The sequence below is a fragment of the Procambarus clarkii genome, chromosome 82 (genome assembly GCF_040958095.1).
Source record: "Procambarus clarkii isolate CNS0578487 chromosome 82, FALCON_Pclarkii_2.0, whole genome shotgun sequence".
NCBI classification, from domain to species: Eukaryota; Metazoa; Arthropoda; class Malacostraca; order Decapoda; family Cambaridae; genus Procambarus; species Procambarus clarkii.
The window spans coordinates 14,535,052-14,679,230 of record NC_091231.1 but is presented as its reverse complement, the minus strand read 5'-3'; the positions used below and the strand labels follow the sequence as shown (position 1 = coordinate 14,679,230).

Below are 144,179 nucleotides of genomic sequence, written 5' to 3'. Positions count from 1 at the left end.
TATAGTATGCATGTGATCAATGTACTGTATGACATCTTAACTGTACAGTACATATTTAGTTTTAAAAGTGGCCTGAAACAGTAGGCATATTTAGGTTCCCAAAGTGTATTCTTCTATATGCTTATTTCTCATCTCTGCCGAATTCTCCAGTGTACTTTTTTTAATAATAATGTGTTATGTATATATATTTCAAGTGTTTCTGTTCTCAGCTTAAGAGGTAGTTTACATAAATTGCTTCAGATTTGGTATACCTATACCTTAATGTGCTGTGCTATTTTAGAGCTTTACAACCAGCTTTTAATATCTTTAGAATCTTTAATTTTGGTTTAGTGAATATTATTTTTAATCCATATCCTATTACGTACATGTATCCCATATTTTGCGCTGTAGTACAGTACATGCCTAAGGGGGTAATGTTTTCATTATTTTTGAAATATCAACCTTGGGGGCAGTTTCTTTTACAGATTTATTACATTTTTGTATGGGAAATTTCATATTGATATCTAGACTGAGTTGCTTAACTTTTGAAACCACATGATGTAGACACATTTAACTGCATATTTTTTCAGGGATAATGTTGCTTCATATAGTACAGTACAGATACTTTACAGATAATTTGATTGGCTGCTTCTCTAGTGCTAGGTATATATTAACCCAACAGGAAAGCGCTTAGGAATAGCGGCAGTTGACAGACCAATGACTAAAGGTTCTATGATACCAGGTAATGTTTGCGAATGCCAGTGTGATGTTTTAATGTAAAAGAAAGTGTTAACAATATTCCAAGTCTATAGACGTGAATCAAAAGCACACACTTCTTTACATAACATTTGTGATATACTGCTAAGGCATGCTCATTGTGCTTTAAAATGAGTCTTGCTATTTTATAACTACTGTATATTGTATCCTGAACTTGGCATGTATGGGCAAAATGTGTATGGTATAATTCTTGTTATTCAGTTGCACTATTTGATTACAGTAATCCACTAGTATAATTTTTGTTCTCAGCTTTCACATTTGGCTGGTCCTTAAGGCAAGATCTGCACTTATAGGACAGGATTGTGTACTACAGTCAGGCAGGATGATATACTTGTCAAGCGGAACCACACACAATTTTTCATGCAGACTCTGCAAGGGTAATTATTTGCGCCAGAAAGCCATTTATGCAGCTCAGCAGCATCGCATCACAAATGCAGTTCTGAGTATCATAATTCAACAAAATATTTAAAAATTTATCTACACCAAGTAATTTTATCATCAAATTGTGATAAAATATTTTATATGAAGTAATGAAGATATAATAACAGTGGTCAATAAATACCAGAAAGTAGTGACAATGATAACTAATGCTGGAAGAAGTTAAGGCAGTTTGTTACAAATCTGCTGCAGTGGATGAGGGTTTAGCAATAATCTATCCATTCAAGTGGGGCTACACTGTATGCCCTTGCAGAGATGTTTGATAGATTCACTTGTGCACGTATGACAGAATGTTGACCTGTCTGGCTTTTCACAATCCATTTCTATGGACTCGATGGATGTTGCCTTGGGGAGCACCCAAGTGATTTACTTGGCAAGAAACTTGTTGTATTTACTCAGAGCGATATTTTTAACACACATTATCTACAGTTACTACTAATAAAGCACATGATCATAAATACACTGACATAATATTATGAATTAATATATTATTCATTTCTTGAAATATATATGTACACCAGCAGACCCCAAACCTTTCCTCCATGTTACCGTGTCTTATGTTTGGCCTGTCACATCACTGTACAAGAAGCACGACTGTGGATGAGACTGTGGCTTGTGTGTTGTGTGTTACACCCAAAACATAATTTTTAATACTATTTTCAGTAAGTTTTATTTGTTCAGTAATTAAAAATAAAAATCAGTTAAAATCATACAGCAGTGTTTAAAAAAATTGACAGAAAATTTGTGTATGCTTTCTGAGCTTTTCCACTCCAATACTGTACTCACTAAGGCAAGATTATCGAATGTTTACTTGGGCAGAGTGATGCACTGATCCGGTGCAGCAAGGATCTTCTCGAATGTTCCTGTTAGGTTATAATGATGGTATAGAGGCACTGCAAGGAAAGCTCTACACTGTTTGACTTGCTTACAGTGTACTTGCCTACAGTACACTTACTTACACTAACAATACTTACTCTACTCTCTACTTCCTGTGTACAGGAGTCCTAGCAAATGTGTGTAAAAAATGCTAACAGTTCTAATCTATAAAAGTGGCAGCAGAACCCTCAATTATAGACTTGTATTATTGACAAGTGTAATAGTTAAAATATTGAAATAAATAATTAAAACTAAGTGGGTAGAACACCTAGAGAAAAAGGATATAATAAGACAATTATGACTTTTGATGTGGAAAGTCCTGTGTAAAGAATTTACTAAGTTTCTATAATAGAGCCACAGAGATTTTACAGGAAAGAGATGGTTGGGTTGACTGAATCTATCTGGACTTAAGAAAGGCTTTTGACAGAGTTCCACACAAGAAGTTGTTCTGAAAACTGGAACATACATTGAGAAGTGACAGGGAGGCTTCTAACATGGATGAAAATTTCTCTAACGGACAGAAAAATGAGGGCAGTAATCGGAGGCAATGTATCGGATTGGAGAAATGTCATGAGTGGAGTACCACAGGGTTCGTGTTCTTACCACAGGGTTCGTGTTCGTGGCCGGTGTTCTTACACTGGTAATGTTCATTGTCTACATAAATGACCTACCAGATGGAATACAGAATTACTGTACAGTATATGAACATGATTGCTGATGATGCCAAAATAATAGGGAAGATAAGAAACTTAGACATTTGTCACGCCCTTCAAGAAGAGCTGGACAAAATAAGTGTATGGACCACTATTTGGCAAATGATATTTAATGTGAATAAATACCATGTTACGGAATGGAGAATAGGAAAACATAGACCCCACATAACCCACAAATTATATGGAAAATCTTTTAAAAAATTCTGAAGAAAGAGATCTAAGGGTGATTGTAGATAGTTTTCTATCACCTGAGGACTACATACAGAATATTGTGCAAATAGTCTATGCTACACTTTGCAATTTCAGAATATTTCAGAAATTTTGTTAAATACATGGATAGTGAAATACCAAAGAAACTGTTCAAAACCTTTGTGAAATCAAAGCTGGAATATGCAGCGGTTGTATGGTGCCTATATCTTTAAGCAGCACATCAACAAACTGGAAAAAGTGCAGACATGCAACTAAATGGCTCCCATTTAGAACCCATTAAATGGCTTCTGGGTTCTGGGGAACCCAGAAGCTTTAAGAATACCACGTCATGCACAGATTAGTTTTCTCTTTCATGGTTTTATGGTTTTTGTGGCTGCTTTTGCATCAATCATTCAGTGAGCATCTGAGTTTAATTGCTAAAAACTCCAGCTTTGAATGAATATGAAAGGTACTTTTGAGGAAGATGCTCAGATGCTTGTGTTTCTTACTTTGACTTCCTGATTATTCTGTGCGCAGATTTTCTTTTGTGTTGAACAGAATGTGATTGAGGATGGAAACAATGTGTTGGTGAGGGTGTTCCCATCTGGCAATTTCAGAAATAGGTAAGAAACTAGCAATTTGGCATGATCACTGCCTGGTGGTTCGAGTGATGCAAACTAGGGCTTGGAAAGGCCAAAAGTGTTCATGGGGTGAACTTTCTAATCACTTTGGGCTGGAAATGGCTTTTCTTCAGTGCCTCTCTAACACCAATATGAGTTGGTATGGGCATTTGAAAATGAGTGCACCAGTGACGATTGATGGAAGTATATGGAATGGAATGAATGACCTTGAATGAATGAGCTTAAATATTCAAGGAATGACCTTGAATATCTTTAGCCTATCCAATAGGGCCTTTGGTGATCTTGCCTTGAGGAGCATGATGATGTCTTGCTTGGTAGCCTATCATAGTCACTCAGTCTGATTATACAGACTTTGAACATTTTGAGAAGAATGCTTCTTGTGTACTGGAAGGATATAAAGTCAAATATAATGCCATTTGTGTGACAGCTTTTATACCTTAATCTGAAACTCCATCACTAGACACTTGTGGTTCTCACTCTTTGTGAATGCATGTGTTTGTAAAGTTGTAAGCCAGTGCCACACTTAAACCTGAAGTCATTACTATTGCTTTCACATCTAACTATTCTGCTCTTCCTTATATTTTATTTGTGTTTTTATTACTTTAAAAAATATCCTTTGTCCCTTATTTGACTGACACCAGTGCTTGTTCCATGTGACTACATAAATGTTTCCTCCAAGTGACATCATTATAAATGCCTTTTGCTTTATAGGAAACGGAGAGGGGGGGGGGAAAGGGCCGATTTGTTTTAAATTTAAGAAATGGATGTTTAATCTCAGTTGCATTAAAGTGATGCACCACAGTGCTTACCTATTGATGACTATGGGGAAAGTAAGATCTAACTCTTTATGCCCAACATCCTTGAAATACTGAAGTACTGAAGAAACTTGAAGTGCTGTTTATAGTAAATTTCACATCAATATTATTAACCATTTTACATATTCATGTTGTCTTTGTTCTGTATTGTTAAATGCACACACACACTAATAAAAGATACAAACTCGTCTCTTGAGTATTCAGTAAGCTAGCTCATACAATTACACGAGTATAACAAATTTATAAGTTTTTTAAGATCATATTTATACTGCAGTATTTGAACCCTATTTAAATCCTCCTCCCATATCCCTTCCTAGACTGACACTGGTTTTTTCAGCTACTGTGGTCTATACATTCCTGTCACCGACTTATACCTGACTATTGTACATATTCATACCACCTTGGCACCTCTGTGATTAATTATGCACTACCTTGATGCAGGAGCTTATCAAGTTCAGAATTTTTTATATTATTCTTAATGCCATTTTCATCACCCATTAAAATTTGTCAAGATTTGTATACATAACCTAATTAAAAAGTTTTAAATTATACAATATTATATTTTTTGCTTTTTATACCAAAAATTTAATGTATGAAAGTTTTAATTAAGAGGTATTTTTCTAAGTGTTTGATTTCTTTATTAAAAGGATCTGCAGAGCGACCTTCGACAAGAGGAGGAAGTGGGTCTAGTCTGAACATGGAAAGGCCCGACACCCGCCAGACTGCCTCATATGGAGACCGTCCAATGACACGTCAAGTAATGTCATGATGTACAATACTTTACAGTATATATATATTAAATATATTTGACACTAAAAAGTTCTCCTTAACATTATAAAAATGCAATGTAAACTGTAATGGTTTGGATACAGGCATACTGTACTTAAATTTTTTTTAGCACTACAACAGGCAGTGGCATTGGAATCTGTTGCCAATCACTGGCAACATTTACCTAGTCATAGGCTTGTTTTGATGGTCAGAGAACCTGACCGATCACTATGTGATTTGGAAACTTTTCTGTGGGGAGCTCCGTCGGTGCCCTGGAGGTATCGGACTGGTATATACTATAATAAACGTTTCGACTCCGAAACGTTTGAGGGTTTCGGAGTTGGGGCAGGGTTTAGTTGGTTTCGAGACTTGGGCGGTCTCGGGAAATGCTCCTTCTGGGGTGACGGTAGAAGCATTTGAGCCGGTTCCTCCTGCTGAAGTGTCTGGGTCTGACCAGTGGGGGGCCCCCCTTCCCTCCTGCTTTTCCGGCTGCTCTGGCTTCTTCCTTTGAGGCCGGGGCTTTGGGGGATGCCTCAGCCCTGGGTCCAGCTGTAGGGGGGTTCCCATGGCTGGGGAGGGGTTGACTTGGGGCTTTGGGCCCTGTTGGACCCTGCTTGGGTTTTTGTACCCTCTGAGCGGGGCTTGCTGTTACAGGAAGTGGGGTTTTCTCCCCCTCCCCAACACCCTCCGCGTACAGATTAGATTTGGTGTCAGCCCCTCTCCGGATTCGGTTCCGTGTCCCTTCAAGTTCATCGGTCCTGTCTTTCCAGAGGTTTTCGGCTTCCCGCATCCCACCTTATGAGGTGCGGGAAGCCATTGTGGCTTACCTCCTGTACGACCTGGATTACGCCTCTTTATTGAATCATCTTCCTTCAAGTTTGATTCTTCTTTGAGTTTCCGGAGTTGTCTTGGCTTGTGGACTGCCTTGTTTTGTCGTTGGAGGCTTGGCATATGTTCTGTCGGTCCCTCAAGCTTGAGTGGCATGAGGCTCTGACGGAGGTCCAGGTTTACCTGGGGGGCGAGTTTTAACACCTCGATGCCTGATTGTTCATCCCTGCCTTTCCTCGGGATGTTGGCATAGTGCAGCTTCACATGCAGGTTCCCATCCTTTCAGCTTCACTGGTTGCTGTGGGTTTGCGCGCTCATGGCCTGTTGGTTTCGGTCTTGCATTTCTTTTCCTTCCTGGCGTTGTCCTCGGATTGGCTTGAGGAGAATGTGGAGGCGCTTGGGGCTGTTCCTGGGCCCTGGTGCCTTGGTCTCAGCAGCTCGTGTGTTGTCTTCCCTATTGAAGCTGTTCGCACCGATCATGCAGGTTGCCGTGTCTGTTCTTTGCTTCTCATCTCCCATGTTGGCAGGCGTTGCTCGCGTCCTCCTTGGAATTTGAAATTTCCTTCACCCTAAATTCTTTTGGATAAGTTCCCAATGAGAATGAAATCAAACTAATGTTCAAATAAATATGGTTGCATACCTTAAGTGTTAAGTGAAGCTTAAGTAATTTTAAAACAGAATGAGTTTTGATATATCCAAAATCCATGTGAGTTTCACATCCAAAATGAGCTACAATATTTTGGATGTGGAAAATTGCATCATTATGCAAAGCTCCAAAGACTTGAGTATGGACTGCATAAATTATTTTAATGGGTCTCATTTTATTTACTGTAGACATTGAGAAGTTGCTAGAGTTTTATTCCTAGATTTGTATTCCTTTAAATTAATATATTTTATTAGTAAGCAGGGCAACATATTTGAATTACAGTAATTAAAAATTGTATTCATTGTAATTTATCTCATTCAACTTGCTTTTAGGGAGATGGCAACAGTAGGCCCACAACATCCGGTCGCCCTATCACTGCTCGTCCTGCGAGTGCTGCACTTCGAAATGCCCCAGGAACAGCTTCTAGACTTCTCTCCACCGCAAGCATGCAGCGCCCCGGTACTAGAACTGGCGTGGCTACTGGCAAAGGTTTTAGTACACCTGTAAGTAACATATATACCCTCATGATTTGTAGGAAGAAAATGAACTCTTACAGCTGTGGGGAATAATGGAGGAATAAATGAGGATAAAAAAGCTGGAAATGATGAAAGGTTTAAAGGAAGGGTAGTTTTCTTTTGATTGTCTTTATTCATAAGTGATTTAAACAAATCATTACACTAGTACTGTACCAGGAATGAATAGGTGTACTGGGATAACAACTTTGTAGCTAACAATTAGAGCAGTGATATTTATATTAGCAAAACATGTAACATAAAAATAGATTGAGATTTCCATATGCTAAATTTGACATTAGTTTATAGTAAGTTTTAGTGTTTTATCCTTGTTTGAAGTAATGCTTACTGCCAACTTCAATATATATCTTCAAGGTATGAACCCAAGATTTGTTTATGTAAATCTAAATTTGATTTGCATATACAGTAATTACGGTAATTATTGTACAGTGTGTACAGTAATTTACTGTACACACTGTATAGTTCACGTGAATGAATCATATGGGGCGAAGCCGAATCATTCCAGTGCAGAATTCGTTCCATCCATCTGGCCCCAACCACTCTCTTAAAAAAAAAAAAAAAAAAAAAAAAAAAAAAATTAATACATATACATATGCCAGGACACATTTGCATTAGGAAAAATTGCACCTGACTCACAAAAGGAGTCCTTGCTAGGGCTGGGTGCTGGTCCTGTAGGCCTACTGTGAAACTGTACGAAAACTTTTGAATCTTAGTTTGTTTCTTGGTTGTGCGCTGCTTCATTATAATATCTTTCATGCCCTTTAGGTGTTGATAATAATCTGCCAGCTCTTCATCATCAGTCACGTCTCTGACACCATCCCCCACCACCGACACCATCCCACACCACCAGACTTCCCTAACACCATCCCTCACCATTGACACCATCCCCTACCACCAGACTTCTCTGACACCACCATTTATTATGAATTCTTCATTTTGTCTACGTAATATAATAAAGCGATGTTACAAGCAACTGAAATGATAAAATATTCTAGAGTTTAGTACGGGTTGTATTGAGGCAGCAGCGGGGAGCCACATGGGGCAGCAGTCAGCTGGTCACTCAGGCCAGACTTGGACTCGTCTCACCACGCCGCCCGACACTCCCATAGAGGCTAGCTGACTTCCTAACTCCCCCTAATACATTCCCCTCACCACTGACACACCCATTTATTATGAATTCTTCATTTTGACTATGGAATACGATAGAACAGTGTTAGAAAAAAATGAAATGGTAACATTTTCTCAGTTAATTTATTGAAAAAAGCAGACAGTGAGTGAAACATCGAGGTGGTGGCAGCCAGCGCCAGCCATGTGTTACCAATTACTGAAGCAGAGATCTCGCCACTGACACCGCTTGTCTCCCTTGACAACAGCTTCCATCACTGACACCACTTGACTTCCCCCATGCCAGCTCTCTCCTACCATAGTGGTAAACCACACCAGCTTTCCCCTACTATGGTGGTAAATCACACCAGCTCTCCCCTACCATGGTGGTAAATCACACCAGCTCTCCCCTACCATGGTGGTAAATGACACCAGCTCTCCCCTACCATGGTGGTAAATCACACCAGCTCTCCCCTACCATGGTGGTACTGTAAACCACACCAGCTCTCCTACCATGGCACCCTCACTCTCACTATGTCGTGCTTTGACTTTTACCCCTCCTGTTGTCCCTGTTCCCTTTCACCACCTCCTTCTTTCTGTATGGTTGACTCGCCTACAAAATTATCTTTCGGTTAATGTTACCAATATTTCTCATCGTGTTGTTTCGTCTTTGTTCCCATAGAGGGTCCCCCTTCCTAAAGTTTGTAAAACCCTGACCCACATGACTAAAGCTTTTACCCCTCCTACAGTTTTGAAACAACTTTTCCTTGTACACTTTTCTTCACACTCCCACTCCAGTCCCATCTTCACCAATGGGTCTAAGTTTGCAGACGGTGTAGGCTACTCTGTTGTTTTCCCTGAACACACCGATATGTGTCGCCTGCCTCTGGAAACTAGCATCTTCACAACAGAATTTTATGCTATTCTCTATACTCTTCATCAACTGCTTTCCTTTCCTCTTCGTCTCTGTCAATCCTCCTTTGTTGTTGTAGTTGACTTTCACAGTGCTCTCATGGCTCTGGAGTCCTTTAATCCAGTCCATCTGGTGGTAGTTGGATTCAGCATTAGCCATTTCTTATCTCCAGTAGATTTAAGAAAGTGGAGTTTTGCTGGGTTCCCAGCCATGTGGGAACACCAGCTCTCCCTTACCATGGTGGTAAACCACACCAGCTCTCTCCTACCATGGTGGTGAGCCACACCAGCCTCACTAATATACAGTACAGTACAAGTGATAACCAGGTACAGTACACCCCTCCACATGGGTAGTGGGTCATGCCAGCCCTTCCACTCCACCTGGGGGCTGTGCAACACTAGCCCTCCCCTACCTGGGTGGTGAGCCACACCAGCCCTCCTCCTCCACCTTGGGGCTGAGCCACACCAGCTCTTGGCTACCTAAATTTATCTAGTATTATTTCTAAATACAATAATAAATACACAATGTATACATTCATATATGCATGGATAATCAATGAGCTCTTTAATTTATTAGTGTCAAATACTGGTTCGATATTATTTTGCCAATTTTTTCAGATAAATGTTGTGGACCGCCCTATCACGCAGCAAGGTCTAACTGGCATGAAGACTGGGTCAAGAGGACCACAGAGACAGGTAATCAAATGTACCAAAGATATTATAGCCTGCCATTTTTTCTAAATCTGTTGATGCAACCTGTGCTGCCACCTTGTGGTGAACAGTGTAGTGGTTAGTGTTTTAACTTGTAGTTAACAGAGGGATAACTGGTTTTCTTCACTATTTCATTGATTGCTATCAGGCATTGTCAAGTCATTTGATTTGTTGTCTATATAGTAAGTAATCACTTAGTGAAGAGTATTGTATATCAATATATCACCATCTCCCTTCCCAAGACTTGACAAGACCACTCACAAAATTACTTTCCAGAGCGTGAGAAGTAAGTCTGCTGGAAGCTAGTGTGCGAATTGTCATAGGTGAAATGTAATCTCTGGTTCGAGAAGTAATCAAAGAGCCCTTTTTTATATAAATAAATTTATATAAGAACTAAGGTTTTTTGACACTAAGAAGTGTCAAAAACCCTTCCCTGAGTAGGGATATGTTAACAAAGTTGGAATTGTACTTACTTTGGCTGCTATGGGGTTCGTAAGTTGGTGTGTGACGTCATCATTCCCTGTTCGCCCGTGGTGTGTGCTCCCGGGGCCAGTAGGGCACCCAGGGCAGGATGCGCGAGTTGCCACGAATGTATTTTTGTTCACTTTTTGCGCACAGTTCCAAATACATTTTATTTGTTTTTACGTGCCAATCCTATGTATAATGAACACGTATAATACATTATGGCAGTAGAACATCCGTACTGTCCGAAGACACTGTGTTACGTGCATGACACGTGTGTACACATATCCGGCACATATTTCCAATGTATCATGCTAATTTATGTATATATACAATCTATTTACACACTGTACAGTATCACACACTATATATACACACCATAAACACACACACAACTCTACGAGTGTAAGCTCCCACACCCAGCCAGCCAGTCCTCCCTCACTCCTCCAACATCTTACTCGCTAACATTGCTCCTCCCACCATACTATTATTGTTTGTATTACACTATTTACACATGTTATGTATACCTATCTACATGTTTTATTCACCAGAACTATGCAAGTAAGCCGGTATTGTCCAAACTCTACAGTGGCCACCATACACTGCATGAGAAATCACACAGCAGCCAGCAGACGACGCTACGATTACGTCACCTCCCTCACTAAAATAGCTCCTCCCATCATACTTCTCTTGCTGTTATTACACTATATACACACATTGTATATACCCATCTACAAATTTGTTCACCATAGCAAACCACTAAGCTCATATGATGAGCAAAACAAGAGTGGCTGCCCCACAGTGAGGCTACCTGTATTCTCTCCCTCGCTCCCTCACCACAATTCCTCCTCCCACAATACTACGCACAGTGCTTATTATCACCACAATCCTGCTGTTATCACAATACTGGTCACTAAATCCTGTAAATACATAATTAACCACAAGTTTATTTTGTAAAGTAACCTAAGAAGTTGTTTGAAGATTCCTAGATGGACGAAATAATGCTGTGATGCTGTGGCTAGTGCTGTGAACATCGTGAACAGCATTGAATTACTAATATTTGAACATTGTACACAGTCATTATCACACTCGGGCTCTTCTGTAATACTATCATGGCTAAATAATACAAGTTATATATATATATTGCTCACTCAGTACTGAGGCTCTCACACCTGGGAACATTGCCCATTTTTTTTTAATGGTGTCTGTTTACAAGAGCCCTGAGGAAGCTGATGTGAATCCCATGTAGCCACGGGAGTTTTGAATCATACACTAAAAATATAAGATCGTGGAGGCGCATTGCTCACCCCGCATCGAGGTCCTGCAAGCGTGTTGCGCAGTTTAGTGATTAAACAGTGTGTGTACATGATCTAGCAATGTTATATATGGCTGTTTAGTCATGCAGTTAAACATCGGTGCTGATAAGTTATCAACAATCTGCACAGGACTCACAATTTTCTCATTATGGTGCCTTAAATCATTAATCCACGATTTAATATCTGAGGGCTGCCACCCATCAAAACTGTGGAGGATAAAAGTAGATATTTGTTTATTGTTTTGCCTTCAAGTTCTATTTGCAGACTAGATTTGGGAAAAAGATACAAATAATCTTTATCAAATTTCAGGTACAAGACAAAAGTTATTTTATGGGCATTCTTAGAACAAAAATTGCTGAATTGGGTACAGAAGTCAATCATCTGACTGGGGAGATTACCTTCATGAAGCAGGAGCAGTCGACCTTCTTAACTTATGACAAACGAGTAAAAGAAATGGCACAGGAGCTCACTGGTAAGGGCATAGTTCATAACACAAATATTTGAGATTGCAAATAAAGTAAACTCTCATTTAAGTACTTAAGTTTTTTAATATCAAATTACAGTATAAAACACAAAATCACTACTTGCTGAACCCTCGCTCAACCATCCACTTGGACTGGATGGTTGCCTTAACTATCCACCTGATAAACTGGAAATTATGATGGAAACACAAGTTTGCAGTTTAGATAAGCTCTCCAGATTAACAAAATTTCTTTAATAAACTGACTAGAATTAGTCACAATTAATTCTCATGCAGTAATGGTAAGTGTACTGTACATGAGCAAACTGACCAAATTCTGTCAAAGCAGTTTAATTTAACATTCACAAATAAAAAAACAAAAATGATTAATTTTCCTTTATTCCTAGGTTTTTCTATTTATTCTCCTAGTGATCACACTGAAATGTTCCAGTTTATTATTATTTTTTAAATCTTTATAAATAAAGAAGATACATTGGTTTTGCAGATGAGGAGTCACAATAATGTGGCTGAAATATGTTGACCAAACCACATACTAGAATGTGAAGGGACGACGACTTTTCGGTCCATCCTGGACCATTCTCAAGTGGATTGTGAATCAACCATCCACAATTGATTTGATCCAGGACGGACCGAAACCTCGTCGTCCCTTCACTTTCTAGTGTGTGATTTGGTCTACATTGGTTTTGTGACCATTTTGGTCATACAATGTTGTTTTATGGTGCAGTGGAGAGCTGCAGCTCAATTAATATGGATAAAATACAGTACAGTAATAAGTTAAGAATATTCTTTCAAGGCCACTAATATGCATGTAATTTTATCTATTCTGAAATCTAATACTGTATAATAATTGAGGTATAAATTGAAAATTTACAGTGATTTAGAAATTAACAAAAAGCCAATGCAATCAATCCTAAGCATTTATCCAACAGATGCACATACATCTTCATTCTTTAGTTGCTTAATAAAGTATTTTCATCTCACAATAGAATTACAAGGAAAATTAGCGGATTACAACCTGCTGGTGGACCTCATAAACATGGATACTGAACGAGCAGAGGTAGATCATGAGTGTCGCGAAATGAAAGAAGCAAATCAGGTGGAAGCAGAAAATTTAGATTTACTATTTACTCGCAAGCAAGATTTGGAGTCCATGATGAGGCAGCTAGAAGCAGAAATTGATGAGGTATACTATGTCCTTCTTAAAAATTAACACATTTTGCTTTTATTCAGACCAGACAATTTGACAACTGCAAAATTAATTGTTGAAGATAATGACCCATTTGATGTTGGTCATTTCATAGTAATGAACAACAATACCACCATTGACAGTATAGTTTATGCCTATTCCTACATTAATATTTTGAATGTAGTTCATTTGGTGCAAAGAGATGTTACTGAATCTTCACCTAATAAGGATTAAAAACTTGAGAATTTTCTTACTTTTTATATACATTATGTGTGGGACTTGTTTGTTTTATTGATGCTGAAATTTAATTATGTTGGTGAGAAAGTAATTAAATCGTAATTAAAAGTAATTAAAATTAAAGTTATTAAATCTTGATTTAATATATATTTTGCTTGGGATGAGGCTATTGCTAAACATTTTGCTAACCCCGCAGGAACGGCACATGGGAGAAAGTGTGGTAGAGTCTATGCAGCCAGAACTTCGTAGCAAGTACCTGGACCTAAGAAATTTAAACACATCACTTCTGCAGCACCTCGATGGAATGCAGCACCAACTAGATGCTCTTGACAATCGCAAAGCTACACTGGAGGATGAACTTTCTACATCCAAGGTTTAGCATGTTATTTCATTACACTTTTATTCATTTTATTTATTTATTTATTTATATATATACAGGAAGGTACATTGGGTTTGTGAGGGTACATAGCATGGTGTTTACATTCTTGTAAAGCCTTTATTATGCACAGTGTTTCAGGCAGGTCCTTAATCTAACAGATAATTTCAAGTAGGGAAATTCTAGCAAAATTTATAAAATGTTAACAAGTATATCGTAAGAAAAAATGAGAGAGATTAGTAAGTATATTAAAACACATCGTCGATAGCTCTGATTGATAGCATTGACAGCTTGATTGATAATTTAACAAAGATTAATTGGCACAATACAGCATATTGATAGCACATATAAGACGATGGCAATGGTCACAATGGTAAAGTTGTTTGGCTTGGGTACATAAATATTGGAGGATTGGGTAGCACTCAATACAGTGCAAGTTTGAAGCACAAAGTAGGAAACTATGAAGATGAAATTAGGTACTTTTTTGGTTTTGTTTTTGAATGAGGCAAAAGTTGGACAGCTTTTCAATTCATTAGGGAATGAGTTCCATAGACTAGGTCCCTTTATTTGCATAGTGTGTTTACATAGATTAAGTTTGACTCTGGGGGATATCAAAGAGATATTTATTTCTGGTGTGGTGATTATGGGTCCGATTACATCTGTCCAGGGAGTGTTTCAGAGCAGGGTTTTGTAAATGTAACTGACACAAGAGAATGTGTGGAATGAGGTCATGTTTGGCATGTTTAGGGATTTAAACAAGGGGGCTGAGTGTTGTCTGAAAGCAGAGTTTATTATTGTGATAGCAGATTTTTGCTGGGTGATGATGGACTTGAGGTGGTTTGCAGTGGTTGAACCCCATGCACAGATGCCATAATTAAGATAGGGATAGATTAGTGCATAATATAGTGAGAGGAGAGCAGAGTTAGGTACATAATATCTGATTTTGGAGAGTATACCAACTGTTTTAGAGACTTTCTTAGTTATGTGTTGTATGTGGGGTGCTGAAGTTGTCTCTTGTCTAGGAATAGGCCAAGACACTTTCCATCATTTTTATTGCTGATGTTAACATTGTCTATCTGAAGCTGAATTGCATTTGTTGATTTGCTTCCAAATAAGATGTAGTAGATCTTTTCTATGTTTAGTGTGGGTTTGTTGGGTGATATCCAAATAGGAAAGGTCCTAAGATGCTGCCCTGTGGCACTCCTACGGTTAATGGTAGAGTGGGAGAAATTATATCATTGATGGCTACACATTGGTGTTTATCACTAAGATAGGATTGAATATAGTCCAGTGCAAGGCCTCGGATTCCATAATGGTGGAGTTGAAGTAAGAGGTAGTTGTGATTAACAGTATCAAAAGGAGGTCATTGATGTATGATCATTGCAGATCATTAATAACTTTAATAATTATTGGTACAATATTCAGATCTTACTATTTTGTTGTAAATTTTTCAGATGATTGTATGTTTTTAATGGGTGAAAGTTACATTTGTAAAAGAATATCAAATCCATTTTTATGCAAAGCATTATATTGATTTATATTTTCTAATCAAGGTAAAGCAGGAAGCTGTTGGTTTGTATGTGAAGCTTCAGGAGCTGGAGGAAAAGAGATCAGAGATCATTAATGCAAACCAGAAAAGAGGAACACCAAAGGAAGAGCGAGAAAGACTTCTCCTGCAGGTAAAAAAAAAAAAGACAGTACAGTATAGTATTTACAAATATTAATTTTGGACGGAATTGTCGTCCTCCCCCAAACTATGTGTATTGATTTTAGGATGACATTAATGTTATCCCGTAGCAAAAGTGTTAAGTACTATATTGTTCTTATTTCCAGGTAAAAGAAGACAATGCAGAAATTGCAACAATGGAGCGTCAGATTAGCGAAGTTCAGGAACAAATTAAACAAGTCCAGGATGAGATTCAGCAATTAGATCAGGTAAAGCTACAGTATTAGTTAAAAAGTTAATATCCTTTACATGTGCCTGCAGTTCTATAATAAGGCAGCCATAAGGTGAGCGGGATTACATGAGCCACCACTTTTGACACTTGCTCAAGATATTAGGTTGAGATACAGGTGGAGCAGCAACATTTTTTTTCTTATCCTTGAATTTAAATACAAAATAAGGCTTTTTAAAACTAGCTCTCCCTTGGATATGGCACTAGATTTGCCAGGTCAGAGCAACTGTCATCCTTCATACAATAGGAGACTAGAAAATTCTTAGTCTAACCCAGAATGGGAGCTCATGAATTTACCATTGAAATCCATCTTCAGGAAATGCTTAGGCTCAAATACTGGCAAGTATTGCTCTGTTAATCGCTAGTTTACCACCTGGCTGCTACCCCAACCCACCACCAAGGTAGTGCACAAGTACTGATAAGAGGCACCAGGGAATGTACTGTATACCTAACTCTCATTCCAACTTGATAGAAAAGCACAGGCAAGTCAGGAGACTACAGGACTGACAGAGTGACTTGCTTAGATGGGGGCTTTTCATCTACACAAAGCTTTTTTTGGAAGCTTTGGGAATGAGAACCACATTCCCAAAGCACCAGTGGTGCAGGGCCACAGAATCCTGGTCAATGTTAAGCTTTTGGACAAAAGATGGCCCAACACCACTCGCTGACTATGAAGGCAAAAGACCCAAATTTATCAGTGGGATGCAAATGTGTGGCTTGTTCTCAAAAACTCTTGAAACTGGATGTCAGCACAGATTTATTTTTTCTTTGAGATATATACAAGAGTTGTTACATTCCTGTACAGCCACTAGTACGAGTAGCGTTTCGGGCAGGTCCCTGGAATACGATCCCCTGCCGCGAAGAATCGTTTTTTCATCCAAGTACACATTTTACTGTTGCGTTAAACAGAGGCTGCAGTTAAGGAATTGCGCCCAGTAAATCCTCCCCGGCCAGGATACGAACCCATGACATAGCGCTCGCGGAACGCCAGGCGAGTGTCTTACCACTACACCACGGAGACTGTAAAATGGCAGAGAATATCTTGAGGGAGTCGAACCATAAGTTGTAGAGATGGGTAAGTCCTCTGTAGACAGTTTCACCACTGTTGAGTATCAACTGAAATAGACTTGCCTTAGAACATGACATCATAATTCAGGGGTTAAAGAACAGGAAACCAGACTGAGAGTTTAGTACCAGCACACTGCACAAGAGAGACTGGCTAAACAACTGCCCCCTCATGATTTAGCCCCTCGCTGAGTAGTGAATCATGCTTGGGAGAGTTAGAGAAAGCAAGGTGTGGGATCACTGATGTCCTTGTGTACTGGTGAGGTACTTTTACTTGGCTGTGGGTTGGGTAGAGCTCGGATGATAAACTAACAATTACAAGAGCAATACTTGCTCGTCAATTTGAACCTAAGTACTACAAGTACTACTTGGTGGTAGTTTACAGTTTTTAACTGTAAATAAATTAACTTTCTACATCCTATTCCGAGCTGGAGGGAAACTTCTCCAGTCTTCTTTTGCTTATGGCCTGCTACATTGAGGATGAGGGTGCACTTGCCTGGCTATTTCTGTGCCATGTCCAAGGGAAAGAGAGACATTGCTTAAGGAGTAGTTTACATTTGGAAAGAGAAAGTACTTGTGCAAAACAAACAAGCAAGTTTAAATACAAAACATAAAATTGTAAATATATACAGTATATAGGCCTAGTAATATCATTATGACCTCATTTTCTATAATTACTTGTATGTTTTTTAAAGTGCCATAGTGTATATTAATGTATCTTTTAGTGTTAGCTTTTTATCAATTATAGTTTTTTTTTTAGGAATTGGAGGAGAATCAGAGTGAAAGAAGCCAGAAGTACCGTGAACTACGTAAGAGAGAAGAAACAATGGAACAGTTTCTTGCTACTTTTGATGAAAATAAGCAAGAGGAGCTGAAACGATTAGAAACTCTAGAGAATAATAATGTGTCTTTACTGGAAAAGCTGTCTCGCCATCTTGCCCACTTTAAACATTTGCCAAGGTAAAACATCAGTGTGCATCAGAAATACTGTACAAGATTGGGATATTTACAATATTTAAACTAGCTATTTTAGCAGTGTCTTGGCTTACTTTCACCTTTACTGTGGATATCTTTTAATGGTTTACCATTGTTCTTGATGCTAGATCATTGTACTGTATTGTAATACAGCAGAATAGAACCAGTGAAAAGCAGGGGTGCCATAGGCACAATCAGAGAACACTGTATAAACATCAGAGATCTACGGTTGTTCAACATCATCCCAGCGAGTATGAGAAATATTGCAGGAACAACCATGGACATCTTTAAGAGAAAACGATAATTTTCTCCAAGGTGTGCCAGACCAACCGGGCTGTGTTGGATATGTGGGCCTGCGGGCCACTCCAAGCAATAGCCTAGTGGACCAAGCTCTCACAGGGGAGTAGAAGAACTCCCAGAACCCCATCAAGCAGGTATCAAGCAAGCAGGTAGTAAGGCATGGGTGACAAGGCAATTTTTTTACCAAGAGGGTGAATGAAGTGGTTTGCCCTTCCACAAAAAATATCTGCAGGAGAAAAGTTTCCCACTCAAGGCTGTGCTTCTCCTCGACAATGCTCCTGCTCATCCTCCAGGCTTGGAGGATGCAGTGTTAGATAAATTTAGTTTTGTTACAATAAAGTTCCTTCCTCCTAACACCACTCTTCTAATTCAGCCTATGGACCAGAAAATCATATCCAATTTTAAGAAACTATGAAAGGGCATTTTTCTGGAAATGTTTCAAAGTGACTGATTCCACAAACCTCACCCTCAAAGAGGTCTGGAAAAACCATTTTAACATTTGTAGTGCTTTATAACTCATTGACAAAGCCTAGCAAGAAGTGACTCAAAGAACCATGATCTCTGGCTGGAGAAAATTGTTGCCTGAATGTGTTCCAGAACTAGACATTAATGGGTTTGAACCTGATCCTGCAGCCTATCCTCCGAATAGACAGTACGTTTTAATAATAAATGTAATAAGTACAATCCTGACTTTCGGCATTGTACATAAATGCACTTAATCACCAGCATTGCACCAAAATACAAGTATTGTGAATATTAGAGTTTACCTGAAAAGCTGTATAGAAAACCACGCCCAAATCTAACCTTGGGCGTGTAGGAGGACAAGCAATGTAAATAGCATTTATTGCTTCTTAATTACAATTAGTACTTAACCTATAGCTATATTGATATTACAATTTTATAAAACTAATAAAACAAAACTAGTCTCAATAAATTATAAAGTAACTCAGGATATTTTCAAATTTTGTATAAAATCTCTATTGTTTAATAAAATTGAAAAAGAAATTTTTTATATTTAAAACTTGTGTACATATATAGAATTGAACACGAAAACTTCAACATAAAAATTTTGAGTGTATTAACAGAAAATGAGAATATATGGGGAGGTAAATGTAACGGCACAATTAAGTGTATTTATGTACTATGCAGACAGTCAGGAATGTACTTATTACATTTAGTATTAAAACATACTGTTTATTTGGAGAAAGGGTTGCATCCTGAAGTAAATGTTGTTGAGGAAATTGTTTCTCTGGGCTGGAAATTGGGCTTGGAATTGGATGGTGCTGATGTGGAGGAGTTTGAGGAGGAACACAGCAAGGAACTGACCACCGAAAAACTCCTTGCCCTTCACAATGAACAGCAACAAGAGGCAGCCAAGGAAATTTCTTCAGGGGGAGGAGGAGGCAGTACAGAATGTCCCTTCCTCAACAATTAAGAAGTGGTGTAGACTATGGGAAGAAATGCAAACTTTTGTTGAAACAACTCGCCCAGAGCAAACTGTAGTAGGCCATTGCCTTAACCTTTTTATTGACACTGTGACGCCTCACTACAGACAAGTGTTACATCGTAGGGAAAATAAAGTCTCTATGGACAGGTTTTTAGTGAGAAAACAAGCAGTGAGCCACAACCAGGTCCAAGTGTTATGCAGGCAAAATGTATGAGAGAGAGTACCCCAGAGAAGTCATCACTGCCTGACGATATAATAGAAAGGGACTTCCCTTCCAAACACTAACACCTCTCCTCCTCCTCCCCCTCCTCACCATTTTCCATATGCCAACAAGTGTGATCAATAAAGGTAAGCTATAACTTGTGCATATTATAGTGTTATTTTATATTTTTTATATTTACAAGAGTTCTTACATTCTTGTACAGCCACTAATATGCGTAGCATTTCGCGCAAGTCCCTAATCCTACGTCTTCCGAAATATGACCCCGCCAAGTCGTTTAACAACCAGGTACCCATTTTACTGTTAGGTAAACAGAGGCTACAGTTAAGGATTGATGCCCAGTAAGTCCTCCCTGGCCAGGATACGAACCCAGGACAAAACGCTCGCAAAATGCCAGGCGAGTGTCTTAACCACTACACCACGGGGACTGTGGTACTAAATAGTACTAAAATAGTACTGAATATTTATGTGATTTAGATACAAAATATATTTTGAAGTTAATAGTTTTGCGAATGTGGAACGGATTAATTCAGTTTACATTATTTGTTACAGGAAAATTCGTCTCTGGTTGCGAATTTATGGGTTATGAACCGTCTCTGGGAACGGATTAAATTCGTAAACGGAATGACCACTGTACTATTGGTAGTCTATAATAACTCGATACTATTAAATAATTTAAACAGATATAAATGTGCTTCCAAGCTCTGAGTGTTATATACATGCCTGTTTTCCTTCTGCTTCCTTCTGATTTGAATGAATTGAGAGTTGAATTTCTCTATGATTGGCTGAATGATTATCTTGGATAATAGCCTTGATCCTTTCAAAAGAACTACTCTGAGCACGTTACTTAACTGCTCTCATTCCATCCCTTCCTACCACACTTCCTTATGTTTGAGGGGGTGCCTAGCCTTGTCACCACTTGTCACCACAGCCCACCTTGTTTGAGGTGGTTGTGGGCAAGTGAATGTTGGGTCGTTAAAGTCACAAGAGTGATACCACTGAGAACCTGAAATGCTTGAGCATTTTTAGTAGACAGACTACAGGGCCTCTGTTTTCTTTTGTGCTGGATAGACTATCTCCAGTGACTCCAAAGCATTTTATCTGACCCTGGAGGGAAGCTATAGGCCCTGTGGCACTGGTGCTGTATATACTCTTGCTTGACTGAGGTTGAGTTTCTTGTTGGTTCATAGGATGGTCTTATACACATTAAAGGAGCTTATTCACAAGCCCAAAGCATATTTTTCTGTACAGTATCACATGCTTACATTGCCAACTATTGAAATATTGTATTTAAGGTATTCAATATGATTATTATTTCCATATAGAGTAAATTTTAAGATAATGCTTTACAATTCAGAACAACTTTGAAATAATTAATCTCTTTCTTGCATGCCTATATACAATAATGTAATCTGATTGTTTGAATTACAGCACTCATGACTTTGATATGATGCGTACCGACTTAGCATTCAAGGAAGGAGAGCTGGAGAAGTCCCGCTACACAGAGCAGGGCTTGAAGCATGAAAACTTAAATCTTCAAGCCAACCTACAGAAAGTAATATTTTACTGAATAAGTTATCACACTAATTTTCTCTGCTCATGTTATGATCTTAAACCTATTGGTGACTCTTTTGGCCGATGCAGCTCCACACAGCAGATGTGTAGAGAAATACAAAGATGATAGTAGACTTTATTTGCTCAATGAAGTCACATTAACCTGATGTATCAATGAGAAAATCAGTAGGAGCCGTGAGGAGGAGGATGGCTCCTACTGATGGATGATGTCCTCCTCATGACTCCTAGTTATTTTGTTGATAGCTCGTTTGTTGATAGCTCCCGCGTATTTGTTGATAGCATTTTGTTTGTAATGTCATTATAAAATATAATGTACAGTGTTAGTTTACATTATGTTAGATTTAATAGAGTTTTTAAATGTAAAATGTCATCAGCAAATAGTCTACTGTAACTTGGTGTTTCTGTACTGCACTGTGTTTGCAACAGCCAACATTAATTAATATTTTCTACCCATGAAACCTGACCCAGGAAGTAATCCTTGTGCTTTACCAGAAATGAAAAGTACAGTAGTCGTAAGGAAAATGTTAGAAATTATGCCTACATGAAGTGACTTTAATCTAGCTTTAATTTGCTACAAACTTTATAATATAAAATTGACTGAAATTGTTCAGGAGGAATTTTTAGAAGTGTTTCCTCTGTAATGGTTTTTAAAACAGAGGAATATTATGTAGACATAATCTTGCTGGGTATAGCAGCCCATTGCCCCTCCAATGCAGCCTATTGTGCTGCATTGGAGGAGAAATCAGACATTCAAGCACACTTTGTCTAGTTTGACCAGACCACACACTAGAAGGTGAAGGGACAACGACGTTTCGGTCCGTCCTGGATCATTCTCAAGTCGATTGTGAGAATGAATGAATCTCTCAATCGACTTGAGATTGGTCCAGGACAGACCGAAACGTCGTCGTCCCTTCACCTTCTAGTGTGTGGTCTGGTCAAATTACTTTAGCCACGTTATTGTGACTCATCGCCTGCTTTGTGTCTAGTTCATCTTTAGGTTCCCCTCTCCCTGCAAGGTGCACATTTTGATCTTCTCCTATATTAGTGAAGACTTAGGAAAAGATAAAGTGAGACTAATCTTTGATTCATTTTAGAACACTATCTGATTGACGCATTGACCCCAGCACTGTGTTTCAGAATGTTTCAGCCCATTTCTACCTGTGTTAAAGTTCTCTACCATATCAGTAAAATAATCTGTATTCTACAGTGAGAATGTTATTAATGAGAACTTGTTATAAAATGAAATGGTACTCATTTTACTATCTTTTATGAACTTGTAGAGTGAGGCTCATAACCAAAATAAAGTACTTTTGTTTTGGAGCTTAACAATTTGGTTTATACCATAGCCAGAGCATGATGCTTAAATCACATTACCTCATCTTTGGAGTGAAGCTGAATTTTGTCAATTAGCTGTCCAGTGTATCGTGTGAATAATGATGCTCATGAACATAAAATTTAGAAGGTAATGAATGAAGCTCAGTGCTGTTTGTACTGTAATGTATATTTTTTTCAGATTGAAGCTCTGGAAACAAAAGTACAGAAAGAGATGATAGATCTAAAAGAAAAACTGGCTCAGATGGAGCTAGAAATTGTAGAATTCTCTGATTTGGATGGCTTGAAAACAAGAGCCGAGGAGAAGCGTAGGCTCCTTGTGCAGGAGAAGGAAGAACTAGATGCCAGGAAAAGCTGCATCTCTCAGAGCTTGCAGGATATTACCAGTGCCATTACTGCACTAAAGGTAATGATGCCCTAAAAACTTCAGTATGTTTCACCTTTAGTTGAAAGTCCCTGCTCTGTAGTTTCCTTGCCTCCTACCATGCTGCAAAAAATTCATTAAATAATTTCTTGTAATAGTAGTCCAATGATGAATTTGTATATACTGTACTAAGAATATCTTAAGTCATAGTGATTAAAATTTATCAGTCAAGCTAAAAGTAGATATTTATCTTTTTAAACTTTGCAGAACCAGCTACATGAAAATGAAACCTACACCCAATTGACTAATCTAGAAAAGAAGTGGGCTCACCTTGAGCAAACCAACTTCACTCTTCGGGAGTTTGTTGCACAAAGAAAAGCCGAATCAAATTTTGTGCCTTATAAAAATCAAGCCATGAAACTTGTCAATGAATACAATAGATCTTTGCAAGAAGTGATGCAAAGTGGTGGCTCTCTCATGTGAACTCCTTAATTATGACACCATCTTATTACACTTCAAACTTAGCATGCAAGCTGTGGCATGCAAAATCCAAGATAGGAGCTACACAAACCAAGAGATGTTAATAATTTTTCTTTATGTAATGTTTAAATATTGTCTTTATCCAGAATTGAGTGTGACCTATAAGAATAATCTATAGAATTCTCACACTGTCTGATTCTGTTAAACCAGCTTCTGGTGGTGTCACATCTCTATTGACTTGATGGTAAATCCATTTGGTTTGCAACTATTGAACCAAATGAGCTTGTGAGTCCAGAATCAAGAATGGGATTAATTCTTAAATGTTGTTGTAATCCCTGCACTGGCAGTGAGTAACTTACCCTTACTTAGGGCCTAGTCCATAATTTATTGTATGTTATATCCTTCACACACACACATATTTTATAATTAATATATAATAATTTGATACAATGTGCACTGTACTTTTACCTGATAGCAGAATCAATACTATAATCCGTAAATGTACTATACTGTACATTATATGATTTTTCTGCTTTTTTGTACAGTATTGCTAACCCTGTATGGAGTGCTGTACTCCTTAAGTCTGTACTTTGCTGTTAATTCCTCTAACAAGGCATCCATCCCTCACTCACCACTGCTGTTACAAAGTCATCACTATGCATCTAAGTCACTTAAAAAAAAAATGTAAGTGTATGAAGAAAAGCATTTAGTTGCCACCTTAGGTAAGGTCCTGCTGTTCCTATGGACAAAAGTATGCACATTGGTATAAAACCAGCGTTGAACGTAATGAAACGCCATTTTCTGGGTGAGACCCAGAGGCTTCCCGGAGCTGTCTAAGCTGATATACTAATGTCAGACTTTGGCATCATTCATGTGTATGGAGTTCTGAGAGCCTACTGGGGACCACGCGCCAGAACCTGGCCCCCCTCAGAGAGGCCACCATAGGCGCAGTCTAAGAGCTTGATACCAGATTGAGCAGCTCCCTTTTGATTCTGTAGCCAACATTCTCAAGTTGACTGGACTAGAACAATCAAATCTTCCTCAATAAGGTAAGATCTTTATAATAAAATGAGAGTAATTAGATTTATGGTGACTTCTAATTAACTCCACCTTTCTGTATTGCTAATAAATCTCAGTATCACATTTCTATTATTTACATTCCTTTAAGAAAACAGATTTAGCATAAACTGACTGAAAGCTAAGTGGGAAACCATTTTAAGATGATTTAGATACGCTTTCAAAATTAACAGAATTAGCAAATGTAATTTAGTACTGACAAATGTAAGGTGCTTGAACAAATCCACAAGGGCTGTGACCTGCCCGAAACGCTGCGCGTACTAGTGGCTTTACAAGAATGTAAATACTGTACTATCCAATGTATTCTCACAAACCCAATGTACCTTCTTGTATATATATAAATAAATAAATAATAAATAAATAAATGAGGGTTTGAACCTATGCACACGATGTTCCCAGCTGCACCTCAGTCAACTGTGCCACGACATGGTTAAAAGAATTGCAACATGGAGTGCTACTGCCCTCACTAGGATCCCGAAGCTTCTCCAAAGCCCACTAGAGTTTTTAGACAATTCCCCCATGCACCCTTGTGGATTTATTCAGTTGATATATCATGTTGTTGTGATTTGTGTGTGTATTGGAGTATGGGCATAGTGGTAGAACATTTGGTTGACAGAGCCCAGGTGCATGGAGGAATTGAGAAAACCCGATTGGGCTTCGGAGAAGCTTCAGGATCTTTGTGAGAGCAGTAGCACTCCATGTTGCAATTCTTTTAACCATGTCGTAGCACAGTTGACTTAGGTGCAGCTGGGAACATCCCGTGCGTAGGTTTGAACCCTCATCAAGGCCCTTGTGGATTTGTTAATTTGATATATCACGCTATTGTAATTTCTGTGTGTAGTGTAGGGTGCTTAGTTTGTGATGTTCTTAGAACAACTAAATTTAAGCTTGGCATTGAAATTGCTAAATCTGAATGCCAAAAAAACTATTTAGGAATCATAATTAGTAAGGATCGTAATCCAAAAATTCAATGTACAGGGGCACCTCGGTTTACGAATTTAATCCGTTCCAGGAAACCGTCTGTAACCCGAAAATTTGTAAACCGAAGTGAATTTCCCTGTAAGAAATAATGGGAAATGAATTAAACCATTCCTGACTCCCCAAAAACTTCACTTCAAAGTAAATTTTATACAGTACCTAATTCATCCAAATCTTCACTACAAAAGTATGTACAAGTTACCACTTACCTTTACTGATCACTCCTGTTGGCATATGGAAGACGGTGAGGAGGAGAGGTGTTATTGTTTGGAAGGGGAGTCCCCTTCCATTATAACATTAGGCAGTGATGACTTTTCTGGGGTAGTCACTCTGGCACGTTTTGCCTGCATACCACTAGGATCTGCTTCTGGCTCACTGCATGATTTTCATTGTTTTTCTTGAAGATTGTTTTTCCCCTTCTTTGTAACACTTGTCTGTAGTGAGACATCACTTTGTCATTAATAAGATCAATGCAAGGGCCTGCTAAAGCTTTATTTGGGTGATTCTTTTCAGCAAAACTTTGCAGTTCTTCCCATACTGCACACATTTTCTTATTTAATGAGGAAGGGACATCCTCTACTGCCTCTTCCTCCTCCCCTGAAGATTTGTTATACTGCCTAGCTAGTTCAACAATACGTGTACCATTTTCATGTTTACGAATGACCTCTTGTTTTTCCTCTATGGTCATTCTCACATGTGATTTCTTGCCTTGAAGCTTTCCACTGGCTTTCTTGGGACCCACAGCGAGATATATAACAATAACTTTTATACCCAAGTGGCCAAAAATCCCCCCAAAAACTAAATCCTTGCAAAGAATTCAGGCTGGATAGTCACTGGGCGAGAAGCACTGGTAAACTGAGGCACGATCACCGTGCCACCATACGCTAGGTCGGCCGTACGCGTATCAACAAACTCGTATCCCGCGTTTAAGTTCGTAACCCGATTCAAATTTTCCAAACAAATCGAGCTCGTAACCCAAAAAGTTCGTAAACCGAGGTACCACTGTCTAAATGTTTGAAATAAGGCAAATAGGACTCATATCTATAAACATTAATAATAACACAGCTAATGTTATTATTTAGCTTTTCCTTTGCCTTTGTTATGCCCAATTTAGATTATGCAGTTCAGTTTTGGACACCATATAGAATAGATATAAAATCATTGAAACGTGTACATATAGAAAAGGATAACAAAGCTAATCACAGGAATCTAAAATCTGTCTTATGAGAAGAGATTTATGAAACTAAATTTACATTCTCTAGATAAAATGAAGTGTAAGTGGGAAGCACGACTTAAGTATACTATACTGGATAAAAGTGTATAACAAGGAGGATATTAATCACAGGGTCACCGGCTACGTCATTGTGCTGATTAGATTGTGACATTTTAACAACATTTGTGTAAGATAAGATACCACATTAAGCTATCGTCCTCGCTTTACGACTTACAAATACACGCATAAGAGTGTAGAGAGGTGTTAACTACCTGGCAAGATATTGGCCTGTGTGTGTGTGTGTGTGTGTGGTGCCATCCTGGTGTGGAGCAACACGTGCCAATGGTCATGTTGGTGTGGGTGTCCTTGCTGTTTCTAGCACAACCCTCCTGCGCTATCATGGAAAGAGGTACGGTTACACACACATATATATACGGTTTCAAGGTAGTGTTTCTGGGCACATTTTTTTTTTTTTTGTAACTTTTAGAATACAATATTGTACCGCTCCTATATTGACTTTCAGAAAACTTTTACACTCTTCTATTAACTGTGAATAGCCGTACAAATAATTTTTAAATGTTTCAGTTAGGTACTCTCATCCATCACTGCTTCATCTGAGTATTATACTACCTCTGCCCTGTTGTTGTTGTTGTTTTAGATTGAGCTACTCAGAACATAAAGTTCCAAGTAGCACGGGCTATGGTGAGCCCGTAAGTGGAGGCTCTTTGGAGCCTTTATCTGTATCAGTGGCTGATACGAGATCTAGGGATGGATATGTGAGTCTTCAGCTGTACCAGTTATGGAGCTGGTGGGTTAGTGTAGACTTCTAGGTCTTCGGTTTTTTCTTTGCCTGAGACTTTGGCTGACCCGTGCTGCCGTTGGAGTTTGGTGAGGTGTCCTCCATGAGATCTTGTACCGAGTAGGCGTCGTATTTGTGGTGCGGCGGTGGAGCTCCTACTAAGATTTCCTCGTTTGAGGAGTCAGTAACATCCGTAGGTGGTGTTTTCGTCTTTCACCTTGCAGCCTGTGGTAGACTCGGGTGTCGTGGATTGGTGGTGCTGTTAGCATTTGTAGACAGCACGACTGCTGAGATGGTGATGATAGGAGTGTTGGGAGCTGGAGAGGGAAATACCTCCGTTTGTGCCGCCCGGGTCATGGGTGGTTCTGGAGTCTGTGTTGAAATCGACCTCGTGGTCGTCCTGGTGGTAGTGTTCGGAGTGGTAGTGGAGGAAGTGAGACTTGCGTCAGGAGCTATGATGGGATCCAGGCCATTGGCATGTATAATGCGTTCAGTTCACTGGCAAAACGGTGGTTGTCTGGTCCGGTAAACCTCTCCGCTAGTCTAATAAGCAGGGATAATACCTGCACTTGATGCAGGGGGCTGTGAAGGAGTCTGTGGGGCCTTGGGTCCCCATTGTGAAGGCTGGGTCATCTGGTGGGAGGAGCCACTTTTTTTGGTAAGACCGGAAAGTCTTCTGGTCGGTTGGTGGGAGCTGAGGTGGTGGGTTGAACGCCTGGGGCTCTGGTCGAGGAGGTAGAAGGGTTGTTTCTCTTGGCTTCAACCTGGGCCTTGATGCTTTCCTGTCTGCGGGGGCAGGGGTATGAAATTGCGGGGTGAGCCATCACAGAGCAAGCAGCGATGGACTGTTGCCTTACATATGGAGTAGTGAAGGTCCAATGCGCACAGGCTGCACTTCTGGACAGGGTGCTAACACTTGTTGGTGGGGTGAGAGAGCTCGTAGCACTTGAAGCACTGCTGGATCTCATGGTATTGTTCCTTTTTTACTTGGTGGGGTTGTATTTGTAAGCAGAAGCAGTAGAAACCTTGTGTGGAAGCCTGGGTGGCTGCAACTATGGTGGTGAAAGTAATCTTCATTGATGATTTGTCGGTGCTGCAGAACTCTAGGTTGCATACACCCAGGTTCAGATTTTCGTCCTAGATATTGTCCATAATATTATGTTGCGGTCGGTCAGCGATTCACTGGCTGGTCCTGCTGGTAAAAACAGTTCTTCCGGCCAGGAATTGACGTGGGAAGTGAGAATGTAGTTTTTTTTTTGCAGGGATATTCCTGCACGGGTCCTAAATCTCTGGCTGGACCACTAAGTGTTAATTGTTTCTGTTTTACTTGGGCGGAGTATGAGTATTTATGACTCGTTTGATCGCTTCAGTAAAATTTTGTCCCATGTGTTTAATTAACAACTTCTGCTCTGTTGAATCAAAGTTGAAATCTTAATGGGTTTGTAACTCTGCACTGTGTTAGATAATTCCAGTGGTCTGTCGGGCATTTCTTCACAGTGCTGACATTTCCTCTCATCTTCTAGAACCTGTAAGCCTATTTCCCGTGCACATGGGTATCCAAGCCTGATGCGATGTAAGTGTACTTCTGTTGTTCTACTTCTCCTTTTCATCAAACTAAGTGGTTCGTAATTGGTTGAATTCTTGTACCAACCCGCAGATCCTAATGTTGCAACTGCTGTGTTGTGGTCAACGTACATCTTTTGCATTGCTCTGTTTCTAATTACTTTCTTAATCTGTGATAGACTCTGTGGTATGTAAATGTCTACATTTCTTCTTAGTTGCAAGTTATGTAGCTTCGTCTGCAATGTCATTTCCTATTATTCCTACATGACTTGGCTACGTCATGAGACATGTGCCAGAAACATTTTGATGTGTCGCTGCTTTGTCTACTTTTGTGCGGCATCGTTCTGCATTCAGGATTTGATTTTTGTGTTCTAGTACTGGATCCAGGGGAAAGTCGATTGGGTATCCCAAAAGCACGACTCGTGTGAGTCTTTCTGAAGGGTCCAACTTTTCCAAACATACAGGTTTCCCTTGCAGGACTTTTACTTGTTCTAAGTAATTTGCAGTCTGTTGGTCTCGTGGTGTCATTATTATTTTCCCTTTCAGGTTGACTGTGATGGAAAGTTTGAGCTCTGGTTGTTTCTCTTTAATTGCCGTTACTACTCCATATGCTGTAGGAAAGTGGTCTGTCTGCATTATCTTGAATTTTGGAAGATGTGCAGAGTCTGACGATGTCTGGTGTGAGACTGATGCTGTCCCCTCTAGGTCCATTATGTCTGCTGTCTTGCTGGTAGAAGCACGTGGTGAAGCCTCGATACCAGTTTTCTTCGGTGCACTGTCCCTCCTCGTCTGAAAGCTGCCTCCATTACCTCTTTCTCTGTGACTTCCCCATGACGTCTCCACGTAGTGAGGACCGATTCACTGCCCTACCTAATGCCTGAGACACTCCTAGGCCTGGAGAAATTCATTCCCCTCCAGTGGAGGTCGTAGAATAATTCCCCCAGGTGGAATCAGGAATACCTAACACCTAATAAGCTGTTCGGCCTACCTTTTCCTGAAAAGACTTAGTACACTTTCTACGGTGCCCCCTTGTGGCGATGCCCGCAGGGTACTGCCTCGCCCTTCAGGGTAGGACTCTAAGTGACCTGATCAGTTATACGGTCCTCACACACACAAAAAATCGGTCATGGGTATCGAGAGTGCGGTGCGAGTTTGGGTCGCCTGCATACTGGGTTGAGCAGAATACGAGTCAGTTGGACAGTAGGTAATCAACAACGTTGTTTCTCCATCAATTGTAGACGAAATCAGAATTGTTTCCTTCCAAACAAGATATTGTCTGGGTCTTGGAGTATAGATGTATTTTCCTCTCAAAACTGCGATGGTTTGAGCAGATGGGTGCTCAGAATGGTAAGTTTTTCTGGAACAAATCCGTGTGCTACTAGCTAGCAATGGCGCCGGCAGCGAATCCCAGTACTGCAGTCGCGTGCGGTATCGAAACATTCGGTGTATACAATACACAAGGTATTACCACTCTATACGCTACGTATCCTGTGTGTTTCAAGGTACGGTTGTAAGTACATGCAAATATAAAAGTGAAATGCGTCTTAGATGATATTTTTTTTCTGTACGTTAATGTATCTCATTTACGAATTTTGTGTTAATATTATTCTTTTTTTTGTTTTACTATACATAGCCTTCCCGGTTTGGTGCCTTCTTTTGATAATTACTTACTTACTTTTTGTTTTACTAAATAATTGGCTTGTTTATTGGATGTGGCGACAGGTGGTAGTTCATGGTCTGAGTACAGCCTAGTGGTGGCGCCAGTGCTGCTCTTCATGGTGGTGGTGTACCTGGAGGCCACCAGACGACCCAACCATTACGACTACCCAGCTGCCATTACCGTCTATGACTACAACTAGCCGCCCGGAGACCATAAGGCTACAATCACTGCCTGTGACAGTAACTATACCGTCCTTTACTGGAGGCAAAACCTCAAGCCGCAGCCTGACCCGGCTCGACAGCACTACTGTTAACAAGAACAGGGAGGATCCTTCGTCACTCGTAAATTAACAACAAACTCATGTGAATAAAGAAATAAATCTAAAAAAAATATTGTAAAAATCGGATATCTAAAACAACAATCAAGTACTCTGAACATTTATTCAGGTAAGCGATTTGAGAAACATGTAATTTGAAGTAATATTGGCCAGCAGGTGAATTTGTTTGTTTGTTCCTACTTAAACGTTTAAAACTGTTGCGTGTAGTAGTTCTATTTAAATTACATTATCGCATAATTAACTCATACCGAAGCATTGTTTTGAGGCTTCAACTGTATGCTTCATGAAAATGTTCAGCGCGTATTTGTTACAAATAGGTCAAATTCAATGTGGAAGAATTCATTTGAGCAATTAGATCAAGATGAACGCCAGGGTTGTCGAGAGAGCTCATGTCGTATAGTTTGGTTAGACTCTGGTTATTCAGAGGTGAGAGAGGGACAAGGATGTGTCTCGCTGGTCCTCCACTTCACCAACCCCCACATGTATATCTTATCTGTTGTATTAGTAAGACAAAAATACAAATGATATCTCTGAGATAATTTCGATACGCGAGCAGAGTGTTTCCTACCAGCTTGCATCAATTTTCGTGGGAAATATATATATACTAGGCTGTACAATGATCATTTACGATCGACAGGGTTTGGTGCCTTCTTTTGATAATTACTTACTTACTTACGATCGACAGAAGGAAGTTCAAGAATGAAGTGAATACCAGTCTAAGGGAAGGTGACTGTTTAGAGTAGATGATAAATACATTTATATCTCTCACCGGTATATGAACATGAAAGGTAATTGCTGCATGAGTGTCAAGCGAACCTGCTCTCACAGGGTTTCCAGTCTTACACTCTGTGGATAGAGCACTGCAACCCGTCCTCAATCTATGTTCATTCCATCCAGCGGTCTACCCCAAAGACGCATACATCAATTTTAACATGTTGTTCAATCAAAAATACGAAGTTTCTCAAATATCAATTAATATTATTATATATTAGCATGTTGTGCATATTTAGGCATAGGTTTAGGTTCTGTTGGCAATTATTTGTATTTGTAGTACGTGGGTGAAGCATTTATAGCGTTGTGGTTCGAACAAAAGTCGTCAGCGAAGCACTTGTTTGAAAAAAAAAGAAGTATTCGAATGTCAACAGTTGTGAATCATGTGTAAACCGTTTTTTCATTCATAAACAGGGGGGTTTAGTGGGTGCTTGGAATGGACTTAGGGTTTTGTTTGAGTATGGGCTGCACAGTTGATGACATTCGAACACTTCTCGAATAACTGCTTCGCTGACGACTTTTATTCGAACCACAACGCTGTAAATGTTTTTCCCACGTACTACATATACACATAATTGCCAACAGAACCTAAACACCTAATCAAACCAATTCCTAAATATACACAGTATGCTAATATGTAACAATCTTAATTGATATTTGAGAAAATTCTTATTTTGAATGAACAACATGTTTAAATTGATGAATGCGTCTTTGGGGTCGACCGCTGGACGGAATAGACTTTTTGGTCTGAGAAAGGGTTAATAATCTTGTCAGTCCGTCCTCATAGACAAAGGCCTAAGGGGGGGTAGACCCCCTCCCCCGGACACATTGATCAATTTTAACATTGTATTGAAAATTGGTTTATCATATATGTTATCATTATTATTATTATTATTATTATTATTATTATTTAAAATTTCTATGTACAGTTAGGCATAGGTTAGATTAGGTGTTTAGGTTTTGTTGGCGAATATATGCAATTGTACGTGAGTGAAGCATTTACCCGGGGGGGGGGGATGTCGGCCGCCGCTCTAACGAGCCTGCAGGGTGTCGCTAAAGGATGCATTTTGTTAAAGCACACCTTAGCATCTTCGGAAGCAGAAGAGTAAATACAAATGGGCAGAGACAGTAGTACACATTCCATACAAGTATGAAGAGAGGCGAGATGGTTACTCTGTTGAGAGGACTGAGTTAATCTTACCATGTGTTCTCACTGGTCGGCTGGGGCAGCTTGTGTGGTGTAAACTGGTGGGTCCCTCCTGCTGGTCTTGTAGATGGTAGAACATACTTAAGTGTAAGTTGGCTCTTAATAATTATAGATGAGAGTGCGTGATAAGAAGTGTTTCTGCTATGTTTATTATTGCTATATCTTTTGATTATTTTGATGTTGCTGGTCAGGATATCTCTGGTGAAAGTCTGTATAGAAATAATGTGATCTTTAATAGTGCATTTATAAGACCGTCATTGTATGATACAAGCTACGATATTTATGAGGGTGTACAAGAAAAGAAAAGAGAAAAATACTCACTTTATTACAGAACACAGATATACTATCATATCAGTACAACTATTTGTTCAACATAACACCAAAAAAGAATATTTTACACTACCACGGAATGCAAGTCATTGAGGACTGGCCAGACTATTTCCTGCGAAGATATAATGAGAAAAATAGACTCGAGGAAGACCTCTCCTGGTCTGGCCTAATGTGTGATCAGCCACGGGCCTTGCACACACTTTACGGTTAAGGTTACATTTAACATACAATTCATAACGTGAAATTTAACTACGAAAGGCTTATCATGACTGAATATCCGAATGGTCACATCTAATGAGATGCTCCACTACTAGAGGGAGCGTCAAACTCGCGATAGTGTAATATTAGTCATAAATTTGTAAATATTACAACCCAATAATTTGTGTAAATAAGGTAGTAATGAGGGTCAAGGCCACCAAAGAGTATGTTAGCTTCATTGTGCTACTTTCCCCTAACAAAAAATCAATTATATATTTTCCAATCAGAGCTGATATAAACAATCTGTCGTTTGTCTTCAAAGAATGTTTGACAGTAATTTTGGGGTGAATTTTTATAATTAATGAATTTAAAAACATAAATACAAAATACAAAAAAAACAATTCGTTTATACTTGCATGTGATCAATATTCAATATTCTCTATATCTAAGTCACCAATATTGAAAATTAAGTCGTGCTCGATACTGGATCATTAAAAATAACTATATACGGCTTTCACATTTGGAGCAGACTTAGAACATCTATGAATGGAAGAAGCCCGAGGTAGACAGCCTTCTTAGCCGGACAAGATTGCCAACATCGCTTCAGTAAAACTCACGTTCTTAAATTATCGTCCATATACAAACAATTTACAAACCAAGTGTAGCCTCAAATTCTCTTCAGTGATCACATAAATTGTTCTGAAATACAATTTTGTTTAACACTATGGATCTTATTGCCTTGTACTGACATTTATGTAAGAGGGACTTGATCATCAGTGATCAAGCCAAACACACCTAACCAAGCCTCACCTGCGCCTGAGGTCAGTCTCCTTTACAATATAACATTTTATCCCATATATAATATATATAATATTAAATTGAACTGAAATTTGGGTATATTTTGTTAGTAATTTATGTAGTGGTTGTAGACGGGTTCTCCAACCAGGGAGACTTCACCACAACGCACTGCGGGGTTCAGAATACATAAGTATTCTGAAATTCTAAGTGCTAAGAACTTCTGAAATTCTAAGTACACAGCCAGCAGGAACTACTGGAGAATACAAATGACTTCGTAATTTTTGCTTGTGATTCCGTGGTAATGTGAGATTACCTATATCACATTACACAGGACCGCTGTACCTATCCACTGACATGAACAGGTCAGTTTAATCGACTACATTAATCACAGTTACTAAGAGTTCACTGTATCCAGCACAGTGTAACTAACCAAGATAGTCTACAGTTACCACTTTTGGTTACTGTGTCTTGTACATATCTCTGGATGGGTCTTCCCTACCACAAACTCCAACGTTACCATAGGAAGCCTTCACCGTTACACCTGTGCACGCCGCATTGTTTCATTCATTCAACTACTATATAAGTTAATTATTAAAAAAAAAAAAACTACCGTGGGTTAGTTTAGAGTGAAGCCTAGCGCGTCTCTCCCGCCATGAAGCTCCGCGGGATAATGTCACATTTGTCACCTGGTTAACTATAATATAATGATGCAACACTCTTATAAGCAGAGCCGGCTTTAGAGGCTGCCGGGCCCAGGTGCCAACCATTTTTTAGTGCCTCCGCCCCCCCTCCTTCCCCAAGGTTCACAGCCAAGATTTGTTTTAGTGAAATGATTTATGACAAATACTAATTAGATTTTGTTTAAAATAAATAAACATTCAAAGTATAAGCGGAGAGAATTGTTGGAAATAAATTATCTTTTATTTTGTATTTAAAAAACTGACTCTTATTATTAAAAAGTTATCCTTCTTTGCAACATTCATAACTGTACTGCCAGGAATCTTAGCGAAGTATCCAACATTTGCTTAATGCAGGTAATGTATGCACATAATTAATGTTGACGCCTAATTGGGTTGGGTGTGGAGCAACACTAGGTCGTTGCCTTGTAAAGTGACTGTTGTAAGTCTCTTGTTGAATCACTTGTGATATAAAAATATTATTGATATGTATATGTATTTGTGTACATGGATGTATATGTACATGCACAGGTGTATGTAATATTAACAATTATGTAACTAGCTTCACAAGATTGTGTCTTTTACTTAACTAAACTCTGAGGTTCAGTTCCTGAACCCATTATGTGCCTCTATAACCCTTTCCACCACCGCTCACCGCATGGGTATGGGGTGCATAATAAAGAAATAAATCTGAAATCATCACCGACCTAACAAAAAAGCAAAGAATCCTGTACACAATGTTTGTCACAACAAATTCAGCACACACACACATTTGTTTGCAAGTTTGTGTTGATTTATGACAAGCTTTCACAGGTTTGAATCTTTTGAAAGATAATTTTCCCTGACAAGACTGAAGTAGATTGTAGGTTACCCCAGAGCGGATCCCCTTTGAGCGCTGGGCCCAATTTGGTTCATTTGGCTTAAAGTCTTCCCTGCTTATAAGTATCTAGAACAAGTCAACTTGACATGATAATTATCACTGGCATTACATCAATAAAACGGGCCACTTTGAAAACCAATTAGATGTTGCATATATATATGATGGGGGTGATTCCTCCCGGCCGTCTGAAGTAGCCTCACAGGAATCAACATTGTCGGAAGGTTCTGAACACATTCCGTGTAGTTCACTAATACACTTTGTCTGTTGTCGCAAATTCTTAACTTATAGTCGACCCTCAGTTGGGCATTATAAAGGGGATGCTTGCATTGCTTCCACACTGGAGACAGCAAGACCTATATATGTACTCACAACACATTACTCACACACACACACACACGCACTATATATATATATATATATATATATATATATATATATATATATATATATATATATATATATATATATAAATATATATATATATATATATATATATATATATATATATATATATATATATATATATATATATATATGTCGTACCTAGTAGCCAGAACTCACTTCTCAGCCTACTATGCAAGGCCCGATTTGCCTAATAAGCCAAGTTTTCATGAATTAATTGTTTTTCGACAACCTAACCTACCTAACCTAACCTAACCTAACTTTTTCGGCTACCTAACCTAACCTAACCTATAAAGATAGGTTAGGTAGGGTTGGTTAGGTTCGGTCATATATCTATGTTAATTTTAACTCAAATAAAAAAAAATGACCTCATACATAATGAAATGGGTAGCTTTATCATTTCATAAGAAAAAAAATAGAGAAAATATATTAATTTAGGAAAACTTGGCTTATTAGGCAAATCGGGCCTTGCATAGTAGGCTGAGAAGTGAGTTCTGGCTACTAGGTACGACATATATATATATATATATATATATATATATATATATATATATATATATACTGTATGTATATTCTTGTAGGAATAATTGATTAAGAGGTATTCTATATAGTTCTATAGTAATCAATATAGAACCCCGTCAGTGCACCATCAATACAAGGCTTCAGTAAAATTAAATGCCAAAGAGTTCATGGTCCTTGGATTATTTGTTCCCTTAAAGGTTAGTCTTTATTTCTTAATTCTAACAATAATTCAACATGTATAAGGGGGCGTCATTATATATATATATATATATATATATATATATATATATATATATATATATATATATATATATATATATATATATATATGTCGTACCTAATAGCCAGAATGCACTTCTCGGCCTAATATGCAAGGCCCGATTTGCCTAATAAGCCAAGTTTTCCTGAATTAATATATTTTCTCTAATTTTTTTCTTATGAAATGATAACGATACCCATTTCATTATGTATGAGGTCAATTTTTTTTATTGGAGTTACAATTAACGTAGATATATGGCCGAACCTAACCAACCCTACCTAACCTAACGTAACCTATCTTTATAGGTTAGGTTTGGTTAGGTAGCCAAAAAAGTTAGGTTAGGTTAGGTAGGTTAGGTAGCCGAAAAACAATTAATTCATGAAAACTTGGCTTATTAGGCAAATTGGGCCTTGAATAGTAGGCTGAGAAGTGCGTTCTGGCTACTAGGTACGACATATATATATATATATATATATATATATATATATATATATATATATATATATAAAATGTGTGTGTTGTACCTAGTAGCCAGAACGCAGTACTCGGCCTGCTATGCAAGGATCGATTTGCCTAATAAGCCAAGTTTTCATGAATCTATATATTTTTCTAATTTTTTTTCTTATGAAATGAAAAGGCTATCTATTTCAGTATGTATGAGTTAATTTTTGTATTTTGAGTTAAAACTAATGTAGATATATGACCGAACCTAACCAACTCTACCTAACCTAATCTAAACTAACACAACTAAGTCAATAATTTATGTTCTTAACATAATATAATAATAATAATTCAAATAAACTAATTGGAAACACTTTATTGAAAATAAAGAAAATCACTCGACCTATTTGGCAAATCGGACCTTGCATAGTAGGCCGAGAAGTGCGTTCTGACTACTAAGTACATTATATATATATATATAATAAACAATATACGTCTTCAGTATTAATAACATACCATGAAAAAGGATTGTAACAAGAATTATGACTTACTAGACATAAGATGTAAACTTATTGCGACCAATTTCTGTCGCGTAGGTCAGTCACCACAACAGTTCTCCCGTTCATTCTCTCGACCACAGCTCTGCTAATCACAACCATCGAGCTACTCTAACAACCTATTCTTAGCTGTGATCTAACTAACATACCCAGATTACAACACAGTGCTCCGTAACTTGCAGGGACACCCATAGTAGGGTGTGGAGGGGAGGGTGGGCAAGGGTGCGGGCAGTGACACCAGCTCACCACGGCTTAATACAGAAATACCGCTAATCATGCTAACATTAATGGAGCTAGTCACGTCAGTATGTATTTTCTTTATGTTCATGCTTGCACCCCTTCCCCTTTCTCTGTGGCACTGTCACCCAGTCTTGGCCCTCCCACCTGGCACTCCCTCACCCCCTCACACTCTCACCTGACACTCCCTCTCTTCCTCACACTCCCACCTGGCACTCCCTCCCCCTCTCACTCCCACCTGACACTCCCTCCCCCTCACACTCCCACCTGGCACTCCCTCTCCCCCACCAACCCTACGCTACGGTTCACAGTAAACTTGGCACACATTGTTATAAAAGCATTAGTTACCAACAAATATTGACAAGTGTGACCTTAAACAGGTAAGTGAATGCTGACGACTCTTTGGCACCGTCACACAGTAAAAAATATAGTGTATATATTTTCAGTTATGTACAAGAGGTGTAGGTAACCTTCAGCTGGCTATGTACAGTCATTTGAGCGTCGGGGCGGTGGAACTCAAGCTCAGGAAGCTGAGTGGAAGGTGGTACTAAGGATGAGTCTCAGGCTCCCCTGCATGCCACTTGCACTCAATTACTTTTCTCTTATTGGTCCAGTTATGTATTTCTCCTATTGATCCAGTCAGGTTTGATCTTAATTTATTGATACATTTATTTCATTCAAACAAGTATAATTAGCGTTTTCGCATCTTGAAACAAGCGTAGACCATGAAAGTTGAGTAACAACTGGTGGGACGTTGCTTCTATTAAAGGCTCCAAGAGCTGCTGAATGGTGTTTGCTTGCGGAGATTCTTATGATCAATCTTCGCTCTAAATTTCCATAACATGAAACGACGTCGTCCGCTCAGAAACTGTTTCCTTCCCGGCGTTTAAGAATTAAATGTAAAAGTCAGCACTGAAGTATTTATGTAACCACGCAACAAATTGAACAATTACAAGACATGTTTCATAGTTTAAATTAAAACTTCTAGTTCTTGCCATTAAATACAAACTCTTTCAGTCTCCTAGAATGTCATTCACGGCACAAGAATTCTGGCGCCGAATAGAATGTCAACTGACATTCTGTTTGTGCTGTATCTAATGGCCGGCTTAACCCACAAAGGATCCAGAACATAATGGTAAACACCGCGTAGCCTAGTCTCACCATACACCAAAACAGAGAGATTATATTACTTAACGAAAATTAAGCCTACTAATATTTAATTTTATAATTTCATTTAAATATGATATATTCATTTAAATATATACTGAATTTCTCTTGTACCGTAAACATATATTTATACAATAACTTCATCATTTACGTTCTGATCGGGGGGGGGGGGGGGTCCTCATATATATAATTGTATAGCAATTATGAGACCAAAAATAACCTGAATGCAAAACGCTCTCTTGATGATTTTCTTACTAAGAACCTCATTAGAGCTAAGAACCTCATTAGAGAGAGAGAGAGAGAGAGAGAGAGAGAGAGAGAGAGAGAGAGAGAGAGAGAGAGAGAGAGAGAGAGAGAGAGAGAGAGAGAGAGACATGAAGAGAGGGAGGGGATAACGAGAAATGGGAGAGATGGAAAGGGAGAGAGGGAGATGAAGAGAGGGAGAGAGAGGGAGGGAGATGGAGAGAGAGAGAGAGAGGGAGGGAGATGGAGAGAGAGAGGGAGGGAGATGGAGAGAGAGAGAGAGATGAAGAGAGAGGGAGATGAAAGAGAGAGATAGATGAAAGAGAGAGAGAGAGAGAGAGAGAGAGAGAGAGAGAGAGAGAGAGAGAGAGAGAGAGAGAGAGAGAGAGAGAGAGATGAAGAGGGAGAGAGAGAGAGAGGGAGATGAAGAGGGAGAGAGAGAGAGAGGGAGATGAAAAGAGAGAGAGAGAGTGGGGAGCCAGACTGACAGAGACAGCAAGCGAGCAAGCGCGCACCCTGCCAGGCCAGGTGAGGGAGAGAAGGGTAGCGGGCGTCGGGGTATTGACCCACTGTAAAGGGTTGCCAGGTGGCACACGCGGCCTCCAGGAACTTCCTGCCGGTGGGTGTAAGCGGGGTTAATTTTAGTACCATCTTCATGCTCATACACAACGAATAGTGATTAGCAAGACCACAAGTTAACTGCTATAGCGGTGCACCTTGCAGAGCCTTGGGTGTCGTCAAGTGTCCAATGATGGGTCATTTTTTAAACATGACTTCAAGAAGAACAGCAAGACGGTCGGCCGAGGAGCGACTACAGCAAGTTCCTTTGCTTCAGAACCTCCAACACTACTACTCTTGATACACGGCTGCGAACACCACCACACCTCCGCCTTCCGGGGACAACTGGAAGCATGTGGCTCATTGTTCACGATTCTCTTGCGCTTCTCCAAGACTCTGCCATAATTTCTATATTTAGGAACACACATTAAAGTGTATATTATTGATTTATTGCCTGCTAGAGAGAGAAATGGGAAGTGGGATGACATTGACGACCGCGCGGCAAACGAGTGAGAAGTGAAGCTAAGTATATATGGCTGCCTGGAGCCACATCTCTCGGATCTCGGCTCTCATCAACACAAAACTTGCACAGGTAGTCCGGTAGTGCACGGTATAACGTCGTCTGGGCTTGATCGTCGTCGTTCCTGCCCCGATATTACTTGACGATCAAGCTGTATGACACGCCCAGAGCGCCGCCATCTTTGGGAACACCCATGAGACACCCCTCCTACCGTGCCATTACCAATGACCTGCCATCGTGAGCGCTTCGGTGATGCGCTAAACGTACAAGATTTACTGTCAGTCTGTATACACCTAGTTGAGCTCTGTTCTTTCGGCCCGCCTCTCATCTGTCAATTAATCAACGATCATCGATCTATCCTGTAATAACAAAGTTCATCCATAAAAAAGGCAAACGCAAGGCGGAGGAGCTATGAACCGCGGCAGCTGATCCTTAACAGTTATCAAATAATAATGTTCATGCGTTCTTTGCTTATCTGAACGTTACTGATTTGCTCTTATGATCAATCTGCCGAAATATTTCACTCTTAATGTCTAGTTCAGTGCCATTACGCCCGTCCCTTTCTCAGTAGCTGTCATGGCCGCTCCTTGCTTCATGTCCCAGTTAGCGATCTAGCAGCTGGGAGATTTATCTACACGCAGTGATTGATTAAAAGTAACTACCACGCTACCACCACTGCTGAGCCAAGGCACCTCAACAAAGAGCTATATTTCAGTAACACTACTCGCAGACCATCATCGATATTCCCACAAGCTGTTATGTGAGGCTTTTCATTAAATGAAAAGAAAGATTAGTATATTTTGTGAAATAAGTATGAATATCGGAACAGCAATGTCGTAGAAACATTATCACCTTGCTATTTTACTAATGGTCATGAAACATATAAATACCAGGGCCTGTTTGTAAGAATAAACTTCTGAAAGACTGCTTAGCACCCGAAGTCCAGGCAAATTTACCATTCCCTTTAAGTTGTAGTTGCACAGGTACACTAGGCTTCTAACCACTACAACTAGAGCTGCCGGGCTACAGGCAGCGAGAGCTCGAGTCCCACACAGCTCGGATAACGAGGTTCCAGCAACAGGTGGTAAGGTACAATGGGTCCACAGTTGAGTCACGAGAACTAAGGCAACAGGTGGTGGGGTACTGTGGCCGCACAAATGGGTCACTGGAACTGAGGCAACAGGTGGTGGGGTACTGTCGATGCACAACTGGGTTACTGGAACTGAGGCAACAGGTGGTGGAGGTGTTGTGGACGCACAACTGGGTTACTGGAACTGAGGCAACAGGTGGTGGGGGTGTTGTGGACGCATAACTGGGTCACTGGAACTGAGGCAACAGGTGGTGGGGTACTGTGGACGTATAACTGGCGCACGCAGGCTCCGGCAACATGTTAAGGGATAGAGTAGCCTGTGATCGCATCATAACCTCTCACCTTCACCTGCTAGTGGGTCGCCTTCAACATCTCCAGCTCTGCAAGAACCCTAATAACCTACAAGTCCCACGGTTTACGGCATAAGATTACGCAGTAATAATTTTATAGAGCCGAAACACTACATCGGGAGATGTAATATATTTGTAGCAAACGATGGCAATCCCTTAACTTCCCTCCATTATATCTCGTCCTCTACTATTCATGTGAGCTTCCGATCCCCTTTCATATTCCGTTTACTTGCCTGGTTGTTCGTGCAGGGGCAGAGCTCTAGCTTCTGGGCTTGTCTCTCAACCTTCGGTCTACTATAGTGAAGAGGCTTTATCTTATTGGCTTCTGAAACCATAGCTCAATTATTTATCGTGAGGTTTCATAGCCTCTCTACCTTATATATTATCTAATGTTACTTAGTTCCCGTCTTTCCCGTTTCAATCGATCTGTCCGTCTACACACAGAGTACTTTGTATTTTGTGATGAAGGCCCGTCTCGTTATAAGCTCTTCCAGTGTCGATTGGAAGAGCTTAGAAGATGAGATTGATCATCATCATCTTCCAGGAGATGATTTCGCTTAATTTATCCTCGAGCTCATTTAAGTCAGCTCTGAAACAAGTCTGATAGCAAACGTCTGGACTCTCGATTATCTTGTGTGCTTGGTGAGGTAAGTGTCCACGCTAGTGCAGAACACTGCACCTCTGGCAGTCTGACAAGAGCCATGATGCACTTGAGCCTATAGAGCGAGGGCCTCCTTACGTTCTAATTAATGGCTGCAGGGCGTGTGTCGGAATGTTTAAGAGAGACCGTGGTGTACACACCTGTGCTTGACCTAGTCAAGTCCTAGTACCTCGAACTGGTGCTTAAAAGGACAGCCATTAAGCACATAAGAATAAAGGAAACTACAAAAGGCCTAATTGACCCATACGAGGCAGCTCTATCCCAAGGTATGTGATCTGGGACACTTTTCTGAACAAGAAAGCCATCTCACCAATCACCGTGTTGCTGCTATACGCTACAGCCTATCACTACACTGCAGCGAGTGCACGTACTGGACTACCAATGTAAAGAGCATCATGACCTGCCTACATTTGTCTATGGTAGTTGGGTGTAGGCATACATGCCGCCTGGCCCTATTTCCTACTGTATGCGTTCTCCAGTCCTCCTAACCTATCCATCTAACTTAACCTACCTATTTACCGAACTGTTTTAGAAGACTATTGATTATGTATATATATATATATATATATATATATATATATATATATATATATATATATATATATATATATATATATATATATATATATATATATATATATATATATATATATATATATAATATAATCCACATCCTAATTAATATGATCAGTTGCCAACATATCAAATGGATTTCGACAAGTGTGATATATACTGAGCATTAATACATGTCGAGGACGACATGAGAGACCATATCGAGGACGGGTTGTGGTCGCCCTGACCCTCAACCCTTACCCTAACCCAAATATATATTTTGTATTCAGAGATGTTTAAGAGAGGTAGACAAATTTATTATTAAACATGAACGAATAAAATCCTATCGTGCACAAAAATGGTAATTTCGATTAGTCATATTTATCAAAGCAAAGACCTGATATGAGGATCTAGCCTGATCATAGCCATATCTGAGCTTTCCTCATCATAGCCATATCTGAAGAGCTAGCCTCATCATAGCCATATCTGAGGAGCTAGCCTCATCATAGCCATATCTGAGGAGTTAACCTCATCATAGCCATATCTGAGGAGTTAGTCTCATCATAGCCATATCTGAGGAGCTAACCTCATCATAGCTATATTTGACAAACTAGTCTCATAGCTATATATATGAAACTAGTCTCATCATAGCTACATCTGAGGAGCTGGCCTCATCATAGCCTATATCATGCGCTATTCTCTGCCGTTCTAAAATCTTGTAAAAATACATCATGAAACATTCAACATAGAGGGATGGGTAATATGTACAACTTCTGACACACCAACAACTTTCACGTCCAAAAACCAATACATTCAGATGCGTTCGTTATTCTTTGAAGTATCTTACTAATAGTGTTTGTGTTTTCACATAATCTCACATAGAGTTATGTTATGTGACATATTGCTTAGGAACCGTGGCCTTAATTACCATTTTAGTTAATCAAGCGTTTCATATTCCTGATCAGTTATGCTGAAATCTTTGCTCTCTTATGACTTGAAGCCTCAAAAATAGACGGGAATCTCAAGTATGAAGACACAAAATATTAATATTTAAATTTAAATTATATGTATATTTGTTAAATGGTGAGTGTTTTCCACTGGTTATTTTCAGATTCTGTGACGACACTGACAACCGCCTTAAGTGTCCTGTACTAATGCTAGGCCTGACTGCCCACACCCCAAACACGCAACAGCTAACAGAAGCCCTATAATCTTCCAATCTTGGACCCATGTAACCATTTTTTGCCAAAAATCACGAATGAGATATATATAAAAAGTACAACTTGGGAAATACTGAAATGTTGACAAAATCTTCTTAGACGCATGTTTTATTGAAGTAAACCCCAGTCCGTCCTCATAAAATAATAGCACTTATACCGTGTATTTGGTCAAACTCACCGATGTATACTGTTGGACCTCTAAAAGGTTTACGTTTTGTATTGTTGAATTAGCCCAATGGCATTTTAGAAAATCGGAAATGTAACTAAAGAACCTAACCCTAACCGGTCCAAGCAATCTTAGGTCTATAACACGTTATCTTAGGCCTAATATATGCTCTACTAGGCCTGGGAATGTTTAATTTTAGTTTTTAGCTCTTTCTAAAACTATAAAATTAATTGTATTAAACGTGAACGTGTTTGTGTCCAACACTACATATTGGTATGTTCTACCAAATAGTTGTTTTAAGTACTATCATTTTAGGAGTCTGGGTTCCATAGCGTGTCATCCCTGCGAAGCGTCAAGATATTTACTGTAGGCTGCGGCGTTTGGTTGTATCTGATGTCCACACACGTGGACATTACTGTGATTGTCTGCCGGTACTGTGGGGCGCCGTAGCGTGTGGAGCAGTGTTGAGTATGGTCCCTCATTCAATATCACAACAGCTTCAGGATTGAAGCAAAAGCTAACGCGAACCCGCCTTGTCGAGTCTGGGTTACCCTACCACAGTAGGCAGAGATGACATTTATACAGCCGTTCTTACAAGTATCGTGTATAAGTCCGCCATACAGTTTTGTCTTCCGTCAGTTACTTCAGCGTTAGAGTTCAGCATACACTGAAATTGTTAACGTCTTCCAACCGTCAGTACACAAAAGCCTGGTTTAACAATACAATGCAACATTGTTAGTGCTTTGGGAAGTTCTGAATAAAGTTAGCAACCAAAATCAACTGATCTTTTATCACACAAGGAACAAATTGTCCTTCATGTTTCGTAATTTAAGGCAGTGCAATGTGATATGTCTCATATCCTGCTAAAATATAATGATGTTCCTACTGATGTCCTCATAATGATGGTAAGTTTATAATATGTCTCCTTCCCTTTCGCTCTCTTTCTTTCTTCCTTTTCTCTTCTTTTCTCTTCTCTTCTCTTCTCTTCTCTTCTCTTCTCTTCTCTTCTCTTCTCTTCTCTTCTCTTCTCTTCTCTTCTCTTCTCTTTCTCTCTCTCTCTTTCTCTCTCTCTCTTTCTCTCTCTCTCTTTCTCTCTCTCTCTTTCTCTCTCTCTCTTTCTCTCTCTCTTTCTCTCTCTCTCTTTCTCTCTCTCTTTCTCTCTCTCTTTCTCTCTCTCTTTCTCTCTCTCTTTCTCTCTCTCTTTCTCTCTCTCTCTCTCTCTCTCTCTCTCTCTCTCTCTCTCTCTCTCTCTCTCTCTCTCTCTCTCTCTCTCTCTCTCTCTCTCTCTCTCTCTCTCTCTCTCTCTCTCTCTCTCTCTCTCTTTCTCTCTCTCTCTCTCTCTCTCTCTCTCTCTCTCTCTCTCCCCCCCCCCAGAAATACTTAGGAAACGCAGCCTTCCGTACAACCGCAACTCTAATATTACAAACCTTTAACAAAGGTGCTTCAAATTTCAATTAACAGTTTTCAGTGGCAGCCATTGTGCGGAGTGCTTGGGGTGAGAGGAGAGCAGTTTACTACCGACACTTGTTATGAAGACAACATCATTCATTAATAACGACTTCACTGGCTTATAATTCAGTGTTGTTGGTGTATATGTTGAGTTAATAACTAATATTAGCAGTAACACTATAATAATACAAAAAGAGTTATAATATTAATGAGAAAGAAGTAATGATATGAGACCAAAACTTACAGTAAAGTATCGGTTCTGAAATAAACACTATACAGTATTATTAAACATGAGCCAAAGTTCTTGACAAATATACATCAAAATATATATTTTCGATTTCAAACGCATGAATATTGTTATTAATGATCACCAGATAATGCCTGTGTCACAACATCTGTCTCTTAGTTTCTAAAAATTTACTTGTCCAAACTTTACTGTGTAATACGCGTGCTCCTTGATAACTATTTGGCATCTTTAATAACGTAGAGACCATATTTCTCAGTCTGAAATGTGAGAGCTTAAACTGGCGAGGCTACTCCTCACTGCTGAATGTCATGTCATTATGGATAGTAACGTCCAGTCACCTTGTATATCATGTTATAATATTATTACATTGCGTGTGTGGTGTAAAATACATAAATGCATTATCCCTGATTCTATATTGTTTACATTATTGTCCTGAATTTAGTACAAAGAACTAAATAGCGCACCATGGCTATTTGTGTATCTCATAATATACAGAGGACACGTGTATAGTATCAACAAAGTGGTGGGTTTGGAAGCCTTCAAGAACACACGACCGCCCAGGTAAAGGACCAAATGTTGGAGATCTTTCAATGAATAGAAAACCTCATTAATACAGTTTTTGGCCTTATTAAGGATTATAAAAGCTTTCTATAATTTGCAATACCTTATTCAGTATTCCTAGAGAATGTATTGTCTTGCGTTAAGATGTTATAACGTGGCCTTGCATGTCTTTACACATTCATTATATTTGGAATGGGCTCCATATAATGTGTTGACCCCGAGGCCTGCATTACGACGCCCGCTCTCTCTAGTACTCCCATGTAAACACTTGCCAAAATAGAGCTGCCCAAGACGTTCTCTATTTTCCAAAGAGAGGTATGTATAGTCTTGGGGACCAGTTAACTTTTACTCGCACACATTATATATACTCTCTATTATATGAGAGAGAAAGAGAGAGAGTTGTCGAGTGAGTCTCACTTTCTATTTTGCTCTGATGAAGGCGAATTGAGCCGAAATGGCGTTCAGCATTCTCTAATTCTTCACATGTGGTTTTTCCGCATACTTGGAGAGGTGTGTTTGTGATCATTGTTGCGCACATATATATATGTATTTACGCTTTAATAATGTGTGTATTTACGCTTTAATAAATTAAGTAGGGATGCCTTCACACCTCAAGGCATTGTGCTTGACCTCATCTGGGAACTATCAATGATCAAGAAGCTGGCCTAAACATCGAAGTGTTCCCGTGTAACGTTCTCTTCGTTGGACTCTCCGTTTTCTATCTTTGGTTGACGGAGGAACTGATGACGCCGTGCCGTCTCGCTTCGTGTATTCTGCAGTCTCCGTGCTTCAGCTGCTGCACTCCGACTTGATCCACTGCGCACAGATCCATGCCTGCCGGAGGACTGGGAGTAGTGGCGTTGCTGTGAACGCTTGACGGCAGCTGTAGCAGTGTCAATGGTCTCACTGCGACGAACGCGGCGTGAAGCTCGGGGCCGTCGAGGCTCGCGGAAAGAACCGCCACTGGTGGCACGACTGGATATTCCAGTTACGTCTCGAGACTCCCAGCTTTCCTGTGATATTTCTAACAAGTTGAGCGCCAGGTGATCAGACGTGGAGGTCTGTTTGTCCACCTTAATGCAGGACAGACCTGAAGGACCAGCGACTTCAAGGTCTCGCTCGAGCAGTGGGCTGGAGGCCGAGGGTTCGTCGAAGTCTGTACGCGTGTTACTGGGTGAGCGGCTCTGATCACGGACGGCCAGAGTTACTGAGCATTGCGGCAGGTGAAGGTCCATGGCCAGAGACGCTTCACTGCCAGCATGGTGCACTCCCGTGGCTGAGGCACCCAACTCTAAGTCTTCATCACCGCGCTCACCGATGAAAGCGGAGTAGACAGTGTTGTAGACGTCCCGCACGGCCGGGTTGTCAACGGACATGGCCTGGCGAGGGAGACTGTTGGGGGTGAGGCGCCCGCGTGGGCTTTGTGGTGGGTTGGTGGGCCGCGCCGCCACCTTCAACACCCGAGGCGGCTCGTTCACTCTCCGCTCCCCCTGCTGGAAGGGACGTACGAGGGACGGCGCAGACGGACACTTAACCAGTTGAGGGCGCGAGCCGCGGGAGTCGTAGTACTCGGCGGCTGAGTCCAAGCTGGTCTGTAGGTTCTTGGAGAACTGTATGAAAGCAAAGGTCATCGCACGACGAGAAAGTTCGCGGCCATTCTGCTGCCGCATCAGCTCTGACCCGTAGAGTCCCAGCGTTTCCCACTTGGTCTGACACGACGAGTGTCGCACGCTGGCGTCCTCGTCGTTGCCCTTCCGCTCCGGAAACGTCTTGCGGAACCTGGCTGGCACGATCTTTGCCGCACTGTCGCGGGCTTCAAAGGTCATCACACAGGCAGCCACAATGACGAACCCTGCAAGTACAAGACATGCTTAGACCAGGCTCTTCACAGCACACTCGTGAGGCTGTTGACTCACATTAATGAGTCCACAGCCTCCTAGTCTCTGCAACCTGCTTGTGAATGGTAAAGTTTATACTTGGTTAAACAAATTTGCTGTTTACATCAAAACCAAAGCTTCGGCTCTTTGGTCCCACCAAAGAGCCGAAGCTCAACCCCTACAACCCCAACTAGGCGAGAACGTATAGAGAAGCAGTGAGGAGAGTCACAGGCAGTGAGAAGAGCCACAAGCAGCGAGGAGAGCCACAGGCAGCGAGGAGAGCCACAGGCAGCGAGGAGAGCCACAAGCAGCGAGGAGAGCCACAAGCAGCGAGGAGAGCCACAAGCAGCAAGGAGAGCCACAAGCAGCAAGGAGAGCCACAAGCAGCGAGGAGAGCCACAGGCAGCGAGGATGAGCCACACACAGACAGGTGCAGAGAGCCAGGCTCCTACGGGCCGCCGCCAACACCCTCCTCACAAGTTTACTAATTAACGCAGAGATAATATGCTGAGTGGATAATGTATGAGAGTGTGTGTGTATCCTGTTTGTTGCTTCAGCAGGAAGTGGAGAACACGAAAGACAGAGAGAGAGAGAGAGAGAGAGAGAGAGAGAGAGAGAGAGAGAGAGAGAGAGAGAGAGAGAGAGAGAGAGAGAGAGAGAGAGAGAGAGAGAGAGAGAGAGAGAGAGAGAGAGAGAGAGAGAGAGAGAGAGACAGAGACAGAGAAACACAAACACAGAGAGACAGAGACGAATATAAGGAGGTGGAGAAGAATAAGAGAGAGAAAAACGAGTACATAGAAAACGAACAAGACAACAGGTAAAGTATGTAACATCATTTTCTATTTAAGAATGTCCTTTTAGTAGTTCTGAAGGAATATGTTATTGAATTATTTATGTATCTGTGTCTGCTGTACTCCAGCGCCTCACCCCCCCCCCCCTGACACCAAGTTGCTCCTGGATTCAATACTGAAGACGGACACAGGAGAAAGAGGAATCAATTTCCGTCTAAAATGATGAAATTATAACTATTCCCTAGTTCCAAAAATATCAACAAACAATATGAAAAAGTTGTGAGAAACATAAGTTAACCCTTGTTACTGTGTGCTCCCCAGCGGCCACTTCTTTATTGACTTTACTACACCACCATATTTGACTTTACTCTCGTACGGTTTAGCGAATCTTTTTACTATTTAAATGCTCAGAAAAGTTGGGCACAAAAGTTTTCTTATTAAAGTAGTAGTTTCATTATTCTCAGTAACTTCTCTCATTTCCTGGAGTCGTTCCGTGGTTGCTGGTGAGGTGGTGAGGTGTCTCACCGTCCCGGAGCACCTCAGGCACTCACGCTTCCTCATTCCTTACTACGTTGAGTTTACATTTTTCACTCATTAAATATTCACAAGGAAACGACACCAATCTTCACCACATCTCTTAAATATTTCAGCCAAGAGCGTCGCCATGGCTCCAGCACCGCCCAGCACAACCTGACAATACAACACAACATTTGCGATGTCACAATATTAATTGACAACTACTACACGTTTCCAGCGACAATCGTCCACAGGTTTAAAGGATACGCCACATTCGACAATTAACATCTACCAGTGACATACAAGACAACACAGCTGACAAATGTACTCTTGTTATGCTAGCTACCACAGTCCACTATATCACAACTCAGCCTTTTTCGTGTCATACCCAGCATGATGGACTGCCAGGGAACGTTTTATTTATGTTAAGATGAATAAACTTATGGAATGAGGTTGATATTAGGCTGTGTCTGCATTTTCGTGAATTATTTTGGTAAAACAAGATGGCGCCTGGTCTAACTCAATCGTCATATCTGTCGACAATGCTTTACAGGCCACGTGGCCAAGTATAACAATTGGAAAAAGACTTTGAAGATCAGCATCCCTGAGCAGCCCGTCCTCCTAAGATTTCCCAACGTCAAGAAACCGTCGTACTAAAGTGCCCTTATCCTAACGTACCAGAGGACCCAAAACAGAAAACGGGACAGTATGTCAATTTCGTGAGCTGCTGCCATTTTCTAGTACGACAATTTTTGGCCTTAGGTAGAGTATACGTCAAAATGCGACGTTCTATTTGGAGGGCGGATTGTACTGAAACTGTTCGTGATTCATTCTGAGGTCACTGAGGAGTGACCTCAGTGCAGTGAAGGTCAACGACCTCACAGTGCCATCACTGGTGGCCCTGGCGGAGTGGCCTCAGGGCCGTGCTGAGCCCAGTAGTAATGGGGCGGTAAAACTGATGGACGATGTGGTTCATGGGGCACTATACTGCCGTCCCGGGCGTCGACACCTCGCGCCCCATCAACCCAAATACAAAACCGATACACTTAATTATGCTAATTTCAGCACATGGCGAATATTTACTACTCTTTTCATTGCCTTGATTTGATAATGTAATAACGAAATAACTAAATTTAATACAAATATATAAAGATTGTTAAAGATTTATTTTTTGTTGAAACGGCGCATAATACCAACAGCAGTATGGAGGTGAGAGTTATGTTAAGACTACCGATGAAGGAAAATTTGGCTAGATGATGCCATTTGCTTACTGTCCGGAGAGTGACGTAGTGTTTCTTCACATCCCAGAAGCTCACATTAGCTATTTTCCGTAACTCTGGCACTCGTTTGTATAGTAGTTGAGAAGCATTGTCGGGAGGTAGCAGAGTGCCTCTACTTCCTGCTTCAGGATCTGTGCTGAGAGTTCACTTGGTCCGTGAGCACCTGCTTTGTGTAACGCCTCCAGGGGTCACCACACCTTCGTCTCCGTCATCTTTATTTCACTCAGGCTCTATTTGAGGCCCTCGCGGCTGAGGCCCCTTAGGCTCTGTGTGTGTGTGCTCATATAGTTGTGCTTGCGGGGGTTAAGCTCTGGTTCTTTGGTCCCGCCTCTCAACTGTCAATCAATTGGTGTACAGGTTCCTGAGCCTCTGGGCTCTATCATATCTCTATTTGAAACTGTGTATGGAGTCAGCCTCCACTACATCACTGCCTAGTGCAGTCCATCTGTTAACCACTCTGACATTAAAAAAGCTTTTTCTAACGTCCCTGTGGCTCATTTGGGTACTCAGTTTCCTCCTGTGTCCCCTTGTTCGCGTCCCATCCGTGTTAAACAGTTTATTTTTATATACCCTGTCAATTCCTCTGATAATTTTGTAGGTAGGGATCATGTCTCCCCTATCTCTTCTATCTTCCAGTGTTGCGAGGTTCATTTCCAGTAATCTTTCCTCATAGGTCATTCCTCTTAGCTCAGGGACTAGCATAGTGGCATACCTCTGAACCTTTTCTTACTTCGTTTTGTGTTTGGATGTGGACTTCTCGCTGGAGCCGCATATTCCGGTATTGGTCTGACGTATGAGGTATAAAAGGTTCCGAATGATTCCTTACACAAGTTTCTGAAGGCAGTTCTTATGTTGGCCAACCTAGCGTATGCCGCTGATGATATCCTTTTGATGTGGGTATCTGGGGACACGTTCGGTGTAATGTCAACCCCCAGATCTTTCTCTCTATTTGACTCTTGCAGAATTTCACCTCCCAGATGGTACCTGGTGTTCAGCCTCCTGCTCCCCTCGCCTAGTTTCATTACTTTACACTCTCCTGAGTTAAACTTTAGTAGCCATTTTCTAGCCTCCAGTTTGTCCAGGTCGTGCTGTAGTCTCTGTCTATCTTCATTATGTGGTGATTCTTCTCAACATTTTTGCATCATCAGTAAACATTGAGAGGAATGAGTCTATACTCTCTGAAAGATCATTTACATATATCAGAAACAGGATGGGTCCAAGTACAGAGCCCTGTGGGACTCTGCTGGTGACATAATCTGCTGGTGTGACATAATTTAGCTGGTGGTATTTGTGTGTGTACTCACCTAGTTGTGCTTGCAAGGGTTGAGCTTCGGCTCTTTGGTCCCGCCTCTCAACTGTCAGTCAACTGATGTGTGTGTATGTGTGTGTGAAACCCTCTAAGAAACTCAGATCTGTACAAGTCAACACAGTCGTCCACTGACCTCCGAAGCCCATGACGATGGGTCCCACATAGGAGAGCTTGTTGAGGCCAAAACCTCCATCAGGAGGGAAGACCTTGCCCATGGAGGGCCTGCTGGTGGTGTCGTTGTTGAAGAGGGTGTTGTTGCTGGTGATGATGGTGGTGGTGGTGTTGTTGGTGCTGGTGTCGGAGGAGGAGGAGTCCCGGTGGCCGTGTGCCGGCGTAGGTCGCTGCCTGCCGGGGACGTGCGGAGGCAGCGGCAGGGTGTACGACGACATGTTCACCACCATCGCTGAGCTGCTGCCGCTGCCGTTCCACGACTGCCGCCTCAGCTCCTCCTCCTCGGCGTAGTAACCTGTCGACACAAAAATGTTCAGTTCGCGCACTTCACTCACAATTTACGCGGGTTTAACCCCCGGACAAACTTTTTAAATTCATGTGCAAGGCAGTTGTTGACGTGTAGCGGTCCAGAGAGAATATTTAAATAGAATTGTGGTGAGAGCGACACAAAGGTGTTCCTGGGGGCCCCTGGTCCCTAAACACAGGTGTTCCTGGGGTCCCTGGTCCCTAAACACATGTGTTCCTGTGATTATCGTTTCCAGCCGGGCAGAGCCATGAATTTTGTTAGGCTTAATAAGCTCCCCATAGGCCTAACCAGCACCCCCCCCCCAAGAATATAACCCACAACAGTTGCCTTACTCCCGGGTACCTATTTAACGCAACAGAAACATCAAGGGAAGGGGGATCGAACCCGGGATGTTGTGGTTGTGAACTGACCATAAGCTTGACCTTGTATCGAACATGTCCTGTGAGGGGGGGAGGGGGGGTGAGCACATCCCCCACTCTCCCCCCCCCCCCCCGCCCCACACCCAGTACAATGTCCAGCCTCTTATATCATTAGAGGCTGAACACTGAGAGCAGCAGCAGCCACAGCCGCCACAGCCACCGCCGCAGCAGCCGGAGTGTAAACCAAAACAAGGCACCAGACGAAGAAACTGTAACGGTTGTGTTAAGTCATTAGGAAGCAGGCGGCGCTCTCCCGCCCTTTCCAAGGATTCAATGGAGCGCTGTAAATTTTGGGTGTTGGGGCGTGCACTGGCTGGCCAAACCATAGAGCCTCTATATCGGGAGCAACCCACAGAGCTGAAGTATCGGCAGAGGGCTTCACTGACCCCAAATAAGGGCCTGGCTGACGTCATCTGGACGCCATTTTGAATTTCCGAGTGTACCGCTCCAGGAGCGGGTACTTCTTGCATGTGAGGCTTTACACCCTTTTCAAGAACTCTTGGGGTTAGTTATATGACATTTTAAATAACTATTTAAACTAAAAATTCAGTCATGTCGGTAGACAACTTCTCAGAGCATGTCCATCCATCCAGCGGTCGACCCCAAAGACGCATTCATCAATTTTAACATGCTGTTCATTCAAAACGGGAATTTTCTTAAACGTAATTTAATATTATAATATATTAAAATATTGTGCATATACAGTAATATGTTATGTTAGGTTAGGTGTTTAGGTTCTGTTGGCGATTATTTGTATTTGTAGTACGTGAGTGTTCGGGCCACTAAACACAGTGTTCGGGCCACTGAACACAGTGTTCGGGCCACTAAACACAATGTTCGGGCCACTGAACACAGTGTTCGGGCCACTAAACACAATGTTCGGGCCACTAAACACAGTGTTCGGGCCACTAAACAGTGTTCGGGCCACTAAACAGTGTTCGGGCCACTAAACACAGTGTTCGTGCCACTAAACACAGTGTTCGGGCCACTAAACACAGTGTTCGGGCCACTAAACACAGTGTTCGGGCCACTAAACAGTGTTCGGGCCACTAAACAGTGTTCGGGCCGTAAACACAGTGTTCGGGTCACTAAACACAGTGTTCGGGTCACTAAACACAGTGTTCGGGCCACTAAACACAATGTTCGGGCCACTAAACACAATGTTCGGGCCACTAAACACAGTGTTCGGGCCACTAAACACAGTGTTCGGGCCACTAAACAGTGTTCGGGCCACTAAACACAGTGTTCGGGCCACTAAACACAGTGTTCGTGCCACTAAACACAGTGTTCGGGCCACTAAACACAGTGTTCGGGCCACTAAACACAGTGTTCGGGCCACTAAACAGTGTTCGGGCCGTAAACACAGTGTTCGGGTCACTAAACACAGTGTTCGGGTCACTAAACACAGTGTTCGGGTCACTAAACACAGTGTTCGGGCCACTAAACACTGTTCGGGCCACTAAACAGTGTTCGGGCCACTAAACACTGTTCGGGCCACTAAACAGTGTTCGGGCCACTAAACACAGTGTTCGGGCCACTAAACGGTTTCACTCATGCTGATCACCTTACAGTCACTTTAAATCTCCAGTTTTGTCGCCTGCCTTCCCTAAGCCTACCTTCCCCCTCCTGGCCAAATTCTGTGATGGGCCGAGGTCCCCGGGGGACGGTGTTGAGGGTGAGGGAGGAGACCACCAACACCTCAAGACGTTAGTGAAGATTTACTCGACACCATCTTGTTAGCAGCTTCCCCCCCTCCCTTCCACGGCTCTAGTCCCAGCCTGAGTGCGGCTCCTCAGGGCGGAGCGCTGCTTCAAGTAATGGATATCTTTGTATTTGTCGTCACCAGAACTCCCTGCATCAGTCATTAAGCTGGAGTATATCAATACATACCTATAAGTGTTTTACTAGGGGAGACAACATGGGTGTATCAGTGTTGCCAGGGTAGTACATATGTGTGCTATACTAGGCCGAGGAATATGTAAGTTTGGGTTTTAGCTTCATTTATTTTAGTCACGCGGCCTCCACACTGCCGGCCGAGTGCGGCCTCCACACCGCCGGCCGAGCGTAGCGACTATCAACTCCTCATTAAGGTAATCACGACCGAGCTTTATATCCTCATAAATCTCTAAGAAAATAGAATTTGCTGAGCAGGAAGAGAGAAGTTTGTTGCGTGTTAGTTTATGGTAATGGTGTTGTGGACGGGTGTGTGTGTGTGTGGTGGACGGGTGAGTGTGTGTGTGTGACTGGTGGACGGGTGTGTGTGTGTGTGGTGGACGGGTGTGTGAGTGTGTGTGAGTGGTGGACGGGTGTGTGTGTGTGTGGTGGACGGGTGTGTGAGTGTGTGTGAGTGGTGGACGGGTGTGTGTGTGTGTGGTGGACGGGTGTGTGTGTGTGTGTGTGTGGTGGACGGGTGTGTGTGTGTGACTGGTGGACGGGTGCGTGAATAAGATCCTCCATTAACACCCAACTCGTCATAACACTGCCAGACGTCGGTCGTGGCGGCGACGAAGAGGGAAGCTGTCCTTCACTCTCTAAACGGTCTGATTTGCACTTAAATTCCCGAAGCGAGGAGAAGCCGGAACTGCTGTAATGGAGGCGGCGGCAGTGGTGTGGATGCTGAGACTAGTCTTCAGCCCTAGGTACCCGCTACCCGCTCACTCTCCCGTCCTGGGGGGTACCCGTTATACCCGCCCACACACACTCCCGTCCTGCGGGTAACTGCTATACTCCAGTTACCCGCTCAAAAAAAAAAAAGCCCTACTGACCCAGGTCATGTAACCTTCCCTGACACATCTGGCCGCCCCAGGGAACACCAACGTCGACACATCTTGCCGCCCCAGAGAACACCAACGTCGACACATATGGCCGCCCCAGAGAACACCAACGTCGACACATATGGGCGCCCCAGGGAACACCAGTGTCGACACATCTGGCCGCCCCAGGGAACACCAGCGTCGACACATCTGGCTGCCCCAGGGAACACCAGCGTCGATACATCTGGCCGCCCCAGGGAACACCAACGTCGACACAACTGGCCGTCCCAGGGAACACCAACGTCGACACATCTGGCTGCCTCAGGGAACACCAGCGTCGACACATCTGGCCGCCCCAGGGAACACCAGCGTCGACACATCTGGCTGCCCCAGGGAACACCAGCGTCGACACATCTGGCCGCCCCAGGGAACACCAACATCAACACATCTGGCTGCCTCAGGGAACACCAGTGTCGACACATCTGGCCGCCCCAGAGAACACCAGCGTCGACACATTTGCTCCACCCATAAATCTTTTTCATAGTTGTGTTGGTGCGATTTGTTTCCGTCGCTTTAATTCTCCGGGAGGCCCCGGTTATCACGGCTCCAGTGTTGCCAGATTGGGCTACAAATAGCGAATTGGGCTATTTTTGAGAGCCCCGCGCTCCCAAATTTTTAATTTCGCTACTTGCTACTTTTTGGGCTAATTTAAAAGCAAAATGTGCTAATTTAGGCTATTAATGTTAAGAATGTACGATTGCGAGTTACATGAAAGTAACTAAGCTATAAATATTTGTAATTAATAATAATTGTAAATATTAATTAATACTAAATAATATTATTTAATAAATTAGTCCCAATTCAATGCAGAGTTTTCTTCCAAGCACAGAAACTTGTAAATATAAATACAAGATAATAGATAGATCGATAAATAAATAGACAACTTTCAAATATTGCAACAAGTAATGGCGAGAGGAAAAAACAAGACAGTATACATTACATTTGAAATTAATAATGGATGAATGGTAATAAATTGGTGTATGTTTGTATGTATACCAGACAAAGTCCATTTAATGGCAGAATTTAGCCATTTTGTGTATAACTTTTATATCTCCTATTATTAATTATAACAGTAATAGAAAAAGTCATAGTTTGTATATACAAGAGATGAAACAGAGAGCCATGAGCTAGAGCGATGTGCTGAGTCCATAAGGAGGCCGATCTTCCAGAAATACCTTCCTGTGATTGGCTGTTGCGAGGAATACCAACACTCTTTTATGAATAAAATTTAAACTAAGAAATAGGTCCTTGTGCACAACAACAAGGTTGTTGTGAAAAAGAACAACAATTTCTGTTTTGCACCTGACAGAAATCACCATCTAACTGAATAATTTACTCGAATAAGAGGGCAGAGCAGTGTATCATTATTTGTGTCAAGGCAACCCCCAATAATGACGTCACAAGTTAGGTAGCCAGCCCATTTTTATATATCTGCTATATCCTGCAATATTTAATTATCATTATATTAATACTTTTAAATACTTAACATTTCACATTTTAGGTAGATTAAAGTTGAAGCAGAATGTCATAAGCAAGGATGGTGTGCTGAATAAATATGATTTATTAAGTGGATGGAGCCTTTTAGCTGATCCCTTCCTGTGATTGGCTGTTGTGTGAATGTCAACAAAGAATATCTGCCAATGATATGCCATTTATTATGCACCCCATACCATTTGTGGGCGGAGCTTGGAACCTCCTACCCGAGCACAACAACCCATCTTATGGGTTGCTGTTTGGCTATTTATAGTGCGTTGGAAAAAAACGAGATGGCGTTAGTTGTATTTTGCAGGGTAATTTGTTATAAGTGTAATTTGATGTCAACAGATGGCGTAAGCTGTATCTTATGGCTACTATTAACCAGCCAGTTGATAGTGTTCTCTTCTGCCGACAGATGGCATCAGCTGTGTTATTATTATTATTTTAATAATATTATTACATTAATAATAATGTATTATTATTACTTTAAACACTGATCTATACGTCTGGTAGCTTATAATAAGGTTTTATACCATGTTGGTATTAGGTAGCTAGAATTCTGCAATTACCTTTTTTTATCTACTGTTGAGGATATGTAAGACAAATGTAGGGTTTTGAGGCTAAGTAACGAAGATAGTTACAAGATACGAGCCAGATGGTGTTGAGATTGCAAAAGGGATTATGATAAGAACTTAAGCCAAAAAATCAATGCATAAATGTTCGCAAATATGAGACTGGGATTTATTTCTCGAAAAGTTATCAATAAAATACGCTTTTTAGTTCATTTTTAAAATTAAGACCAGGACCTAGATTCAGGAAGCTCTGTGTATTTCTTCGTAAGTGGGTTTGCTACGAAGGTTCCTAAGTGCGCCCTAAGAAGATGCTTAGGTGCGATTCAATAAGGTATACTTAGGAAGAAAATTGTTGGTTCACCTGCGTGCCGATAGAGGTCACTACTGTGTTTCGTTTGGCCAATCAGAGAGCAGCAACATTCTTCATATTGAAGATTTAGCGCTGGCTTATAGGAGCTCTACTGCCTCTTATTTACGTCGAATTTTCTTATAAAATTAGTATATTTCGAAGTAAAACAATGTTTTTTCAACTTCTACAGCCAGCACCGACATTGTAGTAAACAAATATGTTACATTTGTTGTTTACCTACGTAATTCTAAGAGATACTGTGTAGCTGTCCTTGTTGCTCGGAAGATGCGCTGACAATTATTGTATATATTTACTGAATTTACCCAATGGCCACTAACTATCTAGTGACCTCGAAGAGGACAGAAAGCCGGCGGCTTGTTAAAGGGCCCGCCAATTGTCTTAATGTTATTTTTTAGCTGGAATTTGGCATTTACGACTTCAGCGGGTAGGCGGTTCCATGGGTTTATAGCCCTCTTGGTGGAAAAAAAAAACATCTGTTTTCAGTCCTACTTGAGAGAACATACTCTCCAACACTATATCTGTGATTGTCCTGTTATCAGTGACTTCATACCAAATGGTATGAGGTACTTTGAGCTCTGTAATTACTTCATACACTCAGGAATATTGGAAGATATTCTTGTGCTGCACCCAGATTTTGCCAGTGGAGGCTAATAGATCAGCATTAAGTATTTTGTTCTCTCCTAATTCCATGTATGACTGGCCATCCTGTGAGGTGAGGATGTTGGGTGAGCTTGTAGCTGCTTTTTGATCTACACTGTGTGGTCCTTTATACAGAATAGGGAAGCAGCACATTGCTGTGTATACCTAAACATGTTTAAAAATACATTGTTTGAGAGGAGTTTTGTAGAAACTGGTAAGAGTAATTAAAATATAATGTTTCCATGATTCAGTGCTTACCTCTTGTGAAAATTGCTTAGAGTTGTTTAGTCAGAGTTGATTTGTTTTTTGTATTGAGGCTGGTATTTTCTAAATTGATTCCATGTACAGTATGTCTAACCATCCTGTGAGATGGGAGTATTAGATAAACTTATAGCTAGTTTTTTATCTACACTGTGTAATATTCCATATAGAATAGGGTAGCAGCACATTGCTGTGTATACCTAATCTTCTTAATAAAAAAAATCAGTAATAAAGATTTTAAATTATAGTTTGTATTATTACAAATACAGTACTGTATTATCCTTATTAAATCATGTTGACCATGGATCATTAAGATCTCATGTTGATATGTAATACAAGTCATATTTCTTTTGAACTGCTAATCCATGCTAATCATTCATTAAATTGTGCATTATGTCTTAATTTTTCACTTCCTTGGATATACTGTACAGTACAAAAAGATAGGATAAAAATAAACCAGTAATATTTCTTAAATTATATTTTTCATTTAAATAACTGCATCAATATTTTTACAGCTGACAGGATTTGTTTTCCCATACAGGTGCATTATTTGTTAAAAAAAATTTGGTTTATTGTTACACACAATGGTGCTACATAGCCTTCCCAGCTTGGTGCCTTCTTTTAATACTTACTGATTAAAAAATAAATAATAAATACATTTTATTCAGGAAAAGTACATACAGTTGATTTACAAACATAATGTTGGATTTATAGGCAGAGCTAGTACATACAATACCTAAAGCCACTAATACTCATAGCATTTCGGGCAAGGTGTGGGGGGAAAAAACACAGACTAAAACTTAATAGCAATCGAGATTAGGTATAAATTGTGTTGAAAGAAGGAATAAAAAATACAAAAAGGGGGTTAACATAGCATAAATCAGCAATTGCACATGTTGGTGAACAGCGTTGTTTAAAAAATAGCAAGACATGGGTTGACATTTAGGAGGTAAGTTAGGTTACATGGAGTTAATTAGGCAGTACTTGGTTTAACTCTTAAACTGGTTGAGAGAGGTACAGCCTTTGACATGATTCGGGAGGTCATTCCACATTCTGGGTACCTTGATTTGTAGAGCACTTCTAGTTTGGTTAGCCAAATTGAGTAACAGGAAGAGGTCTTGGACACAAATTTGTTCCATGCTAAATGTAGAGGAATCAGCTGAGTATTCCTCAAATAAAATAAGTTGCCTCAGCTTATAAGGTAAATAAAATAAGCATTTCTCAAATAAGTAGCTGCCTCACCTCACTGCCTTACTGCTACATAGCCTTCCCGGCATGTTGCCTTCTTTTGATAATTACTTGTTCCACACCCAAATTGTATAACAGGAAGAGGTCTTGGACCCCTACTTCCCTCTCTCTTTTTTAGTAGTCTATATAGTCATAATTATAGCTTTAAGTATTCAATGAATAAAGTTTTTGACATTTTTACCCTTTTCCTTACCTAACATCATTTGTGCAGCATATTTTTATTTTATGTCTCACCCAGATTTAATTTCAAAATAAAACCAAACTAAATAAATTAGAAATGGGTATGTATAGCTAAGGTACACCCTTACTACTAGGTGAACAGGGGCATTTGGTGATAGTAAATGATCCCATCAGGCAGGGCTCATCACCTTCTCTCATATTTCATGTTCACCAGTGTTTATTTACTTAAAACTACTGGTATAATATCTTGCTATTATAAAACTAATTCTACTATCATCAAACACATATTTACTTCAAGTTTCAAGCAGAGAATGCATATATAACTAACACGAAGGACTCCTCTCCACTAGATTCACCAGCTATAATATTTTGGTCATGTTCCAATATCATAAATCGATCCCAGTGTTATGTAGTAGAGAAAAAATTACTTATATCCAGTTTACGTAAAGCTACGAGTGGTCGAAACCACACTTAAATCCCGGAATGAACTTACGAAGATTTTTCCACTTAGGGTAGTTAATTGAATACGGACCTAGCCGCCACGAAGGCGCTAAGAAGGAATTCGTTCTTAGCTAAGAGGAAAAACCTTCGTAAGTACCTTCCTGAATCCGGCCCCAGGGATTCTGTCTAACGAAGCTGCAAGCTAAAACACCGTTATCTTATAATGTTCATCTGTAGCTTGACCCTAAATACTCGTTTATTAAACGAATTTATTGTTAGAGTTCATTAGGAATCAACTTCGTTGAAGGCAGAGTTTCCAACACATACCCTCCTGTGATTGGCTGTTGCGGGGAATGCCAACGCTTATATGAATAAAATGCAAAATAAGAAATACGTCCTTTTGCTCAATAACCTTGTTGTTGTACAAAAGAACAACAATTTCTGTTGTATACAAGACAGAAATTTCCATCTAACTAAATAATGTAGACCAATAAGAGGGCGGAGGCATTGTATCGCCGATATTATTTGTGTGAGGCAACTCCCACTGATGACGTCACAAGTTAGGTAGCCAGCCCATGTTTCTGTAACACTCGTTACATCCTGCAGTATTTAATTATCACTTTATAAATACTTTTAAATACTTAACATTTCACTTTTTAGGTAGATTAAAGTTGAAGCAGAATGTCATAAGTAAGGATGGTGTCCTGAATAAATATGATTTATTAAGTGGATGGAGCCTTTAGCTGATCCCTTTCTGTGATTGGCTGTTGTGTGAATGTCAACAAAGAATGTCTACCAATGATATGCCATTTATTATGCACCCCATACCATTTGTGGGCAGAGCTTGGAACTTCCTACCCGAGCACAACAACCCACCTTATGGGTTGCTGTTTGGCTATTTAATAGTGCGTTGGAAAAAAACTAGATGGCGTTAGTTGTTTTTCCAGGGTAATTTGTTATAAGTGTAATTTGATGTCAACAGATGGCGTAAGCTGTATCTTATGGCCACTATTGACCAGCCAGTTGATAGTGTTCTCTTCTGCCGACAGATGGCATCAGCTGTATTATTATTACTTCCGAATTCCCTTTAAACACTGAGCTACAAATCCCTTGGCTTATGATAAGGTTTTATACCATTAATGATAAGTATTAGATAACTGGAGTTCTGCAATTACTTTTATTTATCAACTGTTCAGGATATTATCATATAATGTCTGGTTAGGACGTACTGCTCTCGATTGATGAAGATTAAGCCACCCAAGAGGTGGCACGGGCATGAATAGCCCGTAAATACTGCTCTCGTAATATTATTCACGGGGGGGGGGGGGGTAGGGGAACTATCAAGTGAAAGCGCCAAGCCATTACGACTATATAGCAATCGGAAGGGATCAGGATACGGATTTGGGATGGAACGGGGGAAAGGAATGGTGCCCAACCTCTTGGGCGGTCGGGGATTGAACGCGGACCTGTAGGAAAGGAGACCGTCGCTCTACCGTCAAACCCAAGTGGTTAAGCGTAATATTATTAAAACAACAATTTATGCATATAATAGCAGCATTTCACACTATAAATACTTGGGTATATTGAAATTTGGTAGTGAATTCCAATCTAGGAATCTCCTATGACTAAACTGTACTTTTTAATTATTTTTATGTACTTACTACTTATTATTAAATTATTAAGTGCTTATTATAATAATTAAATAAATTATTTTATTTAATATTTAAATTAATTGATAAAATAATAGGTAATAATAAATCATTGTGTAGAGGGACAGGCAGTCAGTGTATATATACATGTTAGGCTTATACCAAGGTCCCACAAAGGTGCCACAAAGGTGCCAAATTAAAGACTGGGTGCTGCCGGGGCGGGTCCAAGGGCTGCTGGCGGCCCTGGCCAGGCTGAACTTCCGCGCCCTTATAATCACCATTGTTTAATAATCTTCACAGGGAGAAACAACTGTAAATATAGGAATAGTTTATTACAACATACACGGTAAAGAAAACAGCTCGGAAACTAAGGAAATAAAGCTGCCGAAAAAACATTAAAGTCCATTTCAAGTTCAAGTATGTTTATTGTCGGTTCGTTCATGCTAGGCTTGCAGTTACACAACTGGTCGGGGTCCGCTTACACAACTGGTCGGGGTTCGGGGTGCACAACAAACTACCACTCACTGGTTGAATAGGAGATGCTTAATGAACTATCCACCTCTGGCGGCAAAAAATCAACATATATATATATATATATATATATATATATATATATATATATATATATATATATATATATATATATATATATATATATATATATATATATATATATATATATATATATATATGTCGTACCTAGTAGCCAGAACGCACTTCTCAGCCTACTATGCAAGGCCCGATTTGCCTAATAAGCCAAGTTTTCATGAATTGATGTTTTTTTCGACTACCTAACCTAGCTAACCTAACTTTTTCGGCTACCTTACCTAACCTAACCTTTAAAGATAGGTTAGGTTAGGTTAGGTAGGGTTGGTTAGGTTCCGTCATATATCTACGTTTATTTTAACTCCAATAAAAAAAAATTGTCCTCATACATAATGAAATGGGTAGCTTTATCATTTCATAAGGAAAAAATTAGAGAAAATATATTAATTCATGAAAACTTGGCTTATTAGGCAAATCGGGCCTTGCATAGTAGGCTGAGAAGTGCGTTCTGGCTACTAGGTACGACATATATATATATATATATATATATATATATATATATATATATATATATATATATATATATATATATATATATATATGCAGAATAACCACATATGAAAAATAGAAAATGCTTAACGCGTTTTCGGCTAATTCGCCTTCATCAGAGCAAAGTAGAATACTACTTTGAGCACAGAGCAAATTCTACTTTGCTCTGATGAAGGCGAATTAGCCGAAAACGCGTTAAGCATTTTCTATTTTTCATATGTGGTTATTCTGCATACTTGATCAGTGTTTTTGTGATCATTGTTGCATATATATATATATATATATATATATATATATATATATATATATATATATATATATATATATATATATATATAATGTGTGTGTGTGTGCAGAAATAATATTAATAAAACAATTAACATCGTGTAGTGTACTCTGTATATCAAAATATATTACTTTGATACCCATATCAATCACTAAAAAAAATTGGGCTACTCTTATTACAAATCCGTTACTTTTAGACCGTCAGCTCGCTACTTTCCGCAATTTAGATCTGGCAACCATGCACGGCTCTGGAATCCATGCATTTTATTTGCAAATGTGAAGGAATTAGCATTGTTAGCGGCGGTGTTCGGTTGGGGTTGTCTGTGCACGCGTTGCTTGAGTAAACAAACAATTGTGTATCCACTTACGAAACCTGTACATTATTCTCGACCATGGCGGATTAGTTTCTATTTATTAAACAGTCTATTAGGTGTATAGAGCTACGAGGTTGTCTATGACAATAATACCTTGGGCCGAGGACGACCCGCAGTGTTGCCAAGCTCGTAATCTTTTTAGTCAATACAAACCAAGCCGCCATGATATAGGAAAGATGTACAGGTTTCGTAAGTGGACACTTAAGTACTTGATCTATCCTGGCATTGTTTATTTACTAGTACAGTGTAGGTCACGTGGTCAATGTGAGGTGTTCTCTGTCCACTTTGTCTATTCTTCTCAAGACCTTGTATATTGTTATCATATCCCATCTGTTTCTTATTCTCTCCTTTAAGGTCGTCAGGGGGAATTCACTCAACCAGTTCTGAACCCGTCTTCAGACCAAGTCCATTACATCCAGCGGTCGACCCCCACAGACGCAGTCGTAAATTTGTTCATGATGTTCATTCAAAACAGGAATGTTCTCAAATCTAAATTAATTTACATTTACAGCGTTGTGGTTCGAACAAAATTCGTCAGTGAAGCACTTGTTCCGGAAGTGTTCGAACGTCAACAGTTGTGAGTCGTGTGTAAACCGTTTTTCATTCATAAACAGCTGGGTTTGGCGGGTGCATGGAATGAAATTTGGCCTTTGTTTATGATGACGATCTGTAAAAACCACATACTCGGTAATTCAGCCAGCCTGTCCTCCAAACAAAGACCCAAAAGTGATTCCACCCACCCGCCAAACCCCCAGCTGTTTATGGATGAAAAACGGTTTACACACGACTCACAACTGTTGACGTCCGAACACTTCCGGAACAAGTGCAAATATGAGAAATTTCCTGCTTTGAATGAACAGCATGTTAAAATTATGAATGCGTTTTTGGGGTCGACAGCTGGATGGAATAGAATTGGTCTGACGACGGGTTTGGTCTTACATAGATAGTGATAGTCAAATGATGGTCTTACGTAGAGAGTATGTATGGACTTGAAAACCTCCTTGTTTATTTTCTTAAATTGAAATTGAAACTGAAATAAGTTTGTTGAGGTAAAATACACACAAAGGGATGAGGTAGCTCAAGCTATTCTCACCCCGTTCAGCACATCGTGTTAATACATACATAGACACACATCACAAACAATAAACATTTTACCAAATTTTCTTAAATGATGTTCTTATGTTTACTAACTTCCTTACTAATGTTTACTTATGTTCACTAAATTAACTTTAGTTAATATGTAAAAATATTAACTAAACGTTAATATTTGTACATATTTTTACACCAAACAATGCTTGCTAGATGGGTAATTAGGGTAGCTCAGAGTCAACGGTGGGTGGAGGGCTTTGTTGACATTTTGGTAGACAAACCGTCAGACAGCCGTCGACCGCGTAGGGGGGTGGCGCCTTCCTTATTTATTCGTGATATAACCCATCTATAGTGCGCTACAGGGAGAGATACGCACGGTGAAGTGTCCCTATTTCTCGGTGTATATACGCTAAGTCTCTAGTGTCTCTGTATATATTGTGGAGTGTGTTTAGCCACAGACAATGTCCGGGGCTGTAGTAGGGCTGGACCGCGGCAGGTAGCCTCGTCCCGGGCGACTGTGACAGGATTAACGGGCCCGTGGAGGATTTACAGGGCCGTGGAGGATTAACAGGACTATGGGGGGATTAACCACCACCAACTTCGCCGCATTTCTCATTTACCAAGTAAGGTGTGTAAATTTGGCTGGTAAATTACTATGTATTTGAATGTGGAGGTTAAAATCTCGGGACATTTAAAATCCCCGGACAGATAAGTTCTTGTCGCAAAATTCTGGTTCACAGTTGCTGGCCAAGTTGATATGCACATCGTAACAATTTATTAAGGGAGGGAATATATATATATATATATATATATATATATATATATATATATATATATATATATATATATATATATATATATATATATATATTATATATTATATAATATATAATATATAATATAATTTATAATATAATATATAATATAATATATAATATAATATATAATTGCCGCGTATAATATATAATTAATTATATAAAAAATTATATATTATAATATATATATATTATAATATATAATGCCGCGGCTCCGGCACAGCAGGAGCTGCGGCGACACGCAGAGAAAGAGACAAGTCAGCCAAGTACAGGCAATTAGATCATCGGTACAACTTCGTTCCAATAGGGTCTGAGACCCTAGGCCCATGGGGAGAGAGTGCAAGAAGGTTTCTTAAGGATCTTGGTTCCAAGCTCATTGACACCACAAGAGACCCTAGAGCAGCAAGTTTTCTCTTTCAGCGCCTCAGTGTCGCGATCCAGAGGGGGAATGCTCGCTGTATCCTCGGTTCATGCCCGGCGTCGGAGGAGTTCGAGGAAATCTACAGCCTCTAGGAAACGAACTTTTTTTTTTGTGTCCTCTTAATGTTAATTTTTTGTATAAAATCAGATATGTAACTGTATAACCTTGCATAATAAAGTGTACACTATATATATATATATATATATATATATATATATATATATATATATATATATATATATATATATATATATATATATATATGTATGTATATATATGTATATATGTATGTATATATATGTATATATGTATGTATATATATGTATGTATATATATGTATATATGTATGTATATATATGTATATATGTATGTATATATATGTATATATGTATGTATATATATATATATATATATGTATATATATATGTATATGTATATATATATGTATATATATATATGTATATGTATATATATATGTATATATATATGTATATATATATATATATAATATATATATATATATATGTATATATATATATAATATAATGTATATGCAAACAAGCCTGAATGGTCCCCAGGACTATATACAACTGAAAACTCACACCTCAGAAGTGACTCGAACCCATACTGCCAGGAGCAACGCAACTAGTATGTACAGAGACGCCTTAATCCGCTTGACTATCACGACCGGACATAAGGAAGTGATAGCCAAAGCTATTTGAACCACTTCCCCGCCGGCACTCGGATGGTAATCTTGGGCATAGCATTTTATCAAATCAAATAATGTATATATATATATATATATATATATATATATATGTATATATGTATATATATATATATATATATGTATATATGTATATATATATATATATATATATATATGTATATATGTATATGTATATATATATATATATATATATATATATGTATATATGTATATATATATATATATATGTATATATGTATATATATATATATATATATATATATATATATATATATATATATATGTATATATATATATATGTATATATATATATGTATATATATATATATATGTATATATATATATATGTATATATATATATATATATGTATATATATATATATATATATGTATATATATATATATGTATATATATATATATATATATGTATATATATATATATGTATATATATATGTATATATATATGTATATATATATATATGTATATATATATATATATGTATATATATATATGTATATATATATATATATATATAATATTTTTAGGAACATATAATAAAATATAATATATAATATATAATATAATAATATAATGTAATGTTACTGGCGTGTATATACATAAACGCCGGTAACTCGTATGTAATATTATAACCGGGAACATATATGTAATATATAATATATATGAACATTTCTTGTCTCAATCGTTGAATTATGTTGCCTATTGCGGCTCTGACGGTCCAGGTGCTGGTGTCTTCCTCCACGAGTGTGAGGGATAGTGATTGAGAGGTGTTGTAATGAAGCACCTGGCGCGTGTGAGAATATATGGTGCTTGTGTGAGCATATATGGGGCGCGAGTTAGAATATATTGGACTTGTGGGAAATATTTCCTATCGATAAGCATAATCGAATAATAAATTCATCCAAAAGAAATAATTATGAGGACTGTTCTTAACTTGAATTAAAATGTGCAGATGGGCTGAGAGAATATTTGTGAGGTCAACCAGCTCCACGTCACTACTTCTTTTCTTCAATCTGATATGAATGCTTCAATCTCCAGGTTTCTTTATTTCCAGGATGATCTCCTGCTATAATGTTATTGTTTACTATTCTCCATTTTAAACTGGGTAGATTGAAGTCTCCAAAAAAAGATATCTGGTATTGGGTTAAGAATGTAAGAACAAAGGTAACTGCGGAAGGTCTATTGGCCCAATCTCAACACCATCTAACTCGTATCTTGTAACTCTATCATCATTACCTAGCCTCAAAATATTACATTTATCAGCATTAAACTGCATCTGCCAATCTTTTGACCATTTCGAAACCGTATTTAGATCGACTTGAAGTGATAGTGAGTCTTCCGTGTTAATTTCCCTATCGATTTTTGTATCATCGGCAAATTTGCAAATGTTGATACTCAGACCTGAATCTAAATCAGTAATAAATATTATAAACATCAGAGGGCCCAGGACAGAGCCTTGAGGCACTCCACTTGCAACATTATTCCACTCTGACTTAACCCCATTTATACTGTTTCCTTTGGTATTGCCATGCCCTAATTCAACTTAATATAGCACCCCCAATACCATGAGCCTCTATCTTTTTAATCAGTCTTTCATGTGGCATTGTATCAAAAGCTTTGCTGAAGTTAAGGTACACAACATCACAATCCTTACCACTATCAACTGCCTCAACTATGCTGGAATAAAAAGATAGCAAATTTGTTAAACATGAACGGCCATTTGTAAAACTGTTGCGAATCATTTATTAACTTAGGTTTTTCAAGATGAAGACGAATTTTATTTGCAATTATCGATTCAAGTAACTTTCCCACAGTTACTTTCCCACAATTACAGTTTCCCACGGCTTGCTAGGGTTTGCTGAGTTTTCAGTAATTGATGTAAATCTCTTAAATCCCGATAATGAACTAAGGTTCGCAGATTAAATTCGATACCTTATAAATCAAATTAATCTATTTAATTCAAACTCTGTAACAATTCGATTTTAAGGACTCGACTCTCACTTATAATGTGGACGCAGGCGGAGCACTTATGATCTGGACGCAATTATTAACAATTAATAATTGTTAATGTTACATATTAATAATATTAATATTATTAATATTAATTACAATAATATTTTTATATAAAGTGATTCAACAAGAGGCTCACAACAGTCTGTTAGCAGACTGTCTCAACGGCTCTGTTGGGATCGAGGCGTATTATCCAGCTCTCAGTTTATTGATGTGATCTGATTGTTAGTGGGAGTTAGTGATATGCTGAGGCTGGGCGTGTGAGTGGCTAAGCACCAGGAGGCTTACAACGCCATGACTCTAATTGATCTGTGGATCACAGTGAGATCACCCCGTCTACGGCTTACACACACACACACTGAGACACGTAGAGGGGGTGGACACCATTGCCCCCCCCCCCGACCCATCCCAAATCCTTATCCTAACCCATATAGTCGTATTGGCTTGGCGGTGTTCCCTGATAGTTCCCTGCCCCACTTCCCACTCCCTCTTAACCTATACCCCTGGCGGGCTTTCTCACTACTACTGTAAGGAGTCCTCTCACCGGCCAAGAAAGCTGTTTTAACATCACATTTCAGATCGTATAGCATATTAATTTCAATTTTAATTTCTTAATTATAACTGAGTTTATTCGTGTGGTCGTATGGCTTGTGGTCGCGTGTCGGAACTTTGGCTGTGAAGTGTGATTATGTCTGCAGTCACAATAGCTTCAGGATTGAATTCAGAGCAGCAGTAGTTGAGACGTAATTCAAACACGGTCACCAATACTCTGCAAGACCTGAATTTATTAACCAACATTATAATTAACTCCACCGTGGGAGCTGTGGAGAGTTATATTAGCCAAGGTTATCGAGTCCACTCAACGTTGGTGACAATAACCAATAATGTACAGGCCACTGGAATTTAAAGATAAATACTTATCCACATAACCCCACAGGGCTTGTGTGTGGGGGGGGGGGCGGAGACCGAGCAGTGTGGGGGGGGGGAAGGGGGGGAGACCGTAAGTCATGTGTCGTCTTTAAGGCAACAGGTGGTGGCAAGCGACCAAATTGTCGGAAAATCCGACACCATTTAATAATCATACAGATAATAGCTGTATTACCAACAAGTTACCCATAGAAAACGTAACTTGTAGTGGAATTACCGTCTATAGAAAACGGGATATCATCACCACATACCATTATAATTCACCAGCTATTCTGCTGGGAATTATTCTTAAATACATTAGTCTTTGGACTTTACCATCATAAAAACATCTTATATAAATTAACTTAATTATCAATATTAAAGTAGAGTAAATGTGACCCTTCTATCACGTTCTGAAATCTGGACAATGTAAGCCAGGCGTCAGAGTGGAGGAGGAGGGCAGCCATTGTTGTTATACGAGACCAGAGGCTCACACGGGAGCAAATTCGGCTCCTGTTAAATTTACTTGGACGTAGTGTTATGGAAACCAAAGGTACCATTGTCAACACGCTGTCTACAGATACAAGTTAAGTGTCTATCCGAAACCCGTTTATCATTCATTTATGGCCATTAATGTCAGGATATAGGGTTAGCCGGTTAGAACGCGAAATCGCCTCAAACTAAAGGTAATTAAGCCAGGTCTCAATGTTCCATATAGTGTTTTCTCTGAAATACTTGTCATATACTAGGTTTCTGGCTTCACAGCTAGCGCACTTTTGACAGGTCAAGACGAGGATGCAAGATTGTGCACCAGTTACTGGGTGATATGGAAGCTACCTCAAAGAGGATAATTTGGTGTCTACACCCTAGTTATACCTGGTGGACTAACCTGCTGTACTATAAGATAAGGAACCTCTTCAATGTTTAATAGTATGTAGTCTATTACTGTAGTTTGATTGGCTGCATATATATTAATTTAACCCCCCCTAATGTGTAGAGGATCGATTTGTGAGATTGAGATTATTGCAGAAATACAGTCCACTTAACATTATACAAATTGCTATCGAAGTATATAAATTAACGTAAATATAAATTCATATAAATCAAATAAATATAAATCTCACAGGTCGGTTCCCACATTATTTGGACCTTCGGAACCGGAATATTCGGTCCTATGAACCCACATTTGGTCATCTTAGTACCGGATGAACCAGTTATCCAGTGGATTCATTAAATATACTAGTGCAGTGTTATTTAAACAAAGGCCAGCCAGTCAAAGACGGAAGCGTAGCCTCGAGGGAGCTCAGGAGCCTCCCTCAGTTCAGATCTGCCTCATCAGCGGTTTCATGCACACCCACAGAGATTTGGTGGCGTGTTATTTCGTGAAATGACAGCGCTAATATAGAATCCAGCCAAATTAGTGACTGTGTCTTCGCGATATTGTTCACGGATTTCGTGGTGTTACATTTCGCGAGAGATTATCTACGAATTTTGTGGACTTTATTTCGCGAGGTCACTAATAATATTTAATACTTCTAGATAATATTAGAAGTTTCATAGAGGCTAATTAAGAGGCTATTATCAATAATTGTGTATATTATTTCTCCAAAATAGAGAATTATTTAATATATATTGCACTAGTGATCACAATATAATATTTACTAATTGCCAACCCACAACAGGGTAGGATATGACTAGTTGAACTATTATCGTTCATCCTAGTCCCATTATTACCATAGTCAGTTGTACTATATTGAACAACCTAACACCATTAATGAATGGTCCAGACCCTATTTTGGGTGTAATTTTTATCAACTCGAATTGAGTTGTGTATATAATAATTTACTTATGATCATTACACCTTTGAGTGATTAATTAGTGTCTCTACCATCCTAGGGTGATATAGAAGAGCTAACCTAAAGGTACTTCCAGTGACACTGGTTTATCACTCAAATCATTAGTGTGTATGATTGTATATATATAATGTGTATTAATTTTAAGTGCTAACCTCTAGTAGAGGTAGGATTATTGCCTAGTGAGTGCAGAATTTACCCTAGGCTACCATTAGTGTTTGTTCAGTATTATGAGCAGCCCAAATACAAGCCCCACAAGGCTTCACCAACTAGCCAGTATGGATAATGCAGGGAGAATGAAAAGAACCCTTGCAGGTCTTAAAGGCCACTTAACAAGACAGATCAAGAAATGTGAAGATTTGTCACAACAATCAACAGTTGATTATGCTGACCTGGAAAGCTATTATCAAGCAGCTGCAGGTAAATTTGAGCAAATCAAATGTCAAATAGCAACATATGTGGCTGAACTTGCCAACACTAATTTATCAGAAACAGAAATAGACGACATTATGGTTGATCTTGCGAATTATGAAGATCACACTCAGGCCACGTTACAGCCTTATGTTAAATTAATTGCACAGAACAAGGCAACAGCAACAACAACAACAGTTGCATCTAATACGAGTCAAGCAGAAGCTCGACTCCCTCCAATTAATTTACCCACTTTCTCAGGAAAAAATGAGGAAGATTGGGATGAATTTTGGAACAAATTCGTTGACCTTGTAGACTCAAAACAATCTTTACCAAAGAGTAGTAAATTCTCTTATTTGCAAGGCCAATTATCAGGTGAGGCTAAAACAGTAGTATCCCATCTGAGATTAACTAATGACGGCTATGATCTGGCAGTAAAACTCCTCAAGGATAATTATGCTGATCCAGAAGTAAGAACATCACATTTAGTTCATGAGCTGTTGCATTTACCCCCACCGGAGGCTTCAGCTGATTCACTCCAAGTCTTCAAGCTGGAGGTAGAATCATTGATCAATGCCCTCAGCCTGACAGCAGATACAAACGGGGCTGAGTGGGTCTTGAAAATAATTGTCCAGGAGAAAATACCTAGGGACATATTGAGACAAATGAGTGCTCATTACAATAAAAGTATCTTATCCATGAATGAAATATCTGAAGGTTTAAAGTCAGTAGTTCATCAATTACGAACACATGACAAATTAAAACCACCAAGTAAACCCTCAGAAACCAATAATAGTAAACCACAGAGTACCAAAGGTACTCCAAATCAATCTAGACAATATAATTCAACACCAAAGTGGAACAGTAGCAGTGTGGGCGTATATGCAGTGGGACCCTCCAAGCCTATAGTTACTGTGTCACCCAAGAACGTGACACCAAAGGGTACTGGAAGCTATGGAACATGTTTGTTCTGCAATGAGAAACATTCAATGTACCACTGCCCTAATTTTCCTGATAGTGACGCCCGTGTTGAGCGACTCAAAGATTTGCAACATTGCACGAGGTGCCTCAGGAAACATAACATCAACGACTGTGAGACCCAATTACACACCTGTAATAGGTGTAACAAAGGTCAGCACCATGCAGCATTATGCAGAGACACCAAAACAACGTCTCCAAACCCCAAGGTGGAAGATAGCATTCCCACCTCAGTACAGTACTGCAAGGTGCAACAAACAAAGAGTGTCCAATCGGCAAAGTCTAAAGGTAATACGACTTTGCCTACTGCCCAAATTACCATCCTGAATAAGAGGGCCAAGGTCCATACCCGTGGGTTGTTTGACCAAGGATCCCAGAGAACATATATCACTAAAAAGTTGGCAGATGAATTACAATTAAGGCCTGTAGCCCAGATGTCATTCAACATCTCAGGGTTTGTAACAGATGCAGGACCTCAAGTCTACCAGGTGGTACAACCATCAGTACGCTTAGGCAGGTACGTCTGTCGAGTACAAGCCATTGTGGTGGACAAAATACCAGTAGACCTACAAGTTCAAGGTCTGAGAGCAACAGCCAAATTCCTGAGAAATAGAGGAATAAAATTGGCAGATAATATTAAGTCTGATCACCTCACTGACTTCGGTCTCCTTGTTGGGACAGACTATTGCCATCGATTCATCGGTAGCCCTACTAAATATCAGGGTATAACCATGTTAAACTCTGCAGGAGGTAAATTACTCTCAGGCCCAGTATCAAGCCTGAGGAGACCTATGCCTGCAGATAAACAATACCAGTAGAAATCTAAATTTGTCAGCTGATTATATTTCTCCAGTAGCATTATACTAAGGAGATTACAGCTGACTATAGTAACAGAGGTTGATGTTAGTATCATCATTTAAAGCTGGAGATGAGTTCATGAGGCCTCAGTGGCAAATCAGTGAACAGTAGCCTAAAACAGCTACAAGTCACTGCGACCAATGTCACTGAACCCACTGCAGTCTCAGAACTATACTTTACTTTAATGATGAGCTATTCAATCTTCTGAATCAATTAACTAAATTAATCCCCAATAAATCTGATGACTGATTTGATACATTTATTATTTAATCAAGATGTATTCCATGGGCCTCAGTGTTTATATATCAGTGACCAGTTACCTGAACAAACTTCAAGTTATATCTATGTCACTGATCTCACTGCAGTCCCTGAATCATACTTGACTGTAGTACTTGATCACATTCAGTCTTCTGGGTTAAATAATATGTATAAGGCTTGAATATTAGCCTTTCAAGAGTTGACAGGGAAATGAAATCGCATTAGACTTCCAACCCCTGCAACTCTAGTACGGGACATCCGTCCTGTACGAACAGACGCACAAATGTGTGATTACTAACTACTAACATCAAATTAATGTAATAATTCGAAGGAGGAGTATCGGTGTTCGTCTGTTCTAAATAGGACTTCGACCCGTGAGCAGCCCCCTGGGGAATTATGTCGGAAAATCCGACACCATTTAATAATCATACAGATAATAGCTGTATTACCAACAAGTTACCCATAGAAAACGTAACTTGTAGTGGAATTACCGTCTATAGAAAACGGGATATCATCACCACATACCATTATAATTCACCAGCTATTCTGCTGGGAATTATTCTTAAATACATTAGTCTTTGGACTTTACCATCATAAAAACATCTTATATAAATTAACTTAATTATCAATATTAAAGTAGAGTAAATGTGACCCTTCTATCACGTTCTGAAATCTGGACAATGTAAGCCAGGCGTCAGAGTGGAGGAGGAGGGCAGCCATTGTTGTTATACGAGACCAGAGGCTCACACGGGAGCAAATTCGGCTCCTGTTAAATTTACTTGGACGTAGTGTTATGGAAACCAAAGGTACCATTGTCAACACGCTGTCTACAGATACAAGTTAAGTGTCTATCCGAAACCCGTTTATCATTCATTTATGGCCATTAATGTCAGGATATAGGGTTAGCCGGTTAGAACGCGAAATCGCCTCAAACTAAAGGTAATTAAGCCAGGTCTCAATGTTCCATATAGTGTTTTCTCTGAAATACTTGTCATATACTAGGTTTCTGGCTTCACAGCTAGCGCACTTTTGACAGGTCAAGACGAGGATGCAAGATTGTGCACCAGTTACTGGGTGATATGGAAGCTACCTCAAAGAGGATAATTTGGTGTCTACACCCTAGTTATACCTGGTGGACTAACCTGCTGTACTATAAGATAAGGAACCTCTTCAATGTTTAATAGTATGTAGTCTATTACTGTAGTTTGATTGGCTGCATATATATTAATTTAACCCCCCCTAATGTGTAGAGGATCGATTTGTGAGATTGAGATTATTGCAGAAATACAGTCCACTTAACATTATACAAATTGCTATCGAAGTATATAAATTAACGTAAATATAAATTCATATAAATCAAATAAATATAAATCTCACAGGTCGGTTCCCACACAAATGTCAGGGTTCGTGGTGCGTGTACCCCCAGCCCCACCGTGTACCCCCAGCCCCACCGTATATAACACGTATATGTATACTGGCTGCCTGTCCCAAATGTCTCCGTGTTCGAACGTCATCAGTTGTGAGTCGTGTGTAAACCGTGTTTCATTCATAAACAGCTGGGGTTTGGCGGGTGGATGGAATGGTCTTTGGCCTTTATTTATGAGGACGGGCTGGAGGACTGTCTAGTTGTGAACTGCAAGTGATCCTTGCAAGTGGTCACTTAAACACTTATCCTTCCTCCCACCTTCCATTACTCCATGCTCCAGGCCTCCCTGGCTCAGTACTGCATGCTCCAGGCCTCCGTGGCTCACTGCTGCATGCTCCAGGCCTCCGTGGCTCACTACTCCATGCTCCAGGCCTGCGTGACTCACTACTCCATGCTCCAGGCCTCCGTGGCTCACTACTCCATGCTCCAGGCCTCCGTGACTCACTACTCCATGCTCCAGGCCTCCGTGGCTCACTACTGCATGCTCCAGGCCTTTGTGGCTCACTACTCCATGCTCCAGGCCTCCGTGACTCACTACTCCATGCTCCAGGCCTCCGTGACTCACTACTCCATGCTCCAGGCCTCCGTGGCTCACTACTGCAGTACTCGCAGGTGAGCGAGAAGGACAACTTTAAGGATAATCTCTCCTGATCACGCGGACGTTACCGGAAAATGCTCCTTCACCAACATTCACTTTTACCTTCGTTTGTTTTCTTGCCGCAATGTTGAGGTAAACCTTGTCTGGTGGTGGAATGGTTAGTGGGATGGTTAGTGGTGATGGTAGGAAAGGTTAATGATGGCAGGGATGGTGAGAGTGATGGTGGTGTATAGGTATTAGTGGTGGTGGTGACTGGTGGCGAGGGAGAAGATTCATTAGTAATCCATCCCGGGTACACCCAGCAGGTCAGTGCGGGGCTCCTGATCGCTGAGGGGGCTCGTAGCTCCTGCTGGACACCCGCCTTTGGGGGGCCCTTCGACCTCAGCCCTTCGCCCCGGGCCCTTCGCCCCGGGTCCCGCTCCTCTCACAAACGGTGGCTCGACATTCCTCTTGATCCAATTTTTACGAAGCTGTACAGTTAACTTTTCCCAGTGTCACACGAGCCTCTGACACGGTGCCACACGACCCTCTGACACGGTGCCACACGACCCTCTGACACGGTGCCACTCGACCCTCTGACACGGTGCCACCGTAACCTTGTAAAGTGTCACTGGAGACCGTGCCAGTGTGTGGCTTCTTAACATGTCCTCTCCTAAAGTGCCAACACATCACTCGACACTATGCCATCTCCACACTTTAACTAGTGTTAATGGAACACTTGCAACACTGCAACCTCACTATTCTCCAGAGAGCCACAGTAAAGCTTCTTGGAGTGCCACTTGTAGCGCTTTCAAGAGTGCTACTTGGCCGGTATTCACACCCGACCTCGCTCAGCTTATGCGTCCAAAACTCGTATAACTGCCCAACATGCCGTCTGGGGCTACACAACTCTCTCGCCACGCACGTCTCGGCCTTGTGGGAGACCAGAGAGCGAGAATGAGAGCGACCTGACCCAGAGGCTTGGGATCTTTGATCTGAAACTGAATATTCTCGGTAGAGTTTCACTACAAGATGGCGCTCTTTGTGTGATGAGACGTTACGTCAGTCAATAAAACACTTGACTATCTGGCAGTCATTTCTACCACTGAGGTGCCGGCTGGACAGCCTTCTGGCTTAGTTAAGTCATTCATGTCACTGTTGTTGATATTCAACTGGACTTAAATAGGAAGTCCATCCGGCGATTTTTTTTTCTAATGATAAGGGGGAGGGAAGGGAATTATCAGGGGGCGGGGAAAGTGCCAAGCCATTACGACTATATAGCACTTACTTGGAAGGGGTCAGGATAAGCATTTGAGACGGGACGGGGGGAAGGAATGGTGCCCCAACCAATTGGACGGTCGGGGATTGAACGCCGACCTGCAGGAAGCGAGACCGTCGCTCTACCGTCCAGCCCAAGTGGTTGGTGGGGGGGACCATCCGGCGAAATCACGGAAGGAAACAACAGGAAAGGAAGAGAACAGGAGTGAAAGATGGGTGTGAGGACCAGCAGGTGTCACCTTTCACCTCTGACACCACTGTCTGCTTCACCCCAGATGTGTCTTGATGTCGAAGTAGACAGGTGGGTGCTGAGGGTCTACGAGGAGTCGTCAGTTGTCACCAACTACTGACTACTCTCACTGAAGTCACTCCCTGCTTCAATGTTTCTAACTATAATTCCACAACAAATGGCAACATGTTTTGTATCGAGTGCTTTTTGAGGGAGAGTGAGGGAGAGAGGGAAGGGGGGGAGGGTATTAGGGGAGGTGGAGGACGAGGTAGGGTTGAGCCGGGGGCTTGGAGCACATTACACACTAAAGCAGCACCACAACAGCAGTACACACCCACCACTACCTGTTGCTGCCATGACTCGTGTGTGTGCCACCACACACTAAGACCACCCTAGCCACCACCACACACACTAAGACCACCCTAGCCACCACCACACACACTAAGACCACCCTAGCCACCACCACACACACTAAGACCACCCTAGCCACCACCACACACACTAAGACCACCCTAGCCACCACCACACACACTAAGACCACCCTAGCCACCACCACACACACTAAGACCACCCTAGCCACCACCACACACACTAAGACCTCCCTAGCCACCACCACATACTAAGACTACCCTAGCCACCACCACACACACTAAGACCTCCCTAGCCACCACCACACACACTAAGACCACCCTAGCCACCACCACACACACTAAGACCTCCCTAGCCACCACCACATACTAAGACTACCCTAGCCACCACCACACACACTAAGACCACCCTAGCCACCACCACACACACTAAGACCACCCTAGCCACCACCACACACACTAAGACCACCCTAGCCACCACCACACACACTAAGACCACCCTAGCCACCACCACCACACACACTAAGACCACCCTAGCCACCACCACACACACTAAAGCCACCCTAGCCACCACCACACACACTAAGGCCACCCTAGCCACCACCACACACACTAAGACCACCCTAGCCACCACCACACACACTAAGACCACCCTAGCCACCACCACACACACTAAGACCACCCTAGCCACCACCACACACACTAAGACCTCCCTAGCCACCACCACATACTAAGACTACCCTAGCCACCACCACACACACTAAGACCTCCCTAGCCACCACCACATACTAAGACTACCCTAGCCACCACCACACACACTAAGACCTCCCTAGCCACCACCACATACTAAGACTACCCTAGCCACCACCACACACACTAAGACCTCCCTAGCCACCACCACACACACTAAGACTACCCTAGCCACCACCACACACACTAAGACCTCCCTAGCCACCACCACATACTAAGACTACCCTAGCCACCACCACACACACTAAGACCACCCTAGCCACCACCACACACACTAAGACCACCCTAGCCACCACCACACACACTAAGACCACCCTAGCCACCACCACACACACTAAGACCACCCTAGCCACCACCACCACACACACTAAGACCACCCTAGCCACCACCACACACACTAAAGCCACCCTAGCCACCACCACACACACTAAGGCCACCCTAGCCACCACCACACACACTAAGACCACCCTAGCCACCACCACACACACTAAGACCACCCTAGCCACCACCACCACACACACTAAGACCACCCTAGCCACCACCACCACACACACTAAGACCACCCTAGCCACCACCACTACCAACCTTGCCTCCCAACACCCACACAAGTTACATGGAGAAGCAAGCAGAGGAATACGTTTTTGTAGCAATGTCTAAACCATTTAATAACTCATGTGTCGTCTGGGAACAGTCAGCCAGTGTGTGTGTGTATATATCGATGTTCTCGAGTCCAATTACTGACTCCCTCTACGATGCAACCCCAGAACAAGCTGATGAACTCCTGGATACCTACTTACTGCCAGGTGAACAGGGTAACGAGGTGATAGGGAATGCGCCCAGGCATTTGTATCCCGCCCGGGATTCGAACGCGGAATTCCCGATTGTGAGTTAAGAACGAACCCGACTGTACTACCGGGACCCTTAAACTTGGCAAGACTTAATTTCCTGCCAAATCAAATGAGGGCCACTGCTGCTGCGGCGCAAGACTTGCCTGCTTTCTCAGTCTGCTAGCAGTCACCCTCCCCCCTAATGCTGTCTGTCTGCCTGCCTGTCTGTCTGCCTGCCTGTCTGTCTGCCTGCCTGTCTGTCTGCCTGTCTGTCTGCCTGTCTGTCTGCCTGTCTGTCTGCCTGTCTGTCTGCCTGCCTGACTGTCTGTGACGAGCCTCATCGCAAACTTCTGAATTTTTTCCAGTTTCCCAGACCAGGTTGTGCGTGTGTGTTGGGGGGGGGGGGATCAGTTGATTGACAGTTGAGAGGCGGGCCGAAAGAGCAGAGCTCAAACCCCGCAAACACAACTAGGTGAATACACACACACAGAGGAGGGGAACGACTGAATGTATCACATGCAGAAGGAAATAAATCTCTGCACCAAAGTGGAGGTCTCCAGGTCTGGTGTCTACCTGTCTTCATACAAAGAACGTCGGTTTTCTCTCGCACGCGTTACTAAGGCCAGAAATGGTCGCACAAGAAAACGGAAGCGGCTGGCGAAATTGATGTACTGTCCTGTTTTTTGTTTTATGTCCTCTGGTAGGTTATGAGAGGACACTTTAAATTGACCGTTTTCTTGATGTTGGGAAACGGGTTATTCATGCCCGTGCCACCTCTTGGGTCACCTTGCGATGATTTCGGGGCTTATTAACATCCCCGCGGCCCGGCCTCGACCAGGTCTCCTGGTTGCTGAACTGGTCAAGTAGACTGACTCGGCTGCTCGCAGCCTGACGTTATGTATCACAGCCTGGTTGATCAGATATCTTTTGGAGGTGTTTGTCAAGTTCTCTCTTGAACACTGTGAGGGGTCGGCCAGTTATGCCCCTTATGTGTAGTGGAAGCGTGTTGAACAGTCTCGGGCCTCTGATGTTGATAGTTCTCTCTTGAACACTGTGAGGGGTCGGCCAGTTATGCCCCTTATGTGTAGTGGAAGCGTGTTGAACAGTCTCGGGCCTCTGGTGTTGATAGTTCTCTCTTGAACACTGTGAGGGGTCGGCCAGTTATGCCCCTTATGTGTAGTGGAAGCGTGTTGAACAGTCTCGGGCCTCTGATGTTGATAGAGTTCTCCCTCAGAGTACCAGTTGCACCTCTGCTCTTCAACGGGGGTATTCTGCACATCCTGCCATGCCTTCTGGTCTCAAGTGATGTTATTTCTGTGTGCAGGTTTGGGACCAGCCCCTCTACTATTTTCCACGTGTAAATTATTATGTATCTCTCCCGCCTGCGCTCAAGAGAATATAGATTTAGGCCCTTTAGTCGGTCCCAGTAGTTTAGTAAAGTAAATTTTATTTAGGAAAGTACATAGTTGATTTACAAACATAATGTTGGATTTATAGATAGCGCTAGTACATACAATACCTAAAGTCACTAGTACGCATAGCGTTTCGGGCCGTTTAGATGTTTTAGCGTTTCGGTTTTAGATGTTTTAGTGAGTGGATTCTAGCAGTAAAGGATCTCTGTACGCTTTCCAGGTCAGCAATTTCTCCAGCTTTGAAAGGGGCTGTCATTGTGCAGCAGTACTCCACTCTAGCGAGCACTAGCGTCGTGTCTATGGCTTCTTCAAAATCCAGTGGGGATACCCCAGGCCGTGACCCTGACCCCAGGCCGTGACCCTGACCCCAGGCCGTGACCCTGACCCCAGGCCGTGACCCTGACCCCAGGCCGTGACCCTGACCCCAGGCCGTGACCCTGGGGTCAGGGTCACAGCCCTGACCCTACACCACTTAGACGGTCGGGGATTGAACGTTGACCTGCATGAAGCGAGACCGTCGCTCTACCGTCTAACCCAAGTGGTTGGACGCGGGGGGGGGGGGGGGGGTGAGTGGGGCGGGAGGAGTGAGTGGGGCGGGGGTGACAACCTCTGGGTGAGGCTAGGTGCCATTAGCGTGCAGGCGCCTTTAGCGTGCGGGCGCCATTAGCGTGCAGCAGACTACCGCGACGTGGACAGGCTAAAGAGCCGCGAGCATTAACACCAAATCAAGAGGACACAAATGAGGAGGATAATGTGGGCGGCTAGCAAGGACCAGTCCTGGCGGCCTCGCGCGGCGGCCAGCAGGGACCAGTCCTGGTGGCCTCGCGCGGCGGCCAGCGGGGACCAGTCCTGGAGGCCTCACCCAGCAGCCAGCGGGGACCAGTCCTGGAGGCCTCACCCAGCGGCCAGCGGGGACCAGTCCTGGAGGCCTCACCCAGCGGCCAGCGGGGACCAGTCCTGGAGGCCTCACCCAGCGGCCAGCGGGGACCAGTCCTGGAGGCCTCACCCAGCGGCCAGCGGGGACCAGTCCTGGAGGCCTCACCCAGCGGCCAGCGGGGACCAGTCCTGGAGGCCTCACCCAGCGGCCAGCGGGGACCAGTCCTGGCGGCCTCCTCATACCCTAGTTGTTGTTTTAAATTACGCTATTCGGGCCAAGAAGTTGCAAGTAGCTCTGGCAACCCGTGAGCCCGTAATGAACTTACCTGGCACAGGAGCGGGGCTGTGACTGCGCCGTAATGGAGTAACCTGGCACAGGAGCGGGGCTGTGACTGCGGCCTGGTACCAGGCGGAATAGTTGGTGTGGAACATGAGAGGGGGGAATGACCTGAGGGGCGGAAATCGAACACGGAGACCGAGGTGCAGCGAGGTACTAACAGTGATTCCTCCTTTAACCATTCTGTCTGTAACGTTTGCTTCACTCCCTGACTATTCGAGATGGACGGAGTTATGACTGGTGCGCCAGCCACCAGTATACGCCTTCAGAGGACTCAAGTTATATATGCCTATAATAGGGAAGTACATTGTTTGCTGGCCAAGCGTACAGGGGGATGTGGGGTTGTACTCTGTGGCTGGAGGTCATGTACTCGCTAACTCTCACGAAAGGAATTGTAAATTTGCCGGATTTTAAGAAATTGACATCGTGTGTGTGTGTGTGTGTGTGTGTGGACTCGCAAAGAAACGGTCACTAAAATGTCCTATCCCAACCTGCCAGAGGACCCAAAACAGAAAACGGGATAGTATATGTTAGCTTCGCAAGCTTCTTCCATTTTCAAGCACGACGATTTTTGGCCATAAGTAAACTATGAATCAAAATGCGACGGTGTACGAGGACGGGTTATTGAGTGTCTCTATACGAAGGTTCTTTGTAGTGTAGGATGGGACACAACTCCGGTAACCTCTGAACCCGACGGGTCCCAGTAAGAGATCAATACTCTCCTACCCTGTCATGTGTGATCACTTGGGCGTCAATATTAGAGGGTTTCTGACCCATTGTTGACTGGCTCTGCCAGATATGATAACTTTGCTACTGTCAACCTGTCAGTGATTGGGGGAAAGTATCTTTTTTGAAAGTGTGGAGTGTGTGTAGTACACCACACACACACACACACACACACACACACACACACACACACACAGGGTAAAACAAAAGAACAAAGATGGTAACTTGGGGCGAAGATCATCCTCAGGGATGTAAGCAACTCCCTAAGAGTGTAGTATATATAGCACAGTAGATATAACAAGACTCAGTATAGGTTGAGGTGGGACTAAGGAGCTGAAGCTCGACCCCGCCACCACAATCGGGTGAATACTAGCAGGTCACACCTGGAAGGCAATTATGGAGACGAGCGTGAGATGGAGGAAGACTTTGATGATCTTTCTGACAGTTTAAGGAGAGTGTCAACTATTATACTGATACACCTCTCCTATTTCCTGTGACCTCTGCTGCATACCTGTGACCTCTCCTACATACCTGTGACCATCTGGTGTATTATGGAGGGTAAAACTGAGGCTAAGACAGTTTATTCAGTCTTGTGGTTGTTATACCTGTCGATTATTTCAGTGTTGCTTGTTAAGATGTCTCTAGTGATGTTCCTTGATGGAGCCCTGTTGCTCGTGCATTGTTAATCACCTAGAGAGTTATTGTTGTCTTGTCTATATACTGAGATCGTTGGGGCTTACAATCCCCAAGTGGGCATATATATATATATATATATATATATATATATATATATATATATATATATATATATATATATCTATATATATAATATATATAATATATATATATAATATATATATAATATATATATAATATATATATATATATATATATATATATATATATATATATATATATAATAATATATATCACATACGTATTACACATGTTAAAATATAACCAAAGGTATATAAGTTAATTAGCAAACCTGATATAATGTCTTCACTTACGTGGGTCATATCACATTGGCAAGTGGAGTTAGAATCCCAAATTCAAATGGGAACTAATAAATAGGTCAGCTGGGAACGTTAAATGATGCCAACAGTTTACACACGACTGTGCTTCAGTCAATAGTCACTGTGCACTATTTCAACAGGTAAACATCGAGTGAAAATATTGTATTTATTAAAAGAGGATTGCAAATTGTAACAACAAAATTTTTATTAAATTAAGCGAATATTGATTGCAGGCGACATGCTTATAATTAGTATATTCTGGCGCTTTGGGGACGGCCTCAGCTTGGACGAGTATAGTCTGAGGACGACCTCAGCTTGGACGACCATGGTCTGAGGACGGTCTCAGCTTGGACGACCATAGTCTGAGGACGGCCTCAGCTTGGATGACCATAGTCTGAGGACGGCCTCAGCTTGGACGACCATATTCAGAGGTTCTGGAAAACACACAAGATGGCCTCAGGATGCCTCACAATAACTGATGTGTTAGCCAAAAATGACACCTTCACAGAGTTGACCACAGCCTTGGGTAAGCGCCACTATATAACAACGCAACAACTAACAGAACTGTGTATACCCGAGACAACATGGCTCTTGCCATTGTGGTCACACTATAGTGTTTTGGCGGGAGTGTGAGCCTCCCCGGGAGACCATCACCTGCTCCACATGTGACCAAATGTAAACACTGGCAGGAGACGCTGCATGCACCCGTGGCATCCAGGACGGGCTTGGGTCAGGGAGACGGCCTCCCCTCACACGAACATCCCCTCAACTCCTCCCAGTCACCCAGGCCTCCAATCAACACCTCTCCCTCATCCCAAACCTCCAATCACCTCCTCTCTCATCCCAGGCCTCCAATCAACACCTCTCCCTCATCCCTTAGCCCCTCCCCCTGACCCAAGTCTTTCCCTGAGACAGACAACAAAATCTCCGGAGATGATTTGTCCATTATTGTGTGTGTGTGACCTGACCCCAGCACTAAGCCTGACGAGCCAGGGGTCACCGTCCCTGGCACTGCCTCAGGGACAGTGCCAGGGACCTCCCAGGCGAGGGACGACGCCTGCACCCACCGTAATATTAAAGACACGTCCCTCAACCTGCCCCACTGCTGCCAAACCCCTTTCCTCCCCCCTACCCCTCCCTCCCCTAAGAAAAAGAGTGGACGAGAAAAATTATAAAGCGATCAATTGAGGGTTATTCTCCTCGGTGCATGCGGGAGGGAGCAGGAAAATGATGATGGAGGAGGACAAAGGAGGACGACAAGGACGACAGGAGGAGGAGGAAGAGGAGGTATGGTGAAGTACACCAAGGTTCACTTCCACAGGGAAGAGCACCGTTGAGACTAAGTCATGTTGACTACACGTTGCAGGAGCTGGCGGGCTTGTGGCTCTTGTGGGGAGGACTTGTGGCGTTGATGGGACTTGAATGACTTGAAGATGACAACATCTTCAATCTTCATTCAGATTCAAGAATGACTTGAATGACAAGTCATTCTTGATGGACGCAAGACAGTGCTTCACTCTTGCCAGTACACGCCCAGCTGATTGTTCTGGCAACACTGACGCCTGTACCTGGCCAGCTGTCACTACCAATCACCGTGTGCCAGCTGTCACTACCAATCACCGTGTGCCAGCTGTCACTACCAATCACCGTGATCCAGGTATCACTAACCCCAACAGACCGCAAGAGACGATACACAAACCCCACACCATAATATCACATTAGCATGAGGTTAAACAAATTAAATTTCATCAAATATCAAAAGCAAATTTGTTTTGAAGTTGGGGGAGAGGGGGATGATAGTGCTACACTGTGGCTAAAGTGGCAGTGTTGTGTGTGTGTGTGTGTGTGTGTGTGTGTGTGTGTGTGTGTGTGTGTGTGTCCTGTGTGTGTGTGTGTGTCCTGTGTGTGTGTGTGTCCTGTGTGTGTGTCCTGTGTGTGTGTGTGTGTCCTGTGTGTGTGTGTGTCCTGTGTGTGTGTGTCCTGTGTGTGTGTGTGTCCTGTGTGTGTGTGTTGTGTGTGTGTCCTGTGTGTGTGTGTGTCCTGTGTGTGTGTGTTTGTCCTGTGTGTTGTGTGTGTGTTGTGTGTGTGTGTTTGTCCTGTGTGTGTGTGTGTGTCCTGTGTGTGTGTGTGTCCTGTGTGTGTGTGTGTCCTGTGTGTGTGTGTGTGTCCTGTGTGTCCTGTGTGTGTGTGTGTGTCCTGTGTGTGTGTGTGTGTCCTGTGTGTGTGTGTGTGTCCTGTGTGTGTGTGTGTGTCCTGTGTGTGTGTGTGTGTCCTGTGTGTGTGTGTGTCCTGTGTGTGTGTGTGTCCTGTGTGTCCTGTGTGTGTGTGTGTGTGTGTGTGTGTGTGTGTGTGTGTGTGTGTGTGTGTGTGTGTGTGTGTGTGTGTGTGTGTCCTGTGTGTGTGTGTGTCCTGTGTGTGTGTGTGTGTCCTGTGTGTGTGTGTGTCCTGTGTGTGTGTGTGTCCTGTGTGTGTGTGTGTCCTGTGTGTGTGTGTCCTGTGTGTGTGTGTGTGTGTGTGTGTGTGTCCTGTGTGTGTGTGTGTGTGTGTGTGTGTGTGTGTGTGTGTGTGTGTGTGTGTGTCCTGTGTGTGTGTGTGTGTGTGTGTGTGTGTGTGTGTGTGTGTGTGTGTGTGTGTGTGTGTGTGTGTGTGTCCTGTGTGTGTGTGTGTGTGTGTCCTGTGTGTGTGTGTGTCCTGTGTGTGTGTGTCCTGTGTGTGTGTGTGTGTGTGTGTGTGTGTGTGTGTGTGTGTGTGTGTGTGTGTCCTGTGTGTGTGTGTGCAAGTGTGTGTGTGTGTGTGTCCTGTGTGTGTGTGTGTGTGTGTGTGTGTGTGTGTGTGTGTGTGTGTGTGTGTGTGTGTGTGTGTGTCCTGTGTGTGTGTGTGTCCTGTGTGTGTGTGTGTCCTGTGTGTGTGTGTGTGTCCTGTGTGTGTGTGTGTGTCCTGTGTTGTGTGTGTGTCCTGTGTTGTGTGTGTGTCCTGTGTGTGTGTGTGTGTCCTGTGTGTGTGTGTGTGTCCTGTGTCCTGTGTTGTGTGTGTGTCCTGTGTGTGTGTGTGTGTCCTGTGTGTGTGTCCTGTGCGTGTGTGTGTGTGTGTGTGTCCTGTGTGTGTGTGTGTGCAAGTGTGTGTGCAAGTGTGTGCATGCCTGTATGTGTGTGCATGCCTGTGTGCATGTGTGAGAGTTACATGGGGAAGGTGTGAGGCGGTCACTTACCGACGGTGGCCATGCCGGCACCAATGAAGATGAGGAGGACGCCGATGGTGAGGGCCTTACAGGCGTTCCACAAGCAGCTGGTGGTGACCTTGCCCTTGACCGCCTGGATGCTCCACTGCCGCTTGGCCTGCGACCGTCGAGGTCTCAGGGTTTCGCTGCGCTGACTGGCCGAAGCTGCAGCGGCTTGCGCAGCCTGCCGCAGCTTGGCCGACATCAGCGCCCCAGAGTACATCTTCGTCTCCTGCTGCACGCCCTCCTACTTCTGCCGAAGAGGAGACCAAGCATTAGTGACTACTACGATCATCACAGACACGTCAGTTACCTGTAAATGCCAAGGAAGTTAAGGAAGGTGATAGATGCACAAAGTATCTGGGAAGATTGACTGCGGTGGAAAATAGAAAACTCGGGCATTCTGTCCTCCAGGTTGATACATTCACCCGACCCCCTCGAGGTCGTCGTCGTCAGCCTCTTCGAGTTGAGAAGATCTCTTTTTGATAGCAGAACCCTTCCGCCTTCTATAATTCTTGCTGGAATCAGATTGAGTACATTCCCTCTCCTAGATTTTGGAATAAGTGCTATAATAAGCCCATTCTTGAATTTTTTCCCCTAGACTTTCACACTCGTCTCCAGCTTCCCTATAATCTCTTCTCTCTCTCCGAACTTCAGTCTGCCCTGGCCCTCTGTGGTTCTACGGCAGTGGGCTCGGATGACATTCATTATGAGATGCTTCGCCATCTCCATTCATGCGCATCTTGGTATTTACTCACTCTGTATAATCCTATGTGGGAGTCATCATCAGTCCCCGAGGACTGGCTCCAGGCGGTGGTTCTTCCTATTCGGAAATCAGGGTCTCTAGGGACATCCCCTAAGGACTTCTGCCCTATTGCCCTCACGAGTTGCGTTGCAAACTCTTTGAACATATGGTCAATGTCAGTTTGATGTAGTTCTTAGAACATCATCACCACCTCTCCCCTTCTCAGTTTGGCTTTCGTAAGTGCCGCAGCACAACTGATGTCTTGGTGAACTTGGAGGTTTATTTGTAATGCTTTTGCTGCCAAGACCTCCGTTGTTGCTGCCCTTTTTGACCTGGAAAAGGCATATGATACCACCTGGAGATATCACAGTTTGTCCCAACTCCGTTTTTTGGCCTTCGTGGTAATCTCTCTTCCTACAAAGCTTCATCTCTCGTTGTTCCTTTAGAATGAGGCTGGGTACTGCTCTCTCTTGCCTCTTTTCGGCAAAATGAAGATGTACCCCAAGGTAGTGTTCTGAGCACTATGCTTTTCCATGTTGCCCTCAGTGGTCTTCTTTCCTCCCTTCCCTCTGGCATCTTCTCGGTGCTCTATGTCGATGATCTTATTCTTTGCTGTTGGGGTCATGACTCCTTTCCTTCAATGACGGCTTCAACTTGCGATTGATGCCGTGTTATCTTGGGCCACCAATCATGGCTTCAATTTCTCTACAACTAAGACTTGAGCCATGACTTTTACTCAGAAGCGGGTCGTACTTCGTCCCTCTTTGTTGCTTTATGGTCATCGACTTGTGTATAAAGATTTAAGTAAGCTTTTGGGGTAAATTCTTGACACTCGTTTGTCTTTGTCACCCCATATCTCTTACCTCTGAGTTGAATGTTCTAAGGCCCTAACCTCCTTAAGGTTTTGTCCCTTACTTCTTAGGAAGTTGATAGGTGTATGCTCCTCTCTTGACATTCCTCTCTCATTCTGTCTAAACTCAATTATGGTTGCCCTGTTTACTCGTCTGCTTCTCCTACTTTTCACCGTCTTGATGCTCTGCACCACACTGAGTTACGTCTCAGCTCTGGTGCCTTTCGTTTGACTCCTCCCCTCAGCTTGTATGTTGAAACCGGCGTCCTGTCTCACCAAGACCGCCGTGATCGCTATCGTCTTCGTACCTTGCGCTTACAGCACCCTCAATCTTGCCTTTGTCGTGCTTTGAATTTTGCCCCTCCTGTGGTCCCTGTTCCCCTTCACTACCTCCTTCTTTCTGTATGGTTGACTTGCCTACAAAACTCTCTTTAGGTTAGTATTACCGGTATTTCTCCTCGTGTTGTTTCGTCCATGCCCCCATGGAGGGTCCCCTTTCCTAAATTTTGTAAAACCCTGAGCCACATCACTAAAGCTTTTACCCCTACTAAAGTTCTGAAATGTCTTTTCCTTGAACACTTTTCTTCACACTCCCGCTCCATTTCCCTCTTCACTCATGGGTCTTAGTCTGCAGACGGTGAAGTATACTCTGTTGTTTTTCTTGACCACACCTGTATGTGTTGCCTGCCTCTGGAGAGGCAGGCAACACATACATCCTCACGGCAGAACTTTATACAATTCTCTCTACTCTTCGTCAACTGCTTTCTCGCTGTCAATCCTTTGTTGTTGTTGTAGTTAACTCTCGCAGTGCCCTCATGGCTCTGGAGTCCTTTAATCCAGTCCATCTGGAGGTCGTCATGATTCAACATTGGCTGTTTTTTTATCTCCAGTAGATTTAAGACTGGATTTTTGCTGGGTGTTCCCAGCCATATTGGTGTGTCCTGAAATGAGTGTGCGGACGCTGCCGCCAAGGAAGCTATCCGCACTTGTCCCATCTTCCGCAAAGGTATTCCTTATTCTGACTTTTACCCAGTTATTCATTCCTCCATCCTTGCCCATTGGCAGGGTTGTTGGTCTTCTGTTACTGGTAACAAACTGCGTACTCTTAAGAGTAGTGTCCCCCCGTGGCCTTCCTCCTACCACTGTAACCGGCGGTGGGTAACGGCTCTGGCGAGGTGGCGTATTGGCCATACATGGTTAACTCAGATACTTAATTGAGCGCCACCTTGCTCCTTATTGTCCTAACTGTATTGTCCCTCTTTGGGTCGTGCATATCCTTGTTAAATGTTCTGATTTCCAGAACGAGCGCGTGTCTTGTTTCCCGACCGTCCCTCGTGGTCACTTGTCCCTCGATGGAATTCTCGGTGACTCGGATACTTTTGATATCGTTCGCCTTATGCGTTTCTGTTCTCGTATTGGCATCCTTGGTGATATTTAGCGCCCTCTGATTATCCCGCACATTTGATGGTGCTACATGGCCTTCCCGGGTTGGTGCATTCTTTGGATAATTACTTGAACACCCAACCCCCACACCCTAATGAAGGAAGTGAAGGCGTTTCTCTACGTCCAGGACCATCAGCAGGTGTACATGGAGGGGGGGGGGGGGTGAGGGGCCGGAGGAGTAAGGGTGAGGGGCTGGAGGGGGAAGAAGGGCTTATAAGTGGGGGTGAGGTAACAAGGCAAGTTCAATGACATCTTCAATTGGCATAGAGCTAAGGCGTGCTCTGCTCTAGGATATCAAGCGTAATACGGCAGTATTTTTTTTGAGATATATACAAGAGTTGTTACATTCTTGTACAGCCACTAGTACGCGTAGCGTTTCGGGCAGGTCCCTGGAATACGATCCCCTGCCGCGAAGAATCGTTTTTTCATCCAAGTACACATTTTACTGTTGCGTTAAACAGAGGCTACAGTTAAGGAATTGCGCCCAGTAAATCCTCCCCGGCCAGGATACGAACCCATGACATAGCGCTCGCGGAACGCCAGGCGAGTGTCTTACCACTACACCACGGAGACTGAGACCACGGCAGCTTGATTTGGCTTCCCAGTGACAGTGGAGAGACGCTGAAGGGCGGCCTGAGACTCCCTCACCTGCTGTGGGTGCCGCCAGCCTGGTCTGGGGTCGAGGCACATCCTCCCTGCGCTGCGCCACAAGAGAGAGTGCCTGCCAGCGGACCTCCAGGGGTTGCTGCCTGCCGTGCGGCTTCCTGACTCGCTAACCCTGAACCAATCACAATACCCCTAGCAGCTTAGCTCGAGTATGACTGGTCGGCCCGGCCCAGGTGTAGTCCTGGGGAAGTTTGGCACCAGCTCATGGAGGTTTGACATCTGTGTGGCGGTTGTTATGGTGGTGACAGGTGGCCCTGGCACCAGCTGGCACTGTACGACCTTGGCACCAGCTGGCTAACAGCTCATTATTACACACACGAACTAGTGACCAGTCTCCACTAATTAACAACAATTCTTAACGATAAATTAAGGAGAGTTTCTGATTGACGTTTAGCAAGTGGGCGGAAGTGGTTCATTGTTGAGGGAGAAATTCCTTGCACAATGGTACTTGATCTGAATATTGTCCCGTTATAAACCCCCTTACTAGAGCACTGCAGTGTACCCTTACTGGAGCACTGCAGTGTACCCTTACTGGAGCACTGCAGTGTACCCTTACTGGAGCACTGCAGTGTACCCTTACTGGAGCACTGCAGTGTACCCTTACTGGAGGTTCACTGCAGTGAACCTAGTCAGTAAGGGACATCTACAATATAATGTTCAAGGGAGAACATGATTTCTCTTTCGCAAAGTTGACACATTTGTGAAAGGGGGTTGGGGTGGAAGGGGGGGGGGGGTGGCAGTCGGAGAGACTAGTGTGAGGGGGCGGGGGCGCCGACAGCTTCACCCTTCACTAACGAGAACAAAAACTTACCAAACACGGAGGTTCAGGAGTTTACTGAAAAGTTTGGTCCCCACAGACTGGCCAGGGAGCCTCAGGCGGCCACTCACCCTTCACCCTGGCCACTACTTGGAGGCAGTGTGAGGGCCACACTGCCCACTCCACCATCTGGGAGGCAGTGTGAGGGCCACACTGCCCACTCCACCATCTGGGAGGCAGTGTGAGGGGCCACACTGGCCACTCCACCATCTGGGAGGCAGTGTGAGGGGCCACACTGGCCACTCCACCATCTGGGAGGCAGTGTGAGGGGCCACACTGCCCACTCCACCATCTGGGAGGCAGTGTGAGGGGCCACACTGCCCACTCCACCATCTGGGAGGCAGTGTGAGGGGCCACACTGGCCACTCCACCATCTGGGAGGCAGTGTGAGAGGCCACACTGCCCACTCCACCATCTGGGAGGCAGTGTGAGGGCCACACTGGCCACTCCACCATCTGGGAGGCAGTGTGAGGGCCACACTGCCCACTCCACCATCTGGGAGGCAGTGTGAGGGGCCACACTGCCCACTCCACCATCTGGGAGGCAGTGTGAGGGGCCACACTGCCCACTCCACCATCTGGGAGGCAGTGTGAGGGCCACACTGCCCACTCCACCATCTGGGAGGCAGTGTGAGGGCCACACTGCCCACTCCACCATCTGGGAGGCAGTGTGAGGGCCACACTGCCCACTCCACCATCTGGGAGGCAGTGTGAGGGCCACACTGCCCACTCCACCATCTGGGAGGCAGTGTGAGGGCCACACTGCCCACTCCACCATCTGGGAGGCAATGTGAGGGCCACACTGCCCACTCCACCATCTGGGAGGCAGTGTGAGGGCCACACTGCCCACTCCACCATCTGGGAGGCAATGTGAGGGCCACACTGCCCACTCCACCATCTGGGAGGCAGTGTTTACAATATGAACAAAGACTTTTACCCCAAAATAAGGTAATTACAACATAATAGGCGGCGGGCGACGCCACCACCAAATATATGAAGGTATTCTTAACAGTTTTGGCAATGTTATGGCGCCCCGGGGGTAGGTTCACACCCTCGTCTGCACGGTTGCTAAGTGCTCCACTCCCTCCTAGTGAGGGGGGAGAGGGAGGGAGAGGTGAGAGAGAGAGAGGGAAGGAGGGAGAGAGGTAGGGAGGAGGAGCACCAGGTGTGGTGTCAGTGTGCCAGGTGAGTCCCTCATTAGTGAGGGGCAGCTAGTGAGAGCCTTCGTCACCTGCAGCAGGAAAACTGGCAACTCCTGCTTCAGTAGTGGTTGTGGTGGTGGTGTTGGTAATGGTGGTGGTGGTGGTGGTACTGGTGGTAGTACTGGTGGTAGTGGTGGTGGTGGTGGTACTGGTGGTAGTGGTGGTGGAGCAGCCACCATAAAAGACGGATGGCGGTGGAGGTGTAGCTGGAGCAAGAGGTGTTGTGTGGGGCGAGGAACACCCTCCTCCACGGCATTATTAACACCTGTGGTCGGGCTCCAGCTCCTGGCCCCACCACCTCTCCCTCTAGGGGCACCCGTGCTGCCCCCTCACACACCCACGACGGCCCCCTGTCACCCACGACGGCCCCACTGTCACCCACGACGGCCCCACTGTCACCCACGACGGCCCCCTGTCACCCACGACGGCCCCCTGTCACCCACGACGGCCCCACTGTCACCCACGACGGCCCCACTGTCACCCACGATGGCCCCCTGTCACCCACGACGGCCCCCTGTCACCCGCGACGGCCCCCCTGTCACCCACGACGGCCCCCTGTCACCCACGACGGCCCCCTGTCACCCACGACGGCCCCCTGTCACCCACGACGGCCCCCTGTCACCCACGACGGCCCCCTGTCACCCACGACGGCCCCCTGTCACCCACGACGGCCCCCTGTCACCCACGACGGCACCCTGTCACCCACGACGGCCCCACTGTCACCCACGACGGCCCCCTGTCACCCACGACGGCCCCCTGTCACCCACGACGGCCCCCTGTCACCCACGACGGCCCCCTGTCACCCACGACGGCCCCCCTGTCGCCCACGACGGCCCCACTGTCACCCACGACGGCCCCTTGTCACCCACGACGGCCCCCTGTCACCCACGACGGCACCCTGTAACCCACGACGGCCCCCCTGTCGCCCACGACGGCCCCACTGTCACCCACGACGGCCCCACTGTCACCCACGACGGCCCCCCTGTCACCCACGACGGCCCCACTGTCACCCATGACGGCCCCTTGTCACCCACGACGGCCCCACTGTCACCCACGACGGCCCCTTGTCACCCACGACGGCCCCACTGTCACCCACGACGGCCCCACTGTCACCCACGACGGCCCCCCTGTCACCCACGACGGCCCCACTGTCACCCACGACGGCCCCACTGTCACCCACGACGGCCCCACTGTCACCCACGACGGCCCCCTGTCACCCACGACGGCCCCCTGTCACCCACGACGGCCCCCCTGTCGCCCACGACGGCCCCCTGTCACCCACGACGGCCCCCTGTCACCCACGACGGCCCCCCTGTCACCCACGACGGCCCCCTGTCACCCACGACGGCCCCCCTGTCACCCACGAGGGCCCCTGTCACCCACGACGGCCCCCCTGTCACCCACGACGGCCCAGCATCACCAAGGGAGCAGAGCGGCACGATTTAACCTAGGTGTACGTGCTCCTCTCTCAACACTCTCACTGTGAGGGCTCCCTGATGCACGACTGGCGGGGCTGACCTCACTCATGCCACCACTCACACCCCAGGAACCACCACTCCCCCTCACACTCCCCCTCACACTTCCCCTCGCACTTCCCCTCACACTTCCCCTCATACTCCCCCTCACACCCCAGGAACCACCACTTCCCTCACACTTCCCCTCACATTTACATTTTTTTTAGCTCGTAATTTCCGCAAATAAGAATAGGCTCTCTCTCTCCTCTCTCTCTCTCTCTCTCTCTCTCTCTCTCTCTCTCTCTCTCTCTCTCTCTCTCTCTCTCTCTCTCTCTCTCTCTAACACGGTAACAAGGATCATAACACAACATGATGATAAATATTATGTTCAGAAGATATGTAGTGCTGGTCCGGTGACGCACGCACGCACGCACGCATGCAAGGAGGCCATACATATCCTTACTTCGTGGCTGTGTATCCTAGTTACTAGGACGCCGCCAAAGCACGTGTGTTGCCAGGTGTGTGGTGGATGTTGGTGGCAGGTGTGTGGTGCACGTGGGTGTTGGTGGGAGGAGAGCACACCTTTAGTCTACATCTTTGTCAACATTCCTCAAGTGTGTCGATCTGTCCCCGTGTCCGCCGGCCCCCGTGTCCGCCGGCCCCCGTGTCCGCCGGCCCCCGTGTCCGCCGGCCCCCGTGTCCGCCGGCCCCCGTGTCCGCCGGCCCCCGTGTCCGCCGGCCCCCGTGTCCGCCGGCCCCCGTCCTCGGAATTGATGAATTGATCAGGAACATAATTATTACCAATACCTGTTGCTCAGATCACAGCTTGATTGAAGTTCAGACAAGCATTATGGGGAGTTGTGACCTGCACAACCAGTCCCGTGCCCCAAGGGAGGAGAATTCAGCAAATTCAACTTTAATAATAAACAGATTATCTGGGAACAAATCAACCAAGACCTCACAGAAATAAGCTGGGAAGAACAGCTAGAAAATGCAAACCTGAACCAGTACCTAGAAAAAATACACTCGGTAGCTCTAGAAATATGCTAAAACTGTCGGAAAATCCGACACCATTTAATACATACAGATAATAGCTGTATTACCAACAAGTAACCCATAGAAAACGTAACTTGTAGTGGAATTACCATCTAAAGAAAACGGGATATCATCACCACATACTATTATAATTCACCAGCTATTTTGCTGGGAATTATTCTTAAATACATTAGTCTTTGGACTTTACCATCATAAAAACATCTTATATAAATTAACTTAATTATCAATATTAAAGTAGAGTAAATGTGACCCTTCTATCACGTTCTGAAATCTGGACAATGTAAGCCAGGCGTCAGAGTGGAGGAAGGAGGGCAGCCATTGTTGTTATATGAGACCAGAGGCTCACACGGGAGCAAATTCGGCTCCTGTTAAATTTACTTGGACGTAGTGTTATGGAACCCAAAGGTGTACCATTGTCAACACGCTGTCTACAAATACAAGTTAAGTGTCTATCCGAAACCCGTTTATCATTCATTTATGGCCATTAATGTCAGGATATAGGGTTAGCCGGTTAGAACGCGAAATCGCCTCATACTAAAGGTAATTAAGCCAGGTCTTTCATGTTCCATGTACTGTTTTCTCTGATATACTTGTCATATATAGGTATCTGGCTTCACAGCTAGCGCACTTTTGACAGGTCAAGACGAGGATGCAAGATTATGTGCACCAGTTACTGGGTGATAGAAGCTACCTCAAAGAGGATAATTTGGTGTCTACACTCTAGTTATACCTGGTGGACTAACCTGCTGTACTATAAGAGAAGGAACCTCATCAATGTATGTAGCTATTACTGTAATTTGATTGGCTGCATATGTGTAATATAAACCCCCCCTAATGTGTAGAGGATCGATTTGTGAGATTATGAGATTATTGCAGAAATACAGTCCACTTAACATTATACAAATTGCTATCGAAGTATATAAATTAACGTAAATATAAATTCATATAAATTAAATAAATATAAATCTCACAGGTCGGTTCCCACATTATATGGTCATCTTCGAACCGGTTGACGGATTATTTGATCCTATGAACCCACATTTGGTCATCTTAGTACCGGATGAGCCAGTTAACCAGTGGATTCATTAAATATACTAGTGCAGTGTTATTTAAACAAGGCCAGCCAGTCAAAGACAGCGGCGAAGCCTCGTGGGAGCTCAGGAGCCTCCCTCAGCCCAGTTCAGCCTTCGTCAGCGGTTTCATGCACACCCACAGATATTTGGTGGCGTGTTATTTCGTGAAATGACAGCGCTAATATAGAATCCAGCCAATTAGTGACTGTGTCTTCGTTATATTGTTCACGGATTTCGTGGTGTTACATTTCGCGAGAGATTATCTACGAATTTTGTGGACTTTATTTCGCGAGGTCACTAATAATATTTAATACTTCTAGATAATATTAGAAGTTTCATAGAGGCTAATTAAGAGGCTATTATCAATAATTGTGTATATTATTTCTCCAAAATAGAGAATTATTTAATATATATTGCACTAGTGATCACAGTATAATATTTACTAATTGCCAACCCACAACAGGGTAGGATATTAATCATTGACTAGTTGAACTATTATCGTTCATCCTAGTCCCATTATTACCATAGTCAGTTGTACTATATTGAATAACCTAACACCATTAATGAATGGTCCAGACCCTATTTTGGGTGTAATTTTTATCAACTCGAGTTGAGTTGTATATATAATAATTTACTTATGATCATTACACCTTTGAGTGATTAATTAGTGTCTCTACCATCCTAGGGTGATATAGAAGAGCTAACCTAAAGGTACTTCCAGTGACACTGGTTTATCACTCAAATCATTAGTGTGTATGATTGTATATATATAATGTGTATTAATTTTAAGTGCTAACCTCTAGTAGAGGTAGGATTATTGCCTAGTGAGTTCAGAATTTACCCTAGGCTACCATTAGTGTTTGTTCAGTATTATGAGCAGCCCAAGTACAAGCCCCACAAGGCTTCACCAACGAGCCAGTATGGATAATGCAGGGAGAATGAAAAGAACCCTTGCAGGTCTTAAAGGCCACTTAACAAGACAGATCAAGAAATGTGAAGATTTGTCACAACAATCAACAGTTGATTATGCTGACCTGGAAAGCTATTATCAAGCAGCTGCAGGTAAATTTGAGCAAATCAAATGTCAAATAGCAACATATGTGGCTGAACTTGCCAACACCAATTTATCAGAAACAGAAATAGACGACATTATGGTTGATCTTGCGAATTATGAAGATCACACTCAGGCCACGTTACAGCCTTATGTCAAATTAATTGCCCAGAACAAGGCAACAGCAACAACAACAACAGTTGCATCTAATACGAGTCAAGCAGAAGCTCGACTCCCTCCAATTAATTTACCCACTTTCTCAGGAAAAGATGAGGAAGATTGGGACGAATTTTGGAACAAATTCGTTGACCTTGTAGACTCAAAACAATCTTTACCAAAGAGTAGTAAATTCTCTTATTTGCAAGGCCAATTATCAGGTGAGGCTAAAACAGTAGTATCCCATCTGAGATTAACTAATGACGGCTATGATCTGGCAGTAAAACTCCTCAAGGATAATTATGCTGATCCAGAAGTAAGAACATCACATTTAGTTCATGAGCTGTTGCATTTACCCCCACCGGAGGCTTCAGCTGATTCACTCCAAGTCTTCAAGCTGGAGGTAGAATCATTGATCAATGCCCTCAGCCTGACAGCAGATACAAACGGGGCTGAGTGGGTCTTGAAAATAATTGTCCAGGAGAAAATACCTAGGGACATATTGAGACAAATAAGTGCTCATTACAATAAAAGCATCTTATCCATGAGTGAAATATCTGAAGGTTTAAAGTCAGTAGTTCATCAATTACGAACACATGACAAATTAAAACCACCAAGTAAACCCTCAGAAACCAATAATAGTAAACCACAGAGTACCAAAGGTACTCCAAATCAATCTAGACAATATAATTCAACACCAAAGTGGAACAGTGGCAGTGTGGGCGTATATGCAGTGGGACCCTCCAAGCCTATAGTTACTGTGTCACCCAAGAACGTGACACCAAAGGGTACTGGAAGCTATGGAACATGTTTGTTCTGCAATGAGAAACATTCAATGTACCACTGCTCTAATTTTCCTGATAGTGACGCCCGTGTTGAGCGACTCAAGGATTTGCAACATTGCATGAGGTGCCTCAGGAAACATAACATCAAGGACTGTGATACCCAATTACACACCTGTAATAGGTGTAACAAAGGTCAGCACCATGCAGCATTGTGCAGAGACACCAAAACAACGTCTCCAAACCCCAAGGTGGAAGATAGCATTCCCACCACAGTACAGTACTGCAAGGTGCAACAAACAAAGAGTGTCCAATCGGCAAAGTCTAAAGGTAATACGACTTTGCCTACTGCCCAAATTACCATCCTGAATAAGAGGGCCAAGGTCCATACCCGAGGGTTGTTTGACCAAGGATCCCAGAGAACATACATCACTAAAAGGTTGGCAGATGAATTACAATTAAGGCCTGTAGCCCAGATGTCATTCAACATCTCAGGGTTTGTAACAGATGCAGGACCTCAAGTCTACCAGGTGGTACAACCATCAGTACGCTTAGGCAGGTACGTCTGTCGAGTACAAGCCATTGTGGTGGACAAAATACCAGTAGACCTACAAGTTCAAGGTCTGAGAGCAACAGCCAAATTCCTGAGAAATAGAGGAATAAAATTGGCAGATAATATTAAGTCTGATCACCTCACCGACTTCGGTCTCCTTGTTGGGACAGACTATTGCCATCGATTCATCGGTAGCCCTACTAAATATCAGGGTATAACCATGTTAAACTCTGCAGGAGGTAAATTACTATCAGGCCCAGTATCAAGCCTGAGGAGACCTATGCCTGCAGATAAACAATACCAATAGAATCTAAATTTGTCAGCTGATTATATTTCTCCAGTAGCATTATACTAAGGAGATTACAGCTGACTATAGTAACAGAGGTTGATGTTAGTATCATCATTTAAAGCTGGAGATGAGTTCATGAGGCCTCAGTGGCAAATCAGTGAACAGTAGCCTAAAACAGCTACAAGTCACTGCGACCAATGTCACTGAACCCACTGCAGTCTCAGAACCATACTTTACTTTAATGATGAGCTATTCAATCTTCTGAATCAATTAACTAAATTAAACCCCAATAAATCTGATGACTGATTTGATACATTTATTATTTAATCAAGATGTATTCCATAGGCCTCAGTGTTTATATATCAGTGACCAGTTACCTGAAGAAACTTCAAGTTATATCTAATGTCACTGATCTCACTGCAGTCCCTGAATCATACTTGACTGTAGTACTTGATCACATTCAGTCTTCTGGGTTAAATAATATGTAATAAGGCTTGAATATTAGCCTTTCAAGAGTTGACAGGGAAATGAAATCGCATTAGACTTCTAACCCTTACAACTCTAGTACGGGACATCCGTCCTGTACGAACAGACGCACAAATGTGTGATTACTAACTACTAACATCAAATTAATGTAATAATTCGAAGGAGGAGTATCGGTGTTCGTCTGTTCTAAATAGGACTTCGACCCGTGAGCAGCCCCCTGGGGAATTATGTCGGAAAATCCGACACCATTTAATACATACAGATAATAGCTGTATTACCAACAAGTAACCCATAGAAAACGTAACTTGTAGTGGAATTACCATCTAAAGAAAACGGGATATCATCACCACATACTATTATAATTCACCAGCTATTTTGCTGGGAATTATTCTTAAATACATTAGTCTTTGGACTTTACCATCATAAAAACATCTTATATAAATTAACTTAATTATCAATATTAAAGTAGAGTAAATGTGACCCTTCTATCACGTTCTGAAATCTGGACAATGTAAGCCAGGCGTCAGAGTGGAGGAAGGAGGGCAGCCATTGTTGTTATATGAGACCAGAGGCTCACACGGGAGCAAATTCGGCTCCTGTTAAATTTACTTGGACGTAGTGTTATGGAACCCAAAGGTGTACCATTGTCAACACGCTGTCTACAAATACAAGTTAAGTGTCTATCCGAAACCCGTTTATCATTCATTTATGGCCATTAATGTCAGGATATAGGGTTAGCCGGTTAGAACGCGAAATCGCCTCATACTAAAGGTAATTAAGCCAGGTCTTTCATGTTCCATGTACTGTTTTCTCTGATATACTTGTCATATATAGGTATCTGGCTTCACAGCTAGCGCACTTTTGACAGGTCAAGACGAGGATGCAAGATTATGTGCACCAGTTACTGGGTGATAGAAGCTACCTCAAAGAGGATAATTTGGTGTCTACACTCTAGTTATACCTGGTGGACTAACCTGCTGTACTATAAGAGAAGGAACCTCATCAATGTATGTAGCTATTACTGTAATTTGATTGGCTGCATATGTGTAATATAAACCCCCCCTAATGTGTAGAGGATCGATTTGTGAGATTATGAGATTATTGCAGAAATACAGTCCACTTAACATTATACAAATTGCTATCGAAGTATATAAATTAACGTAAATATAAATTCATATAAATTAAATAAATATAAATCTCACAGGTCGGTTCCCACAAAAACCGCATAACCTAAGAAAAAAAGAGGAAGAGATGCAGATTGGAACGGGAACGTCGTTCCCTCTATAGGCGAAGAAAACGAATCGCGGAACAACTTGAGAGTCGCACCCTATCTCAAGAACGGCGAAGAAGGCTAGGTATAGAAATAGAAACAATTGAATTAAAGCTACAAGAATCATACAAAATCCAGGAGAGACAGAGAGCAAAAGGCCATCAGTGAAATAGAGAGAAACCCGAAATATTTTTTCTCCTATGCAAAATAAAGATAAAAACCACCTCTGGTATCGGGCCTCTGCGAAAGGGAGATGGAACTTTCACCGATGACAACAAAGGAATGAACGAAATACTGAGGAATCAGAACGACTCGGTGGCTCGCTGAAAACAAAACACATTAAAGATTGATAACCCAAATGAATTTTTCATGGATATGATACCAACATCAAATCATATATCAGATGTCACTTTATTCCCACTGGATTTTGAAGAAGTCATAGACAGTATGCCTATGTCCCCTGCACCAGGCCCTGATTCTTGGAACTCCATATTCATCAAGAACTGTAAAAAAAAAAAAAAAACAGACCGGGGGGACGCTAAGCCCCGAAAACACCTCCCAGTAACCCCCTGACCAGACGACCACCATCCCCCACCAGACGACCACCATCCCCACATGGGTCCTCAGTGATACAAATAGATGGCGCGTGTGTAAGCTTCAACATAGTGTCATTAGCACTATTGTATAAATGTTTTTATCTATCGTCGAGTGTTTGAGGCTATAACAAAGGGATATTAATAGGCCGCCAAATATAACATGAAACAATGCGGGGAATTGTTTGTTTACATTTAGGAAATCCCTGAGTATGTACTGGTTTGGGAACACCGGTGTGGGGGGGGGGGATATATGGGACCTGTTACTGGGTAGTGTAATGCACCTGGGACACTTTGAGTGTTTCAAGCGTAGGTTAGACACGTGTATGGATGAGTTTGGCTGGATATAAGCAGGAGCTGCCTCGTATAGACCAATAGTGCTCCAGTGTACTTTATTCCTGTGTTAATATAGTATCGCAGGAGAAGGATAATGGTCTGGGGAAGACATCAGAGTGGCGAGATGTCACCAGTGGGGTCCCACAGGGCTCAGTACTTGGACCCCATCCTGTTTCTAATATATGTAAACGATCTTCCGGAGGGTATAGACTCGTTCCTCTCAATGTTTGCTGATGATGCAAAAATTATGAAAAGAATCAAGACGGATGAAGATAGACAGAGACTACAAGATGACCTGGACAAACTGAAGGAATGGTCTAGAAAAGGCTGCTAAAGTTCAACTCAGGAAAGTGTAAGGTAATGAAATTAGGCGAAGGGAGCAGGAGGCTGAACACAAGGTATCATCTGGGAGGTGAAATCCTGCAAGAGTCAAATAGAAAGATCTGGGGGTTGATATCACACCGAACCTGTCCCCAGAGGCCCACATCAAAAGAATATCATCAGCGGCATATGCTAGACTGGCCAACATAAGAACTGCCTTTAGAAACTTGTGTAAGGAATCGTTCAGGACCCTGTATACCACTTATGTAAGACCAAGCCTGGAGTCCATACCTAATTAAACACAAGACAAAGTTAGAGAAGATCCAGGTATGCCACTAGGCTCGTCCCGGAACTGAGAGGAATGAGCTACGAGGAAAGGCTAAAGGAGCTGAACTTCACATCCCTGGAAAACAGAAGAGTAAGGGGAGACATGATAACCACCTACAAAATTCTCAGGGGAATTGACAGGGTGGACAAAGACAAACTCTTCAGCACGGGAGGGACACGAACAAGGGGACACCGGTGGAAACTTAGTACCCAGATGAGCCACAGAGGAATTTAAGGAATTGACAGATGATGGAGGCGGAACAGCTGTTGAAGCGAGGGCCTCCTGGAGCAAGAGGGGGCTACCACCGGATGTGGTGGGGATGGTATGGGGGTTATGAACACACGTGCTGCCTCAAATGTCCCCCAACCCTCCAGTCTTCAGGGTGACGAGGCTGTAATGGGGGTGGGTTCCCCGTTTGATCTGGTGGAGGGCTGACAGAGGTGACCTTAGGCTAGTGTGTGGTTTTAAGACTCCGGGCTTAATGTGTGTGTGTCTGGCCTCTGGTCTACACGTGATTCAGAAATATTACGTTCATACTCCCAGCGTTTGACATGTGGGGGTGGTGGAAGACCCAGCTCGGGGTACTTGCACCTCCTCCTCTACTGCAAAAACCTATCAACATTAATATGGAACAGCCTACCCGTCAACCTGCACTCACCAGAAACATCCATCTCCTCCAGCTATTGTGCACAAGGTTTTGAACTCTCTCTCTCTCTCTCTCTCTCTCTCTCTCTCTCTCTCTCTCTCTCTCTCTCTCTCTCTCTCTCTCTCTCTCTCTCTCTCTCTCTCTGATCTATGGATGGGTCTGTCACCAAACTCTGCAGGTCTCGATGCATTAGGAGGGGAAAATGGTAATATTACACTCACAAATGTGTAATGGCTGACTGATAGTCTTCCTCATGCTAATGTAATGGTCTGGAGGTATGGGAAAGGGTGGCGTGTTGGTGGTGGGGTGTGGAGTGGGTGTGGGTATGATCGTCCCCATCACCTCGATCATCTCAGTACTCCCCAAACCACCCCCTAACATGGGTCTAATGACGAAGCTCATGGGGTTCATGAAAAATTACATATATTCATTGAATAGTGGAAACCCCTACCTCCTGCTACCCCCAGGTGAGTACAACTAGGAGAGTATAACTAGGTGGGCACACCACACAGGCTCAACCACGGGCCTTGCCTCCCACACCCCTCCCAGCCCCATCCCATTCATTCACGTCAGGCACACCCCACACAGAGAGCTCTTCCCAGATCTAGAGACTTCCTGTTTAGCTCTAGAGGCGACGTGCAGAACTCTAGAGGGGCCCTCGAGAGACCTCCTTTGGTTAATGTGTGTGATTTTAAAAACACGAGTCTGAGGGAAGGGTTGGGGCTGGTACCCCACCAGACGTGAGGCGTGTCTGTCACACGACCCCTAACCCCCTCCCAACCCACTCAACTATTTTCTCACGCTTTCCTAACCTAACCTTTCCACATACTTAACCCGGTCTCCTAGGCCCTGTGGTGCCGTGTGGTGCCAGCATGCTTAACCCTTTTTTTTTTTTTATTAACATATTAGGTACATCTGCATTAGTGCAGCTACCCTAGGCTATATGAAGTGGAGTACAGTGTGTCAAAAAAGCTAACTAGGTGATGCTATAAAATCCCCATCACACAGGATGGTTAGTCATACAGAGGCATGTGATTAGCGGTCTGCACTGGCAGACTCCGGATGCATTTTGAGGATATCAACAACACAAGATTGAATAAGGTAGCAGTGGTAATACAAGTCCCCATCTCGCAGGATGGTTAGTCATACAGAGTCATGTGTTTAATAGCCTGCACTGGCAAATTTTGGGTATACTGTGAGGATATCTTCAAGAATACGAGAGTGAATAAAGTATTCACCACATTAAACACCCATGAGGACTACGAGCGGGGCACCTCTCACCTGCTGAGACCAACCACCACCCTCATGCCTGCCCACCTGTGGCCACCTGTCCCAGGTGAGTAGTCCTCAACTTCACTACTCACCGGCACCACCCCCCACACTAGCACCACCCCCACACTAGCACCACCCCACACTGGCACCACCCCCACACTAGCACCACCCCCACACCGGCACCACCCCACACCAGCACCACCCCACACCAGCACCACCCCACACCAGCACCACCCCCACACTGGCACCACCCCACACCATCCCTACTAGTTCCCCACTACACAGGTCCCAACCCTCGCGACACCTGGAAAATTAAAGAGGGATGATCCGGCTATACCTGAGGGGATATCCCTCGGCTCCATGGCTCCACCACCAAAAGCCCGTCGCCTGCTGCCCTGGGAAGGGCGTGTGGGAATGCCAGGAAGGAGATAGCATGCTCAGGAATGAAGTATGGGAATAGGGAGATAAGGGTGCAGAGTAGCGCCAAAGTAAACATGTGTGGCGCTGCCCATGAGCCAATATTGTGGAGTTTAGAGCTCTGACCTGTAGAGACCTCCAGCAGGTAGACGGGTATAATGATGCTGCAAGCCACTGTCAGATGCAACCATACCCCATGTTGCATAAACGTTGGTCCCCAGTTGTATTATGTATGAATGTATCCACTGACAGTTGTATTATGTGTAATTGTATCCACTGACAGTTGTATTATGTATGAATGTATACGCTGACCTCTGGGCAGGAGACAGGCTCCACCTGAGCGTGGGGCCCACACATTCCTGGTCGTCCTCGGTGACGCAGGAGAGGTCGTCCTCGGTGACGACCACAAGGCCACCACTCTCGCTGCAGCTCGCGGTGAAAGCCTCAACAAGGATATAGTTGACAGTTAAGGCTTGTTAAGGAAGCAGTCGGGAAATAGTCCGAAAATCAATATAAAGTGTTGGTATACCTTGGTGGTGGTGGTGGGGGCCAGCAGGCTCCCTCTCACAGCTCTCCCCCTTTAACCCCTACTCTGCTCTGGCTCGGATCTTGCCCCCAACTCTGGCTCGGATCTTGCCCCCACTCTGGTGCAGATCTTGCACTACTCTGGCTCGGATCTTGCCCCCCACTCTGGCTCGGATCTTGTACGATTAGAACGTACCAGGATTTATTGTTATAATAAACTGTGGGAGGTGGGTCTGTGGGACCAGTCTTACTGTGGGAGGTGGGGTCTGTGGGACCAGTCTTACTGTGGGAAGTGGGGTCTGTGGGACCAGTCTTACTGTGGTAGGTGGGTCTGTGGGACCAGTCTTACTGTGGGAGGCAGACCACAGGTAACACACACAGCGGTGACAGCTCACCCAGGCTATGTAACACACGCCCACATGCCCTCACATATGTGTCACACACACACACGCCCTCACATATATGTAACACACACACGCCCACATGCCCTCACATATATGTAATACACACACACACACATGCCCTCACATATAGCGCCACATACGTTTAATGTGGCAAGCGCTCTCATAAATTTCTCGTGAAGAATTACCTCACCTGGAATAATTAATATGAGAAGGTTACTTTCTCTCTCTCTGGCGGGCAGGTGAGAGGCACCTCTACTGCGTGCCTGGTCCTGGTTACAGCCATTACCCTCTACCACTCGGCACGTTCCTCCAGGCGGACCAAGAATAATATATAGACATTATAAATGACGGATCATTATTACCGGCATCGCGCGAGCTGTTGACTGCTTGAAGTGAGAGACACACTTAGACCACGAGGAGGTCAGGTCCTTGCCAGGAGGCCCTACACAAGTTCTCGAAGCCCCTGGTCGCCAGGTCAGCCAGGAAGGTTCACTGTATACCAATTGAAGTTTACAGTCTCCTCTGTGTGTTGCTTCAACACACAGGGTGTGTTGAAGCAACACACCCTGTAGTACAGGTTGAAGCAACACACAGGTCTCCCCTCTGTGTTGCTTCAACCTGTACTACTACACATTGTTCATATAGTGCTGTTGGTCCATTATCACACTGTGAGTCCATTGTCATTGTCTATGAGAAGTGCTTTGCTTACCTCTCCAGTCAACACAAAATGGCTATTATTCCCCTCACAAACTTTACGTTGAGTTTTGTCTCAGCTTAGGGAGATGGTCTTAGTCTCGCCCCCCAAGGTTGCCCACTTATCACACAATGTGTCACACCTCTAGTGGAGAGAGGGAGAAGGAGCAGGTGCAGGGAGAGAGAGAGAGAGAGAGGGGCAGGCGCAGGGAGAGGAAGGAACAGAAGCCATCTCCCGCCTCTCCCTCCAGGTAGCCAGGTAGTGCCGGGAAGGGGCCGTATATCCCGAGGTCCGTGACGGCCGCTCCACAAATCAAGCAAATGTGGCACCCAGTGGTGGTGGCTCCCCCGGGGGTGGGGAGGGTGGTGGCTCCCCCGGGGGTGGGGAGGGTGGTGGCTCCCCAGAGTAGTGTAAACTGGGCCTATGGTCGGCAGTTTTCATTTTTTCCCCCAGCCGGCCATAGGCCCTGGGGTGTTAACCCCTACCTTGAGGCTACCTTGAGGTGCTTCCGGGGCTTAGTGTCCCCGCGGCCCGGTCGTCGACCAGGCCTCCTGGTTGCTGGACTGATCAACCAGGCTGTTAACCTAACCTAATGTACAATGACGTCATCATTCATCTTCCCACAATAAGCTCGGTGTCCAACATAACATATTTAAACCCATTTTCATATTTTTTCGCCATTTTCAGATATTATTTCTAGCTAAAATTGCTTACTGAACATATGGAATTGCAGAAGGTCTTTGTAGGGGAACCGGGCAGACCCTCCTATTTTACTCTCTGTCCAAGTCAAACCGAAAACATCTACTGCTACTATTAGATAAACTGCAGAAGGTCTATGTATGAGAAGCAAGTGAGGATATAGGACAATGTTCATACTGGTATTTACCCAGGTCTCACCTAATGTCTATTATATATACCCTAATTATTTGATACCCCCATTCATCCCCGTTTATACACTTGCCCCCTTATGTCATGACACCTATATAAACTGCAGAAGATTCTCTCAGTACCCTGTTAATAGTCAGTTGATACCCATTGTACCCACTTATACCCTTCATTCGTGTTACTCCATTAATATGCAGGAAGCCCTATTAATATAGTTATTATTAAGCCCATTCATCTGCTAGTACATCAAACTCTTCGTCTATTTACTCTGCTTACTTATCTGTACCCAATATTCATAGTGTCCAGCCAAAGGTCGTTTATTGATCATAGGAACGCATGGAAGCCACTCTCTCTCCCACTCATATGAAACGAAGGAGTCAACACAGAGTATCGCACGCGCGTCAGCGTTAGATCTTCAGTATCCTAGCACAGGATCATTACTCAGTCTGTATTGAAGTCTGTAGAAGTCGAGACCCTCATCGTATATATATATGAATGCGATTGGGTAGATATAAATGGGAGCTGCCTCGTATGAGCCACTAGGTCTTCTACAGTCACCTTCATTCCTACGTCATGTTCTAACCTCAGGCTCCTGGGTGTATGTTATTTGGTATCTCTCTCGTCTCCTTTCTAGTGAGTACATTTGGAGAGCTTTGAGACGATACCAATAATTTAGGTGCTTTATCGCGTCTATGTGTGCCGTGTATGTTCTCTGTATTCCCTCTATTTCAGCAATTTCTCCTGCTCTTAAGGGGGAAGTGAGTACTGAGCAGTACTCAAGACGGGACAACACAAGTGACTTGAAGAGTACAACCATTGTGATGGGATCCCTGGATTTGAAAGTTCTCGTAATCCATCCTATCATTTTTCTGGCTGACGCAATATTTGCTTGGTTATGTTCCTTAAACGTTAGGTCGTCAGACATTATTATTCCCAAATCCTTTAAATGTTGCTTTCCGACTATGGGCAGATTTAAGTGTTTTGTACTCTGTATTATGTTTAAGGTTCTCATTTTTACCGTACCTGACTACCTGGAATTTATCACTGTTTAACATCATGTAATTTTCTGCTGCCCAGTCGAAAACTTTATCAATATCTGCTTGTAGTTTTTCAATGTCTTCAGCCGAGGTAATTTTCATACTGACTTTTGTGTCATCTGCAAAGGATGATACGAAGCTGTGACTTGTATTTTTGTCTATATCTGATATGAGAATAAGAAACAGCAGTGGTGCAAGGACTGTACCTTGAGGTACAGAGCTTTTAACTGCGCTTGGACTCGATTTTATATGGTTGACTGTTACTCTTTGTGTTCTGTTCGACAGGAAATTGTGTATCCAGCGTCCTACTTTACCGGTTATTCCCACTGACCTCATTTTGTGTGCTATCACGCCATGGTCACATTTATCGAATGCCTTTGCGAAGTCCGTGTATACCACATCGGCATTCTGTTTGTCTTCTAATGCCTCAGTGATTTTGTCGTAATGGTCAAGTAGTTAGTGCAACTGGTCTATAATTCTTTGCCAATGCTTTGCTCCCGCCCTTGTGTAGAGGGGCAATGTCTGCTGCTTTAAGTGCATCTGGTAGTACCTACACACTCTGGTAGTGTGGTGGTGGTGGTACCCACACACTCTGGCAGTGTGGTGGTGGTACCCACACACTCTGGTAGTGTGGTGGTAGTTCAGATCCTTCCTCAAAGCCACACAAAATGCTTCCCTTCCCTAAAAAATACTTCAATGCGTAGTTTACCAAAAATATGAAGATCTTTCTAGAGACTGTGTTGATCTTAGCCTTGCAGAGTGCGTGTGCTGGTTGCCAGGCGGACCTGAGCAGTCTGTGCTCCCGTCACTGTGGAAAACACAAGACAAGAAACTTGAATTTTGTGTTGCATTTCATTAGCGGCCGCCAGCGGGACTGACTAGCAACTGGGATCTGGAAATTCCGCTTTGGGGAAATACCCCCCGGGGAATACCCCCCGGGGAAATACCCCCCGGGGAAATACCCCCCGGGGAAATATCCCCCGGGGAAATACCCCCCGGGGAAATACCCCCCGGGGAAATACCCCCCGGGGATATTTTCGTTTCCGTCTCCATCTTCACCGATGGGTCTAAGTCTGCGGACGGTGTTGGCTACTCTGCTGTTTTTCCTGACTGCACTTGTATGTGTTGCCTGCCTCCGGAGACTAGCATCTTCACAGCGGAACTTGGTGCTATTCTCTATGCTCTTCGTCTCCTGCTTTCTCGTTGTCAATCTACTTTTGTAGTTGTCGTCGACTCTCGTAGTGCCCTCATGGCTCTCGGGTCCTTCAATCCAGGCCATCCAGTGGTCGTCGAGATTCAACATTGGCTGTTTCTTATTTCCAGTAAATTTAAATCAGTTGAATTTTGCTGGGTTCCCAGCCATGTTGGTGTCTCTTTGAATGAGCGTGCGGATGATGCCACTAGGGAAGCTGTCCACTCTTGTCCCATCTCCCGTAAAGGTATTCCTTATTCCGACTTTTACCCAGTTTTTCATTCCTCCATCCTTACCCGTTGGTAGGATTGTTGGTCTTCTGTTACTGGTAACAAACTGCGTACTCTTAAGCGTGGTGTGTCCTCATGGCCTTTCTCCTACCACTGTAACCGGCGATGGGAAACGGCTCTGGCGAGGTTACGTATTGGTCATACACGATTAACTCATGGTCACTTGATGGAGCGCCGCCCTGCTCCTTATTGTCCAAATTGCATTGTCCCTCTTACGGTCGTGCATATCCTTGTTGAATGTCCTGACTTCCAGGACGAGCGTGTTGCTTTCCGACCGTCCCTCGCGGTCACTTGTCCTTCGATAGAATTCTTGGTGAATCGGATACTTTTGATATCGTTCGCCTTATGCGTTTCTGTTCTCGTATTGGCATCCTTGGTGATATTTAGCGCCCTCTGATTATTCCGCACATTTGATGGTGCTACATAGCCTTCCCGGGTTGGTGCATTCTTTTGATAATTACTTACCCTACTCCTGCGTACACAACATTGCATCATATTACGTATAAACAAGTTTCCCGAAAATGACAGTGTCCTTCCCTGGTTATTGAGCGTCTCCGCCGACTGACAACCACCAACCACCAACTGCCTCCCTCCGCAGATGAGCGGGACCAGCCTCCCCTCACTCGCTCGCTGGGCCAGACTCCCGCCCCACGCCTGCCGTCTCTCCTAAATAATTCCCCCCCTTACCCTTTCCCTTACTCTTCCCCTGTACAGAGAAGGCACCCCTGTACTCCGTGACGACCTACCGTATATTAACACAATTAGCCTGTCGTTATTGCATGAGTGGTTCAATGTTTTTTGTCAATATACTTAGATACATCAGCATTTTGTTCAGCTTTCCTAGACTATATGAAGGGTTACATAGTGTGTCAAGAGCTACCTGTGTGACGCTAAATAGTCCCCATCTCGCAGGATGGTTAGTCATACAGGGCCACATTTGTGTACTTTGGGTGCAGTATAAAGGTACCTTCTGTAACACAAGAGTGGATGAAGTAATTACAAAGGTGCAGGTACCTCACTCAGGCAGGTGTGACGGCTCTAATGACTGGACATTCAATAATGTAGTGTGTGAGGTCATGACTGTTCTTGCGGACACAGTTGGGACACTGACTGTTCGCTGTCGAGTGCTTCCCTGCTCGTAACTCTGCTTATGGGAACACCTTTTCCTCCAGTAGGGAAATAATCTGGAAATGTCTTCCAGCAGCACCCGCAACAAGTGTCTGTCTTAGACATCCGGCCACCGGAGCGAACCACTTGTTCCGGAACCACCACAATCCTTCCCACCACCACAATCCTTCCCACCACCACAATCGTCCCCACCACCACAACCACCACCACAACCCTCCCCACCACCATCACCACCGCCACAACCCTCCCCACCACCACCACCGCCACAACCCTCCCCACCACCACCACCGCCACAACCCTCCCCACCACCACCACAACCCACCACCACCACCATCCCCGCTACTCTTCGCGGTAATAAACATAATTACCAGCATAATTGTGTTAGGCTGGTGACATCATCCCCGAGACTCGCCAACGGAAGCTCTGGTTGCTGATCTTTATTTGTTGTATTTATTGATCTACATAAGAGTTGTTAGTGTTGTAGCGGCAGTGGCTCCCGTAGCGTCTCGGGCAGGTCCTTAATGTTCCCGGAGTACCACCACTCATAACCTTTAACACTCGGAGAACTAATAATTATCACCCCCCAAAAAAGAACTGGGAAACAAAGGGCTGGCGTACCGAAAGGGAAACTATGAGGAGATGAATAAATTCCTATGGGATATACCATGGGAAACAGAACTCAGAATTAAGTCCGTACAAGACATGGACTATGTCACCCAGAGGTGTCAGGAGGCGGTAAACAGGTTTATCCCAGCCCGACAGGAAAAACAGAGAAGCAAAAGAAGAATCCGTGGTTTAATAGGGAATGTATGAAAGCAAAGGAGCTGAACAAAAGGGCATGGAGGAACTTCCGTAATAACAGAACACCAGAAAGTAGAGAGAGATACCAGAGAACCAGGAACGAGTATGTTAGTGTGAGAAGAGAAGCTGAGAAAAGGTATAAAAATGATATTGCTAATAAAGCCAAGACCGAACCAAAGCTGCTACATAGTCACATCAGGAGGAAAACAACAGTGAAGGAACAGGTGATGAAACTTAGGACGGGCGAGGACAGGTACACTGAGAATGACAGAGGAATGACATTCTTCTCAGAGAATGACTGAGAAGAACTCAACAAGAGGTTCCAGGAGGTCTTTACAATAGAACAAGGAGAGGTCACGGCGCTAGGAGAGGAGGCAGCAAACCAGGCGACCTTGGAAGGGTTCGAAATTACGAGTGAGGAGGTCAAGAGACACCTCTTGTTAAACACAAAACGAGGTTAGAGAAGATTCAGCGGTATGCCACCACACTCGTCCCGGAACTAAGAGAAATGAGCTACGAGGAAAGACTAAAGGAGCTGAACTTCCCGTCCCTGGAAAACAGAAGAGTAAGGGGAGACATGACCACCTACAAAATTCTCAGGGGAATTGACAGGGTGGACAAAGACAAACACTTTAGCACGGGTGGAACACGAACACGGGGACACAGGTGGAAGCTGAGTAACCAAATGAGCCACAGAGACGTTAGAAAGAATTTTTTCAGTGTCAGAGTAGTTAACAAATAAAATGCATAAGGCTGTGATGTGGTGGAGGCTGACTCCATACACAGTTTCAAGTGTAGATATGATAGAGCCCAGTAGGCTCAGGAATCTGTACACCAGTTGACTGACAGTTGAGAGGCGGGACCAAAGAGCCAGAGCTCCACCCCCGCAGGCACAACTAGGAGAGTACAACAGGCTACCTGCGCTCACCACATACTGACTGACGTCAAGACTCCCTTTTTTATTGAATAGTTTCCAGAGGGTGAAAGTTGAGAATAGAAGAGACGGAACATTAAAGGTGATAGGTGACGATAGGCCAGTCTTGCCGGCGGCTTGACCACAACAATCTTCCTCGCTTGTTAATATGTTTATTTGTGATGTGTGTCTATGTATGTAGTAACACGTTGTACTGAACGGGGTGAGAATATCTTGAGCTGCCTCATCCCTTTGTGTGTATTTTACCTCAATAAACTTATTTCAATTTCAATTCCTCGCTTGTTTGACTTAAATGATGGTCCCAAAGGCCTCACACACGCCCCCCCCCTGTGTGCGGCACCGGAGACGCCTCCACCTGCCCCACACCCAGTCATAACTAGAGACTGCTAGAGATAAGAGGGCAGAGTTGTGAGGGGCTGGTGGATAGACACATCCTATCAGTTTACTGGAGCTAGTCTCCGGACAGACCCAGTACTCACCTAGTTGTGTTTGCGGGGGTTTGAGCTCTGGCTCTTTGGTCCCGCCTCTCAACTGTCAGTCAACTGGTGTACGGATTCCCGAGCCTACTGGGATCTATCATATCTATATTTGAAACTGTGTATGGAGTCAGCCTCCACCACATCACTGCCTAATATATTCATTTACTAACTACTCTGACACTGAAAAAATTCTTTCTAACGTCCCTGTGGCTCATCTGGGCACTAAGTTTCCACCTGTGTCCCCGTGGTCGTGTTCCTCCCGTGCTAAAGAGTTTGTTTTTGTTCACCCTGTCAATTCCCCTGAGAATTTTGTAGGTGGTTATCATGTCTCCCCTTACTCTTCTGTTTTCCAGGGACGTGAGGTTCAGCTCCCGTAGCCTTTCCTCGTAACTCATTCCTCTCAGTTCCGGGACGAGCCTGGTGGCATATCTCTGAATCTTCTCTAACTTTGTCTTGTGTTTAACTAGGTATGGACTCCAGGCTGGAGCTGCATACTCCAGGATTGGTCTGACATAAGTGGTATACAGGGTCCTGAACGATTCCTTGCACAAGTTTCTAAAGGCAGTTCTTATGTTGGCCAGTCTAGCATATGCCGCTGATGATATCCTTTTGATGGGGGCCTCTGAGGACAGGTTCGGTGTGATATCATCATCCAGATCTTTCTCTCTATTTGACTTGCAGGATTTCACCTCCCAGATGATACCTTGTGTTCAGCCTCCTGCTCCCTTCGCTTAATTTCATTACTTTACACTTTCCTGAGTTGAACTTTAGTAGCTATTTTCTAGACCATTCCTTCAGTTTGTCCAGGTCATCCTGTAGTCTCTGTCTATCTTCATCCGTCTTGATTCTTCTCATAATTTTTGCATCATCAGCAGTGAGTTAGTTACCAGTGAGTGACTAACTCACTCACTCACTGTGAGTGACTGACCTGGTTAGTCAGCAGTGAGTTAGTAGGTCGTCCACCCCACTCCGCCTTCTTATTTGAGGCGCTACACCAATGACAGATTAGTACAACGGAAAAGAAAATAATATATAAAGCGGCTGAGAGGCGCGCTAAGTACCCCACCACGCGATGAAATGTTCACACGGAATAGTAACAGAACGAGGGGACATGGGTGGAAGCTGGAAACTCAGATGAGTCACAGAGATGTTAGGAAGTTTTCTTTTAGCGTAAGAGTAGTGGAAAAATGAAATGCACTTAAGGAGCAGGTTGTGGAAGCAAATACTATTGATAATTTTAAAATTAAGTATGATAGGGAAATGGGACAGGAGTCATTGCTGTAAACAACCGATGGCTGGAAAGGCGGGATCCAAGAGTCAATGCTCGATCCTGCAAGCACAAATAGGTGAGTACACACACACACACACACACACACACACACACACACACACACACACACACACACACACACACACACACACACACAACAACGTACAAACATTGAAGTAAATATGAAGTCGTTAAGTCTCTCATGAGTGTTAAGACCTCTTGAAACTTCAGTAATTATACCTTAAGACGAGAGTAGAGCCTTGAGAGTGTGGTTGTGGGTGGTGGTGGTGTTGGTGGTGGTGTGGGTGGTTGTGGGGGTGTGAGGGAGGGGGTGGTAGTGTACAGGAAGGCAGTACCCGCCACCAGTCCCGGGGCCCAATATCCGGAGCTCCCCCGCCCCCCCCCCCTCCTAACACCCCTCACAGGAAATGATTATCGGAGCGGCCAGAGTGTGACCCGTGACCTGTGACCTCGGCTCCCTCATGGAGGTCACCAACTAACTCTCAGGTGCTGCTGATGGCTAAACATTGTGACATTTACTAACGGTGCTCTCAGTATAAGTACATTTGAAATAAGTTTATAAATTAGCCAATATTGTCCATATATGCGAGGAGCGGGAGCCAGGCTGGCGGACACTGTGAGGGTCACGTCTCCACCCTCACGGTGACACCTCTCGCCTCTCTCTCACTCCTCAAAAAATACCATCTAAAGCATCTTTCATTTTTCACAGTTTTTGTTTAGAAAACCCGATTTTTGTATGTGTTATATTGGTGGGTATTGTGCAAGGCCCGCCCGCCCCCCCCCCCTCCACAGCAGGTACCTGGTTGAGTTGAGTTGAGTCTTGGTAATATGCAGATGATGAATGAGGTTATCTTGAGGTTATCTTGAGATGATTTCGGTGCTTTAGTGTCCCCGCGGCCCGGTCCTCGACCAGGACTCCACCCCCCAGGAAGCAGCCCGTGACAGCTGACTAACTCCCAGGTACCTATTTACTGCTAGGTAACAGGGACATAGGGTGAAAGAAACTCTGCCCATTGTTTCTCGCCGGCGCCTGGGATCGAACCCAGGACCACAAGTCCAGCGTGCTGTCCGCTTGGCCGACCGGCTCCCTAAAACATTATTGCCAACAGCATTTGGTGTTCCCAGGCGGTCACCCATCCAAGTACTAACCAAACCCAACGTTGCTTAACTTCGCTGATCGGACGAGAAGCGGTGTTCTCAACGTGGTATGGCCTGTGGGAGGTCACCACAGGTGTGACCACGGGCGTCTAACATCACCGCCACTATCACTGCTGCCATCACCATCACCGCCACCATAACATCACCGATGTTATAAGATGGTGATGGTAGTAGTGATGGTGGCGGTGATTGTGGTGGTGGCAGGGAGAGCCAAGGGCTACACACCAACAGTTACAATCTGGGATCAGACGCAGACAACAAAATCAATCCGCAATTCTGCTCCACCTCACCCCATCTATACCACTCTCTCCTACCATGGAGGGTGAGTGTCTGGAGCAGCAGCAACTCTCACCCTCCACACTACCATGGAGGGGGAGTGTCTGGAGCAGCAGCAACTCTCATCCTCCACACTACCATGGAGGGGGAGTGGCTGGAGGAGCAGATCTCACTCCCCCCACCATGGTAGTGTGGAGTGTCTGGAGGAGCAGCTCTCACCCTCCACACTACCCTGAGTGCGCCCAGCTCGCTCCTTCCCTCTCTCTCTCTCGAGACAGTTGTCACACAACCACTGAGCACACGTCATTATGTTCAAGAGAGAGACTCCTCACTCACAGAGGGAGAGGAGAGGGAATTGGAGGGAGGGAGAGGGAATTGGAGGGAGGGAGGGTTAGGGAGGGAGAGAGGGAGGGGGGGGGGGTGGGGAGGACGGACACACAAAGGCGTGGTACAGTTGGCGTTATTGGCATGTGTTGAAAGCTGTTGCGGCCATGGTGTGTTGTTGTATATGGTGGTGACTGGGGTGTGTACACACACACGCACACACACACACACACACACACACACACACACACACACACACACACACACACACACACACACACACACACACACACACATGGAATGCATTAGGGGGTGATGTGGTGGAGGCTGACTCCATACACAGTTTCAAGTGTAGATATGACAGAGCCCGATAGGCTCAGGAATCTGTACACCTGTTGATTGACGGTTGAGAGGCGGGACCAAAGAGCCAGAGCTCAACCCCCGCAAACACAACTAGGTGACTAGGTGAGTACACACACACACACATACACACACACACACACACACACACACACACACACACACACACACACACACACACACACACACACACACACACAGACACACACACACACACACACACCTACACGACAACTGGACACCATAGATAGTGACATACAATCTCCCTCCTCCCCCCACCCCACCCCACCCTCTCTCTCTCTCTCTCTCTCTCTCTCTCTCTCTCTCTCTCTCTCTCTCTCTCTCTCTCTCTCTCTCTCTGCCCCCCCCCCCTGCCTAACCCTATCAAAACATATCAGGGAAAGGGACAAAATGGCAGGAGGATGCAACAGGGACACAGGGAATAGTCAAAGTGACCAAACGAATGAAATGGTAGCCCAAGTTTTGGAGGAATTCAGGTGGGAGATACATGAAATGAAGGTTACAATTAGCAACCTGCAAAGTGAGCTGACATCAGCAAGGAAGGAGATCAAATCCCTCACAGAGAAAAATAAAGAGGCTGAGCATCAGATTATCATCCAAAGGGAAGGTGGGTATGTTGAATTGGAAGGAAATGCCTCTGTACCTGAAACATTTATGGAAACACTGAGAAAGAGCTCAAAAGCAATGGACACAGTGAGGGAGGTAGCCATGCAAGCAGCTACCTCACAGGAAGCAGCAAGGTGCACCAGTCAGCTGCTGGAAAGAAAAAGATCAGTGGTAGCTGTAGGCATCAAAGAACAGGAAGGTTCCAATAGGCAGGAATGGAATAGCAAGGACAGAGAGGCAGTACCTGGGCTACTGAAGGGGTTACAGATGGAAGGGGCTGAACAAAACATTGAAAAGGTTTTCAATGTTTTGAAAACCTTTTCAATCATATATATATATATATATATATATATATATATATATATATATATATATATATATATATATATATATATATGTATATGTCGTACCTAGTAGCCAGAACTCACTTCTCAGCCTACTATTCAAGGCCCGATTTGCTTAATAAGCCAAGTTTTCCTGAATTAATATATTTACTATATTTTTTTTCTTATGAAATGATAAAGCAACCCTTTTCTCTATGTATGAGGTCAATTTTATGTTATTGGAGTTAAAATTAACGTAGATATATGACCGAACCTAACCAACCCTACCTAACCTAACCTAACCTATATTTATAGGTAAGGTTAGGTTAGGTAGCCAAAAAAAGCTAGGTTAGGTTAGGTTAGGTAGGTTAGGTAGACGAAAAAAACATTAATTCATGAAAACTTGGCTTATTAGGCAAATCGGGCCTTGAATAGTAGGCTGAGAAGTGCGTTCTGGCTATTAGGTACGACATATATATATATATATATATATATATATATATATATATATATATATATATATATATATATATATATATATATATATATATATATATATATATAAGAAGTGATATGGTGGAGGCTGACTCCATACAGTTTCAAGTGTAGATATGACAGAGCTCAGTAGGCTCAGGAATCTGTGTACACGTTCATTGACAGTTGAGAGGCGGGACCAAAGAGCCAGAGCTCAGCCCCCACAAGTACAACTAGGCGAGTACAAATAGGTGAGTACACACACACAACTCGAGCATGAATATCCTGTCTCAAACATTTTCACTATTTACAATTTAATTAAAAGTTAACATGCCCTAGACACATTCAATTTGATTTACTATCTTCTCCCTTCAATTAAACATTGAAAATCAAGATAAATTTTCATCCAAACATCGTATAGTGTCTTATTTCATCGTCATATAGTTGTTGCGTTTCTGTTCTCGTACTGGCATCCTTGGTGATATTTAGCGCCCTCTGATTATTCCGCACATTTGATGATGCTTTCACCCTATGCCCCTGTTACCTAGCAGTAAAATAGGTACCTGGGTGTTAGTCAGCTGTCACGGGCTGCTTCCTGGGGGTGGAGGCCTGGTCGAGGACCGGGCCGCGGAGACACTAAAAAAGCCCCGAAATCATCTCAAGATAACCTCAAAATATACTACATGGTCTTCTCGGTTTGGTGCCTTCTTTTGATAATTACTTACTTACGCGGTAATTGGTTCCATAAATGAACAACCCTGTTACCGAACCAGTATTTACCAGTGTCTAAACTTATCCAATTTATACCCATTTCGTGTTCTGTCTTGTGCTGATACTTTTAATACCCTATTAATATCCCCATTGTTATGCCTATTTATCCAATTGTACACCGCAATCATGTCACCACTTACTCTTCGCCTTTCTAGAGAATTTAATTTAAACTTTGTCAATCTTTCTTCATATGACAGGTTTCTAATTTGCAGGATTAACTTTGTCATCCTACTCTGGACGCGTTCAAGTGACTTTATATCCATTCTATACTACGGCGACCAAGACTAAACTGCATAATCTAAATGGGGCCTAACCAGAGCAAGATATAGCTGAAGAACCACACCAGGTGTCTTGTTACTAACGCTTCGATTAACAAGTCCCAGTGTCCTATTCGCCTTATTACGAACATTTATCAATTTAATTTTTTGGTTTTAAATTCTTACTAATCATAACTCCCAGATTCCTTTCGCAATCCGACTTCGCAATCTCGGTATTGTTTCCGCCTCCGCCGGGAGTCGAACCTGGTGCAGGGTTCGGCTCCCGGTGGAGGCGAAAACAAATGGGCAGAATATATTTCACCCTGATGCTTCTATTCACCTAGCAGTAAATAGATATTTGGTAGTTAGACAGAGGCTACGAGCTGCTTTTTGGAGATTGTGTGTGGGTGTGTGAAAAAAATGAGTAAATTAGTTAGTAGTTATTAACAGTTGATTGACAGTTGAGAGGCGGGCCGAGAGAGCAGAGCTCAATCCCCGCAAGCACAACTAGGTGACTACAAGTAGGTGAATACACACACACACATCCCAGTAAGTGCCAGTCGTTAAAGAGTGTCAAATTTAAAAGTGACAAGGCAAGGCCCAACTTGGAAATTAATTACTGCCTCTATATGTTCAGCGTGTGTGATGAGGCGAGGGAAACGGTCATGTGGGTGTGGGTGGGTGTGTGTGTGGGTGTGTGTGTGGGTGTGGGTGTGTGTGTGTGTGTGTGTGGGGGTGGGTGTATGTGTGTGTGGGGGTGTGTGTGTGTGTGTATGGGTGTGTGTGTGTGTGTGGGGGTGGGTGTATGTGTGTGTGGGTGTGTGTGGGTGTAAGTGGGTGTGTGTGTGTGTGGGTGTGTGGGTGTGTGTGTGTGTGGGTGGGTGTGTGTGTGTACTCACCTATTTGTGCCTGCAGGATCGAGCTCCAGCTCTTGGACCCCGCTTTTATAGCCGTTAAATGTCTAATACAATGACTCCCGGCCTATCTCTCTTATCATATCTGCTTTTAAAGTAATGAATGAAGTTAGCCTCTACAACCTGCTCTATTAGGTCATTCCATTTCCTTGAATGACCCAAAGGATCTCTTTAGGATGCTAACACTTTCTAACATCTCTATGACACATCTGAGTCTCAGTCTTCCATCCGTGTTCCCTTGTTCTGTTGATATTCATTGTAAACATTTCCTGTTTCCACCCTGTCAATTTTTCTAAGAATTTTATACGTCTGTATCATGTACTCCCTCTTTCTCCTCCTTTCTAGCGTCGTCAGGTTTAGTTCCTTCAGTCTGTCTTCGTACCTCATTCCTCGCAGCTCTGGGACGAGTCTCATACATGAGTATGCGGCTGACGTTATTCTATTTATATGAGCCTTTGGAGTTAGGGTTCCCGATTCCCCTGAGAATTTTGCATGGGGTAATCATGTCTCCCCTAACTCGTAACTTCAACCATGTATATATAGACTGGAAGAATCAGGACCCACGTGGAGGAACAGATTCATGGTGAGCTTCTTTCTTGAGGTTATCTTGAGATGATTTCGGGGCTTTTTTTTTTAGTGTCCCCGCGGCCCGGTCCTCGACCAGGCCTCCACCCCCAGGAAGCAGCCCGTGACAGCTGACTAACTCCCAGGTACCTATTTACTGCTAGGTAACAGGGGCATTCAGGGTGAAAGAAACTTTGCCCATTTGTTTCTGCCTCGTGCGGGAATCGAACCCGCGCCACAGAATTACGAGTCCTGCGCGCTATCCACCAGGCTACGAGGCCCCTAGAGCTAAACTAATGAATATGACAAAACTAAACTGGCTAAGTCAACATGTCAAGGGACCCATAAGAATGCGAGGCAATGACGAGGGAATTATCAGGGGGGGAAAGCGCCAAGCCATTACGGCTATATAGCACTTGGGAAGGGGTCAGGATAAGGATTAGGGATGGGAAGGGGGAAAGGAATGGTGCCCAACCACTTGGACGGTCGGGGATTGAACGCCTATCTGCATGAAGCGAGACCGTCGCTGTACCGTAGGCAATGACGAACCAGCGAGACCTGATCTTATATTCACCGTGAACGAGTCAGACATCAGGGAGATCAAATTGTAGCTCAGCCCCGTGGGAATGAGTGACCACAGTGAACCCACATTTGAAGATCTGGTGGAAGTGGGAAGGAACAGGTCAGCAGAGTGCTGGCATACCGAAAGGGAAAACTATGATGAAATGAGAGAGTTCCTAATTGGAATACCACGGTAAACAGGACTTTACAGGACTGTAAACAGGAGAAGAGTGTGTACGCGCCATGATGGATTACATCACCCAAGTGCCAGGAGGCAAATGACAAGTCCAAAGATGAAAAGGAAAAACAAAGGCGGAATCCGTAGTTGAATCTTGCACGGACGGATACACGACGGATACATACACGAACACTGAGGAAGTAGAGCAGTAAGAGAACACTAGAGAGCACAGGGAGGTGTGTGAGGGCCAGTAGAGACCACGTGAGTGTGAGAGGCGGAGAGAGAGAGATCTGAGGGCCAGCAGAGACCACCTGAGTGTGAGAGGCGGAGAGAGAGATCTGAGGGCCAGCAGAGACCACCTGAGTGTGAGAGGCGGAGAGAGAGACAGTATAAAGGTGACGGAACAAATACAGCCAAGACTCGACCAGCACACTGGTCCACGACCACAGCCCCCCGCGGTAATGGTGCTCTTATCTGGCTCCTTATCGCTCAGATTTATAAGTTATAATTTTGTTATTAATCACAAAGAACTTCCCTCTCCCTCACCACCTTCCCTCTCTCCTCCACCACCTTCCCTCTCTCCTCCACCACCTTCCCTCTCTCCTCCACCACCTTCCCTCTCTCCTCCACCACCTTCCCTCTCTCCTCCACCACCTTCCCTCTCTCTTCCACCACCTTCCCTCTCGTAGTAACCCAACAACAACAAACGTGACATTCTGCACTTTCCAAGACACTGAGAACTAAGGGAGCACTTCCCCCGTCTGTACCTGGCATGAGCGAGAGGTGTGGAGGCTGGCCCCACAACACTGTAGTGTGGGTGTGGTCGTGAGCCTGGTGCTGCTGCTCCCTCAGCTCACACCTGGGAGTCGTCACCTGGAGCCACCAGTCACAGGTAACCTGATCCTGGCCACCACTATGCTGCTCTACATCACATCTACAGGTTTTGTATTAACAATACCATTCTTAATGTCATTTATGAGATGCAAGATATCGTGAAAGTCTACGGAGGTTGCTACCCAGGTTTTACTACAATGCTGTATATTATTTTATTTCTGTACCGATTATGACTCCTGTTTCCTCCCCAACTAGCATAAGGACTGACCTACAACTGAAACAGAATTATGTATTTTACGAGTTAGTCCATTTCCTAACCTTTTATTTTGTTACGAAAACGCGGCTGTGGCCGAGTTGAAGTTTAGGGAATCTTTAGTGAAGATTTGAATTCGGTCCTTCAATGAAGGAAGTCCTAGTCTCCCTCTGTATATTAATATAAACAAAACAGTTTGCCAGCGACAATGATACTTTTATGAACATTATATTCTAAGAGTTAAGGTCAGTAACTTGTAGCCGGCAATGACCTTTTGTTGCGTGGACTTGCTATGGCGTAGATAACCTACGAGTGTTCGAGGGATCCCAGTGCTGTGATGAGCCTGGCTCAGATCATCACACTCTTCCTCTCCTGGTGTGAGGGTTAGTCCTTGTTCTGGCACGCTCTAGGCTCACACTGCAGGTGTGGTGTGGTGTACAGGGTTGGTGTACACCTCACAATACATGCAGCGTCGTCAGTGACCGCAGACCCCACAATACACGCAGTCATACAGGTGAGTACACCCACCACACTACCACCACCAGGTGAGTACACCCACCACACTACCACCACCAGGTGAGTACACCCACCACACTACCACCACCAGGTGAGTACACTCACCACACTACCACCACCAGGTGAGTACACCCACCACACTACCACCACCAGGTGAGTACACCCACCACACTACCACCACCAGGTGAGTACACCCACCACACTACCACCACCAGGTGAGTACAACCAATCCTCATTAGTCGGAATATGAGCGGAAATTGAGTTGTTTAAATTCCAATAAAGCCCACCAATTTGGACGCTGCTGTCGATAGCATCCAAATTGAGGATCATTACGTGGTGGTAACGATGGGGACCAGCCACCACGTGCCACCACGTGGTGGTGCCGTGTGGTGCCACGTGGCACCACACGGCACTCTGCCCCCCTCCCCCTCTCACCTCCACCATCCTCCTCAACATTATAATTTAACAACACGAGAATAATGGGAACAACAGAAGCCCTATTGGGCTATACGGTGGCATGTTCTCATCTAGTTGTGCTTGCGGGGGTTGAGCTCTGGCTCTTTGGTCCCACCTCTCAACCGTCAATCAACTGATGTACATATTCCTGAGCCTACTGGGCTCTATCATATCTACATTTGAAACTGTGTATGGAGTCCGCCTCCACCACATCACTGCCTAATGCATTCCACCTGTTAATTACTCTGACACTGGAAAAGTTCTTTCTAACGTCTCTGTGGCTCATTTGGGTACTCAGTCTCCACCTGTGTTCCCTTGTTTGTGTACCACCAGTGTTAAACAGTTTATCCTTATCTATCCTGTCAATTCCTCTGAGAATTTTGTAGGTTTTGATCATGTCTCCCCGTACTCTGTCTTCCAGTGTCGTGAGGTGCATCTCACGCAACCTTTCCTCGTAACTCATGCCTCTTAGTTCTGGGACTAGTGTAGTGGCATACCTCTGAACTTTTCCCAGCTTCGTCTTATGCTTGAGAAGATACGGGCTCCAAGCTGGGGCCACATACTCCAGGAATGGTCTTACATATGTGGTGTACAAGATTCTGAAAGATTCCTTACACAGGTTCCTGAAAGCTGTTCTGATGTTAGCCAGCCTCGCATATGCCGCAGATGTTATTCTTTTTAAATGGGCTTCAGGAGACAGATTTAGCGTGATATCAACTACTAGATCTTTCTCTCTCTGTCCGTTTCATGAAGGACTTCATCATCTCCCATTCGGTATCCTGTGTCTGGCCTCCTGTTTCCACTGCCTAGTTTCATTACCTTACATTTACTCGGGTCGAACTTTAGTAGCCATTTGTTGGACCATTCATTGTTTGTCAAGGTCATCTTGTAGCCTCATACTATTTTCCTTTGTCTTAATCCTCCTCATAATTTTAGCATCATCAGCAAACAATGAGAGGAATGAATAAAAAACAGCATAGGTTCAAGGACTGAACCCTGCGGGACTCCACTGGCGACGTCTCGCCAATCTGAGACCTCACCCCTCACAGTCCCTCGCTATTTTCTGTTGCTTAGGTACTCCCTTATCCAGTGGAGTACCTTCCCTTTCACTTCTGCCTGTATCTCCAGCTTTTTCACTAGCCTCTTGTGAGATACTGTGTTAAAGGCTTTCTAACAATCCAAAAATATGCAGTCTGCCCACCCTTCCCTTTCTTGCCTGATTTTTGTTGACTGGTCGTAGAATTAAATTAACCCTGTGAGGCATGACTTGCCATCCCTGAACCCATGCTGATGCTGTGTTACAAAGTTCTTTCGCTCCAGATGTTCCACTAACTTTTTACGAACAATCTTCTCCATCAACTTGCATGGTATGCAGGTTAGGGACACTGGCCTGTAGTTCAGTGTCTCCTGTCTAATCCCCCTTCTTGTATATCAGGACTTCATTAGCCGTCTTCCAAATTTTGGGCAGTTCACCTGTTACCAGTGATCTGTTAAACACCATGGAGAGTGGCAGGTACAGTGAAGACATCTACATAGCAGTTTTATTTACTTTGTTTTAACTTTTTTTTTTGTTTAATGTGCGTGGCATTCCAGCTGCCCTAATGCCACTGTTCTATTAGTGATTTTACCGTGTGTTTTATATAATATATATATATATATATATATATATATATATATATATATATATATATATATATATATATATATATATATATATATATATATATATATATATGTTTAAAACATGTGCAAAACAAGAGCCTCAGAGGACGGGCAATTAGCGTTAGGATTTTGTTGTGGGAACGTGTTTTTTTTTTTATTTTTTTATTGTTTTACTGTGACGAGATTTTTCTGGTACAGGAGCGGTGTGTTGTGGCTCCCGGGTCCCCCCTCCACCACCACCACCACCCTGGTAACCCTCAAGCCTGGCCCAGGAGCTAAGGGCTTACTCCTGCACACTCCGCTCGGTAAGTACAGTTTTTGTTTTTAAGATCTGGGAAGACTGGGTGACGTGGGCTTGCAGGCTGGTGCTGCGACTCGCGTCCCAGACACCCACGCGGGCTGGTCTGCTGACGGCTTGAAGAAAACGGGCGGTGGGAGTCGTTACCGGGATGACTTTACAAAATGTGGTATTTTATCTCGTACTGAATATGTGTGTATGTAGGTGTATATAAACGATATATACCAACACCCCCCCACACTAGTCCTCCATCACCCCCACACTAGTCCTCACCACCGCAGCCCCCACCACTAGCCCCCCCCACACTAGCCACCACTAGCCCCCCCCCCACACTAGCCACCACTCCCACACTAGCTCCCCACCACCACCTCCCCCACACTAGCCCCCCCACCACCGTCGCCCCCACTCTACCACCCCCACCACCGTCGCCCCCACACAAGCCCCCCCCCCCCCCCACAGCGTGAGACAGGTGAGAGAGGCGGGCCTTATCAGCCAGCAGGCATCAGTCAGAGGGAGAGTGCCACAAATTAGGTGGTGACGGGGGGGGAGGGGAGGGGACGCTAAGCACAGGGGGACGGTCGATACCTAATTCTCTCCACAATTACCAGCGAGACGCACCCCTCTACTCTCCAAACATGCGGCGCGCATATCTTATCGGCCGCCCACATGCGCGCATGCACGCCCGCCTGCACGCCCGCCTGCACGCACTCCACCACAGCCACACAGGCCTCGAGGGCTTCACGGCTGAGTTGACAGCGCTCTGTGGTCATATTCCTAAGGGCCCAGGTTCGATCCCGGCAGAGGGGGAAACAAATAGGCACATTTTCTTTCACCCTGATGGGCCTGTTCACCTACCAGTAAATAGGTACCTGGGAGTTAGGCAGCTGCTACGGGCTGCTATTTGGGTGTGCATGTGTGTGTGCTAGAGAGGAATATATGTATTAGACTTGATAGAGAAAAAAATATATTTATAAGAAAGGCGGGGTCCAAGAGCTAATTGTTCGAATCTGCAGATACAAATAGTAAATACAGTGACACCACACCACCACAGTGGTACTCCACCCATGGGGTCATAAGGCGCAGTAGTCACAATGAGAGATGGAGCCGTGCTAGGCAACAGGTGGTCACCACAGAGGGCTTGGGACTTGACCCTACCACAGAGGACGGAGGGGAGTAGTCTGATCTGGGCCCAATGCAGCGGGGGCTACAGAGCCCGGTCTTCCTGGACGGTCCGACTCAGAGGCCTGGTCGCCCACCCCATGAGCCGGGGTAAGAGAAGTCGTGTCGTCATCCATGCACCATTCGTTCTAAAAAAAATTTGGGGCCTGGAACCAAGGTATACCGCCTAACTGGGCAGCCAGGGAGGCAGAGCGCGGGCCAGTGCGGGGTGCGTCGTTTCCGCACCTTTTTAAGAGGAAAGTTCTATTGCATCGTTCAATCTCCCACACTGGTGCAAAGACCTCAGTTCCCCTATGGCCCCAGCCTGGACACCCAGCCATCCACTTAGGGCGGCCCCTCACGGGCGGCCCCTCCAGCGGGCGGTCCGATGGCTCACAAGGCCCCTACATAGTGCCCCTCTGCACGACCACCACCCACAGAGGGGGCAGGTGAGGGGGGTAAAAGCAACCCCTCACCGGTTCCAGGGAGGTGTACGTGAGCCCCCTCACAAGGCGACATCACGTCCAATTATAGCGCTGGAAAACACGTCCAATTATAGCGCTGGAAAACACGTCCAATTATAGCGCTGGTAAACACGTCCAATTATAGCGCTGGAAAACACGTCCAATTATAGCGCTGGAAAACACGTCCAATTATAGTGCTGGAAAATACGTTCAATTATAGCGCTGGAAAACACGTCCAATTATAGTGCTGAAAATACGTCCAATTATAGCGCTGGAAAACGTCCAATTATAGAGCTGGTAAACACGTCTGATAATATTATACAATTAACCTGGGAACAAAATATTTCATTATCTGTAGGAATTTGTCTGCGTCACCCGTCGCTATACGCAGCGGCGGGTGACATGCCTCTAGCAGCGGCGGGTGACATGACTCCAGCAGCGGCGGGTGACATGCCTCCAGCAGCGGCGGGTGACATGACTCGTGACTATGACAACTAACACCACACCCTGGTCAGTACTAACAACACACCCTGGTCAGTACTAACACCACACCCTGGTCAGTACTAACAACACACCCTGGTCAGTACTAACAACACACCCTGGTCAGTACTAACAACACACCCTGGTCAGTACTAACACCACACCCTGGCCAGTACTAACACCACACCCTGGTCAGTACTAACAACACACCCTGGTCAGTACTAACACCACACCCTGGTCAGTACTAACACCACACCCTGGCCAGTACTAACAACACACCCTGGCCAGTACTAACAACACACCCTGGTCAGTACTAACAACACACCCTGGTCAGTACTAACACCACACCCTGGCCAGTACTAACAACACACCCTGGTCAGTACTAACACCACACCCTGGTCAGTACTAACAACACACCCTGGTCAGTACTAACACCACACCCTGGCCAGTACTAACAACACACCCTGGCCAGTACTAACAACACACCCTGGCCAGTACTAACAACACACCCTGGTCAGTACTAACAACACACCCTGGTCAGTACTAACAACACACCCTGGTCAGTACTAACAACACACCCTGGTCAGTACTAACAACACACCCTGGTCAGTACTAACAACACACCCTGGTCAGTACTAACAACACACCCTGGTCAGTACTAACAACACACCCTGGTCAGTACTAACACCACACCCTGGCCAGTACTAACAACACACCCTGGTCAGTACTAACAACACACCCTGGTCAGTACTAACACCACACCCTGGTCAGTACTAACAACACACCCTGGTCAGTACTAACAACACACCCTGGCCAACGGTCACAACAAAATATTAACAACAACAATGCCTGTATTGTCATTGCAATATTTAATATGACACGAAAAATTTCCAAAAATGATACAAATTAATTTAGAAATAATGAAATTTAATCTGCATTACAATTCAGCAATTAAAGATTAGTTCTTTTTAGTTATTTAGTTCATAATTAACGATCAGACTTGAATATAAAATATTTACAAATCTTGCTGATGGGAATATTATTTTAGGGGATATTTTAGGGGGATATTTTAGGGGATATTTTAGGGGGATATTTTAGGGGATATTTTAGGGGGATATTTTAGGGGATATTTTAGGGGATATTTTAGGGGGAGTGCCAAGGTGAGGCACTCCCCTGCCTCACCATGGCGAGTGAGGCAGGGGAGTGAGTTGTGTAAATGAGTTGACTGTGTGAGGTTAAGTGAAAAGTCTTATATCGCCAAAAATTTGCCTACAGGAACTTCAAACCGTTGTTTTAGAAATAGAAGCTCTTTAGAGAGCTTCTAAAGCTCCTTCTTTAGAAAGGAGGAGTCGACAACCGGCCCCTAGCTTACCTTACCTTACCTTGAGGTTACCTTGAGGTGCTTCCGGGGCTTAGCGTCCCCACGGCCCGGTCGTCGACCAGGCCTCCTGGTTGCTGGACCTCTCTGATGATATCTCACAACGAGAACCTCCAAATCCATCCCATCTGATAAATCTTCTAACGCAAATATAAGCTTTGATTTTGAGGGGGGAGGGCATCAGTGTCCATCAGTACTAAACAATGAACCTGTGTTTTCTTTCCTCCGGAATTATGTCGGAATTTTCCGACACCCAGAGTACTAACCCCTGACACCACACGATAAAAACGTTGTGTCAGGAAATTAACTTTACCAGCAATGTTAATTTCTAGCAAGGGGAATGCTAAAAGTTTCCTAGAACCAAAAGCGGACGGTTGGGTCAGCCACCACGGACCACGCCGGATTATTTCCTCGCTTAACTCTTGATAAATCCACTCTACAATTTGCTTTCATTTGCAATTATTATTTTAGACTGGAATAAACTAAAACTTAAAAAGAATTGAAGTAATCTTCCACTCGAGGTAAATTATTACAATTGTGAATGCTAAGTCTGCCGGTGGAATAGTCACACCAAGAGTTTACCGCATATCAAATCTACCTTAAAACTCACAAACTTCTAGTCCAGCGTTAGGAACAATCTGAAACTGTTTTCTGGATTTAGAATTAATTCGTTAAAGCGTAAAATAAATCCTAACTGTTCTAATTAGTAAAGGAGATAAAGTAACGTGACTATTGTTTTGACGCACACCCGTGAGGGCGCAGAGGGACAGAGAGGAGCAACTCTCCATCACGAGGGAGGCACATTTATTACCCACGGATATCGACGTCATCCGTGGTCCTCCAACGGTCCAACGGTGCGACAACCATGAGACAACGGGGCACACAGTATCCGCTCGGTTATATATACTCATTATCAGTTTATGGCCGTGTTGTAAGGTATTTGAGTGAGGGATTAGTTACGTCACCTGGAGATTATGCATCCATGGTCAACACATGTCTAGTTAGGGAGTCGTCACTACTCATTGAGATTAGCTGTGAGGATATTATCATTACTGTGTTTATATTGTAACATGTGGGCAGATGTGGGTGACCCGCTGAGAGCCAGCTGATCACCATCACCACCTTCACTATCACCACCTTCACTATCACCACCCTCACGGAGCACAGTTACAAACCTATTAAGATTTCAACTTAGATTCAACAGAGCAGAAGAAGTTGTTAAACACATGTGACAAAATCTTACTGAAGCGACCATACGAGTCATAAATACTCATTCTCCGCCCAAGTAAAACAGAAACAAGCAACAGTTAGTGGGCCAGCCAGAGGCTTAGGGCCCGCCCAGTGGGCCAGCCAGAGGCTTAGGGCCCGCGCAGGAATATCTCTGCCAAAAAAAAAAAACACCCTCACCATCAGCACCCTCACCATCAGCACCCTCACCATCAGCACCCTCACCATCAGCACCCTCACCATCAGCACCCTCACCATCAGCACCCTCACCATCACCTAGTAAAGCTATGTTGCGGTTATGTATTAATACATAGCCACAATATGTTGCGGTTATGTAGTCATACATAACCACAATATGTTGTGGTTATGTAGTCATACATAACCACAATATGTTGTGGTTATGTAGTCATACATAACCACAATATGTTGTGGTTATGTAGTCATACATAACCACAATATGTTGCGGTTATGTAGTCATACATAACCACAATATGTTGTGGTTATGTAGTCATACATAACCACAATATGTTGTGGTTATGTAGTCATACATAACCACAATATGTTGCGGTTATGTAGTCATACATAACCACAATATGTTGCGGTTATGTAGTCATACATAACCACAATATGTTGTGGTTATGTAGTCATACATAACCACAATATGTTGCGGTTATGTAGTCATACATAACCACAATATGTTGTGGTTATGTAGTCATACATAACCACAATATGTTGTGGTTATGTAGTCATACATAACCACAATATGTTGCGGTTATGTAGTCATACATAACCACAATATGTTGCGGTTATGTAGTCATACATAACCACAATATGTTGCGGTTATGTAGTCATACATAACCACAATATGTTGTGGTTATGTAGTCATACATAACCACAATATGTTGCGGTTATGTAGTCATACATAACCACAATATGTTGTGGTTATGTAGTCATACATAACCACAATATGTTGTGGTTATGTAGTCATACATAACCACAATATGTTGCGGTTATGTAGGTAGAATGTGAAGTTGATCGGTAAACCTGTGGGTGGAAGTGCGATTATCATTTGGTAGTATTACTACCACATTTAATAAATTTCCACTCTGTCAATCCCCTAAGTATTTTATACGTTCCTATCATATCTCCCCCTCTTTCTTTTTTCTAGTGTCGTAAGGCTCGGTTCCTTCAGGCGCTCTTCATACCCCATCCCTCGTAACTCTGGAGTCTCGTCGCAAACTTCTGAACCTTTCCCAGTTTCCTTATGTGTTTTTTCAGGTGGGGACTCCATGGTGAGGCGGCATACTCCAAGACTGGTCTCACGTAGGCAGTGTAAAGCGCCCTAAATGCCTCCTTCCTTAGGTTTCTGAATGATGTTCTAACTTTTGCCAATGTAGAGTACACTGCTGTCGTTATCCTATTTATATGTGCTTCAGGAGTTAGATTAGGTGTTACGTCCACGCCCAGGTCTCTTTCTCGCGTCGTCACAGGTAGGCAGTTCCCCTTCATGGTGTACTGTCCCTTTTTTCTTCTATCACCTAGTCCCATTTCCATAAGTTTACATTTGCTTGTGTTGCACTCCGGTAGCCATTTCTATGACCATCTCTGAAACCTGTTCAAGAACTCTTGGAGGATCCTACAATCCTCATGTCACAACTCTTCTCATCAACTTTGCGTCATCCGCAAACATCGACATGTAGGATTCTACTCATGTAAAAATGTCATTAAAGTATATTAGAAATAGAATTGGTCCCAGCACCGATCCTTGAGGTACTCCACTCGTTACTGTTCGCCAGTTCAACTTCTCACCCCTTACCGTAACTCTCTGGTTCCTTCCTGTTAGGTAGTTCCTTATCCATGCTAGGGCCTTTCTGCTTACTCCCGCCTGCCTCTCAAGTTTGAATAGCAATCTCATGTGCGGTACTGTATCAAAGGCCTTTTGGCAGTCCAGAAATATGCAGTCTGCCAACCATCTCTGTCCTGCCTTAACCTCGTTATTTTATCATAGAATTCCAAAAGGTTTGTTAGGCACGATTTCCCTTTCCAGAACCCATGTTGATATTTGTTTACAAACCTAACGTTCTCCAGGTGTGCAACCAGTCTTAACCTAATTATTCTTTCAAGTATTTTACAGGGGATGCTGGTCAGTGATACAGGTCTATAGTTAAGTGCCTCCTCCCTATCCCCTTTCTTGAAAATCGGTACGACATTTGCCTTCTTCCAGCAATTTAGCAATTCTCCCGACATAAGTGACTCATTAAAGATCATTGCCAGAGGCACGCTGAGGGCCTACGCTGCCTCTTTTAGTATCCACGGTGATACTTTGTCTGGTCCAACCACTTTAGTTGAATCCAGTGTTGTCAACTGTTTCATTACCTCCTCTGCTGTCACCTCTATATCTGATAGTCTTTCATCTAGGGTAATCTCTTCTAACAATGGGAGCTGCTCAGGCTCGGTTGTGAACACTCCATGGAAACTGGCATTCAGTGCCTCGCAGATTTCCTTGTCACTTTCAGTATATGCCCCCTCTGTCTTCCTTAGTCTTGTCACTTGGTCGTTCACCGACATTTTTCTTCTTATATGACTGTGTAGTAATTTAGGTTGCTTTTTCGCTTTGATCGCAATATCGTTCTCATAATTTCTTTCCGATGCTCATATGTTAATGTAATCGTTCCTAGCTCTGTTGCATCTGATCCTGCTGTGTGTGTGTGTGTGTGCTCACTTAATTGTACTCACCTAATTGTGCTTGCAGGGGTTGAGCTCTGCCTCTTTGGTCTCGCCTCTCAACCGTCAATCAAGCAGGGTGTAGGTGAGGGTGTAGGGCCTGGCGAGTGAGGCAGGGTGAAGGTGTAGGGCCTGGCGAGTGAGGCAGGGTGTAGGGGAGGGTGTAGGGCCTGGCGAGTGAGGCAGGGTGTAGGTGAGGGTGTAGGGCCTGACGAGTGAGGCAGGGTGTAGGTGAGGGTGTAGGGCCTGGCGAGTGAGGCAGGGTGTAGGTGAGGGTGTAGGGCCTGACGAGTGAGGCAGGGTGTAGGTGAGGGTGAAGGGCCTGACGAGTGAGACCGGGTGTAGGTGAGGGTGTAGGGCCTGACGAGTGAGGCAGGGTGTAGGTGAGGGTGTAGGGCCTGGCGAGTGAGGCAGGGTGTAGGTGAGGGTGTAGGGCCTGGCGAGTGAGGCAGGGTGTAGGTGAGGGTGTAGGGCCTGACGAGTGAGGCAGGGTGTACGTGAGGGTGTATGGCCTGGCGAGTGAGGCAGGGTGTAGGTGAGGGTGTAGGGCCTGACGAGTGAGGCAGGGTGTAGGTGAGGGTGTAGGGCCTGACGAGTGAGACAGGGTGTAGGGCCTGACGAGTGAGACAGGGTGTAGGTGAGGGTGTAGGGCCTGATGAGTGAGGCAGGGTGTAGGTGAGGGTGTAGGGCCTGACGAGTGAGGCAGGGTGAGGGTGTAGGGCCTGACGAGTGAGACAGGGTGAGGGTGTAGGGCCTGACGAGTGAGGCAGGGTGAGGGTGTAGGGCCTGACGAGTGAGGCAGGGTGAGGGTGTAGGGTCTGACGAGTGAGGCAGGGTGAGGGTGTAGGGCCTGACGAGTGAGACAGGGTGAGGGTGTAGGGCCTGACGAGTGAGGCAGGGTGAGGGTGTAGGGCCTGACGAGTGAGGCAGGGTGAGGGTGTAGGGCCTGACGAGTGAGGCAGGGTGAGGGTGTAGGGCCTGACGAGTGAGGCAGGGTGAGGGTGTAGGGCCTGACGAGTGAGGCAGGGTGAGGGTGTAGGGCCTGACGAGTGAGGCAGGGTGAGGGTGTAGGGCCTGGCGAGTGAGACAGGGTGTAGGTGAGGGTGTAGGGCCTGACGAGTGAGGCAGGGTGAGGGTGTAGGGCCTGGCGAGTGAGGCAGGGTGTAGGTGAGGGTGTAGGGCCTGGCGAGGGTGTAGGTTACCTGTGTATGGAGACCCAGGTGTAGCCGGGAGAGACAACCACGCCATCCTTCGCCTGCTCTCACCTTTAACTTCCAGCTTACATTTAAGTGAGTGTTCATGTCCACATTGTTACTGGGGCCAGATACTGTGGTGTATATCACACTATAGTCCCACCCCCTGCCCACTGAGGGGACACCCTGGGGCGTGAGGGGAGCCCCTGCCTGCTTGTGCCAGGTGAAGCAGGCTCTACAGGTGAGCCAAGCCTCTCTGCTCGCCCTCTCTCTCACTCTCCGTAATGTCCTCCACACGCTCACCACCATCAATAATGAGGCTTACAACCGCATGTTGCGCTCTCATAGCTTGAGGGGATGGTGCCCTCTAGTGCTAGTTTGTTTGGGACGAGCGCGCGCATACACGTGCTGTCGCGCTCAGGGTGCGAGCCCTACTGGCTGTCTGGGGTAGCACCACCAGCAGCGGCAGCGGTGGTGGCGGCAGTACCAGCAGCAGCAGCAGCAGCCACTGGCGGCGGCAGGTGGTGGTTGTGGGGCGTACTGGCACCCCGACACTGTCCCAGCTGGCCACGTGTGGTGCCCACCTGCCCTGTGGGTACTGTGGTCCCGGTCAAGGCGGTGTTATATCCAGGTTACCGATGTGAGGAAGCCCGGGCGTCCACCTCCGTCTGCACCACGTGGTGTCCTCACGCTGAGGGAGCCACTCACTCTCACCTGTGGCGCCCCTCCTCTCCTTCCTGCGCCTCCAGGAGTCACGGAGCTCCACGTGCCCAAGAAAGAAGCAGCACAGTTGACGGAGTACACAGCCGGGTAACATTACGCTCCCACAAGGACGCCAGTCGGAAAGTCAGGCCATAAAGGCTCCCTCTTCATGCCAGCCGCACCAGCTCTTTTGTCCTCGAGATCTCGATCTTAATCCTCCTGAGTGCTCTGGAATTCGGTATCTGCGGCCCGGGAGCTAGAGCACGGCTTGTTACCTGACTGATGCGGCTACCGGGGACTGATAACACGCGCGCACAGCCCATGTGGAACAGTCAGGCTAGTCAGCGTGCACCTGTGGAACAGCCAGGCTAGTCAGCGTGCACCTGTGGAACAGCCAGGCTAGTCAGCGTGCACCTGTGGAACAGCCAGGCTAGTCAGCGTGCACCTGTGGAACAGCCAGGCTAGTCAGCGTGCACCTGTGGAACAGCCAGGCTAGTCAGCGTGCACCTGTGGAACAGCCAGGCTAGTCAGCGTGCACCTTTGGAACAGCCAGGCTAGTCAGCGTGCACCTGTGGAACAGCCAGGCTAGTCAGCGTGCACCTGTGGAACAGCCAGGCTAGTCAGCGTGCACCTGTGGAACAGCCAGGCTAGTCAGCGTGCACCTGTGGAACAGCCAGGCTAGTCAGCGTGCACCTGTGGAATAGCCAGGCTGGTCAGCGTGCACCTGTGGAACAGCCAGGCTGGTCAACGTGCACCTGTGGAATAACTTGGTCTAGTCAGAGTGCATGAGAGTTCAGGGTATAAATATGAACGTTTTCTGTACCTCATTCGAAGTGTGGTGACTGCAGCTCCCGATGTCTGACTGCTGTACTGGAGGTCAGGGTTCGATACCCGGCAGGAAGTGAGGAATACTTCAGTATATATGTCTCTTCGACCTGTTCTGAGGTCAGTGAGTGTCCAGCTCTCATAGCACACAGTCTCACCGCTCCTCGACTCTCTGATGGATTGAAACGTTAGATTCGACATGTTGATGTGTTTAGCCTGTCGGCCTTCCTGCCGGCCTTCCTGCCGGCCTTCCTGCCAAGTCCACTATCTAGTCGGGGTTCTCAGGACGTCCCGTGCTAGAGTAGCGGGGGCTGGAAGTCTGAGGGCGATTTCATTTTCCTGCTAACTCATGTGAGGCTAAATTTCTAGCCTAATTAATTCTGTTTAACCCAAAGAACTGAATGTGATAAAGTTCAAGTATGTTTATTGAGACAAGAAAAAAAAATACATCTCAAAGGGATAGAGTAGCTTAGGCTATTTCTACCCCGCGATTGAATGTGGTCAATTACTACAGTTAAGTATTGTTCTGGGACTGCAGTGGGATCAGTGACACTGGTGGCGGTGACTTGTAGCTTGTATAGACTACTGTTCACTGATGAGGCACTGAGGCTCAGAGAATACATCTCGGCTAATATTAATTGAATCAAAAATCAGTCGTCGGATTTATAGTCAGCTATGCTCCAGTGTGCTTATTTGCTGGAGTTTATTTTTGCTGATAATATTAGTAATTTATTTTGGCTTCATTGATTCAGAGGATTGAATTTACTCAATCATTAAAGTCGAGGATGGTGACGAGAGTGGAGTGAGATCAGTAACATTGGTCGCAGTGACTTGTATCTGATTAGGCTACTGTTCATTGATTTGCCACTGAGGCCTCATGAACACATCTTCAGCGTTAAATGATCTCAAAATCAACCTCTGTTGATGTAGTCAGCTTTATTCTCTCAAGTATATTGTACTGGAGTTTTATTTTCAGCTGACAAATTTAAACTTTTATTTGTATTGTTTTTCTGCATGCATAGGTCTCCTCAGGCTTTATTGGGCCTGTGAGTAACTTGCCTCCTGCAGAATTTAACCGGGTTTTCCTTGGTATTTAGTTTAGCTAATGAGGAATTTGTTGCAGTAGTCTGCACCTAGAAGGATTCCTATGTCGGTGAGGTGATCAGACTTAATTTAATCTGCCAATTTTATACCTTTTTTTTCGGGAATTTGGCCGTGGCTCCCAGATCTTGTACATGTAGGTCCGGTGGAATGGTATCGACCACGATGGCTGGTACTTGACGGACAGGGCCGCCTAAACGCCAGCTTAGCCGGCCATGGTTGTACCACCTGGTAGACTTGAGGTCCTGTATCAGACAGGAACCCTGTTATATTTCATTCCACCCGGGTCACAGGCTGTAATTGTTGATCATGGGCCACTTTTTTGGTGACAACTGTTCTCTGGGACCCCTGGTCGAACAACCCTCGGGTATGGACGTTGGCCCCTTTAGTTTGATGGTAAGTTGGGCAGTACACAAAGTTGCATTATTTCTGGACTTTGCCGATTGGACACTAATTTTCTGTCGCACCTTGCAGTACTGTACTGTGGTGGGCATGCTATCTTCCACCTGGCGGTTTGGAGACTTTATTTTTTATTTTTGTGTCTCCGCACAGTGCTGCATGGTGGTGACCCTTGTTACACCTATTACAGGTGTGTAATTGGCTCTCACAGTCGATGGTGTTGTGTTTCCTGAGGCACCTCGTGCAATGTTGCAACACTTTCATTCAATTGACACTTGCATCACGATCAGGATAATTGGTGCAGTGGTATATTGAATGTTGTTCTTGGCAGAACAAACGTGTTCTGCCAAGAAGAACTATTATTGGTTTCTGAAGGTTATCTTAGTGGTTTTAATTTGTCATATGTACGTAGTAGATGAATTACTGAACGTAAACACTCAGATATTTGAATTTTCACTCAGAATTTTTCTAGGAAAAATTCCACAATTTTAATTTTCTTTGAATTATTAAATACTTTTGTGTTAATTTGTTAGTACAAAATATGCGGCAATATTATCTGCATATTGTATTGAAAGTTAGTAAATGGCGAAGGTATTTTCCGACAACTGGAAAAGGTTCAGAAGTTTGCAACGAGACTCGTCCCAGAGTTACGAGGGATGGGGTATGAAGAGCACCTGAAGGAACTGAACCTGACGACACTAGAAAAAAGAGAGAGGGGGGATATGATAGTAACATATAAAATACTCAGAGGGATTGACACAGTGGAAATAGGCAAAATGTTCACACGGAATAGTAACAGAACGAGGGGACATGGATGGAAGCTTGAAACTCAGATAAGTCAGAGATGTTAGGAAGTTTTCTTTTAGCGTGAGAGTAGTGGAAAAATGAAATGCACTTAAGGAGCAGGTTTTGGAAGCAAACTCTATTCATAATTTTAAAACTAGATATGATAGGGAAGTGGGACAGGAGTCATTGCTGTAAACAACCGATGGCTAGAAAGGCGGGATCCAAGACTCACTGTTCGATCCTGCAAGCACAAATAGGGGAATACAAATAGGTGAACACCCACACCCACACACACACACACACACACACACACACACACACACACACACACACACACACACACACACACACACACACACACACACACACACACACACACAAAGGCGCCATAGGAAGCCTTTGTTCAGGCGAGTGTTGAGGCCTGAATGTATCTCCCCGCGTGTAGTGAGCACGGACGGCACTCTACACACCTTGCCAGTTCTCCTGCAGTGTGTCCGTGGACAGAGGGGAGAGGAGGGATGGGCTCCTGGTGTTACCTATCCCTCCCTAGCCCCCGGGGGCCAGCCAGGACATCTGCTTATATAGTGCTTCTTACTCGGCAATACCATGCTCGGGGTAGTGGAGGGAGGAGGGAAAGACCTATACTGGTGTGGAGAGCGTGAGTAGGCGTGGTGCTCACCACGAAGGCCAGGACGGTGGGGGGCTGTGGGGATGGCCAGGGTGTGCTCAGGACGGTGGGGGACGGCCAGGATGTGCTCAGGACGGTGGGAAATCATATCAAGGCCATATTGTCCAAGGTCCTGGTGTCCTCACCACACAGACAGACCCACCACACCACCGACGTCCTCACCACACAGACCGACCCACCACCGTCCTCACCACACAGACCCACCACCACCGTCCTCACCACACAGACAGACCCACCACACCACCGACGTCCTCACCACACAGACCGACCCACCACCGTCCTCACCACACACAGACAGACCCACCACACCACCACCGTCCTCACCACACAGACAGACCCACCACCACCGTCCTCACCACACCACCACCGTCCTCACCACACAGACAGACCCACCACCACCGTCCTCACCACACAGACAGACCCACCACACCACCACCGTCCTCACCACACAGACAGACCCACCACACCACCGACGTCCTCACCACACCACCACCACACAGACAGACCCACCACCACCGTCCTCACCACACACAGACAGACCACCACACCACCACCACATCTTTAAGGTACCCACACCTGGTGTCAGCCACAGAGAGGCGAGGGATCACGCCAACAGCCGTGGGAGGCCATCTTTAAAATGCTTCACAATGTTCCAAAAGAGAGAGAATATTGACCTGATTTCTGTCCAATGTCTCACAATACGTCACAAGGTTGACGCCGGGACTCTTGCTCCTTACGGGAGACCAACAGACACCTTCCAGGTGTTGACCGCTATATCCCCAACTGTTTATAGGTGACCTCCCGCCATCACTTATACTGGAGGAGCTTGTTGGAGGCGCACTCGTCCCCTGCTGCGTCCCTGCGTTCTCTGCGTCCCCTGCTGCGTCCTCTGCGTCCCCTGCTGCGTCTCTGCGTCCCCTGTTGCGTCTCTGCGTCCCCTGTTGCGTTTCTGCGTCCCCTGTTGCGTCTCTGCGTCCCCTGTTGCGTCTCTGCGTCCTCTGCGTCCCCTGCTGCGTCCCTGCGTCCCCTGCTGCGTCCCTGCGTTCTCTGCGTCCCCTGCTGCGTCCTCTGCGTCCCCTGCTGCGTCTCTGCGTCCCCTGTTGCGTCTCTGCGTCCCCTGTTGCGTTTCTGCGTCCCCTGTTGCGTCTCTGCGTCCCCTGTTGCGTCTCTGCGTCCCCTGCTGCGTCCCTGCGTCCCCTGCTGCGTCCCTGCGTCCCCTGTTGCGTCTTCAGCTGTATGCCCAGTCCTGCCAAGAGGTACAGACAGAGATTGGTGCACGAGACATGTGGGTAAATGACCTGTGAGATTTATATTTATTAAGTTTTAATAATTCATATAGTAATATTTTATTTTTTACGTTTATTTATATTTTTCGATAGCAAACTGTATGTTGTTTAAAGTGGACTGTATGGTTTAAAATTCTCACAAATAGCTTCCTTACACAGTCTGTGGGGTTTATGGCTTATGTAGTCATCAATATAAGTGATTGGTTAGTTGACATTCACTATAGTATTAGACTACATATATTAGGAATTAAATGGGGAGACGTTATTTGTATTGTCGTGGGCCTGGTCCACCTGTTATGAACAAGGCTGATGACCCCAAATAGTCCTCGTGACTGAGGCTGATACTGAAATCATCTCAAGAGGCTGGCAGCATCACCTGTACTGGTGTACTAAGTAACTTGTGTTAATTCTTCTTCCTCCTCATTTACACCTGTCAGAGGGCACTGACAAATAACAACAGTACACTTAATATGACAGCTATATCAGAGGAAATACAGTAATGATTTATTAGATGAAGTCCAAGGAATATTTACCTTGTGTGTCTCGGCTCGTGTGCTAACCGGCATTCCTAAATCTAAATATTATAGGCCAATAATAAGCTAGACAGAATAGGAATCAGAAAAGACACCTGCCATGATAGTAGACGAAGTTGTGTTGATAATGGGAGCACTTTACTCCCGTAAAGAGGAATTTATTGGGGTTTAATTCCCCCAGCGAGACTTGTTGGTCTCTTATTGGTTGATTAAATGGCGACTCTCTGTGCGGCTCTCCTCCCACTGAAGCCTTGGTGGTTGTGTCCAGATGTCAAGAAGTAGTTAGAGGGCCCTCCTTTACTCTACTGCTGTATTAAGAATAATTCCCATTAATATAGGTGAATTTAATAGCGACTTGGGAATGATGTCCCCTGTTTTCTACTGGAGGAAATTTCCACTGTGACGTTAATTTTTAACTTCTATGAGTTAATTTGTTAATATAAAATAGCAGGTATTATCTGTCTATTGTATTCAATATTAGTAAATGGTGTCGTTTTTTCCGACATAATTCTCGGGGGGGGGGGCTGAACAGGGTCGAAGTCGAACACTTAATTTCTTATCGATGTATATCACATTAGTCTAATTTCTGTGTGTATCATAATTTTAATAAAACAGTACTCTTAAGACTGACAAACACCAACACTCCTCCTCAGAATTATTAGATTAATTTGAAGTTAGTAGTTAGTAATCACACATTTGTGCGTCAGTTCGTACAGGACGGATGTCCCGTACTAGACTTGCTGGGATTGAAAGTCTGAGGCGATATCATTTCCCTGCCAACTCGTTTGAGTCTAAATTTCTAGCCTAATTACATTTTATTTAACTCAGAGGACTGAATGTGATCAAGTACTACCATCAAGTATGATTCTGGGACTGTAGTGGGATCAGTGACGTTATTCACAGTGACCTGAAACTTGTTCAAGCAACTGGACACTGATTAGCCACTGAGGCCCATGGGATACCACCTCCCCGCCCCCCGCGGCACCAGCAGGGAGCACGCCCCCTCCGCTCCACACAACACAGCCTGTGTGATTCACCAAGCTGTGGACGTTCGTGGTAGTCACCCCTCACACGTCAGACTTGCAACGCTATGCACCGAGACAACCACGCTTTGATGGTTGTAGTTCAGTAAATATATACGTATAAAAACAACTATTATCCTCGGATACAGTTTTGTGGTGCGTGTGAATGTGTAGTGGTAGGGGGGGGGGGGGGGGAGTGAGAGAAAGGGAGGTAGGATCCTAGGTAGGAGGAGAGTCAAACAAGAGAAGCGAGGAAGAGGTTTTATTCTCAGATGGGATGCTGTTTCTCTCCCTCCACGTGCCGGTACAGACCTCGGATGCTGCAAGTACACAACACACTGTGTTAGATGTGATCTACATCTGCTGAGATGAGTACACAGCCTCCACTACACTCAAGGTTCAGTCAGTAAGGTAGACATAAATAATACACAGAAATAAACGGTTTAAACCAAAACTATTTCATTAAGACTTCTAATGACATAAATAACAGAGCAGAAATACATACACGTTAACTACTCATTAATGCTCTGACATCAGTATATTGACATCAATAATGAGCTGGGATATGAAGGCAAGGAGTTGGGATAAAAGACAAGGAGCTGGGATGTGAAGCCAAGGAGCTGGGATGTGAAGCCAAGGAGCTGGGATGTGAAGCCAAGGAGCTGGGATGTGAAGACAAGGAGCTGGGACAAGGAGGGAGGAGTGAGAGTGAGGGAGGCCTCACAAGGAGGGAGGGGAGAGGAGTGAGAGTGAGGGAGGCCTCACCAGAAGGGAGGAGTGAGAGTGAGGGAGGCCTCGCCAGGAGGGAGAGAGGGGAGGAGTGAGAGTGAGGGAGGCCTCACCAGCAGTGTAGGAGAGCCCTGAGGAGTGCGGGGCCCAGCTGGTAACTCAGCACCGTCGCTCCGATGATCACCAACACCTTCAGCTCCAACAGCGCCAGCAGTCTCTCCCTCACGCCTGTGGGAGGACAACACGTCATTCACTCCCTCACCACCACAATGTGTATATTACATGATGAACAAGGGGCTGTAGGCCCTACTATATGAGTAATATATGGCTATACTCACCCTGTATGTGAGAGCAGGTTAC

General features: G+C 44.0%; 3 protein-coding genes, 2 long non-coding RNA genes and 1 other non-coding gene across 10 annotated transcripts in view; 2 read left to right on the top strand and 4 right to left on the bottom strand.

Annotated features, from left to right (window-relative positions):
• LOC123764436 (intraflagellar transport protein 74 homolog) overlaps positions 1–24,842 on the top strand; it is a 42,231-nt gene extending 17,389 nt beyond the window's left edge. For 3 of the 5 annotated variants that reach the window (XM_069316125.1, XM_069316126.1, XM_045752296.2), the window contains 12 exons: positions 5,076–5,185; positions 7,003–7,173; positions 9,838–9,915; positions 12,018–12,180; positions 13,176–13,372; positions 13,809–13,985; positions 15,542–15,667; positions 15,822–15,923; positions 17,769–17,968; positions 21,382–21,505; positions 23,039–23,263; positions 23,489–24,842. In XM_069316125.1, the coding sequence (XP_069172226.1) occupies positions 5,076–5,185; positions 7,003–7,173; positions 9,838–9,915; positions 12,018–12,180; positions 13,176–13,372; positions 13,809–13,985; positions 15,542–15,667; positions 15,822–15,923; positions 17,769–17,968; positions 21,382–21,505; positions 23,039–23,263; positions 23,489–23,704 (1,889 nt within the window). In that variant the 3' untranslated portion in view covers positions 23,705–24,842. Of the gene's footprint in view, positions 1–661; positions 722–5,075; positions 5,186–7,002; positions 7,174–9,837; positions 9,916–12,017; positions 12,181–13,175; positions 13,373–13,808; positions 13,986–15,541; positions 15,668–15,821; positions 15,924–17,768; positions 17,969–21,381; positions 21,506–23,038; positions 23,264–23,488 lie in introns of all 5 variants that reach the window. The other 2 variants (XM_045752295.2, XM_045752294.2) reach the window with 1 other exon arrangement.
• On the bottom strand, positions 23,009–27,127 carry LOC138358280 (uncharacterized). The gene is made up of 2 exons (XR_011225308.1): positions 25,966–27,127; positions 23,009–23,344 (listed from the first exon to the last, which is right to left on the bottom strand). It is a non-coding gene; the product is annotated as an uncharacterized lncRNA (long non-coding RNA).
• Positions 27,128–27,220: 93 nt separating this feature from the next.
• Positions 27,221–35,881, top strand: LOC123764435 (uncharacterized). The gene is made up of 2 exons (XR_006773560.2): positions 27,221–27,378; positions 31,054–35,881. It is a non-coding gene; the product is annotated as an uncharacterized lncRNA (long non-coding RNA).
• Positions 35,882–47,167: 11,286 nt separating this feature from the next.
• On the bottom strand, positions 47,168–136,757 carry LOC123764429 (uncharacterized). The gene is made up of 4 exons (XM_045752282.2): positions 135,758–136,757; positions 88,845–89,106; positions 53,298–53,630; positions 47,168–49,243 (listed from the first exon to the last, which is right to left on the bottom strand). Exons 2-4 carry the CDS (start codon positions 89,074–89,076, stop codon positions 48,057–48,059), a joined length of 1,752 nt encoding a protein of 583 aa, XP_045608238.1. The 5' UTR covers positions 89,077–89,106; positions 135,758–136,757; the 3' UTR covers positions 47,168–48,056.
• Positions 117,419–117,538, bottom strand: LOC123764460 (5S ribosomal RNA). Its single transcript, XR_006773568.1, has one exon. It is a non-coding gene; the product is annotated as a 5S ribosomal RNA (ribosomal RNA).
• A 6,581-nt stretch (positions 136,758–143,338) lies between the features above and the next one.
• The window catches only part of LOC123764431 (uncharacterized), a 6,909-nt gene continuing 6,068 nt past the window's right edge, over positions 143,339–144,179 (bottom strand). The window contains exons 8-9 of the mRNA XM_045752286.2: positions 143,933–144,047; positions 143,339–143,410 (exon numbers count right to left, since the gene is read on the bottom strand). Of these exons, the coding sequence (XP_045608242.1) occupies positions 143,359–143,410; positions 143,933–144,047 (167 nt within the window). The 3' untranslated portion in view covers positions 143,339–143,358. The remainder of the gene's footprint in view (positions 143,411–143,932; positions 144,048–144,179) is intronic.

Coding starts and splice junctions, on each gene's coding strand:
- LOC123764429 (XM_045752282.2), bottom strand. CDS start 89,076: ATGTACTCTGGGGCGCTGATGTCGGCCAAGCTGCGGCAGGCTGCGCAA. Junction 53,631..88,844: donor TGCCGGCATGGCCACCGTCG/GTAAGTGACCGC, acceptor TTGTGTCGACAG/GTTACTACGCCGAGGAGGAG. Junction 49,244..53,297: donor CATCGTCATGGGCTTCGGAG/GTCAGTGGACGA, acceptor TTGTACTTGCAG/GGTTCGTCATTGTGGCTGCC.